Source organism: Leptopilina heterotoma, unplaced genomic scaffold, assembly GCF_015476425.1.
Source record: "Leptopilina heterotoma isolate Lh14 unplaced genomic scaffold, ASM1547642v1 Lhet_14, whole genome shotgun sequence".
Lineage (NCBI taxonomy): Eukaryota > Metazoa > Arthropoda > Insecta > Hymenoptera > Figitidae > Leptopilina > Leptopilina heterotoma.
Window position 1 is genome coordinate 1 of NW_025110859.1, and position 124,191 is coordinate 124,191.

General features: G+C 28.1%; 4 protein-coding genes across 7 annotated transcripts; 1 reads left to right on the forward strand and 3 right to left on the reverse strand.

Moving 5' to 3' along the window:
• Positions 1 to 37,685: 37,685 nt before the first annotated feature.
• Positions 37,686 to 39,323, forward strand: LOC122497822 (arginine-hydroxylase NDUFAF5, mitochondrial). The gene is made up of 3 exons (XM_043605146.1): positions 37,686 to 38,630; positions 38,712 to 38,896; positions 38,962 to 39,323. Exons 1-3 carry the CDS (start codon positions 37,987 to 37,989, stop codon positions 39,249 to 39,251), a joined length of 1,119 nt encoding a protein of 372 aa, XP_043461081.1. The 5' UTR covers positions 37,686 to 37,986; the 3' UTR covers positions 39,252 to 39,323.
• An 11-nt stretch (positions 39,324 to 39,334) lies between these two features.
• LOC122497824 (ubiquitin-fold modifier-conjugating enzyme 1) lies at positions 39,335 to 40,673 on the reverse strand. Its single transcript, XM_043605151.1, has 4 exons — positions 40,465 to 40,673; positions 40,115 to 40,246; positions 39,718 to 39,885; positions 39,335 to 39,636 (listed from the first exon to the last, which is right to left on the reverse strand). The coding sequence occupies exons 1-4, from the start codon at positions 40,585 to 40,587 to the stop codon at positions 39,550 to 39,552; spliced, it is 510 nt and encodes a 169-aa protein (XP_043461086.1). The 5' UTR covers positions 40,588 to 40,673; the 3' UTR covers positions 39,335 to 39,549.
• A 4,652-nt stretch (positions 40,674 to 45,325) lies between these two features.
• Positions 45,326 to 81,190, reverse strand: LOC122497823 (ras-like protein 1). Of its 4 annotated transcripts, none has more exons than XM_043605147.1 (5): positions 81,034 to 81,190; positions 80,037 to 80,249; positions 56,326 to 56,469; positions 56,006 to 56,212; positions 45,326 to 47,059 (listed from the first exon to the last, which is right to left on the reverse strand). In XM_043605147.1, the coding sequence occupies exons 2-5, from the start codon at positions 80,163 to 80,165 to the stop codon at positions 46,955 to 46,957; spliced, it is 585 nt and encodes a 194-aa protein (XP_043461082.1). In that variant the 5' UTR covers positions 80,166 to 80,249; positions 81,034 to 81,190; the 3' UTR covers positions 45,326 to 46,954. The 4 variants fall into 4 exon arrangements, with proteins under 4 accessions (XP_043461082.1, XP_043461083.1, XP_043461084.1 ...); XM_043605148.1 differs by lacking the exon at positions 81,034 to 81,190 and adding an exon at positions 80,761 to 81,008; XM_043605149.1 differs by lacking the exon at positions 81,034 to 81,190 and adding an exon at positions 80,673 to 81,008.
• Positions 81,191 to 100,945: 19,755 nt separating this feature from the next.
• Positions 100,946 to 102,523, reverse strand: LOC122498038. Its single transcript, XM_043605534.1, has one exon. The coding sequence runs from the start codon at positions 102,521 to 102,523 to the stop codon at positions 100,946 to 100,948; it is 1,578 nt and encodes a 525-aa protein (XP_043461469.1).
• Positions 102,524 to 124,191: the final 21,668 nt, after the last annotated feature.

Consider the following 124,191-nt stretch of genomic DNA (forward strand, 5'->3'; position numbering starts at 1 on the left):
CAGGCGACATTTGAATCCCAGTAAGATCACTATAATTTAATGATATGAGGATCTCCAAATGTAATATTACCGTGATTGGTCACAGATAGCTTACGTGCGTTGGTGGATGAACCTGTCAAAACTTTTTAAATACACAAGACTCCAGAACCCTCCCTCCCTCCATGTGGTGTAACGTACACATTACATAACCCCCTCCCCCCAAAGCAGCTACGTGGTTTATGGATGGTCCCCAATACTTTTTTGATAAAAGTTCAAGAGTACAATTATGACTAAGAAACTTAGAAGCAACCTTTCTAGTCAAAGTCACTAATCTAATCTGTAGTTACAGTCCAGCGTGAACTTGTTCTCCGCTGTTAGTCCGGTTGGAGAAATTCGCATGGTTCTAAATTGGACGCGTATCCCCCTATCCAGTAGTATGTATAGTATTGTAGTATCTCCACTATAATAGTAGATCTTTATGCACTTCACTAATACTAATACTGAATCCATAAGGTCATACTTGTCGGTGTTGATACATACACATTCATCACACATTATGATTCCCAATAATTACCGTATGAATAAATTATAATTATATAATATACGGTATATATAATAACTAGGGGGGCTTCGCCCCCCTGCGCGCTTCGCGCGCCAACCCCCTATTTTTTTTACTTTTTATAATTTCTAAATTCTACATTCTTCTTTGAACTTGCTTCTTTGAATTAATAGCATTGATTAATATTAGTTTTAATAGCATTAAATATTAATATTGGTTTTTAGCCAACTTCATTGAAATTAAATATAAGTTAAAATTTATTTAATTTAAGTTAATTTAAGTTAAAACAATTATATTTTTAGATTTCAATGAATTTGTTTCCAAGATACACTACGGGGAAGTAACCAAATTCGTATCTCAAAATCTAAATAAAAATAATTAGTTTTGCTGTATACATAGCTTATAAAAATTATTTATGTTGAAGAATAAAATATATTTATGGTTTGATATATTAGGATTATAAAAATATCTCATTTATTCGTCAATATATTACGATATATTAATCAACAATTTGGAATAAGCATATAAATTATTCAAAAATTTCGGTCCATACGATATTATTGATATCTTTTTGATGTTCCTGATCATTATCGTCAGAACATTCAATAAATAAATTGTTAGGATCTGTGCATCTTGATAAAGCAACATATAATTGGCCATGAGAAAATAAAGGTTTATTGAATAAAATACCCAATTTTTGAAAACTTTGACCTTGTGATTTATTAATTGTTATTGCAAAAGCCAAAACTATAGGAAACTGTCTTCGGAACAAAATAAATGGTAAATTTGAATTCTCCCCGGAATCTAAAATTATCCTTGGAACAAATGCAGTGGTACCTTCTTTACTTCCCGTTATTATCAAAACTTTTATATTAAATTTATGTAATTCCAAAATTTTTAATCGGGTACCATTGCATAATCCATCATTTATCTTATGTTTCTTATCAACATTACGATTGCCCCAATTTTTAAAATTAATTTATGTACAGGTAAGCCAGGAATTTTTAAGGAATTAAATATTCATTCGGAAAATTTAATTGCACACTTTCATCACTTAGATCCATTCCTTTATTTTTTACATAATCAATACTATAAAAATTTTTTCTTTTTCAGAAATTTTTTTCAATATTTTATTATTTAATTAATAATGTCATCATTATGACATGCCAGGATTGCAAATTTTGAAACATCATCTTTCAAGGTAATTTTGGAACCAAAAATTTTTTGTGCAAACATCATCAGTTTTCCATTCTTTGGGTACAAAAAATGGATTTATTTTCCCTTCCCCAATTTTTAAAAGAAATTTTGAAAATTTTGTATTACACGTTCTCATATTTTTTTTTTAACTTGAAAATTATGAAGTCTTTCCAAAGATGTGAAAATTTTATTGATTCTTGAACAATTAATTCTCTGCACCCATTTTTTATTACTGGTAGGATTTGTCGAAAATCTCCACCTAATATTATTAATTTTCCTGCAAAGGGTATATTTTCAATGGGACAACAATCTCTTAACGTTTTATCAACGATGTCCAAAGCTTTTTTGGAATCATAGAAGCTTTCGTCCCAGATTATAACGTCACATTCTCTTAATTTACATTTGTCAGATTTTAATTTTAAAAATGTTGTTTCAATATTTGTTAAATCTAGTGGTAATCGAAAGTTCTGTGGCTTGTCATACCACCAGGTAACAAATTGATGCAATTCCTGTCCATGCCATTGACAAAACATTTTTTCCAATTGAAAGAAAATAGTAAATTAAGGTTTTGTATAAAAAGTTTTTCCTGTACCTCCAGGTCCATCAATAAATATCAATTTATAATTTCCTTTAGTTATATTTTCAAAAATTAAATTTTGATCTTTATTTAACAAACTTAAATATTTTAAAAAAACTTTCTTTATTTGTTTCATAAATAATTTTTTTCTTCCATACTGATCAAATTTAAATTTTTCTTCAGTTCAGGTAAACCAAAATTAGAGCACGTTAAATTTTCTAAGTTCAAAATATTATTTATTTCAATTAAAGCATTTTGTTCATTATTATTCTTAAACCTTCGCAGAAATATTGTTTAAATTTAATCCAAATGTTATATTGAGAAGGGGAAATTATCAGCAATAAGAACCAAGCAAAAAAATTTTTCTTAATTCTGTGGGCATCATTATGTTACATGCTTCCTCCCAAAAATTTTAAAAACTTGATCGTCAGTTTCGATTAGGTCCCATGGCTATAGCTGCGCTTTGAAAAGGAATCATAGGTCACATTTTCATACCGGTTTTAAATCTGTGAAGCAAGTTGCACCTTTGACTCGATTTAAAATTAATTTTAAATGAAACCTCTCAATGTCTTTTGGACTTACACTATTATTCTACCCAAACATTTACAAAAATTTATTCTCTTAATCCACTGGTTTTTTATTTGAATCGAAATAATAAAATTTTGGTATATTAGAATATTTAATATTTATAGCATTTTATCATTATATTTAAATTGAACCAAGCAGTGAGAGTTGTATTACAATTACCCTCAATTGCTTCTTTTTTCATTATTTTCTTGAAAAATTATTTGTTGTTGATTTTCAGTATGAACGCTAAACGAATAACAGAATGTGACCCGCCCTGATAAGGGCAATTGTTCTATTCTCCACGCAGCTTCCATAGGACTTACGTATCGTGCATTAATGTAATCCGTAATTTCGTCATAAATTTCATGGTTCTCTCTTTTCAATCCAATAAAAGCTCTATCATGACCCTTATGCAAATATTTATAAATATACTTAATGCTCATGATAGAGGCGCAATATTCAACGTTAATATGACAACAATATTTTTTTAAAAGTATTGGATTATAAGAAACAACCATAGAATTATCTACATTTACAAAATCACCATTTAATTTTGAATTATATACATATAATTTATCTTTATTATTTCTGCGTCTGTATTTTGGGAAACCATTTTTTTGAATTTCAGTAGAATTACAAAAATCTTTTGGAAATTTTTTTGAACAAATATTTTTATTATTTTGTAAACAAATAGAATTTATATTATGAGGACCATGTAACATAAATTTTAAAACTAAATCTTTTAAGTCATTATCATTTTCCGGAATTTCTGCAGAAATATGTTTATCTATATCATCCGGTGTCAATAATTTATTTTTATAATTTAAAATAAACAATAAATGGCTATGAGGTAGTCCTCTTTTTTGAAATTCTATAGTATAAACATATCCCAAAATATCCCCGAAAATGAAACCAGAAAGTATATCTGCAATTATACATTTTAATTTTGCATTAAATAATCTTACAACAATATTAGGAATATCGTTGCATGATGTCCCTTTTGGAAAATTTGAAAGAATCTTTTTTAACTCTGGCCAATTTGGATTACACGTTACAGTTATAAATAAATCTGGTCTACCAATTTCTCTATTGATAGTCATTGCATCTTGATAATTTTGATGCATATTTCTTGGACTTCCAATATGAGAAGATGGCAGAACAAATATATTACCTAAACGTTCTTTATTAAAATTATTAGAGTTATTTATTGCAGAATTTTTTACATGATCTTGCAATCCTTGATAACATTCTACTCTTAATTTTTGCTGATTATACCGAAAGTAATTTAATCTCGTATTTTCAATTATTATATATGCTTGAATTACATATTGCTGAGTTAAGCGCCCACAAAATAAATGGGATTAAATTCAATATTTGGACGATAAGCTAATCGATAAGAATAATATTGCAAAGCTGTTAATCTTTTACTACTATTACAATTTTGTTTTAATTCAAAATTCCACCCCAAATCTCCATAAGGGAACATAATTGGAAATGTTAATGGATCTAAGTGAAAAGACAATTTATTTAAAAATGTAGTAGACTCTTTACCATCAGGAACATTTCTAGGATAAATACATATATCAAATTTTTCAGGAATTTCCCCATCTTTTGAAATAATTAAGGCAGCACATTCTGCAGTTCTTGGTTTATTATATGTATGTTTATTTAAATTTATATTAGTTAAAAAATATAAGTTATATTCAGGTAAATTTTTATCTCGAGATAATTCATATAAATGTTTGTATTTTTTACATATGGATTTTCATTCATTATTTTTGTTAAAATTTCCAAATGACTTTTAACTAAGTTTTTATTAAGTTTTAATCTTTTATTAATAGCTTCTAAATCATCGTAAATATAAATTTGACCAAGAATTGGAGATTTTCCTTTTTTTGCTAATAAAGAATTTGGAATAGAATGACAAACTTGTCCTTGAATTTTTAAATTATAAATTCCTTTTTTGAAATCATTTTTTACATTCGCGTTAAAACTTACAAAAGAAAATCTACTATTATAATAACGTATTAAATCTCGAAATTTTGTATCAAATAAAAGAATTTTTAATTTTTTATTATAATTTTTTAAAGGAGATATTTTTATTTTTCCATTATGACAACAACTTTTATATGAGAATTCTATTGACCAAAACTTTGCTGAACAATGTGGACACGTATAATTCATTTCACCAAAATCCAAATAACTTATTTTTGAAAGGTAAATGTTCTTAAATTTTTAAAGACTTGGTTTTTCCTTCTCTTACAAATTCTATTTTCATTCATATACATTACTTTATCTTTCATTCTTTTTTTTCCAACCTATTTTCATTCAGATTCTCAATCAAATCTTTTGCACGTTTCTTTTTCATCCTTTCCTCATCCATTTCTTCTATACAATCACTTTTCCTTTTATTCATTAAACGTTCTTTCGTCATATTTTTAACAACATTTAATTTTCTTTTATTCTCTAATTGAATATGTGATAAATTACTGTTATTATTTTTTTCACAAATAGACTTTTTATTTTTATTGTAATAAATAGAATTAGAAATTTTTTTCTTTTCTTTCCAAAAATCAAAATTCAAACAATCTAAAATATCATAATGTCCATGATCTAGAAATCCAGACAGTAATAATACTAATTTCATATTATTGTTCCTATTACCATATTCTTTAGTATTATTAAAGGCTTCATGATAAACTGAAACATGCACATTAAAAATTGATACGAAAGCTTGAATTTCAACCTCCCCACCAAAAATAGAATTTTGCGACATGTAATTTTTATAGGAATTTTGATCATAAATAATTTCTGCATGAGATTTGTCTCCAATTACAAAATTTGCAAATGAAGACCAATTTTGAAGAATGTAATTAACTATTGTATTTCGAACTCGTTTATGATTTTTTTGGTCATTATATAAAAAATAGGAAAAAGATCTGAATAAGCAATTACCATCTGCTACAATACACACTTTAATATTTTTATTGTTAATTAAATGTTGTTCTATGTTTCTTTTCTTATCCAACAAATTTTCTCGCTTTTTTCCACTACACACTTTACTCACATTTTTACTCATTTCATTATCATCACATTCATTATCCAAAAATTTGGATAATGAATGTGATGATAATTTATTTTTTTTCAATAAACTGTCAGTTTCCAATTTTTCAAAAACCATGTCTTTATCCTTTCCATTATATTGTTCCACATTACTCAAATTTTTAATCAAATTATTTTCTTTATCATTCACATGAATTAAACATTTTTCAAATTCTTCCTCGCATATTTTTTCATTCATTATTTCATTATCATCACATTCATTATCCAAATTTTTAGATAATGGATGTGAATCTAACATTTTCTCATTTCTTTTCAATAAACAGTCAATTTCCAATTTTTCAAAAACCATGTCTTTATCCTTTCCATTATATTGTTTCCAAAAATTAAAATTCAAGCAATCCAAAATATCATAATGTCCTCCATCCAGAAGTCCAGACAATAATAATACTAACTTCATACTATTATTACTATTTCCATATTCTTTAATATTATTAAAAGCTTTATGATAAATTAATACATTTACATTATAAATTGAGACGAAAGCTTGAATTTCAACTTCCCCACCATAAATACTATTTTGTGACATATGATTTTTATATGAAATTTTATCATAAATAACGTGTCCATAAGATTCATCCCCAATAATAAAATTCTCAAATAAAAGCCAATTATCTATTATGTAATTAACTATTTTATCTCGAACTATTTTATGATTTCTTGACTATTATATAAAAAGTAAGAAAAAGATCTGAATAAGCAATTACCGTCTGGTGTGATATTCACTTTAATCTCCATAATTATCAAAATCCACAAAAATCAAAGGGTCGATGAAAATTTTTCTTTTGTATTCGAATCCAGAAGTTGAATTTTTCCAAGAATTTTGTAATTCCGAACAGAATGATTTTCCAAACAAATTTAAGAGCTCGATCAATAATTTGTTGTATTCCAATAAGGCTAAATAAAAAATTCGACACATTTTTAATTTTATAAATTTGTCAACCACAATAAATTTTTAAATTTTCTTGAACAAATACTTTTTTTTAATTTTAACCAAAAAAAGTTTTTAAAAACATAATTTTACATATAATAAATAAATTAAATATAAATAAATATAAATAAAATAAAAGTTTAAATTATAAATTAATTTCTAATCAATTAAGACTCTAAAAAATCATTAAAAAATAAATTTATTAATAAATTTAATTTTATGAATTATAAAATTTCACATAAAATTTTCTTGAACAAAAAATCTTTGTTTAAATTATAAAGAAAAAAAAATTTTTAATAAACAATTTCTACATTATACAAAGTATTTAAATATAATTAAATGTAAATAATTTTAAAAAATTTTTAATAATTTAAAATTAAAACTTGTTTAAATTTTAACCAAAAATTTGTTTAAAACAACAATTCTATACATCAATAATATCGATCAATAATTTGTTGTATTCCAATAAGGCTAAATAAAAAATTTGAGACATTTTTAATTTTATAAATTTGTCAACCACAATAAATTTTAAATTTTCTTGAACAAATACTTTTTTTTAATTTTAACCCAAAAAAGTTTTTAAAAACATAATTTTACATATAAATAAATTAAATATAAATAAATAAAATAAAAGTTTCTTCTATAATTATAAATTAATTTCTAATCAATTAAGACTCTAAAAAAATCATTAAAAAATAAATTTATTAATAAATTTAATTTTATGAATTATAAAATTTCACATAAAATTTTCTTGAACAAAAAATCTGTGTTTAAATTATAAACAAAAAAAAAGTTTTTAATTTTAATTTTTAAATTTAATTTTATGAATTATAAAATTTCACATAAAATTTTCTTGAAAAAAAAATCTTTGTTTAAATTATAAACAAAAAAAAAAAATTTTAATAAACAATTTCTACATTATACAAAGTATTTAAATATAATTAAATGTAAATAATTTTAAAAAATTTTTAATAATTTAAAATTAAAACTTGTTTAAAACAACAATTCTATACAATGAAATATAATTAATTAAAAAACAAATTGAAATTTTTTCTAATAATTAAAAATTAATTTATAATCAATTCAGAGTCAATAAATAAATAAATAAATAAAAAAGGTAGATGAAATTTTTTTACTTTGTATTCTAATCCAAAAGTTGATTTTTTCTAAGAATTTGTTAATTCCAAAGAGACATGATTTTCCAAACAAATTTAAGGGCTTGATCAGTAATTTGTTGCATTCCAATATAGCTAAAAAATTAATTTGAGAAATTTTTAATTTTATGAATTTGTCAATCACATCAATTTTTCTTAAACAAAAAATTATAACAAAAAAAAATTCTAAAAAACAACTTCTACATATAAATAAATTAAATATAAATAAATATAAACAACTTGAAAATTTCTTTTATAATTATAAATTAATTTGTAATCAATTTAGACTCATAAAAAATTATTAGAAAATAAATTTATTAACCACACTGTAAAAAAAAGGAAATAAAAATTAGTAAATTAATTTAATTAACACATTAAGTAAAATTAATTAAAAAAAAAATTTTTTCTAATAATAAGAAATTAATTTATAATCAATTCAGAGTCATAATCAATTCAGAGTCAATAAATAAATAAATAAATAAATCAATTCAGATTAATAAATAAAATTTTATGAGGTTGATGCAATTTTTTTACTTTGTATTCTAATCCAAAAGTTGATTTTTTCCAAGAATTTGTTAATTCCAAAGAGACATGATTTTCCAAACAAATTTAAGGGCTCGATCAATAATTAGTTGTATTCCAATAAAGCTAAAAAATAAATTTGAGAAATTTTTAATTTTATGAATTTGTCAATCGCATCAATTTTTCTTAAACAAAAAATCTTTGTTCAAATTATAACCAAAAAATTATAACAATTTCTAATTATAAATAAATTAAATATAAATAAATATAATTTTTTACAATTAAGTTAATAAAAAATAACCTCTATATGTAAATAAAAGAAAATAATAATTAGTAAATTAATAAAAAACTTATGTTTACAAAAAAATATAAAATAAATATTTTATTTCGAAACTTGTTTATCCAGTAATTTCTTTTTTACAATGAAAAATTAGAAATAATTTTTAATTTTGTGAATTTATTAATTTATGAAAACAATAATTCGTAAATTTTTGAAAACATTGTTAATTATTAATTTTTAAGAACATTAATTAATTACATATAAATAAAAAATTAAAAAATTAACAACTTTTGATTATTAATTAATTTATAATGATAAAAAAACTATTGGAAAATAAGGTTTGTAAAGAAAATCATTAAAAAATAATTTTAATGATTTTAACCAAAAAAAAATTTTAAAAAACAACATTCACAAAATGTTTTAAATATTTTCAAAACTTACTGGGATTTATTTCATAAATAATTTTTTATTCTTCCGTTGATTGAATTAATTCCAAAATAAATTATGAAGATTAATTATAAATAGTTAATTTCAAATATTAAAATTTTTATCGAAATTTAAAAATATTCTATGAAAAATTTATCTGTAATATGACATATTTCGAAACAATTAAAAATCGAAAGTACTCTCTGAAGTTATAACTTCAGTTTCATTCAAATTCAAAAAAAACAACATTGACAAAATGTTTCAAATATTTTCAAAACTTACGGGAATTTATTCCATAAATAATTTTTCCATTAATTGAAATAATTCCAGAATGAATGAAAAAATTAATTTTAAATAAATAATTTCAAATATTAAACTTTTTATCGAAATTTAAAAATACTCTCAAAAATTTCTTTGTAATATATTTCAAATTTGAAAACAATTAAAAATCTAAAGTACTCCCTGAAGTTATAACGCTCATATTTATTTAATTTTGTCAAATAAAATTTATAAATTTTTGTAAAAATGTCGAAAAAAACGTTCAAATGAAAATTCCAGTCGAAATGATCAGAAAAAGATAAAAATCGATGAGAAAATAAAATTTACATCATCTCAAGTTCTAAAAGAAAAAATTAAAATTGGAGATAAATTTGTGTAAGTTAAAAGCTCATTACGTTCCTTACAATGTTTTTTTTTCTTACAATGAAAAATTATATTATATTTTGAAATTTGAATATCCATAAATTTTTTTTACAATACAAAATTAGAACAAATTTATTTTATAACCAATTTATAAAAAATAACCTCTACTTATACAAAACTTCTAATTGTTAATAATTTCACTTTTTACTCAATGTACTTTTTTAAATAAATTAATTTTTTTTAGTATTAATCTCATTTTTTGACACTCTTTTAAAAAATATAGTTCAATCATTGGATATGTGGAATTTGTGGAGGAGATAAAAAATATTAATTCCAACATTACAAATAAAGATGGTTCACAAGGATACAAACTGTTCAAATTTATAGTAAATAATAATGATAATTGTCGGATTTCTTGTATCGCTTGGAATAAAAATGCTGAGAAATTTTCTAATATTATTCAAGAAAATCAGGTAAAACCATTTTATAGTTTACTATAAAAATAATTACAGTAAATTAAAATTACACTAAAGTTAATTTACTTAAAAAAAAGTAACCTATATTATAACCTATAAGTAGAAATTCGTATATTCTAATTAATTTAAATTTTTACAATTCAAATAAAAATTCTAATTTATTGAAGAAAATTCTTCTTCAAAATTTAATTTAAATTTAAATTTTTACAATTCAAATAAAAAATTTTATTTTATTGAAGAAAATTCTTCTGCAAAATTTAATTGCCAAAGAAAGTTCAAATTTCAACGATGGGAATATGAGTTATGAATTATTGTTACACAATTTTACAAAATATAACACGTTTGGAACTTTCGAAATTTTAAAAGAACAAAAAGAAATTAAAGAAACTCCATTTACTAAAGAAAGTATTTTAGAAAATACTGGATTCGTTAGTAAGTTTTCTAAATCATTACAATTGACATTTTATAAACTTCTTTAAATGTAAAACTTACATTTTACATTTCTTAAAATACTTAATTTATTTAATTATAATTAAAAATAGAAATTGAAGGATACTTAAGAGATGAATTTATTCCCATTAAAATAAATTCTCATCAATACGTTGGAAGTTTTACAAATGGAGAAAACAAAATCATTATAAATATTAAAAATTTCTCTGTAAATTCAAATTTCGTTCAAGGACAAAAATTGGAAATTATTGGTCAATTATTTAAAAATGGTATACTTTAAGCATTGAATTAAATATACTTAAATAATGATAAAGTATTCGTAAATATATAATTTAATATCCAGATGACAATAGTATTGGAATACAACTACAAAATAATAGTCAAATTAAGATTCTAAAAGAGATATCAGCAGATATAGAATTTCTGATAAATGGAGGAGAATTAATTTACGCAAATAAGAAAAATACAGAATAATAAGTATTTTCTTTATTGATATGTATTTATAAATAATGATAAAAATTTATATACATTTTTTAGGTTTCATAGATTTTCAAACTTTTTGGTAAAATTTTCTTCATTCTGTTCTATAAAATTTTTTACAAATTTTACTAATCCTTTTTTACAGATTTTGAGATGCGATTTTGGTTACTTCCACGTAGTGCATCTTGGAAACAATTTCATTAAAAAATTTTTTTTAAATAAGTTGATATAAATTTTTCTGTAATGTTGAACATTTAATTACATTTTAATGAAATTGGCTAAAAACCAAAACATTAATTTATATTTCTTACACAATGGTTTTTAGGTGAAAAAACCCCATCATCATCTTCTAACCTTTGACAATAATTTGACCGTTGACCTAATCTTGACAGAATTTTGAGAAGCGGTTAAATAGGGAAAGCGGAGGGTTATATAAGGGAAATGAGGGAAGAGGGGGGTGGTATAAAGGGTAATAAGGGAAATGGAGAAGAGGGGGCCATGTAAGAAGGGTGTAAAGAGGGGTGGTAGATAGGGGGTATATGAGAAGGGGGTAAATATGGGATTGTAGAATGGGGGTAAAAAGAGGGAGAGGGGGTATAGAGGGGTAAAGAGGGTGAGAGGGGGTAAATAGGTAGTAAAGGGGGGAGAGGGGGGTTAGAATTGGGTAAAAGGCGGAGAGGGGTAAAGAGGGTGAGAGGGGGTAAGGAAGATAGAAAGGGAGAGGGGGTTAAAAAATTTCTGAATGGGGTAAAAGGCGGAGAGGGGGTAAAGAGGGTGAGAGGGGGTAAGGGGGAGGGGGTAAAGGGGGGGAGGGGGGGTTAGAAACTTTCTGAAACAGCGGCGGCGGCGATATGATTTTATATTAATAGGGATAGATATTGTGACGTTATTTTTACGATTTACGTCACAAAAGCACTAATCTGAGAACATTTTTTCTAGTATTTGAATTTTGGTAATATTAATTGTCTTTGTTAAAGTAAATTTGTTACAGTGTCTGTTTTAGTATTTGTTTAAGTAATTATTCTACACTTAGCAGAAGTCCAATTGAAACATTGGCGCTCCATACTAAGGAATTTTGATAAATTAGTTTAGTTTTAGTGAGTTGGCAGGCTTTGTCAAACGAAAGCGACTTCGTTTGGCAAAGAAGCTCTCCTTTTGGGTTAATTGACAGATTCCATGGTCAAGAAGGTCGCAATCTTGCCATAGGAAAAGTCGTTTTAGTTTAACTATCATAGTATTAGTAATTCAGAATTCTGGGAGAAGCAAGGTAGGAGAAAACCCCCTTTTTGTATGAAAATATCGAGAATACCGATAAGTCACCTAACGCCAAAATTCAGTACTAATTTCAAATTAAAATAATTCTGCAAAACCTTTTGAATCTCTCTCTTGTCATCGACCCCTTGTTGTGTTAACATCGTTAGTTAATTTCTCCGGTTTTTAGTAAAAATGTAGCGGATTTAGAATCAGTTCTAGTTAGTTACAGTTTAATTCTTTTATGGTTTCGAATTGTTAAATAATATGTTACAGTGAGTTTAATATTCCAATTAATTATTAGTTTAATGTTTTCTTTAATAAATAATAAATTAAAAGTGTAAAATGAAATCATGATCCCTATCACGAGTCAACTTATCATCGATACAAAATCTGTAAGTTATTTATATTATTTATGGTTCTTTGTTATAATCAAGAATACTCAAGTAATTCTGCTTATGGTTTTTTATTATTTTAATTATTAATTATAAACGACAAAATGATCATTACTATTTATTGTAACTTGTCAATTGAATTTCGTTGGTACAATATACTTAATTATTTTTATCTAATCGCTTGTTAATTTATTTATAATTCCGTCACTGTGTTTTAAACTACCTTCTCTTTCTTGAATACAAAACTCACCCCTCTCTCCACGACCAGCATAGCTGACTAGTACCGGCACGTGCGAAAAATCTAGTTAATATTAATGTTTGTTTAGTCGGTCTTAATTAAGTATTGAGTAATGTTTGATTTAATGATTTTTGGTTAATTATGTTTTAGTCCGGTTGACAATACCGGCGATACAAAAATTGTCTGGCGCCCTACCGGGGACCGCCTAGACAAATTATAAAGAACTAGATTGCACAAGTAACGTTTTCTTTGGTTAAATATTGAAGTTCGGTTAAAATCAGGTTTTGAGTATGTAAAATTGTCTTAGAATTCAGCTACAGTAACTTTAAAATTATAGTTTCAGAACTATTTTGGATTTGTAAATGATTGTTTATTATTAATGTTCCATATTTAATTTCCTTATAATAGTAGTGTAGAAAAAAGCGTTACAATATATATATGTATATACAGGGGAGAGTCTCCAGTTGTGAGAAGGGTTTTATTTTTGACCCGTAAATTGTAAACGGGTAAACGAAATTGTAAATAAAATACACCGTTCGAAAGGTAACAGAAATACGCAACTTTTATTAAAAGAAAGTATAGTGTTTCGATGAACTTAAAAAATTTTACGATACATTTTCCGAGCACATCGCTTTTGTCAACAAAAAAAAATGTCTCCAGTTGTGAGACACTCATTAAAAATTGCTAAAATTTAATAAGTTTGACATAAAACGTTATGTGTAGTAGAAATAATTAAATATATTAATAATATATATTATTATATACTAAATAATAATATTTATTCGCCAAAATATGACTATCAAATAAGCACAATTTAATAGCTTCAACAAGAGCATAAAAATTGATTTCTTCTGAATCAATTGACTTTTTTCCACTTGACATGCCCAAAAATACTAGAAAAAAAATGAAAACAACATTTAAATAGTATGCCTGCAAAGTCGTATTTTTTATGCTGCCCAGATGGATGTTGACACCGTCTCACAACTGGTGATATGCTGTGTCTCACACCCAGAAATTGGCGCTATTTTGAAAAAGGAAAATTAAATTATTTTTAACCGTATATCTATAGATTGTACATCTATAGATTGGAACAATGCAATATTGCATCACAAAATATAAGGAAAACACTAAACGAAAATGCATTACATTTACCTTTTCCAATTAATTAACTTGGAAAAAAGTACTTTGCAAAAGTACTTTGTAAACCCCATTATCCACACGGAAAAAAAAGTACGTGAAAGTTTCATTGACTTGGTACTTGACTTTTGGATACGACACAAAATACTAAAAACAGTCTAGTCATTTTGCATGAGAGTTTCAAAAGCAGTCAATGAAATATTCTAGTACCTTGCTTGAGAATTTCATTGACTTTCAAAAAAATTGTAAAATAAAAAAAATAATTTCCACTTGTTCACACAGTTTTTCTGAAATTCACTCATTCATTCACATATATTGATAATTAATCACACAAACAAAGAACAATTATTTTATCACTTTTCGACGTTCGTCAACACTTATGAACTAACCTATAACACACACATATATTCGCGTATAACTTAAATATAAACACACACTTAACACTTAAAAGTACGTATCGAATTGTTCTTATATACCACATGGTGAAATTTTTCACGACTTCTGAGACATGCTATTTCACTGAAAACTGATACTTACATAACATTCTGTTTTGTGAGAAACACAAAATTAAAAATATTTTTTTGAAAGTCAATTCTTGAAGACAAATATATATTAACACTATTTGTTTTTCATAAAATAATAGTATATTCACATCTGAAATTAACACAAATGGAAACAGACGATCAGCTGGCATTTACCTTGGGTAGAAACGCGCAACGCACACTGCGCATGCTCTACAGAATTTTCAAGCGCAGTCAACTAATCTTTCACGTACTTTATAAAACTGAACAAATGACTTTTCGTTAAAATTTAAAAAACACTGTTGCCCATACTAGTACTAGAATAACTCTAGGACTTTTCTATATTTTCTAATAAGAAGTATATAATACAGCCTTGTATTTTGTGTCCTATCCAAAAGTCAAGCACTTTCAAGGAAGGATTCACGTACTTTTTTTTCCGTGCAGACTAATGGGGGCAAAATTCGGATAATCGAATTGTAGATAATGGGGTTTCTACTTTTTTCTAAAGAACATTATTTAACCATCAACAATTTCTTAAATAATAACTATTATTATTTTTACTCATAATTGAAAATTAATCATCACATTACTATCATCATAATACAGTAATAATTATTATTAATAAAATATATAATTTTGACTACTTATTCTTATAAATTTAATGTTAAAACTAATTCACTAATAATCATTAGTCACTTACAATTAATATAAAGTGACCATATGGAAATAGTGTCAATGCGGGACGTCCTCTTATTTATATCATTTAGTAAAAAAAAAGAAGGTCATTTGCCACAAGAAAAAAGGAACAGGGAATTTGTAGGAGTAAATTGGAGGGGAATTGAGACAGCGCGCGTCTTATGGCATTTACATATTTATATTATGCTTATTTTGTAACATTAAATCACATATTCTTCTGACAATTGAATTTTTCTTAAAATATCACGAAGTCTATCTCTCTCACTCTTATACGTTACTGTGCTAACTTGTAGATGCAGGATATTCTTAACTATTTTCCGGGATATGCAGGACATTTGAAGGGCTACATAAAATAAGGGGACGAACGCGAGGCTTGGAAGGGATACTACCAGTCGGGTAGCAGTGACAAGCCTTGAGCCGCTCGCTGCTACCTGACTGATATTATCCCTTTCAACCATGCGTTCGTCCCCTTATTTTATGTAGCCCTTCATTTTATGTCAAATGCGGGACGTTTTGCGGGACACTAGCCTTTGGGGGACAAAGGGATAAAATCCGGGACAGTCCCGCACAATCCGGGACGTATGGTCACTTTAAATTAATAGTATATTACATTATAAGGGCAGAAAGTTCGACATTCCTGCATCGCGTGAAATGATGCCCGAGGCGAAGCCGAGGGCATCATCGCGATGCAGGAATTTCGAACTTTTTGCCCGTGTAATGTATACTATTTTTCTTTATATCCGGCCGAAAGTACGCTTAATAATTTATTAATTAAAAATCTTGCAATCGCGTTCGATTTGACAGCCGGCCATCTTTTACTTTTGCTCCTCGCTTCAGCGCCGCCATCGGCAACTCCTGAAGATCTGGCTTTTTCTCTATCTCTCTCTAAAAGAAAGACGCCGTTATTGACTTTCGATGTCGGCCCCGACATTTGCTGCACGAGCGAAGCGAGTGCTGCTGGTCGGGGGGGCCGGCATTGAAAAGACAAGCAAAATCCAAATATAACTACAATTTTAACAACTAAATAAATAATTAATTGCAATAAATGACCAAAGGAATAAATAAAAGTAATAAAAAACAACCTTCTAATATAAAATATCAGTTTTTGTCACAACTAAAAAAAATTAATTAATTCATCAAAATTAATAAATGTCGGGAGCAGGTATCGAAAAACCATGTAAATAGACAAATATATAGCTAAAATTTTTTTTTAAAGAAATAGTCAATTTTTAAAACCTTTTCTTTATTTCTTATACTATAAATAACAAATGTAATTAAGTTTTTTTATTTATTAACCACTTCACTGGCGGGGCGTTCCAAATGGCGTTCCACGCGCCGAGGCCCAGACTGGCAAAAACACCGAAATGGCGTTCCTAATAAAACTTTATTTTTAAAGAGTGTACACTACTTTTTACTACTACAAAGCAATATTTCTATAGTTTAGACATCAGGGAACAAGATTATCACAATGAAAATTTCAGTTTTTGAGATTTTCAATGTTTCTTTGAACGTTGAAATAGTCGATTTTTAACACTTTTTAACAAATGGCGTTCCACTTTTGTTATTATTAATAATTATTAAATTTTATTTATTAATTATTTATATTTATTTTTTACTTATTACATTATTATATTATAATGTTTTGTATGTAAATATATTTTTTAAATAAAAAATATGAGTTTTACTGTGTAAAAATTGAAAAAAAGTGGAACGCCATTTGGTGAAAAGTGGTAAAAATTGACTATTTCATTGTTTGAAAAAACATTGAAAATCCCAAAAACTGAAATTTTTATTGTGATAATCTTGTTCCATGATGTCTAAACTATAGAAATATTGCTTTGTATAAGTTAAAAGTAGTGTACACTCTTTAAAAATAATGTTTTATTAGGAACGCCATTTCGGTGTTTTTGCCAGTCTGGGCCTCGGCGCGTGGAACGCCATTTGGAACGCCCCGCCAGTGAAGTGGTTAATTGTATTAACTATTTTTCAAATCTGATAGAGTACAAAAATTATTTATAATTTTTTTATGAAATATACAATTTATGTATTTGATACATCAATTTTTGCTTACATCAAAATTGAGATCATATTGAATGTTCTCTACGATATTCAAAGATTCTAAAGTTTTACATTTTGATTCATTTTTTCTTACAGTAAAGCACCAGAAAAAAAACATTAAGCTTTTAGGTTAACTGTCAATCCCTATACGTCTGGATCACTCGCGCTTTAAATTCTCTGCCGGTAATGCAGAACAGCTAACAGCTTTTGCTCCCGCTGTATCAGAGGGCGAGCTTGTGCATCGACCAATGCACAAATCTTCGACTTTCTGCTGCGAAATCGAAGCAGAAAATACGTACTTTCGACCGAGGTATGAAGAAAAATTAATTAAATATATTTTTTATTACTCTCTCCCTGCACAAGCCGCAGGGTTCGAGACAAAAATAAAGTAAAAGAAAATTGTTGAATTAAATATATTTTAATTTAAACGTTGATATTTTTAATAAATAAGCAGTTTTAAACTGGCATTTAATATTATATACTAATATAATATTAAATTTAATAATAATATTAATTTTTATACTAATATTTATGTGTTCCTCTATTTTCAAATTTACTTACTTTAATTGGAATTCAAAAAAATACAATCAAACTACGAAAATCTGTATGTTTACAAATATCAATCGCTTTCATAATCCTTTAGAGAATAAAATGGTATTCATTTTTACATGAAACATAGTCCCATCACAAGATAGAAAAGTATTGGACAGAAATGGAATTCAAAAAGATTAAATAATTTCCACTACTCTATACAGAGGTTCAGTTATTTTAATTCTTTTCAATTTTTCGTTTCTTACTGGGCAAACAAGGCAAGGATACTTATTCAGAAAAGAGGCAAGAACATGCTTATTTAAAATATAAAGTAAAAACAAACAAATTCGCAAATTAACCTTTTTAGTCAGACTTTAAATTATCTAGAATATTATAATTTTATTTCAATAATACTTTTCATATTAGAAAAACAAAATATTTAAAAAATTATTTTCAATGAAACTAAATAAAAGTTATTATTCGTAAAACAATTGTACAAAAGTAAAATTAGAAATCTGATTAAAAAGGTTAATTTGCGAATTCGTTTGTTTTTACTTTATATTTTAAATAAGCATGTTCTTGCCTTCTTTGTCGAATAAGTATGATATTGCGCTAACCCGACGAAATATTGTTTATTATTTCATCTACTTTCATTCAAATAAATGATTTTTATCCTTTCTTAAAAAAGAGAGTTCGAGTTGAAATCGAAATATCGAAGAACTCGAAAGGTGGAACCACACGGACACGGACACACACAAGCAAGCCTGTCACAACACAACACATACATTTTTATTCACAAACACAAAACACATATATAAGTGATAACAATATTTAATATATAATCATAATTGACATGACATCATGATTGTTAACTATTAGAAGTTTTAATTTATTTAAAAAAATATATATAATACATTTTTAGAAACACAAAATAGGTTAGCTGTCAAATTGTGTGTATATGTCGTAGGCAAATAGAAGAATCCGTCATTTAGCTAAATGCCTAGGCGTTTAGCCTAGCGGCGCCGAATAGACGAATGGACTTGAGAAATGATTAAATTCGTCTATTTGCCTAAAAAGCTTAGGCGTTTAGCGAAATGACTAGGCAATTGTCTATTTGCCTAAAACTGTTCAGGCAATTAGAAGAAAATATCTATTACCAACAAATCGTAGCTAGCGAAATTCTCCATTTATTTTTTATGTAATAAATCATCCTGTCCCTTCCACCGTGTCCAGTTTGAGTGTGAGCCTCCTCTAATTTTTCAAAATAATCCTCAATTGACAAAACATAAATTAACGGATCGTTTTCGTTTTTTCTTTTTAAAATTACATGGTTCTCACCACCAAGTCTTACGAGTTCATATAATTTAAAACAATGATAATATGCACCACTTTTCGTCGATTTCACTCCTTCGAATTCTGACAATACTTGAATAACTTCGAGTAGCCGTTTTTTATTCCATATTGTTCTGTTACATTTTTGCTCGGAGTACAATATTTTTAATTTTTCTTCAAAATCACTTCGATATACACTCATTTTATATAAGAAAAAAAATCTAGATTTCAATTAAATTTCGCGTTTGCACGTTAATTTTAATTTATATTTCGAGTGTACGAGCAGTATGAAGATACTAAATTAAATTATGTTTTCTAACGAATATTCAAGTTACTAAAGTAATTTTGTTTTGATCTTTTGTTTATGGATTATGACGAAATTTATTTACACTTTTAACTTTTATATTTATAAAATATTTTTTATTTTTATTTTTTCAAGTATTCAATTTATTTTTCCATTTTCTTCATTACGATTTGTTGGTAATAGATATTTTCTTCTAATTGCCTGAACAGTTTTAGGCAAATAGACAATTGACTAGTCATTTCACTAAACGCCTAAGCTTTTTAGGCAAATAGACGAATTTAATCATTTCTCAAGTCCATTCGTCTATTCGGCGCCGCTAGGCTAAACGCCTAGGCATTTAGCTAAATGACGGATTCTTCTATTTGCCTACGACATATATATATATTAAAGCTAGGTCGGGGCCGACCACCCCGGTCGTTTGGAGCTGTCATGGACACTAAAAGAAACCTAACCTAATTGTTGAATATGATAATAATTTTTAATTAATTATGATGAATAGTAATTAAGTATGAGAATTATCCTTTCTTAAAAAAGACATGGTATAAGAACACCACACAAACAAAAAGAATTTCTGTTGTTTTGGTAGCTTAAAATTATATTAAAACAAAAAAACATATTTATTATATACGCGTTTATAATAACTAAACAATAATAAATAAAACAATTATTTGTGGAAAGATGTATTTTTTATATCATTACTAAAAAAATACATAAGGAGACACACGGTAGTTTTTTGATTATTTTTTGTTTGTATATATTTTGTATAAACTATAGCTTTCGTTCAAAAATATTTTTAGTGCTGAGTGATTTCGTTAAAAATAGTTAATTTAAAAATAAAAAGAAGTTTAAAAATAAAAATTAAAATAGTTAATTATATTTTAAAAATGAAAATTTAAAGTATTATTTATAATATAAGAATACAAAGAAATCTAAAACTAAAATCTAAAACTAATCTAATCTAATTATCTTATTATAATGATTGTAGATCAAAAGTTCTACACAAAAAGTTCCAAACAAATGTTCCAATCCGAAAGTTCCAAAATAAAAATGAATCAAAAGACAAAAGTTCCAAAAAAAATAGTGCCAAAACACGAAAGTTCCAATATAATTTTAAATGTAATGAGGAGCAATAGGGAGTTTTCATCAAAAAATTTTTTTATTTAAATCGATAGATTAGGTCTGATTTATATAACAAATTTTTTTTCTAATAATTTTTTAATGAAAAATAAGCGTATAAATAAATAAAAACAGTTTGCATAATTTGAAAATAACGAAAATAACCGGAAATAACCGAGTTCTACCGAAGGGACTGTGACGTCAGAGGTGCTTATAGTTGTCTATGTTGCCATGAATTCTTCATGTAAAACATTAATTTTTTCTCAATATTTTTATACTATGAAGAAAAACAAAAGATATAAGACGTGTTTTATGCCAGAATTTATCAGCCAACAATCAAGACACCAGAAAAATTATTTTGTTCTGTACTACAAAAAAATATCAAGAGACCATGCTTCTATTGCCAAATGAAATGACAATGTGCTGTCGTTGTAAACCAAATTTTTTTGCTGTCAAGATCATTTTAATTTATATAATTACATTGCAAGAATTTTAAATTACACTAGTTATAAATTATATTTTGAGATATGCAAGAGTAAATAAAAATTTCTAATATTATTGTATATAATGTAAAATTGAGTAGTCAACATAACCTAAAAATAAAATAATAAATCGATATTTTAGGCAAATTCGATGGATCTGCTTTTTCAAATCCCGGGTCTAATATACAAGGGATTTTTTGATAAAAAAATAAATCGATACCTCAGTGTGATACAGTCCTATCTTCTGGTAGTACTTAAAACTGTCTCATCTCGAGGTGACGTTTTCTACCGTGCTATCTCAAAATTTGACAGATTGTGGTGTCAATAAAAAAAATAAATTACGGTACTAAAAATAATTATTACATTCAAAACAATTATTTTTTCATATTTTAAGAGAGACTTTTTATTATAATATATAAAAATTTAGTGTGAATTAATAAAATTTAACCACTTAAATGGATTTATAGAAAACAGCTAATACATTAACCCTACTTTTTGACAGCACGATACAAAGCATCACCTGAAGGTAGGATTGTTCTAAATATTACCAGAAGATAGGACTGTATCATACTGAAGTATAGAAATCATTTATTTTCACTTTAAATAAAATAAAATAATTTTAAAACAATCGTAAACAAAGATCATGCATGGATCATGCAGCAGAAGACGCGAGAATAAGCACCCGTGACGTCACGTTTCAGTAACCAATAAAAATTGTTTTCTTTCAGCATGGATATTTTCAAAAATTTTACAATTTCAATTTAATTTTTTAATGTGTAAACTTAAAAAAAATTAAAAACTTTCAACGCTAATATATTTTAAAATATCTATATTTACTATTTCTTAAAAAAAAACTTGAAAATTTTTTTGATGCAAACTCCCTAAAGCATTCGTTAGAAATCGATTTATTATCAATGTTCAATTTAAAAAAAAATTATTACCAAAGATTTTTCAATTTAAAAAATATTTCAGCCTAACCTTGATGAAAACTTTTAAATTCCCTTATTACAATAGACTTTAATTACAAACAGAACGTTTTAAATAGAAAAAAATATTCAATAATGAATAATTTATTCAGGGTGTCTACTACTTCCCGGTTAACTGGGAAAAACCGGGAAATAGTCGGGAAATGAAATATCTAAATAACATTTTTATCAAATCGTGTGCTATGTAAGGAAACAGCTTGGTCGGAGAATTTTACCTAAGCATTCAGTATTAGAAGAATAGTACATTGTACAACTAGTGGCGAAAAATCATTCTTTCACCACGAGTTGTGCACTACGTTTTCTCCAACGCCTTGCGAGGAAAGGTTTCTTCATGAGTTTCGTTTAATTTTAATTTAAAATGTTCTTATGTTTAATATAATAAAAGACGAATGTTTTGAGTGGGGAAGAAGTTAGATACAAAATAAGTCTCGGTCAAAGAACAAGAAAAAAGAATAAATTCATGATTTACTTTCGCCACGCCAAATTTACTTTCGCCACGCTAAAAATTACTTTCGCCACGCTGAATTTACTTTCGCCACGCCAAATTTTACTTTCGCCACGCTCTTCAGAGCAGTTGAAAAAAGTTCTACTTTCGCCACACTTTTCTACCAAGAAAAGTACTCCTTTCAGAGCAAGTGTTAGAGAAATAATTTTTCTCCAACACTTGCTCTGAAAGGAGTACTTTTCTTGGTAGAAAAGTGTGGCGAAAGTAGAACTTTTTTCAACTGCTCTGAAGAGCGTGGCGAAAGTAAAATTTGGCGTGGCGAAAGTAAATTCAGCGTGGCGAAAGTAATTTTTAGCGTGGCGAAAGTAAATCATGAATTTATTCTTTTTTCTTGTTCTTTGACCGAGATTTATTTTGTATCTAACTTCTTCCCCACTCAAAACATTCGTCTTTTATTATATTAAACATAAGAACATTTTAAATTAAAATTATACGAAACTCACGAAGAAACCTTTCCTCGCAAGGCGTTGGAGAAAACGTAGTGCACAACTCGTGGTGAAAGAATGATTTTTCTCGAGTGATTGCTGCTCTTGCTACGCTCGAGCCGCAAACTTCACTCTCGAAAAATCACACTTTCGCCACTAGTTGTACAATGTACTATTCTCATGTTTGAAATTAAAAAATTAATTTCTGTTTTATTTATAAAGTGTTACTTTATAGCTTTTTTATAAAAAGATTTACTATTTGAAGGGTGGCATGATAAAAGGGGTTTATCAGATTTTAAAAGCTTACTCCTCATATATGTAAAAAGTACAAAAATTTTAAAAAACATTAATGATTCAAAAAATGTATGAAAGAGACAAATATGAATAGGGAGAGAAAGTTAAAAGACAATATTATAACTAATATTGTGGTCTTTGGAAAAAAAAAGTTTTGAAAAAAAGAACTTTTGGAACTTTCAGTCTTTGGAAATTAAAATCTTTTGAACTTTTTTTCATTGGAACTTCTGTTTTGGAACTTTAGTCCTCCAACCATTATAGCAGAAAAACAAAAGAAACCTATTGTGAGTATATGCCTTAAAACATAAAGTATATTATGGTCATTTACATTAATTTGCTTTGAAAATTGAAAGAAATATTATAATTATATAATTATAAAATACAAAAAAAAATATGTATAAGTTAAAAAAAATTATTAACATTTAAACAAATGAAGTAAAAATTATTATTGTTGTTAAGTTACCAAAGATGATACTAAATGTAATAACATTGAAATTATTATTTTACTACTAAATAAATAATATGTGGACGTCCATATGAAAAGGGCCCATTTTGGCACTGATGGAGTTATCTATATGGGCGTATTCCTGGCAAAATTTGGAAAATTTTGAGTGGTCTTAGAACTTTTTTGATTAAAAATTCGTTGAATTACGGAATTTCAAAGTTTAGAACGCCAAAACCTCATTTTTCTAAAGAACCAATGAAATCAAACAGTTAAATTCTTGGTAAATTAATGAAAACCGCATGATTTGACTTGTCAAAACATGTAGATTGATAATAAAAAAAATTAAGATTTTGCTCCAAAATTACTAAATTGCGATTATCTCGAAAACTAGAACCGACAATATGGGCCCTTTTCATGTGGACGACCACATATAATAAATAACATATAATTTCAAATTAAAAATATAATTAAATTAATAGAAAATTTTATACTTAAAAAAAATATTTTTAATAAAATGGAATTCTATTTAAAAAAATATAAATTGAAAAAATTAACATTAGAAATTTTAAAAATTGAACAAAAATAAACATGGAACAGAAGCAACGAAGACGGCCGAAGACCGTCTGAGGCGCTATTTAATCAAAAAGCAAAAACTTTACGTTGTATTCTTTTCATTTATTTATATATTTAAAATTAAAAAACAACAAAATATAAACAGCTTTTTAAGGTTGCAAGTCCACAATAGCATTTTTTATGTCCTTATTATTGTGTGTTGAACATATAATAAGAATATAAATAAAAGTAAAATATTTTTATTGTACACTCACAAAAATGATCTACACCGAAAAAAATGCCTAGGACCCGTATACCAGGAATTGACTAGGTTTCCTAGTTACGAGAGGAGCCAACTATAGAATCCTGGTCAAAGTAATAAGATTGAAGCATAGTTAAAGTGACCAGGAAAATTAGTCGATGTAATCAGGAAAAAATAGTCAAATTGATTAGGAGAATAATATTAGATTTACACTGTGTATCATAATTATTTGAGATTGCTAATCAAATTCTTATTATCAAATAAAAAAGAAAAACTAATTAAAAGAAAAAAGAAAAAAATTAATTATTGCATTTGAACATATTTATATTTGACTTTGTATTTATATACCTTAGAATTAATTTAAACTTATGAAATAAATATTTGACGCAGGGGGGACGCGAACACCTGAACCTAACGAATACGCACTTTGAAACCCGGAACGATAACCACTACACTAAACACGACTTGGTATTTTAATTTTTTAATAGACACTAGAATTTCGAGTCAAAATACAATACTTAATCAGATGATGTTTTATACATTTCGAGTACACAATTTTATACACTTGTCAAAAACTATTTATTTTTAATTATTTATGACATTCAAATGAAAATAAATTTAAATACACAAATTATTGCAAAGGTAAATTTCCTAACACACTGCGCGATTAAAATAGTAAAAATGTTGTCACCTAAATTTTCACTAAAATTCACTAAAATTCTAGTCAATTTGACAAGGATTTGCAGGGTTGTTTTTGCCAGGCTTGAATTTGTTGAATCAACCTAGCGATACTAACCATAATGATTAGAAATCCTTATTACTTTTACTAGATTAAGATTAACTATAGAGTCATTGTTAATAATACCATCGAGATTTTTTTCGGTGTATTCAACATAAAACTAATTTCCTTTTAAATTATGTCCTTTAATCGTTAGCAGAAATAGTTTTATTGTAAAAGGGATTTTTCGAATATAATAAGGTTAGAAGTTTATTGGAAAAAAGAAAAACGTTCTGATTTCTTTTGATTTTTAAATGAAATCCTTTTATGTAAAAAGGATATAGTTTCACGTGATTTGACGTTTGTAAACAAATTAAAATATTAAAATAAAAAAAGTTTATTTACTCTTTATATAATGCAAAGGTAATCTGCACAAATAAATTTAATGATTAATAATAATAATAATAAAAATTAAATTATTATTTTAATAAAATAAACAAAATACAAAATTTAAATAAAATATTGTCAATTTTGGATAATTATAATAATTATTTATGTATTCGAAAACTGTAATTTAATTAATTAAAAAATGTAGTATCTAATTCATAACTTTTTAAAATTTTTAAAATTGATAAAAGGTTATAATATTATGGAAATTATGATAAAAGAAATTTAGTTCTTCTTTTTATATATTTTATTTGCCTATATCAATTTATTATTTGCAGACTTATGCTATTATTATTTTATTTGAAATTAAATTTAATTTCAAATATTTCATAAATTTGAGTCCCAAATAAAAAAATTATTATTACAATTAAATAAATATAAATTAATGAATCACAGATAATAAAAATAAATAAAACTACTGATAAAATGATTCTTTTTAATAGTAAACAAAAATCATTTATATAATAATTAAAGGATATAATGTAAAGGAATTTCCTTTTAATAGAAAAGGAATTCCTCTTAGACAAGTATTAAAAGGAAAATCCGCTTATAGTAAAAAGATTCCTTTTTATTTAAATAGACTGTTTTGTGAGTGTAATAATATTCATCAGAAGAACAAAAGAAATCTATTGTTAGCATAACCTTAAAATATAAATTCTTTATATTATATAATCATTGAATTAACTTTTTTTAATAAAAAAATATTATTCACAATTATAAAATACAAAAAAATATATAATTATATATAAAAGTTTAAAAATTATTAACAATTAAACAATCTGAAGTAAAAATTATTGTTGTTGTTACTAAAAATAATAATATTATTATTATAATAAATTGTTACTAAAAATAATAATATTATTATAATAAATAATAATAATATTTAAATGTAATAAAATTCAAATTATTCTTATACTCTACTAATACTATTAAAAATAACATATTTAAATAACTAGAAAATTTTATGCATGAAATGAAAAAGGAAATATTAAAAGAGTGAAATAGAATTTTTTTATTAAAAAAAACATTAATTGAAAAAATTAACGTTAAAACTTTTAAAAATTGAACAAAAATGAACATAAAACGGAAGCAACGGAGACGGCCGAAGGCCATCGGAGGCGCTAGTAAATTAAAAAAATCAGAAATGTAGGGCGTGCAGTGTGACGAGCGATGTTACGAGCACATATGAGTTTTATGCGCAAACTCCGCGTGCTCTTTTATGATTCGTTGAGTTCATACTTTGGCTGAATCCTTAAGAGGAACCGGGAATTACAAATGATAAAACAATAATATTCCGTTAAAACCGAGGGAAAAACCTTTCAAGCAGAATGGATCAATCAACAATTAACTATATTAATCTTCGTATTCCAAAATTCATTCTGTCTGTCAGAGTATGAGAGAGAAAGCACGATACAGAGTAAGAGAGGGAAGTATCGTCTCTTCTTTCAGTTTAGAGTAGGAGCGAGAGAGAGGCGAATAGTTAAGAAAGTAACGCCTACTTTTTTTCGTTTACAGAAGAGCATAATGTTTTCTCCATTTTCCGTGTTAGGTAGAAAGAGAGGAACAGAAATTGGGAGGGGAAGGAAAAGTGGGAAATTTCACTTTCAAGTCAAAATACGAAAAGGGCGTCTTATTTCCTTATTGGCTAATTATTTTTCTTTTCTCACTCACAGATAGATTAAGGAGTGAAGGAGAGGAAGATCGAAAACGAGGTAAGAGTGAGGGGTATAACTTTTATCGGTATTCCATATACTAAATGGACATTTTTCACCAATTTCTGACCCCCCCCCCCGCCTCTGGTTGTGGACAATCGTCTTATTTCCTTATTGGCTAATTATTTTTCTTTTCTCACTCACAGATAGATTAAGGAGTGAAGGAGAGGAAGATCGAAAACGAGGTAAGAGTGAGGAGTATAACTTTTATCGGTATTCCATATACTAAATGGACATTTTTCACCAATTTCTGGACCCCCCCCCGCCTCTGGTTGTGGACAATCGTGAACATTTGGCAAACACTCTCCCCTTTACACTTATCCACGTGGAAAATGCACATTTGAAAAGTATGTAAGTATTTTTTTTAATATTTACTCCTGCATTTTAAAAAGTAATAAAGCTAATAGTTTATTTAAATTATACAAAAAATCTATTAAGAAATTTGAATTCCTTATAGATTTTTTGTATAATTGTATTTTTTCTATTTTTTAAAAATCCTATTTTTCAAAAATTGCATTAAATTTTTTTTAAAACTAATTCGTATAATTATTTTATAATGATTATTTAAAACCGACAGATTAGCTCAGTCGGATAGATGCCTCGCTTGACGGTCGTTTAAGGGCCAAGGGTATAAGTACCCTTGGTTCGCGCCCATTTGGCTTGGTATTTTTCCAGCACGTGAGATAATCTGAGCGGGAAGTTTGACGTCGAGGTATAATGATGTGCACTGTCGATTATTGTCCGGTACACACCATTAGAACTCGACTGTCAATAAACGAGTTGTACTCAGGAGAGGTTTTCTACAGTTTCCCACTTCTCTGGCGAGAAAACCCATTGACGGGTGGTCCAGACGAATGCGAGTACTCCTAATAAAGTCGTCTGTAGACGCAAAATTAGGTTAATATATAGATAAAATTTTCAAAGGTAGAATGGTTATTCTTAAGGAGGAATGGGACAAAGAATGTGACAAAAAGTTAATGACGTTTAGAGAAAATCTCTATTTTGAAATTAACGCTATGTAGAAAAGTTTAAATATTAAGAAACAAAGATGGTAACTAATTATGACTGAAAAACATTAATTACATTAAAATGATATTGTTTTTTAAAAGATATTAACATTTTTTATCAGTACGAAACAAAACTTTTAGAAGTGGTTGTACTAAGATGTAACCTAAGAAAATGAAAAATATTGAAAAATAAGTTCGAATCAATTAGTAAATGTAATGCACATACACTTGAAAAATATTTCATTTGTAAAATTATAGCACATAATGAGGTAGTACATTTTTTTATGAATGTAATTATTTATTTATAAATGGTTTTAATGAGCTAAAAAACGTGACAACGTTGTAAACTAATATCTTTGTTTTTCAAACGTTGGTAGCACTGTCATGACGGAAATAGTTATGGGAGTGAGTGAGAGAGATATATTAAACTGCGTATCTATGAATGGATAAATAGTTATCTTCTTTACCAGCAATAATTTTTTCTTTACAACGTTGCCATGTTTTTATGTGCAAATGTCAAAAATCTTGTGTTTTTCTACTTTTTAAATTATTTTCTTTGTTATTTAGTCTGTAAGTATATAAAAGTTTAATTATTTATTAAAGCTGAGATATTGAACTTCAATATATATTTAAGACAAAAAAAGTTGACTTCTGGAAATATCATTTTTATGTTTGATAAGAACCCTCACAGCACCGGGATATTCAGGATATCCCAGAGACGTCCTGGGGATATCGATTTGTTTTCGGAAGTTTGGATATCCCTGGATTATCCTCTGGATATCCATGGACGTCCCTAGGATATCCCAGAGATATCCAAACTTCCGAAAACAAATCGATATCCCCAGGACGTCTCTGGGATATCCTGAATATCCCGGTGCTGTGAGGGCGAGTATTTGAATTTTCCATAAGAGACAATGTTAAATTAATAAATTTATAACTTTTAAACTATTCAGACAAAAATTTTCAAACTCTGTGAGCTGTTTTATAATATTATTAGAAACTCATCCTCAAAATTTGAAAAGTTTCTGACTTTTTTTAATATGTGACCCATTCCTCCTTAATCCATAAATAGTATTTCTCGGGGACTCTTGTCGAAGTGCGTAAGGACAATAGGGAAGGAGTATAAACAATGAAAAAAAATTAAAAAAAATAATAATAATGATTATTTAAGATTTAATTATCTTCGAACAATGTAAATAAAAATTTTTGAATACTTACTTTTTGGACTTATTGAAATTTTTAACAAATTATGGTCCTGTTAATAATTAAAATTCTCAAAGAATTTGATCATTTTTATTAATATTTTTTACTAATTCTATTATTGAATTTTGAAAAATTAGAAGCCAATTTTCATTAATTTTTAAATTTAATTTAAACAATTTTCAAAAATTGTAACAAAATACTTAAAATAAATTAATTATTTTTCAATTAAATTTTACAAAATTTGAACTATTCAAAAAGATTTTTATTATAGATATATTTCAAAAATTAAATTATGTCTTAAAAAATGATTCAAAAATAATTTTTGAATGATTTGTTTATAGTTACTTTTCGCATTATCAAAATAACTTGCACGTTTTTACTAAAAATTGTGGTTTTTTATGTATTGTCTCAATTTTCTTAATTTCCATGAAAAAAAATTCTTCCCGACATTTCTCTGACTATGGTGTTAATATAATATTATAATAATTTTAAAAAAATAAAGATTTTAACCAAATTATAGTGTTCATTTATTATGTTAGTGATTAACTCATTAATGCCTGAAAAAAGAAAATTCTTATCAAATTTTATTTTATTGAGTGTCCTCTTTTCGATTCCTGTGTAAAAAAGAATTTCGTTCAACACAAAAATTAAATATAGCGGTTATAATTTCAAAAACTCAAAAAAATTTCATTTTTTTAAGTTTGATAATTTTTTTACCCTTTAACCCCTTCCCAGTGTATGACGTCTATAGAGGCAAAAATAATTCGTGCCACCAGTGTGTATGACCGCTATAGTGGCATCTAAAATGAAAATTCGGTAATAAATGAAATATGAATATCAATGAATATTCTAAAGTTTTGGGGTCGCTTAAAATGCTGGTTCGGGGGATTTTGAGGTTTCTAAATCCAAATCTTTAGTCAAAATTTAAAAATTCAAAATAGTGGTTCCAAAATGGCCAACGAAAAAATTTAAAATCAGTAAACTTTTTTAATTTTTAAATTTTGATTATGCTGATTACGAACTCGATTTTAGTTTCCAATAAGTTAAAATGGCGGATCCAATATGGAACAAAATTTTTACTTTATGCAATTGATCTTAATTTTGTGGCTCGGTGGTTTTTAAGGAAGATGATTACGAATACGATGTTTGTTTTCAAAAATTCAAAGTGGCTAATATAAATATGAGGAAGAGAAATTTAAAAAAATTTCTATCCACGCTCGCTGGTTGTGAGTCGGCGCAAGTGCTAAAACAGAAGTCAATTGTCAGTGAGCGCTCCTAGGACATTTACACCTACCTGACTGGTATAAGAACTCCCGAGTAACAAAATTAAAGTCAATTGCATAAATTAAAAAGAAAATTCCGCCATTTTAAATTTATGAAAACTTACATGTGTTCGTAATCAGCGACCCTAGAAACCACCGAGTGACAAATTTAAGGTCAATTGCATAAAGTAAAAATTTTTGTTCTTTATTGGATGGGGGGTGGTCAAACATTGGTGAAAAATTGTCCTCGTGGTTTATGGACGGCCCCTAAGCTTATACCGCGGCTTATATCATGCACTGAAAAAAATACATGAGACATTTTCAACTACATCCCCTTAGTAGAGTAAAAAGTAATAAAACGAACTACTTTTTTAGTTAGTCTGGCTACTTTTAATACTTATTTTAACTGTTTTATGTAGTTAAAAATTATTAATTAAATTAATGTAATTTTACAGTTAACTTTGTAACTGCAGGTATGTTATAGAAATGACTACAGAAAGTAGTAGATTCTACTACTTAAAGTAGTTCGATAGACTAATTTTGTAGTAGTTTTTACTTCTTCTAGGAGTTGAATTATTTTCCATGTAATTTATGTTATAGATTTTTATAGAAGATTATCAACTGTGAGAAGTTGTAAATGCAACTACTTTAAGTAGTAAAATTAACTACAGTTATCAGTTGAACTGTGTCTGGAATGCCTTTAAGTATTAAGCAACTCATCGAAGCGGGCGAGCGTGGTTAGGTGGTTGGGTTATCGGTTTACGAATGTTAGGGTCGAGCGTTCAACTCCCGACGCTTAGAGATTTTTCTCCGTTAGGTATATAGACATTAAATAAATAAGGTATAGGTAAACAAAAGTGGGTAGGGGGAAATATAAAAAAATACAACTCGATAATATTTATAATAAATTATAAATAATTTTATTTTACCATTTTCAGTAGTTACTTTATTACTGAGTTATCTTAGTAACTTTAACTACATATCAGCAGTTAATTCTACTGCAAAACTGTCATTGGTTCCTATTTAACTAAGAAAAGTAGTTAATGCAACTGTATTATCACTTCATTCAACTAAATATCTGATAATTAATGTAAGTTCAAAATTATCTTTGGGGACTTATTGAACTAAGGAAAGTAGTTAAAAAGTAGTCAAATCTACTAAGAATTTTTTTCAGTGTGACTATCAATAAATCTCGGTGTCAATCTTTTGACAAAGAAGGAAGAATACTTCAATAAAATAATTCTTCTAATGTGTGATGAATTTATATAAAGTTTTTCTATCGCTTGACTAAACTAAAAACTGACAATTTAAGGAAATAATTATAAAAATAAAAAATATTATATTTATGTCGTGAAACTGCTCAGTATGTTAAATTTAATTTTTGGTTTTCGTGTTTTATGTTTTTTTAAAATTCTTCAAAAAAACATTTTTATATACACACAATGAAATAAGGTCTTAAGTATAATAAGACAAAAGTAGAAATATCGCGCGCGCTTTAGCGCGCGTAGCTCTGCTAGTTAATAATATTAATTATTGATGGAAATCAGTCCTCTTGAGAGTAAACCCAAATAATTTATTTAATAAAAAGTTCAAGAGTACAAAATGACTAAGGAAACAAACGAAGCAACCTTGTCAGTCAACCGTCAACTTAGATCTAACTTATAGTCTTGTAGTTATAGTCTAGCAGAGTTGTTCTCAGCTGTTAGTCCATGTTGAGGGAAGTGCGCATGTTCAAAGTGACGCGCATCCCCCACTTTACTATACACTTTTATGCACTTCACTAACACAAATACAGTCTCATACGTCATACTTATTGGTGTAAATACAGACACATTTGTCATATTAATATTATTCAATGAATTGCAAGAATTTTGATCCATGAAAGGTAAAAATAACATAAAAAAATAAATTTTATGTCATATTTTTTGTTTATTTAAAAACAGCAACGTTTCGATGACGTGGGTTTGTCATCCTCTTCAGGCTAATTAAAACAATACACCAATTAAAAAAATAATAAAAAATAAAAGTTAACACACACTATAATTTTTATAAACAATTTTTAAAAAATTACCTAGTAAAAAATTAAAATAAGTTAAGAAGTTACATAGTAACTAGTCAGATGGTATAAATATGTACATTTCACGACGAGCGAATTATCAAAACTAAACGAAAATACAAATTAAAATACCTAAGGCATTGCCGTTGAAGTCAATGAACTCAAGTGTAAACAATACAGTGTATATCAAAGCTAGGTCATGATTTCAATTTTCTTATTATAGGAAAATAAGATTTATTTAAATATAAAATGTCATTTTTCTTGTTGATTGTGTGTTTGTTACTTTTTATGTGTACACGGAAAGAAAAAGTCCGTCAACCATTAATGGATTAGTATATTACTTTGAGACGGGACTCTTTTTCCGTTGATGGTTACTTAACTTTACTTAACGATTGAAAACGAGTCATGGATTGATTAGAATGCCAGTATGTGACCAATTGTTTTAGATTTAATGCTGAATTGTTATCAATGGCTGTTTGAATGTTTACGAATCATTAGTGAAAGTTTGTGAAACGTTAGTTGACTCGTATTCTAAATCGGCGCTCTTCACTAGCGCATTGTTGCGCAGTGTACCGATGCGCATTTCTTCCGGTTTCTCTATAGTCCATGTGTTTTTGCTGTCTGCTATACATATCCCTATATACTATTATGTGTAATGTGAATATTTAACTTAACTAATAATTTGCAGTTGAATTGCGTCTAGAAATTGACCTCGATGAAAATATATTTTCTTTTATATTTCTCGCTAATTAAAAAGTAGTTATTAGTGCAAAATCATTTCTCACAAGTTGTGAAAAATTTTGTTATTTGGTATATAAGAACAGTTCGCTTCTAAACTTAAAGTGTTATAAGTGTGCGTTTCTACGTGTAGTTATTATAAGTGCGAAAATGTGTTGGAAAATGTGTTGGTCTAAAGCGTCTAAGAGTGTAAATAAAATATCGGAACTGTGCAACGAAAAAAATGTGTTCATTCTGTACCAAATAGTGTCTAAAATTAGGGATAATTCTGAAAGAAGTTGAATTTTTTGAATGCTTTTGATAGTCATAGAAAATTTAATAGACAGTTTTCTAAATTTTAGTGAACGAGTTTTATATATTGATGACAGTTTTCTAAATTTTGGCAAGCAACTCGTCACTGATTGTGACTCAAAGTATGTTATCCATTCAATGATTTTGTGTCCCGTCTCAAAGTAATATACTAGTCTATTAATGATTGACGGACTTTTTCTTTCCGTGTAACATTTCTGAAAACAACGTTTTTTGTAATTAGATTCACGGTCAAGAATAATAGTATTGTCCCAATCGAATTCATGACCCGGCCTTGACTGATGTGCACTCACAACGGATGTATTAGAATTATTACTTCTCTTATGTTCGTCAATGCGGGTTTTTAACATACGTTTCGTTTCACCTACATAACAAGAGGATGACAACCCTATTGAAAATCCCCATATGGGAAACCACATGGGAAACCACATGGGATCCTATGTCAAAAACCATGTAAAACCCTACTTCCATGAAGGAAACCACGTGGTTTACCATGTGGTTTCCCATGTCAAACCATATGGGAAATTGAGACAGGATTTTAGTTAGGAATAGACATGGGGAATTTGAACAGTTCATCTATGCATAAAACCATATCCAATCCCACATGTTTTTCCCAGTCAAATCCTAAACCAAATCCCATGTGAAAAACATTATCATTTATTTATAATTATTTTCCCAAGTCAATCCCCAAGTGAAAAACAGTATCATTTATTTATAATGATTTTCCCATGTCAAATCCTAAACCAAATCCCATGTGAAAAACATTATCCGCCTTATTGAATATCCCTACATGGGAATCCACTTGGAATTTTACAAGGGATTTCACATAGGATTTTATATGGGAATTGACATAGGATTTCATGCAAGATTTCACCTAGGATTTAATGAGACATCACATAGTATTTTATTAAAGATCCAATGAAGAAATTTTCAAAGGATTAAAAATTATTTAATAAAAAATTAAATAATATATAGTATTAGTGTTACAAGTCATCAAAAAAGTAAAAAAACGATAATTTGAAACACGTCCTCTCTGCTACAGGTTCTCAGCTTTTATATACTTCCAGAATCGTCTCAACAGCGAGAGAAGTCACTTTCGCCACCTAGCGGTGAAAGTATAGGAGCGACAGTAATCTTTAACATTACTAAGGAAACCATGTGGAATACCACGTAGGATTCCATGTGGTTTCCTACGTGGGGATTTACATGGGATTTTACTTAGGAATTTAAGTAGAAATAAATTCCCAAATGAATTCCTAAGTAAAATCCCATGTAAATCCCCACGTAGGAAACCACATGGAATCCTACGTGGTATTCCACATGGTTTCCTTAGTAATGTTAAAGATTACTGTCGCTCCTATACTTTCACCGCTAGGTGGCGAAAGTGACTTCTCTCGCTGTTGAGACGATTCTGGAAGTATATAAAAGCTGAGAACCTGTAGCAGAGAGGACGTGTTTCAAATGATCGTTTTTTTACTTTTTTGATGACTTGTAACACTAATACTATTTATTATTTAATTTTTTATTAAATAATTTTTAATCCTTTGAAAATTTCTTCATTGGATCTTTAATAAAATACTTTGTGATGTCTCATTAAATCCTAGGTGAAATCTTGCATGAAATCCTATGTCAATTCCCATATAAAATCCTATGTGAAATCCCTTGTATAATTCCAAGTGGATTCCCATGTAGGGATATTCAATAAGGCGGATAATGTTTTTCACATGGGATTTGGTTTAGGATTTGACATGGGAAAATCATTATAAATAAATGATACTGTTTTTCACTTGGGGATTGACTTGGGAAAATAATTATAAATAAATGATACTGTTTTTCACATGGGATTCGGTTTAGGATTTGACTGGGAAAAACATGTGGGATTTGATATGGTTTTATGCATGGATGAACTGTTCAAATTCCCCATGTCTATTCCTAACTAAAATCCTGTCTCAATTTCCCATATGGTTTGACATGGGAAACCACATGGTAAACCACGTGGTTTCCTTCATGGAAGTAGGGTTTAACATGGTTTTTGACATAGGATCCCATGTGGTTTCCCATATGGGGATTTTCAATAGGGAAACCCACGTCATCGAAACGTTGCTGTTTTTAAATAAACAAAAAATATGCCATAAAATTTATTTTTTATGTTATTTTTACCTTCCATGGATCAAAATTCTTGCAATTCATTAAAAACTTTCGGAAGGAAATCTACACTATTAATATAATAATATTATTCGTTATCTTTATCATACTATAACTCTTTCAATAATTTAATTTATATACAAATAATAAACTAGTATATATATAACAAGCATATTTACTCTTATATACAACACACACACATACGTTTACAATTATAGTAAATATTGTATAAAATAATACAGCGCTGATAGTCATGATAGTTATAACAAATTAATTGTTAAACTATAAATCTTGAAAGTATTTTATTTACAAATGTCACCTCATTAATAATTATAATAATTGATTAAATGTTAGATTAATATAAATAGTGAAATACATAAATTGAGATTATTTATAAAATTATTAGAATGATTATCATTTCTAAAAGTAATGTTAAATTGGGTTTTTCCAATACGTGACAATTTTTAAGGTAAAAGGATCGAAAGTTTTTAGATGTACCATTTCGGTAGATATTACCTGAATAGAGGATCTGGTCTATAAAACTAAGCTGTTCTGATTTTATGACTTTCTAAAGGAGTATACTTTTTGGGTATATTTTACAATTGTACATAGTGTTAGAAAAACAGATAATTTTGGAAGAAATCGAAGAGTTTAGATTTTATAAGAAACACATTTTCTTAATCCAGATTAAGTTTATGATGTTTTAGAAATACTTTCGGGTTTCTTAAAATTGGAAATATTCATTCTTTAAGCTATATAAAATAACATCTGTTAAAACATGAAAATATGTTTGGGTATTTTATAGCTCTGGGCTGGCCATGCATATCTGGGTGATTGAATCAGATGCATACTTATTGCTACCAAATCAGCGAGAGTTCTAAAACATATTTATTTTGATAGGTGAGCGAAATAAATGCAACCTATTAAAAAACGCATCGCATGCCTTTTACTTTTGACCACTTTTGTTTGGACTTACTTTGGACTATTTTTCAAAAGTCTCAAAGAATCAAAAATTTTGAAAAACCAACATTCTTGTGATAATTATTAAAATATCAGTTTCCGCGAGGAAATATAAAGTGTCCATGAAATGATAACAAATATAAACTTATATAATATTTAAAAAAAAAATTAAAGTATAAAAGAAAATGCCTTTTGTAAATTGAAATAGAAATAAAATAAAAAAATTTTACTTACACTTCAATTTACATCTTCGTTATATTATTGACTTTTTGTTTTTAAAGTATAGTAAACAATCAACTGATATATTTTGTCAATAAAATATTAAACGCCCCTAAAAGTAGGCTTTAACAACCGTGGCACGAACAGACGAAACCAACTGGTTGCCTTGTTACAGGGGACAATCATGAGAATTTTAAATATGGCGACGCCCGTGATTATCACATAACCTTGTTTAGCCAAGTGAAATTAGTTCGTTATTAACTTAAAATCATTGAAACCGTAATTTACAAAGTAAACAATAAATTCCTCGGATATTCAAAATGCTACTAAAGCTTTGTCAACCTTCATCATACAGTGCTTTAAAAAAAATCAAACAAAACAAGACTCGAATTAACCTCAACAATATAATTTCAAGCCAATTATGTCAACAAAATCACATTATTAGAAATTTAACACTATCGGGACATGTTTTGGCTTTACCAGCAAACAGTGTTATGCACGTGTTCGATAGAAATGCAAAATTACTTCAAAGAGAACGTGCAGCAAAAATGCCGAATCCAAAAACCTATGACTATCTCAAAGATGAAGTAGGCTATAGATTGTCAGATAAAATTTTCGATATTAAAAGAAAATTTAAAAAAGCTCTTGATTTAGGTTGTGGTAGAGGACATGTAGCCAAACACATGGCCAGTGATTCAATTGAAGAGGTAATATTATCAGATTTGAGCCCAAGTTTTTTGGAGCAAGCTAATATAACCGATGAATTAATTAAAGTGCAAAAGCAAGTTATGGATGAAGAAACTTTTTCACTTGAACCAAATAATTTAGATTTAATTGTCAGTTCTTTGAGTCTTCATTGGGTTAACGATTTACCGAGATGCTTTAGTCAGATAATTAATTGCTTGAAACCGGATGGTGTTTTTCTCGGTGCAATGTTTGGCAGTGATTCACTTTACGAACTAAGGTAAGACAATTTTATACATCTTAATGTATAAAATTTCAGACGTGAAGAAATTTGTAATAAAATTTTACCAATTTTAATTAGAGGATCATTGCAATTAGCAGAGCTGGAAAGAGCAGGTGGAGTGGCAGCACATATTTCTCCTTTTGCAGAAATTAGAGACATTGGAGCTCTAATGACGAGGGCAGGATTCACAATGTTAACAATAGACACTGATGAAATTATCGTTGGTTACCCAACTATGTTCGAACTTATGTGGGATTTAAAAGGTTTGTAAGTTTCACAAACTCTCGTACAGTTTTGGAATCTAATCTAATAATTGATTGAATTCAAGGCATGGCAGAAAACAACGCATCAAGGAATCGAAAATTACATTTAAATCGAGACATTATGATGGCTGCTGCAGCAATTTATAATCAATTATATGGTAAAACAAAAGAAGATGCTTCAAAATATATTCCAGCGACATTTCAAATTATTTATATGATTGGGTGGAAACCAGATCCATCGCAACCAAAACCATTACAACGAGGAACAGGGCAAATATCTTTAAAAGATATTCACAGACTAGATGAAATTATCAAAGAAACGAAAAAAATCAAACTTGGCGATAACGACAAATAATTTTCATCACGAATTTTTGTAAATAATGTACAAATTGAAAAATAAACTTAATATATATTTGTAGGAAAAAAACTGACCTAAAATATTATAATGATCTTTTATTATTATATTAAAAGTTAAGAAAATAAACTAACTTTTATAGTAGAAAATAGTGAATATGTACATATAGTAGTAAATTTAACCCGTCAGCGGTCGCGCCGTGAGAAAAAGTCTCACGCAACACTACTCGACCTATAGGGCGCTCTTAGAGTGCAAGTGAGACACTAAAAAAGGCGCAACTGCTGACGGGTTAACAAAATTATTTTCCTTGATCTATTTTATCATTGTGACATATAACACCTTTTTCGATGAGATCAGGAATTTCAACCGCAAGCCATGGTCCAAGCTAAAAATGAAAAATAAATTTTAGACTTGGATAACAAATTTCTGAACGAATAAAGGAAAATAAATAAAATAATTTACTTACACCCAGAGCCATGGCGTGAGCAATTCCAAATTTTGGAACATTTCTGGCCCATAAAGGTTTAAAATGATCAGTCAAACAAACTTTGCCTCCTCTGTACATTTTGGCAGTTTTCCCATCTAATTCAGGTAACGCTATTTCAGGAGCAGTAGTTGGAAACGTAACAGGAATCTGTAAAATAAATAATAACAACATTACTCCGAGTCAGATTCAACAAAGAATGAAAAATTATTTTAAAAAGTTCCAATGGCCCAACTGCCCTTTTTAGAAATTTAAAGTTTGTGACAAATAAATTTTTGAAAAGATTTTATACGAAATTAATATATTTTACATTTATTTTAAAACTGATATTAAAAAAAAGTAATTCTTTTTTAAAAATAAAATGTATAAAATTACTTACGTCAAATTCAATCTCAAACTCATATTTGAGAAGATTATGAATATACCAACATTTTCCAAACCATTTTGTTCCTTCTTTATTTGATTCTAGACGAAACCAGTCATTATCGGCAGCTTTGTTATTTTGGACATACTAAAAACATTTTTTAAATCATAAAATTATATTGAAAAAATTAATAATATTATTCAATAGTATAACTAAGTACAATTGTATTTAATATAATATATGTATATATTATTCAATTATTCATTACAACAATATTGTATTCAAGAATTGAATCGACATGTTAATTAATAATACATGTATTAGGTTAAGAATTTATACCATATGGGAACATATTTTGAAATTACCTTTATGAGGGCTTGATATTCTTCTTTTAATCTTTGAACCCATAAATCCTTTTCACGAGGACCTGCTTTAGTTTGTAATAAAGGAATACTACTTAATGTTTTTCTCGTGGATTCGTCGACCATTTTTATTATTTTATTTTTATTATTAAAAATTATAGCAGACTATGGAAATTGCCATCTGTCACTCGAACTGGGTCATTCTAAAGAGGTTACAATGGTCTAAAAACTCGCAGAGAAATGCATGTCTCGCTCTTTGAAGCAAATGTATGTTTCAGAAATGACCACCGAAACTGAAGCGCTACAGTCAAAAAAGAAACATTAACCATAAATATAAATAAACAACAAAATTACTGAAAATTACTTTAAAATGTTAAAAAATAAAGTTTTTATTTAAATACTTACTCGTCATATAAATATTCCTCTAGGGTCAATCCATTATATTTCACCTAAAGTTGTTGCGGACTCCTTTTGAAAAAATCTCATAATTTTTTGACAGCTGTGAAACTTACAAAAAAACATGAAAATATAATTTTGATAATACCAATTTTTTGACTGATATTTGTTCAAAATGTGCTAATTTACTTGAATAATTACATTATTTTGTAAATATACCCAAAATAATAGATAAAAATTGAGGGTTCACGTGCAATAAGGGGATACGCATGGAAGTGAAAGTCCCCGCGTATAGCGATTCTGCGGCTGCGCGAGAGGACAACGAATAGCCTGCGCGTCCCCTTATTGCACGTGAACCCTCAATATTAATTTTGAAACTTACCTATGAAATGTCAAAATCATCACATTTTAATTACATTTTTCTAAAAAGTTGCTATAAATATTAAAAAACTTTACTTCTACTCAATATTAAGTACATTTGTTGAAGTAAACATTTAAAATTTTTAGTTACACTACCGTCGGGAATTATCAGTACAGCTGCACGCGCACGGCTCAAAAACATACCAATCTTTAAATCACAATTTTTTTGTAAATACAAATGTCAGAAAATTAACAAATATACCATTCGAAAGATTATTAAATTCTACGATTAATGGTACATAACTGAAAATTTTAATAATTTATACAAAGATTGCAGCAATCGCCAAATTTGACAAAAAAATTTTAAAAATACAATTTTTTTGGAAATTTTTTCAACCCCTGCACATTTTTTAAAAATTGCAGAAAAAATTTGAAACTTATATAGGTGTGATCATTTAAGTCCCATCTTTAATTTAAGACCTAAAAAATTCAGAAATCTTAATCGGTTAGCGAGATATCATTATAAACGGACGAGCATTTTCAGCCAAAAACCGTTCATAATCGACTAATTCAATACATTTGTCAAAAAACATGCTCGGACGTTTATAATGATATCTCACGAACCGAATAAGATTTTTAAACTCATTTGGTCTTAAATTAAAGATGAGACTTGAATGATCACACGTATGTAAGTTTCAAATTTTTTCTACAATTTTAAAAAAATGTGCAGGGGTTGAAAAAATTTTAAAAAAAATTGTATTTTTAAAATTTTTTTGTCAAATTTGTCGATTGCTGCAATCTTTGTAAAAATTATTAAAATTTTCAGTTATGTACCATTAATCGTAGTATTTAATAATCTTTCGAATATGGTATATTTGTTAATTTTCTGACATTTGTATTTACAAAAAAATCGTGATTTAAAGATTGGTATGTTTTTGGGCCGTGCGTGTGCAGCCGTACCGATAATTCCCGACGGTAGTGTACTTTTACAATTAAACGTTTGTTACTAGGTAGGTTGAAGGCCAACGCAGAATAGATCTGTAACCGGAACCGCAATCGTAACCGTAAGCGTAAGAATGAGTTAGAGAAGGATAAACAATATACCTATCCTTCTTTAACTCATTCTTACGGTTACGCTTACGATTGCGGTTCCGGTTACAGATCTATTCTGCGTTGGCCTTATGGGATAGAGTCTAATTTTTTAAATATCTCGCTTAAACGAAATTTTTAACCATAAGTTTATAAGGATTTTATGTTTCATTTTTAAAGAACTATTTTTTGCAATAATAAAATCAATAAAAAAATAAAATCGATTTTTATTATTGCAAAAAATAGTTCTTTAAAAATGAAACATAAAATCCTAATAAACTTATGGTTAAAAATTTCCTTTAACGCTAGATATTTAAAAAATTAGACTCACACACCATACACTTTCTATACAATGTTTGTGCACCAGTTAGCATCCATCTTAAATTTTCCCCCACCCAACTTGAATAGCCTTATATATGTGAAATTTCACATATATGAAAATTAGATTTTTTTAAAATATGGTCGTAACGACTCTCAGAAGAAAGTCAGTGACTGACCCAATACAAAAATGTGAAAAATTCTACCTTTAATACAGAGTCTTTCATGATTTTCGGTGATTTTAATCACTTGTCTCCTCAGGCGCAAAACGAAAAAATCCAATTTTGATCTGAATATTTAAGGTCAAAATTTTGCGCCCTTGATACGAAAAAATAATAATTAATCTAATGTTAGTTAATTAATTATTACTACTTCTCGTATAATAGTGAATGAATAGGTAATATAAAAGTGTAAAAATTAAAATTGCGATATTTATTTGTTTAATTTCTTTTTAAATCTTGGGTAAATAGGGTAATAGCAATTCTTATCAATATTACTTTTGTGTTTCATATTCTATTGAAAAGGAAAATAACTATTTGGAAGCATTACCTGTTAAAAATGAGTATGCGACTTTTCTTTAGTCTGCAAAATGCGGGCGCGGGAGTTTAACAAATTTTTTGGAGGTTAGTGTTTTATTATTCGTTACAAACAAATTTAATTGATATTCAAATGAATCTTTCTTATTTATTCATTAAAAAACTTTCATGTCTATTCGACTGAATGTTTGTGGCGGTTTTAAAAGATCAGGAACAGTAAAAAATGTTTATATATACGTGTACAAACGTTTCTTGATTTATTATTCTTACGAGTAATTTATTACACTCTTGAGTCGTTTCTATAACTTTTTCTTTAAAAAGCCTTTAAATATGACCAACATAGATAATCTTGTTGAACTTTCCATAAAATGAATGCAAAAAAAGAAATATTGAAATTTATCGAGGAAAATTATTTTATATTTATATATAATATGAGCATAAATTGAAATAGGATTTACACATATTTCAAAGTGTTTAGTCGAATACTTTCACACAATTTTTTCACACTTGACATTTCATCGATTAAAGATAATTAAAAACGATATCTACACTTAATTAAAAGATTTTAAAAAAATAGTAAACCCTAGAAGACGAATTATTTAAAATATAACAATTTGCCATAATTAAAGTGTTTTTACAAGACTTTATTTTGCTTCATTATACATTGCAATAAAACTTTAATTCAACGAACTTTTCCGAATTACAACAAAAAAATTTCTTAATTCAAGTACCATTAACAAATTAAAAAAAGTGTGTTTCTTAATTTAAGAAATTTTTTATAATTCATTGAGTCTCATTTTAAAGTAAACTAAATAATCTTCTTCTTTTAATTGTTAATCCAAAAAAAGAAAACAATCCTCACTTTAAATCTGGCATTATTCATTATTATTGTTATTACTATAATTACATGCAGCAATATTATTGAGTCAAACCCATTGGTAGAATTTTTCATAAAACTTACTTTTTATTTACATTCATAAAAAATAACTATAAATCCTAAAATATAAAATCAAAATTCAATAAAATTTCATAATAATGATAATATTTGGAAAAATTTTCACAAATTGGTTTAATAACAAATTGAACGATTTGATTTATAAAAATTAAAATTAACTGTGTAAAATGAACTGTTGTGTCGAAAGACATTTACATATAAAAAAATTAATTGATCAACAGTTTCTATAAACTGTTTTTAAAAATATCAATAAGATTTTCGTATCTACAATTTGTAAAATTTGGAGATCATTAAGTTTTTTTCCCTTAATAAACCTTAAAACAATTTCGGATCATTCGGCGTTTTAGATCCGAAAATTCGCAAGATAACAATTATTATAACTTATAACAGACGCGATTATCATTTGAAAATTCAAAGCGCAGTCTTTGCAACTCGATATTAAATATATCGATAAAAGGAACTAGTTGTTCTTTTTATTTCTTCTCGCGATAAAAAAAATAAAAATAAACAGCACGTTTTATTTCGTTTGTCAATTTTTTATCAAAATTCTATGTATTTTAATCTAATGTTTCAGAAAAATAGCCTTTTTTAAAAATTTAAAATCATTATTAATAATAAAAATCGTCACAATTGTTAATAAAAACCTTAAAAAAATAATGAAGTTAAAATTTGCAACTTTAGAATTTTCAACGAAAAACAATTTTCGTTTTTTTGGAAAAGAAAAAAGTTGCAAAACTGATTAACTCAAATCTCGTATTCTTTGTGTGCGATTGAATTTCTAGTTAGAGACTATCCTTAAAAATTTGCGTGTATTATCGTATATATGTATACATATATACTTAAAGAGAATTGTCTGAATTGTACAATTTGTATTTGTTTTTTTTTTACTGTCTTAACCCCTGATCGCTTAATAATGTAAATATACTTAATGGCAAAACTTGAGAAAAAGCGCATCGCAGAGTATGGTAATTAAAAAAATTGAATCTTAATCATCGCTAAGATTATTGTCAGATTTGTATGTAATGTAAAAAAACTGCATTTTTATATCAAATGATCGCTCGTCTATTTCAAAACAGAAATAGAAATCTTTGAGAGAAATCTTCTATCAAAGAAGGTTGAAAAAATTGTTTCTTGAAGTATGTAATCGAGAGCGATTTGCTTAAACGCAGGAGTTAATTAAAAAAAATTGTACATTGGTTTGTATAAAAAATATACAATAATCACATAAAGCTTTTTTAGTCAATTTGTGCAAGCTGTGGCTTAAAATTATCACTGTTCGCAGCAGACTAAATTATTCCTATTTTGATCAAGGGTTAAGTCACATTCACTGTCGTCGATTACTACGAATATAAAACACATTTCGATACTTTAGTGTAATACAGTCCTACCTTCTGGTAATATTTACAACAGTCCTATCTTCATTCGGTCATTCCCTTAAAAAACGAGTTTAAAGTCTCAAAAAACCGTATTTTTAGCACTTTTTGAGGCAGCGTAACAAGAAAACGCAACATGATAAAAATCTCTACAAAAGCTTAAATAAAAGCTTAAACCTTCAACTTTAAGGCTCAGAACTGAAAAGTACTTAAATAAGCACTGAAAACCTGCAGTCACTATCTGAAATTATCAAAAAAGCTGGGTTAGGTAGCACTTGGTAAAAATCGATTACCCTAACCGGATTCGGTTGCAAATTGTTACTTTAGGTTTTTTGAGGTTTCTAATGACGAATTGGAACTTAGATTTAAAAATGTCAAAATGGCGGACTCAATTTTTTAAAATTATCAACGCAAATTTTGAAAAATTGAGTGAATTCATTATTTTCAGTCCGCTATTTTGAAATTTTTAAATCTAAGTTCCAATTTGTCATTAGAAACCTCAAAAAACCTCAAGTAACAAGTTGCAACCGAATTTGTTTAGGGAAATCGATTTTTACCAATTGCTTCCTGTTCTAGCTTTTTTTGACAATTTCAGGTAGCGACTGCTTAATTAAGGAGGTTTTCAGTGCTTATTTAAGTACTTTTCAGTTCTGAGCCTTAAAGTTGAAGGTTTAAGCTTTTATTTAAGCTTTTGTAGAGATTTTTATCATGTTGCGTTTTCTTGTTACGCTGCCTCAAAAAGTGCTAAAAATACGGTTTTTTGAGACTTTAAACTCGTTTTTTAAGGGAATGACCGAATTAAAAAAAGTTTTTCTGGTATATTCTTATTCAGTGACACCTAAACTTTCAATAAACACAGGAAACTTTGAATGAACACGATATGACTATTTTTTTGTAACCCATGGGTTACAAAAAAATTTATCATAACACTGCAGTGTTATGATAAAAAGTCTCTCTTAAAATATAAAAAAATAATTGTTTTGAATGTAATCAATATTTTAAGTGCCGTAATTTATTTTTTTTATTCACACTACAATCTGTCAAATTAGAGATAGCACGGTACAAAACATCACCTCGAGATGGGACAGTTTTAAGTATCACCAGAAGATAGGACTGTATCACACTGAGGTGTCGATTTTAAGACTCTTAAACATAACATTCATGACTCTTAGTCATAAAAGCATTTTTTTCTTTTTCATCATTTAATAAGAGTTAATACTATGAGTGAAGACGTATGTTTGTATTGTACAATGTTTTTCATTATGGTTCATCTTGAATTCCTTTTCCTGGCGTGTGTACCATTCGAAAAAGAAGTTTGTGCATTTCGATATAAAGCTGTACGAATTGTGCGCACAAAATTAACACCATTTTGAAAAAGAAAATTTACACTGTCCCTTTTCTTGGTTCTTTTTTTCTCAATGACAGATCAATGACAGGTCAATGATGATTAAAAAGTCGGATTATTTCTAAAGAATACAACACTTAGGCCTTCGACGTCCCGAACTTCCAACTCTTATTCGTTTTCGTTTCTCCTTGCCTCTGTGTTCCTTGTCTTTTCGTATTTCTCTAACCTAAAAGTAATAAAAGGAGGTTAGAATATAATGTATACTATTTTCGGGTAAAAGTGATAATTCTCATTGTACTTCCAACCAGGGTTGCCACAAAAATTTTGTTTTTCCTTGACTTTTCCCTGATTTCCAGACAAAATTTTCACTTTTTCCCTGGTCCTAAAGAATATTCTGATTCACTCTAAAAATTATTAGTTACTCAAAAAAATGTTCTATTAAATTTATTTACAAATTTCTTCAAAAGTAAAATTATTCGAAAACATCAATAACTTCTTTTTCAAATAAATATTTAATCATTATTATTTTTCCATAGGAATGAAGATTTTCAAAATTTCAAAATCAAACCTTTTGAAATTCAATAACTTATAATAATTAATGAGGATAGAATTTCATATTATAAAAATGTTGTTACTGCAACTTCTTCAAAATTATTTTCAACATTTCAATTCAGATATTATTATTATCTAGGGTGATGGAACCATTTGTCGAGGAAATAGTGCAGTTCAACATTTACACATTTTTTAATCACAAATCAAGGCCATCCATGTAAATTAAAAAATATGATTTAAGTAAGAGGAGTATCTAAGCTTGTATACTTGATAAAATTTCGTTAAAAGAAATAAATTATAAATAAGTAATATAAAAGAAATTGTTTGTAAAATACCATTTGTCGAGGCACAAATACCAATTTCTTGACCCAGTTGACGTTTTTGTTTTGTCATATAATAGAAATTATTTATATTTCATAACAAATGTTTCCAAAAAAATAAATTTTAAATTGAAAATGATTTCTATCAAAAATTTAATTTAAAGAAAATTTCTTACGTTAATAGATGATGTTTACATAAACCTAATCATATATTAACCTACGAAAATGACAGATAATATTTATCCTTACGTTTTTAATTGACAATCGAAAAATGGTGTCAAATAATAAAATATGCCAAACCCATTCTTCGAGTCAACAAATTGACAATTGGAGAGCAATCAAAATTCAGTACCAGTTACCGAGTATTAATTTTATTTAAACTAATAAATAGTCATATAAAGTAATTATCAACAGTTATATACTCTTTGTTTTCTTCTGAATTTGATGGTATTAAAGAAGTTTTTTAAATATTAAAAAATATACTGTTTTTAGATGTAAAATAACACTAGTCACATTACGAATGTAATGCAAATAAAATTATTTTTTTTAAGAAAAACAATTTAACATTACAATATAAAACATTTTTTTATGAATAACCAGGACTCGAAAACTGGTGTCGACTCGACAATTGGTTCCTTCACCCTACAATTTTTAAATAAATTTCTTCTTTAAATCAATTATTATCTATATTAATAATCGTTGTATTCTGGTTATTACCTGTTCGCAGTTAAAAAATTAATTAAAATTTTATTAAAATTATTAGGTAATAGAAAATTAAACAATTTTATTAGAGTTTTTTTTCAAAAGAATGTAGTTTTTTTAATAATTTTAATTTAAAATTTTGAGGTTAATTGAATTCAACACAGAATGAGTTGGAAAGAAGAGTGGAATGGATGGAAAAGGATAAAAGAAAAAGAAATATAATGATTAGGGGTATGAATGCAGGTTTAAGTGAAGGAAGAAGAGAGGTGGATAGACTGGCTGAAAGGATAAGGGTGAAAATTAATATTAGGCAGATGAAAGCGATGAGTATGGATGCAAATGGAATTCCGAGGATGTGGTTAGTAGAACTGGGAAGTGAGGAGGAGAAAGAGGAGGTTATGAGGATGAAAGGATGTGTAGAGAGACTAGATGAGGATAGAACGTGGAGGGAAAGGAGAATAAGATGGTTATTGGGAGAGAAGGCATGGATCGAAAGAAGGAATGGAAGAGAAGTAAGAATGGGTAGGGAATGGCTGTTTTCGGCACTCACCCAGGGTTAACCCCGAGTTAAATATTATCCAATCGTCAAAAACATTATGTTGGTCTAACCAATCACCATTAACCCGGAGTTAACTCGGGGCGAGTGCCGAAAACAGCCAATGTGTGTGGGTGGATGGGGTAAAATGGTGCGTGAGAGAATGTAATGAACGAGTGCTTGAGGTTAGAATAGATGATCGGGTGAATGGGGAGAAATGAAGAAGGATAGGAATGAAGATGAAGGTTAAGGATTTAAAGGGGTGGGGCGTTAATGGGGAATCAGTCAGTATGGACAAAGGGAACTGGAAACGGAAGCCCTGGCACTGGCGAATTTTGAGTGGATGAGTGTGATGAGAATAGGTTAAGTTGCGTGTTGGTTGAAAAATTGTAATTAGGTTATGGATATATGTAAATACTTGTAAGATTTTGTAATTTTATTTTGTAAAAGGATCCTCGAACCCTGCTGTGCGCAGGGAGAGTAAATAAAAACTATCTATCTACAAAATAATTTAATTCTTGCGATGAATTTTACTACTTATAAAAAATTAATTGTTTCGAAGAATTTATTAAAATTTTAGAAAATAATTGAATTTTTTCGAAAAATATTATTAAAAATTTTTTTAGAAATGAATTCTTTTAAAAATTTTATATAACGAATTAAGAAAAAAATTCAATTCTTTCGTGAAATTTTATTGAAAATAATTTACTGAATAATTGAATATTTCTTAAAATTTGATTCCTATATATACAAAATTTTATCTACATACTTTTAAATAATTGAATTCTTTCGAAGAATTTTAATAACATTTTTAAGAATAATTACATTTTTCGAAAAATTCGATTAAAATTGTATTAAAAATAATTGATATTCTGCAATGAATTTTATTATTTTTGAAAATAATTGAGTTATTGCAAAGAATTTTACAAAAAGTTTTAGACACTTGATTTTTTTTGAAAAAATTTATGCAAATTTTATTTTTATTAATTGAATTCCTGTGGAATTTTCATTATTTTAGAAAATAATTTAATATTCGTGTAAAAATTTTTCAAAATTGTTTTTAAACAATTGAATTCTTTTGGGAAATTTTATGAAAATAATAGATATATTTATACAAATTATTGAATTAAGAGACATTTCTAAAAATAATTGAAATTTTGCCAAGAATTTTATTAAAATTTTTGAAAATAATTGAAATTTATTAATTTTGAAAATATATAATTGAATTCTTTTGATGAATATTGTTATTTATGAAAATAATTGACTTCCTTCGAATGATTTTATTATTTATGAAAATAATTAAATCCCTGACAGGAATTTTAAAATTAATGAAAATAATAATTAAGTACTACGAAGAATTTAATGCCAAATTTTAAAACATTTGATTTTTTCGAAAAAAAATTATGCAAATTCTATTTTAAATAATTGAATTCCTGTGAAATTATTATTTTTTTTGGACAATAATTGAATGTTTGTGTAGCAAGACAATTTAATATAGGTACCTTTTGATAGTTACGCCCATGACTACAGTACATTAAGATTATCAATTAACATAATGATTTGACTTTTCTTATAAGATTATAAATAATTGTCCTAATTTACTATCATTATTTAATGTATATGTCCCCATAAGGGTGACTAGAAATTATACACTGTTATTGGAATCCTTTCATCGAACAAACTACGGAGTAGTTGAGTAGAGAGGCTAATTCTTTTTAAATGTTATTGACTTTTTTTATAGTAAGTTTTTAAGATTCACCTCTTTATTGCGTAGGTTTATTTTAGACTTTTAAGTCAAAAACTGCCTAGCGTAGATTACTTAATTAATATTGTATAAGATAGGTTGAGGTTTGCAACTTTTAGATTGTAAGAGCACTAAGTATGAAAGGGATTGTCCCGTATTCTGGTTAAATAAATAAAAAAAATAATTGAAATTTTTCCATGAATTTTACTAAAATTTTTGAAAATAATTGAATTTTGTCAAAAAAATTTTCTATTCACTTATAAAGATAATTGAAATTTTGAAGACAATTTTTTAGATTTTTTGAAAATAAATGAATTTTTGCAAAAAATTTTATTAATTTAAAAAAAATTGAATTCTTGTGATGAATACTGTTATTTATGAAAATAATTTAATTTTTCAATGACAGGGTGGCCGCAAGATTGACTTTATCAATTTCCCTGACATTTTACTAACATAACAACGAATTTCCATGACAAAAATTTTTTTGTTTAGAGCAAAAAATGTATTGCATGACCGTCTTAATTTCTTTAATTGCCCTGACAAAAAAATTTTTCCTGACATTTCCCTGACTTTACTGATAAAAAAATTTTTTTTCCTAACATTTCCCTTGAGACGCATGCATATCCCCTAATCGCCAAGTCATCGAATGATCAAATAGTCGAATGCCAAATAATCGAATGGACAAAACGTCGAATGCTGAAAACATCGAATCGGCATTTAGTCGAATGCTAAAAACATCGAATTGTCAATACAAGGTGGCCACCAAAACTCATGAATAAAATTCACGTCTATTTCACGGTTTTTTCAAGGTTTCTAGGAAATTTTCAAAGTTTTTTTGTTGGTTCAAATTTTACTATAGTAATACTTAAAAAAATCAACTACTTCCACATTTATTATTATTTTTTATTGCCGAATTTTTTTAGGCTTTTCTTACGATTCTGAACAATCAATCGTATAGATTTTAAAAAATTCAGGGTTGCCACAAATATTTAATTTTATTTTTCCCTGACTTTTTCCTGATTTCCAGACAAAATTTTCACTTTTTCCCTGACCATAAGGAATATTCTGATTTACTCTAAAAATTATTAAAAACATTCTATTCCATTAACTTACTAATTTCTTAAATTGTAAAATTATTCGCAAACATCAATAACTAAATTTTTAAATAAGTATTTAATTATTATTTTTCCATAGGAATTAAAATTCTTCAAAACATTCAAATTCAAACATTTTTAAATTCAACAACTTATAAAAATTTTAATTTCCATAAAATTTTTCAAAAAAAAATTAAATTATTTACAAAAATTATAATAAAATTCGTTGCAAGAATTCAATTATTTTCATAAATAATAAAATTCTTCACATTTTTTCAATTATTTTTAATACAATTTTAAAAACATTTCTCGAAGAATAAAATTATCTTCAAAAATTTTTTGCAAGAAATAAATTAGGTACATTTCACAAATAATGGAATTCTTCGCTGAAATTCAAAAATTTTCAAAATTTACATTTTTAATACAAGTTTTTAAAAGAATACAATTATTTAAATAAAATGTAATAAAATTCGTTGCATAAATTCAATTATTTTTACAAGTAATAAAATTTTCCACGTGAATTCAATTATTTAAAAAAAAATTGATAAAATTCGTTGTAAGCCAATTCCATTATTTTCATAAATTATAAAATTTTTCTGAGGATTTCAATTATTTATAGTACAATTTAAAGTAAATTCCTAGAAAAATGGAATTATTCTCTTAATTTTGTTGTAAGAATTTAATTACATTTCACGAATATAATTAAATTCTTCATTGAAATTCAAACATTTCCACAATCTACTTTTTTAATAAAAGTTCTCAAAAGAATTCAATTATTTAAAAAAATGTAATAAAATTCGATGCAGGAATTCAATTATTTTTATAAATAATAAGATTATTTACATTATTTCAATTATTTAAAAAAAAAATTTGAAAAAATTCATTGCAAGAATTCAATTGCTTTCATAATAAATTAATAAAATTCTTTACAGGATTTCAATTATTTTTAATACAATTTTGAGTAAATTCTTCGAAAAATGTCACTATTTTCAAAAATTTTGTTAAAATTCTTCGAAAGAATTCAATGATGTATTTTATCAATTATGTATTTTTAAAAATTCATGCTATAATGCTTTTAATATTCAATTATTATCTAAAATTTTAACTAATATTCATTTTCAAATAAATTTTTATTGGAAAATTCTACAAGAATTCAATTATTTAAATACAAAAATAAATAATTTATTGAATAAATGAATGTTTTTCGAAACTAAATTAACATAAAGAATTTTATCCACACATTTGATTTTTGTCGAGAAATTTTAACAAAATTTTATAGAATAATAAATTTTTTCGAGGAATTCAATTGAAATTGTATTAAAAATAATTGAAATTCTATGATGAATTTGATTATTTATGAAAATAATTGAATTTTTGTAAAAATGTTATTATTTATGAAAATAATTGAATTATTGCGAAGTTTGCTTAGAATTTTATCAAAATTTTTTTGTTTTAAATAATTAAATTCTTTTTAAAAATTTTATTAAAACTGTAGATATTGAAAATCATTGAATTGAGAAAATTTTTTTGAGAATAATTGAAATTTTGCAAAGAATTTTATTAAAATTTTGGAAAATAATTGAAATTTGGAGAAGAATTTTATTATTTTTAAAGATAATTGAATTTTGATGAGAATTTTTTTTAATTTTCAAACATAATTGAATTTCTGCGAAGAATTCTATTACTTTTGAAAATAATTGAATTTCTGCAATCATTTGTAACTTCTCCAAAATTCAATTTTTTCCAGTTACTTAAATAAAAATCTCTGACTCTTCCCTGACTTCCCTGACCAATTTTACTTTCCCTGAATTTTCCCTGAATTTCCTGATTTTCCTGACCTGTGGCAACCCTGAAAAATTTTAATTTTTTCAAAAAATAAAATTTTGAAAATGGTCAAAAATTTTTTTTATTAAGTTTTAATAATATATATGTAATACTAAAATTCAAGGTTTTTAAAAAAATTCACGTCCAATTCACGGTTTTTTCAAGGTTTGACAAAATTCACGTCCATTTCAAGGTTTTCAAGGTTTCAAGGTCCGGTGGCCACCCTGCAATACGTCGAATGTTCAAAACGTCGAATTATCAATTCGTCGAATGTTAAAAACATCGAATCGTCAATACGACGAATGTTCAAAACGTCGAATTATCAATTCGTCGAATGTTAAAAACATCGAATTGTCAATACGTCGAATGTTCAAAACGTCGAATGATAAAAACGTCGAATCGTCAATTCTTCGAATGCTAATAACAGCGAATTGTTAATTCATAAAGGCCAACGCAGAATAGATCTGTAACCGGAACCGCAATCGTAAGCGTAACCGTAAGAATGAGTTAAAGAAGGATAGGTATATTGTTTATCCTTCTCTAACTCATTCTTACGCTTACGGTTACGATTGCGGTTCCGGTTACAGATCTATTCTGCGTTGGCCTTAAGGCTATTCAAGTTCGGTGGGGGAAAATTCAAGATGGATGCTAACTGGTGCACCAACATTGTATAGAAAGTGTATGGGATAGAGTCTAATTGTTTAAATATCTCGCTTAAACGAAATTTCTAACCATAAGTTTATTAGGATTTTATGTTTCATTTTTAAAGAACTATTTTTTGCAATAATAAAATCAATAAAAAAATCAAATCGATTTTTATTATTGCAAAAAATAGTTCTTTAAAAATGAAACATAAAATCCTAATAAACTTATGGTTAAAAATTTCGTTTAAGCGAGATATTTAAAAAATTAGACTCTATCCCATACACTTTCTATACAATGTTTGTGCACCAGTTAGCATCCATCTTGAATTTTCCCCCACCCAACTTGAATAGCCTTATCGAATGCTTAAATCATCGAATTTTCCATTCGTCGAATGTTCAAAACGTCGAATGATCAAAACGTCGAATGCTAAAAACATCGAATTCTCAAATCGTCGAATGCTCAGAACATAGAATAGTCAGTTCGTCGAATGCTCAAATAGTCGAAACGCCATCTGTTCGAAATGTCAAGTAGTAGAATGGTAAAGTAGTCGAAACGCCATCTGTTCGAATTGCCAAGTAGTAGAATGGTAAAGTAGTCGAAAGTTCAAAACGTCGAATGCTCAGAACATCGAACTGTCAATTCGTCGAATGCTCAAAACGTCGAATGATAAAAATGTCGAATGCTAAAAACATCGAACTTTTGACGATTCGTAAGTGAGTCCTCGTAAGTGAGTTCGAAAAAGTTCTTTGTTTTAAGTTAATGTCTACTGAAAACAAAGAACTTTTTTGAACTTTTGACGATTCGTAAGTGAGTCCTCGTAAGTGAGTTTGATTCCGAAAGTTACTGTCAGGCGATGGTGTGTTGATTCATTTTACCATTAGCCGTTGAATTAACGTACTATATCATTTTATACATCAAAATAAATAATATTTAAGAAATAATTATTTAAAACATGAATCACTTGGCAAATCCATTATGAAAGATATTTTCCACAATCATTAAAAACATTTACGACTATATAAAAATATATGCAGCTAATCATTCAATTTTCATATACGGCCATAACCTAGCTGATCAGTCATAATTACACACGCGCTGCGCATGCGCAAGCAGACATATTTCTGGTCAAGCAAAGCTATCGTGGTATGTTGATTTAACAGGTGGACCTGTGTTAATTCAATGTAATTGCCGTGAAGTAGGCCCAGTTTGTTAGATCAACGTTTCTCTTTTCCCCGTGTAGCATCTACTCGGCCTGAAAAGTAGTGGTGGAAGTCCGATGGAATAAGTCTATTGGTCGCCCAATGATATAATACTAGCAGATTTCTTTCCGTGTGAATATAATTGAATTTTGGCCTATAGAATTCTGCTATTTATAAAGATAATTGAAATGTTTAGAATTTTTTTTTCGAATTTTTGAAAATAATTGAATTTTTTGAAAGAATTTTGATATTTATTATAAGATAGTTAAATTCTTTGAAAGAATAGCGTTCAAATTTTTAAAATTGTAAGTAATTTCAACAGAATTGATGTTAACATTTCTCACAAAAATGCTTCATTAAATGATTTTTTCAAGTAATAACTTTATGGCAGTTCTTCAATAGATTTAAGTTATTTAAAATAAATTATTGTCAAAAATAGAAAAACTTGAAGGTTTTTTTAAAATTCGTGGTAATTTTATAGTTTATAAGGCAAACAAAATAAAACACAAAAATGAATTAATAAAAATCTCTGACCTGTGTCAACCTTGTCAACTTACCAAAGTATAAAATGCGTCATCTACTCCCATTCTTGTTTTGGCAGAGGTTTCGACGAACGGAATCCCATATTGTCGGGCAACTTCTCTCGCTTGTGTCATGTTCACTGCCCATGATTGTTGAAGATCACATTTATTACCTACTAAAACCATTGGCACTTCTTCTGCGTCCTTTACCCTTTTTATTTGTTCTCGATAGGTTCCTATATCCTGCAAAACGGATCATTTTGGTTTAAATTAGACTTTTTCTTAACACAAGTTGTCAGAACAATATAGTTTAAATGGGAAAAGAAAACAATAAAAGGAAGAAAAATAATAATTACTTCGAAACTTTTGGCAGAATTAACTGCGAACACCAATAAAAATCCTTCTCCTGTTCTCATATACTGATCTCTCATTGCACTGTATTCTTCTTGTCCGGCTGTGTCTAAAATATCTAACAAACACGTTTCCCCATCTATCACTACCTGTTGACAAAAAAATTACTAATTGAACAAAAATTTCAAAATATCGCTAATTTAAAAAAATATATTCAGGGTGGTCACAAGTTTCAGTTTATTAATTTCCCTGATAATTTACTGACATTAAAATTATTTTCCCTGACAAAATTCTTTTTACAGGACAATATGAAAGTTTACGGAAAATGAGTACCTAAAATTTATGAATTTTAATAATTTATAAAAATTACAATAACACAGGCCGACACTGATTTGGGTGCGGCAAATGTCTAAGCTGTTTCTCAGAATCCGTAAATAAAAATTGGCCATCAGCTCTGATTTTCGAAAAGAGGAGTTAAAAGGCAGGCACCACAGTATCTTTCCTCCTCAAAAAAGGTGAAAAGGGGAATTTTTTTCTCAAAAAGAGGACAAAAAGGGGATAAAAATTTATTTGTTTATACAACTTTCATATATATAATTCAATTTTTTTAACGTATAGCTTCCATAAAATTTTTTAAAATTGATTTGATTTTAATTAGAGTTGCCACAAAAATTTTATTTTATTTTTCCCTAATTTACCAACAAAATTTTCACTTTTTCCCTAATGAATATTCTGATTCACTCTAAAAATGATTAGATACTCAAAAAAATGTTCTATTACATTTATTTACGAATTTTTTTAATTGTAAAATTATTCGAAAACAGCAATAACTTCTTTTAAAAAAAATATTTAATCATTATTATAAAATTATTATAATATGATATTATCACTCGGTTGTTATAAATATTTAATAAACATTGAATTTAACGATCATTCCGAGTCAGGTGTATAAAATAAAAATGTTGTTTAACGTTTCGACGTTTTTAACGTTTACTGACACGGTCATTCACCTTACGTCAGTTAATTATACTTCGTGAATTATATACATTTTATTTACCAGTGTCCAATTGTAATCGCCACGACAAAGACGTTCCTTTTGGAACCTTTTCTAATTTTGTTTATTTTTTCGGTAAAAAATTGTTTAAAAATAAGTTTATAATTATTAACTTCATATTTTTAAGAATGTATTTTAATTTAATTATTTTTTTCTTTTTTTGTTAAATAAATTATAGTTTCTAAAGAGGGCAGCCGCGCTGTCGAAACGTTAAACAACATTTGTTGTTTTATTTTATACCCCTGACTCGGAATGATTGTTAAATTCAATGTTTATTAAATATTTAATCATTATTATTTTTCCATAGGAAATAAGATTTTCAAAACATTCAAATTCAAATCTATAAAGATTTGAATTTGAATGTTTCTTTTATTCTCAACAATTTATGAGAATATTATTATAAAACATGACCAAATGATAAGATCCTTATTTTCTACTATAAAAAATATTTTTACTGTAACTTCTTCAAAATTATTTTCATTTAAACTTTTTGAAAAAATTAATTCTACAGAATTGTTAGTTAAAAATATGAAAAATTCAGATTTTTAAAGATTTCAATTTGGAAAATTTTTCAAAATTCAATTATTTCTAAAAATTCACGCTACAATGCTTTTAATATTCAATTATTATTATGTAAAATTTTAACTGAAATTCACTTAAATTAATTTCTATTAGAAAATTCTACGAGAATTCAATCTTTATAAATAAGATCAGACTTTTGTCTGTACATTGCATAGAATTTGAAAATTCATGTTTAGTTTTTCTATTCGAGTAGTAAGAATTACAAAAATGACAATAAAAAAAATTAATAATTGAATTCTTTTGCAAAATTTTATTAAAATAGTAGATATTGAATTTAGGAAAATTTTTGCAAATAATTGAAATTTTGCCAAGAATTTTATTAAAATTTTTGAAAATAATTGAATTTTGAAGAAGAATTTTATTATTTATAAATTCAATTTTTTTAGTGTTTTTAACTAAAATTCCTCGATAAATTCATTATTTTTAATAATTTATTAAATATATATATATATTAAAAAATTTAACTAATTTCAGAATTATTTACATTTTGAAAACATTTGCAAAAATTTAAATTCTTTAGAATTTCTAATAAAATTCATTGAAAATTGAAATTTTGTAAAATTTCAAATTAAAATCTTTTCAAGTTAATAAAAATTTTAAACGAAACAGTTTTAAAATTCAATTATGTAATTTTGAAATGTATAAGGGACATTCCACGTCAACACGGACAGAGCTCTAAACAAAAATTGCTTTGATGGATTTAAACGTTCTAGGGCTTAAAAGATTTCTACGTTCATGTACTTTAAGATGCCGATGGGCGTTTTTTGCAAAATTCCATTTCCGATGCCAATAGAACTGTCAAAAGTTAAAAGGTCCAAAAATCTCAAAATACTTTTATGAATTAAAAGCAAAAAACGAGGTAAATTATTCTGTAACTCATTCTTTATCAGTTTTTAGGGTTCCCGAATATAAATCTAAAGTTTTTTTTTAAAAATCCAAAATGGCGAATTCAATATGGCGGACAAAATTCAAATTTGATCAGATTCGATTAAAACTTGTTACTCGGGGGTTTTTAGGGTCGCTGATTACGAATCTGAAGTCACTTTTTAAAAATTCAAAATGGCGGATCCAATATGGCGGAAAAAATTTTTAAATTTGATCCGATTCCCTTAAAACGTGTTACTCGGGGGCTTTTGGGGTCGCAGATTATGAATATGAAGTTACTTTGTAGAAATTCAAAAAATGTCGGATCAAATTTTTTAATTTGATCAGATTTAATTAAAAAGTGTTACTCGGTGGTTTTTAGCGTATCTGATTATGAATTTGAAGTCTCAAACACAAAGTAACATCATATTCATAATCTGCGACCCCAAAAGCCCCCGAGTAACACGTTTTAAGGGAATCGGATCAAATTTAAAAATTTTTTCCGCCATATTGGATCCGCCATTTTGAATTTTTAAAAAGTGACTTCAGATTCGTAATCAGCGACCCTAAAAACCCCCGAGTAACAAGTTTTAATCGAATCTGATCAAATTTGAATTTTGTCCGCCATATTGAATTCGCCATTTTGGATTTTTAAAAAAAAACTTTAGATTTATATTCGGGAACCCTAAAAACTGATAAAGAATGAGTTACAGAATAATTTACCTCGTTTTTTGCGTTTAATTCATAAAAGTATTTTGAGATTTTTGGACCTTTTGACTTTTGACAGTTCTATTGGCATCGGAAATGGAATTTTGCAAAAAACGCCCATCGGCATCTTAAAGTACATGAACGTAGAAATCTTTTAAGCCCTAGAACGTTTAAATCCATCAAAGCAATTTTTGTTTAGAGCTCTGTCCGTGTTGACGTGGAATGTCCCATAAATAAAATTATTCATTAAATAATTTCCAAGTTATAATTCTTCAAGAATTAAATTTCATTCATTCATTCATTCATTCTGTCCGCAGTTTGAAGTTAGTTTTTGTGTATGCTTTTGTTTTTTCTTTTTAAAAACACTTTGCCTGACAGATCGAAATTATACAGTTTTTCGATTTGTCAATCTCAATTTTTATTGTTTACGAAGAAAAAAGGTTAAAAGATAGTTATTTTATAAAATAAGGTAAGAAATTTTCGTAATGTTGATTTATCAATAATATTTTTGTTTATTTTTAAAAATTTTTAGTTTCTTTTGGAAAAAACTTTGTGTAATTTATGTTCTTTAATCACAATTTTTATTCTTTTTTAAATTAATGAAAAAAATTTGTAGGTAGAATTTGTGAATTTCATAATTACAATTTTTATTTTTTTATGTGTATAAAGATTATTTTATATTTTACATTGCATAATTTCTTTCTCTTTATTTAAAATCGAAGAAAAAAATAATTAAATTAATTTGGACTATTTATATATCACCATCAACTTTTTTTTTAAAAATTTCTATTTTGTAATTAATTTTTCCAATCATATTGTTTTTACAAAATTTGTATAGTATTTTTTTTTGCATAATTTCTATGTATTTATCACAATTTTTTTAACAAAATCAAAATATTATTATTTTTTTAACAAAGAAAATTTTTTCATTCTTTTCTATTTAAAAAAATAAGTGTTGTTAAAAAATTCTGTCTGACAAAACGAATTTTTATATTTTCTTTTATTTATTTCTAAAAAAAGTCGAAAATAATTTAACAAAATTTTGAAGGTTATTAAAAAAAAATTTAAAACTTTGAGTAATTTCTTAATTTTTTAAACATAATTTTTAATAAAATTTTGATATTTTTAGAAATAGTTGAAAAAAATTATCATAATTTCTATAAAATGACCAAGAATTTTTTACAACGCCCCTAACAAAAACTACACTTTTAATTGTTATAAACAATATTAATTAACAAATAGTTAGCTTTGATTCCTCTCCATTAAAGAATTTTTTTCACATTTTCTTTTTAATTTAAATTTATTTAAAGAATATATTTGTCCTTTTTGTTTAAAAAATATTTTATTAAAATTGTTATAAACAATATTAATTAATATCAAATAGTGAATTTTGCTTCCTCTTCACAAAAATTTTTTTTATGTTTATTCAAAGAATATAAGAATATAAAAAATATAATTACTTTCCTTAAATAGGCTGTGAAATTTTTTAATATTTGACAAAAATTCAAAAAAGTTATTTTTTAAACAAAAAGCATATATAATTAAATTCTTTATAATTTAGGTTCCCTGACTACTAAAAACATCCCCATTAATTTTTAGCAAACCTGTTTTGAGTTAATAATTTTTCCTTAAATGATGCATAAATTTGTTATTATAAAAAATGTATAAAAAGTATAAAAGTGTTTTTGGTTCGTTGTAAACTACAGATTTTTATAAATGTGTTGACGGTTCCAAAAATCTAAAGAAATTCAATTCACGGTTGACGCGTTTTTTTGACTCTATGATAATAAATGTTTTGTCTCAATTAACTAATTTTTTCTGTAATTTCTTTTTTTAATTTAATGCATATCTCCCATTGTATTATATTAATTTTTATTTTCTAATCATTCTAAAAAATGTTTATTACTTTAAAAATAGAAAATAAAATAAAATAGAAAATCAGCAAACTTTTTTTCTCTATTTTTAAAGAAAAATTTGAAAATTTTCAAAAAATTGTTATTGAGAAAGAGAAATTAAACAATTTTCTTTTCTTTTAAAAAAAATATTATATAATAATATAATCTTGTAATAATAATAATTGACAAATCAAGATCACGCAACTTTTTTCCAATTTTAATACAAAAAAATTAAAGTTTTTAACCAAATTTTGTTTAACAATTAATCAAAATTATAAATTTTTTTCATTTATTTCTGAAAGAATTTCAAAAATTATTTAACGGAATGTTAAATATTATTCAGAAAAAGGTAAACAAATTTGAATAGGGTCAGTTGGGGTAAATAGAAACAGATTTGTTAAGTTTCACCAATAACATAAGTTTTTTCTTTTAAATTGGAATACTTTCGGTTTTCTTGTGTATTGAGTTATTATTTCACTTCCGTGGAACAATTTTATGGCGAAGAAAAAAAAATGGGTATCATTAAATCGCAATAATCAACTGTTTCTATTTACCTCTAAATTTTTCAACTTTGCAAAAATTTAGGGGTAAATAGAAACAGTTGATTATTTCTTACAAAATTTAAGACAAAATTAATTTCAAGTATGGAAATGTTAAAAGATACAAAGAATTACATAAAAAATTGTGTTATTTATATAATAATTAAAACTAATAAATAATAATGCATTACATAAGTTTAAAAATAAATCATGCTAAAAGTTGAAACACATTACCCAAATAAAGGTTTGTTCTCTCCTATTCTCTCTCATTCTCTCCCGTTATCTCTTATTCTCTCTTATTATAGTGTTGTATTTGATAGAAATAATTTTCTCATTTATATTTTAAGAAATATTATTGAAATAATTTCTGCTGTTTCTATTTACCCCGAATTTCCAGTTTTTAGGGGTAAATAGAAACAGTCCCCTACTTTTTATTAAAGTTTGCAAAATGAAAAAATCAAAGTTGATTTTTGTTGTAGTATTAATAAGAGATAATTGTAAATTTTAGTATGAATTTTTAGTTTATTTTTTTCCAAATGCGAGTCAAAAAAGTGAAATGGTGTCTTCTTTGACTTTCAATTTTTTATGCAATAGGAAATATTTTTTTATATACTGCTGCTAATTGACAAATGGAAAATTAAAAATATTCTGATTTTTTGGAAGTATGTAATATAAATTTGTATAATTTCCATTTAATAATTTCCATTTAATGTCTGTTATGCTATGTTTGAACAACACTGTAACAAATTTAGGGAATTAACGGTCACTGGAGTTGGGAGTGAACTTTTTCGAGTTAAAAATCAACTCCAAAAAGGAGTTCATTTAATAACTTTTTATTTTTACTGTGTAAATTTCAACTCCTCTTCATCCAACTTCCTTCGCTTTAACTCCCAAATGGGTGCGACTTTTATAGAATCCCCAGGGGAGTTAAAATTTAACTCCCTTTTTTTACAGTGTGCGTACTAAAATAAGTCTGATTTTATTTGTAAAGATTAAAAAATACTACGATAATAATTGTTTTGATACAATTAACTATTTTTTTTTAATTTAATGATGAAAAAGAATGAAAATATAAATTGTAATTTTAATTCGTGACCAATTGTATTCCTTTAATAATGAAAATAGAATGTGCACGCGCGCTTTAGCGCGCGTATCTAATGCTAGTTCATTAAATAATTTCCAAGTTATAATTTTATGATAGTTCTTCAAGAATTAAATTATTTAAAAAGAAATTATTGTCAGAAATGGAAAAAACTGAAGGTTTTGTATTAGAATTTTTGTTTTTTTAGAAAAAACTATTAAATTAATAATAATATTTTAATTATTTGAATGTTAATTATTTTTCTAGAGGTCTGCATTTTGTTGAATGAACCGCCTTATAATTTCCATTCTATATAAAACATTGAGTCTAAATTTTATGATTACACTTTGAAACAAGTTGTAAATCCAGATGTTCATTACATGAACATTTTGCTTCCTCTTTACGATCAGCAAAAAAAATTTGCTTCCTCGTAGAGGAAGAATTAACGATATTTAATTTTTAAATCATTTTTAATACAATTTAACATTTATACAATAACGTTCATTCGTCTCAATAGAAAGAATAAAATTTTCTTATACAGTAATATAAATCTAAATAAACAAAAAAAATTTTAGTAAAAAAGTGAATTTTTCAACTTTAATTGTAATTAATTCTATAATTTTCAATGGAATAAATACTTTATATACATCAATCGATTCATCTTGATGCAAAGAATAAGGTTTTTGATATATTTTTCAATAAATAATAACATTTTATTGTGCAGCAGCATGATTATTTAAGAAAAAATGAATTTTTATTAAAAGTGCAAATTTTTTGTCTATAATTGGTTTTAATTCTATAAATTTAAATACAATATATACTTTATATATACCAATCGATCCGTCTTGGTACAAAGAATAAGTTTTTAGAAATAAATTAGAGGTGTGCAAAATTCGAATCGAGAGAAAATTCGATTCGAACTGCCAATTCGAAATTCGAAGGTTCGAATTTCGAATTGCTCAACTCGACTCGGTTAAGTTTCGATTCGAATCGGCCAATTCGAAATTCGAATTGCTCGACTCGACTCGAGTTTCGAATAAAGTCGGCCAATTCGAAAATCGAAGTTAGACTTTCGAATTGCTATGTAGCGTATGCAGTATGTTGTGTTTCGAATTGGCCGAATTATTAGAACTAGAGTCGAGTAATTCGAATCCCGATTCGAATCGAGAGAAAATACGATTCGAACTGCCAATTCGAAATTCGAACCTTCGAATTGGCCGATTCGAATCGAAAGTTAACCGAGTCGAGTTGAGCAATTCGAATCGAATTATCTCCGATTCGAATTTTCTGTTGTCGAGTCGATTAAAGTTCGGTCCGACTCGATTAAATGCACACCTTTAAAATAAATGAGTAAGATTTTCTTATACAGCAACATAATTTTGCGGAAAGAACTCATTTTTTGATAAAAATGCAAATTTTTCAGCTTTAATTGTGATTAACTCTGTAAATTCTCATACAATTTATACTTTGTATATACCAATCGATTCGCCTTGATGCAAAGAATAAGATTTTATTATATATTAACTTCAATAGCCAACTTAAAAAAATTGTTTTGAAAAAAAATTTTTTGAAAAAAAAGTCAAAAAAAAATTTTTTCTGAAAATTTTTTAAAGTCTATCAATCCATTTCGAGATATTTTTATGATAAATATACCTGGCTAATTTTAGCCAAATTCGTTAAAACCTCTTCGAGTTATCGTGTTCACAAAAATCGGGATCCACACACACACACACATCCGGACAATTGTTCAGGGTCTTATATAACATAGTCCTGTATAGAAGAAATTTCGTTAAAAGGATTTTTAAAAATTTTGTAAATTAAACGACTGCAAAGCTTCCTCACGAGGAAGCAAAAACATGGTTGCCACAAAATCTAGATTTCAAAATTCCAGGCTTTTTCCAGGTTTTCCAGGTTAAAAATATTAAAAATTCCAGGTTCAAATTTAGGAATTATTTGTGATGAAAAAACAAGTATTTTACAAAACAGTGTTAACAATATTCATTATTATATAGTTATAAATTAATGTTCTCTTAAACAGTTAAAATCACAGGCATTTTTATGTTTATTTTTCTGAAAGTGATACTTTTGATATTCGATTTTTCAATTTATTTTTTTTTTAAATTATATGGTTTTTTCTATTGAAACTACTTTATTTCATACTCAAAAGTAAGAATTTTTTTATAAATATTATATAGAAAAATTAAACATCAGACCATTAACTTTATTTTAATGTGCATTCACATTTTTTTATAATATTTTTAATGTATAAAAACATCATTAATCATCGTGAAGTAATTTTAACTTAAACTGAAGACAAAATTTAAACATTTTTATCACATATAAAACGGAGGTACAAAAATTTTTAAAATGCACATAATGATAGAAAAACATTGTATTTTTTAACACTATTTTTAAAAAAAATTGAAGAGTTTGAAAGAAACCATAAAAATTTAGTTCTCTTATAAATTATAAATTTTTACTATAAAAATGGTTAATAATATTATTAGAGAGTAGATTCTATAAAATTAATCGAGATATCAAAAATGTCACTTTCCTTTTTTTAGAAGAATTTTAACAACATTTTTCACAGTTTCTCAGTCAATAATTAAAAAAAAAATAAATTAATTTAAAGAGAAAACATGGAAAAGGGAAATTGCATGTTAACATTTTTAAAGAAAAAAAACATGTTGAATGGAATTTTTCTTAATATCTTTCATTAACCCAAAAAAATTCCAGAAATTCGTTCAAATTCCATGCTAATTCCAGGTTTTCCATATCCTTTTTCAATTTCCATGCTATTTCCAGGTTTTCCAGGTTTTCCAGGTTGTGTGGCAACCATGAAAAAGGGGACAAATCAGCAAAAAAAGGGGAAAGAGGTGACAAATCGTCAAAAAGGTGAAAAAGGTGATAAAATTGAAATAAGGGGACAAAAGGGGGCCAACTGTGATGCATGAATAGGTCATAAAATCGCGTTTTTGGCAAAGTTTGAGCACCTCTATAGCGAAGAAACGAAAGGTCGTAGAAATACCTACTTTGACTCAAATTAAAGCTTAATCTTTCGTCTACAATCTCTGAAAATCCCTTTCCTGCACCTTAACATGAAGGTCATTAGCAGTTAATTTTTGACTGTCAAAAACTGTTTTTAGCAAAAATTTAAATTCCTCCAGCAATGAAACGAAATGAAATTACGTAGAAACTTCTACGTAGGCACAATTTAAAGCCTAATTTCTTGACCACAATCCTTGAAAATACTATAATAGACCTTTTCATTTCAATTCGGAAGTCGCGAATGCGCCTGCGCAGCAACCATGACAGTTCACCAATTTTAAAAGTTTCGGCCCTGTTCTATTAACATGTGTTAAAACTTTACTTTTGCTCATGTTTTTATAGAGAAAAGAAAATGTGTCCGGTACAAAATTGGTATCAAATTTAAACATAAAAACACGCAGTTAAATTTGCAATTAAAAATATCACTACAGTGCAGAAAACAGTCAACTAAAAGAAGAAAAAAGAGTTGGTTCCAGAGTGAGGTTATGTTTACTATATATTGACATATTGTTATTCGCTGATGAAATGTGAAAAACATAATAGTTACCTCTTTCACTTTTATTTATTGTTTTTATTAACGTTGCATGTAGAAATGCAAAAAAACTAAAATAAATTATTGATATTTCAAAAATAACTTATTGATAAAATAATTAGGGGAGACTGGGGCGAAAAGTTAAATTTTGCATAAATGATTTTCTTTTGGCAATATAAGCCATTTAGATGCAAATATTTGTATATCAATATTGTAGGGCAACTTCTCCTCTACAACTTTCAATAAAAAGGTTCCTGATATTTTCGCAAAAAATACATGTTTTGTCCTTTTTTGAAAATTTTGTTTTTTTTAACTTTTCGCCCCACCCTGGGGCGAAAAGTTAAATTTTATTTTTAGCCTACTAAAACTATTTTCTGATAGGTGATAAGTAGTGGATAAGTTAAAGTATACGTAAACAAGCAATTTAGTAAATAAAAGATCTTTGTTTATTTGACAAGAGCTTTAGAATAGTTGTAAAGTTAAAAAATTGAAATTTAAAAAAAAAAAAAAAATTTTGGTTTATTTCACGTTAACCGGCTTATTTTTTGACAGAGTACTTGCCCAATGTCAAATAAATAATGTTTAAACAAATAAACCCAAAAAAACGAAAAATAAAAAAAAATTTTTTAATAACATGTAAAAATACATTTAACTTTTCGCCCCACCCATTATTTAACTTTTCGCCCCAGGGTGCGTTTTTGGCTTTAACAACAAATATAAAAAATCTGACTAAAGATATTTAGCAAATACCTTCAGGTATCTCTTCAGGGGACCCAAATAATGAAGTAAAAAAATCGCGGTGAGAATAAATGCAAAAAATATACTTAAAAGTTGATATTTTCTTTTTCGAAAAAATTTTCAAAAGTAGGTTGAAAAGAAACTTTTAATATCGACACCACAAAAATAAACAGAATTGCACACAACTCCGGACATTTATTTAGAGTGATAACACCCTTCTATAATTAAAATTGCAATGCTCTAACTATTTTCGTTCGAAAGATAATGAATTTTAACGGTTTTGGCAGTTTAACTTTTCGCCCCAGTCTCCCCTAATATATGCTCCGTCCTTAATTTTTTCATTAAATTTATTTCAGTATTTGTACAATTTGTGCAATAGCTGTAAACAGGGCCGAAACTTGAAACGGAATTTCAATTCCATATAACGCAAGCGCAAAGAAAATAATTGAAATGAAAAGGTCTATACTTGCAACTTGCCTTCAAGGTAAGAGACAAAGTAAAAGGCAAAAAATGAGAATGAGATTTTCAGGGGTTGCAGGCGAAAGATTAAGCTTTAATTTAAGCACAAGTAGAAGTTTCTACGACCTTTCGTTTCGTCGCTAGAGGTGCTCAAACTTTGCCAAAATCACTAATTGTTATTTACGGATTCTTAATCAGCGTGAAAAAACCTATCAGAAAAAGCTTCGACATTTGCCGCATCAGAAATTTTTTTTAATTTTCCTACCTAAATTCAATTATTTTCTACGATTTTCAACTAAACTTCATCTCTAAATCAATTATTTAAAATAATTTTCCGAAAGATCTTTTAGAATTCAATTATATTTAAATACAAAAACTCAATTTTTTGTAATAATTGTAAGTGTCCATGTTTTTTTCTTGAGCTATTAAGGTGTAATATTTTTGACGATTTTTGAAAGATAATACGACACCCCCCGTCAATATAGTGTTTATTCGAACGCCAGTGCAATAAAGCGTTAATTCAAAAATTGTGCTATATGGTGTCTATTCAATTGTTTGTCCAACAGAGTCTTAATTTTATTCACGTTGATTTCAAAAAAAGGGTTAATTTAAATTATAGGTTTTTAATTATATATCCTACACGGAGAAAAAGGAATAGTTGACACATCCAGATACATGGATATCACAGCCATATTATATTGAAAAATACGGGATATCCATAGTTAAGGTTGCTGCATCCATATTCTATGGCTGGCTGTATATTGTTGGAGCAGCAAAAGATCTATGGTTGGGTGATCCATAGTAATGGAAATGGGAAACAAAAAAATTAGAATCACTCAATTAATTAAATTCTATGTCACTTGAGATATTTTATACACATTTTTGTTAATTAATACACACCACTTATTGAATAACCGCATATTTACGAAATAAATTATTAACCGATGGGAAAGACACGAACCCTAGACCTAACGCATACTAAACACTAACGCTATCCACTACACTATACACGCAACTACAATATTTGAGCATATAATATTCCTTATATACTCTACACATATTTCATGAAAATGAATTTACATAAACACTAATAGACAATAACGATAATAAATAATGAACAATTATAACACTATTTATACACAATAAACTCACAACGTGATTATATAGACGTGACAGGAAACCGACGCGACGGACAAATTGAGACAACCATTTTTAAATGGATGCCATGATAATGAATTGAGCGCAACATGTATCGAAATTTTGAACTAACTATGGATCTCCCAACCAAAGTTTATATGGATGAGACAGCCATATGTGAAAATCCATAGCATGAATTGTAAGCCCAACCATGCCTATGGATGTCACATCCATATTTGATTCAACAATATAATATGGCTCCCTCATCCATTGAATATGGAATGTGCTTCCATTCTGAAAGTTGTCTCTTCCATTGAATTGGATAACACAACAATATTCTGCTCAACAATATTTTTATGGATATCTCTTCCAGACCTTTTCTTTCCGTGTACAATTGAAAAATTTTCAAACAATTGAAATTTGGTAAAATCTTTTAAAAATAATTAAATTGTTGAAAAATATAAATAAAAATAATCAATTTTTTTAAGAATTTTCATTATAAATGTGACCATGATTTCTCCGAAATTTTAATAAGTCTAAAAAAGTAAATTTTTATAAATTTTTATTTAGGTACTTTGTTCGAAGGTAATTAAATTTAAAAAAATTAGGAAACCCAGGCGCGAAGTGACGCCGAGTTCAGGCTTTATAAAGATTGACCGAGCATTGGTCAACATTGATTGAGCATGAGTGAATCAGCGAGAGCAGGAATGATCGAAGCTTTAATGTAACACCGATTCCAGACTGCAGCGATTCCTAATGCAGGACTGAAACAAGACTGCTTCCACTGTTCCCAAATTTACTCGTTTCTCACGTTTATTCAATATAATGTGAATATATGAATTATTAATAATAATAATAAATATTATTGTTATTATTTCAATTCATATATGTGTGTATATATTTAATGATAATAAGTTACTATTATAATAATTATATTATTTCCATATAAATAATAATATATGAAGGGGGGCATGACAAAAGGGGTCAAGCAACAATTTTTCGAAATTGAGATTTTTTCATAAAAAAATCAAGTAAATTCATTTGCACAGTTCTGTAAAAGTATTTTTTTTGTAAATTGTTTTTTAAACTCGTTTTTAATAAAAATAAGAATGAAAAATAGCCTAAATTTTTACTTGCAATGCAATTCGGTTAAAAACAAAAGAAATGAATATTATTATGAATAGGTTAATATTGTTAAAAATATTGCTTTCTTTTTGATATAATCTTTATAAATAAGATCAGACTTTTGTCTGTACATTGCATAGAATTTGAAATTTCATGTTTAGTTTTTCTATTCGAGTAGTAAGAATTCCAAAAATGACAATAAAAAAAATTATGTATGTATGTATGTATGTATGTATGTATGTGTGTATGTATGTATGTATGTATGTCTGTACGCAATATTTTGTCCGGGATAAACACAAAGACTACTTGACCGATTAAAACGAAACTTTACAGTCTCTTTGGTCTGAGTCTAACTTAAATTTATAGCCATATCCGATTGAAAAATATTAAGCTGAACGAAAGTTATAGCTTTTTTCACAAAATTCAAAAAATCAAAAAAATGCAAATTTTTTAAATTTTTGTCAAATTGATGTGACACTTTTTGTAGCTACTTTTTAATGTAAATACAACTAATTTTTACTATAAAAATGAAATATAAATAATTAATCCGAATTTTTAAGCCAAAATCATATTTTTGATTTTCGACAAAATTTTTAATTAATTTTTTTTTGTTGAATATTGTTTAATTTTTTATTAAGTTGGTAGTGATATCGATTGATGTTTTTAAATTTTTAATTACATTCATTACATTTATTTTATTAAAAAGTTTAGAGTCATGAATTTGATGCCGATTACAAATTTTCTAAAATCAATTAACGTGAGAGTTTGCAAACAATTTCTATATTGATATTTTCAGGTTTTAAGTTTGAAAATTTCATAGTATGTATTATCATATTTAACGTAGAAAATAAAATATTTATGTTCAATATAAAGGGTATACAGTAAAAGTATCAATAATACTGAAATTTGACTTCAGCGGGCACTGGGACACAGAAAGTCCTTAAGATGCCATTAGGGCAAATTGGGATTTATGAATCAAAATTTTCTTTTTTTTGAATTCAAGAAATGTTTTAGAAATGACTTTGAAAATAAATAACAAATTCCTATTTATGAATTAAAATTGTTCTTCTTGAATTTTAGAAATGTTTGGGGTATGGTGATGCTTTCCAAAATTCTATCCGGGCATTACGCAAAAACGGGTAAAATGTAAAATCCCATGTGGAAATTTTTAATAGGGATATGGAAAAATTATACCATACGGTTTTACATAGGAATCAATATGGTTTCCTTTATAAAAGTAGATCCCATGTAGATTTCCCATGTGGGAATCAAAAACGTGTTATAATTTCTACTAATACATTTAACAGAGTGTCTATTAATCGGAAAGGTATCCCGAGAAATAGCCGGGAATTTAATTCGACTAGAAAAATCGGGAATTTTCTTATCTAATTAAAAAAAGTTTTATTATATTAATTCATTTTAAAAAAATTGTTTTTGCTTTAATTTCTATTGATGTAATATTTTTATTTGTCAAAATTTAAGACCTACTTTCAGATTACAATATAGGTCTTATTTTAGATTTTAGCAGTCGTAACGTGGGGACTACTTGCGATACAATATTAGTTCGAATTAGACTCTTATATAACTCCAAAAGATGGTGGAAAATTAGTATTAATTATTAATGCATTAATTAAAATACTACGAACGCATAAAGTACTACAAATTGACAAATACTGTTCTGTAAATCTGAATTAGTTGAAAATAGTATTTGATAGAAAAAGTCATTTACTGATTCAAATGGTAATATTTTGATAATGAAATAGTTAATGGTAACTAATTATTAGTTTTTCCCAGTCAAATTAAATTCCCAATTGGTAGACACCTGTTCAAATATATTAGTAGAAACTAAAACCCGTCGAAGACGGGTACGACAGCTAGTTTAATATATATTAAATTTCGCTGAATTTTTTTTTTTTGTCTATTTAGAAATAGTTTTATTCTTTACCTAATTTTCAATAATTTAAATATTATTCTTCTGTTAATTTTTAAATATTCCTGTTTGTAGTTTGCTTTTGAAAATTTATGTACTGTTTACTTTCAAAAGTTAACATTTAATTAACAATTTTCTTGAAAACAAACAGTTTTTTTGAAGCAAACTTTTTTGCATTCAATTCGTTAATTCAATATTAAAAAACTAATTTTTCAGTTTTTCTTTAAACTGTATATTTTTTAACAATTAATTTTATAAGAAAATATGCACATTTGACGTAACCCCAAAATGGTCCACTTTTACTTATTTTTCTCTCTAATATGTAGGTTTATCTTCATAAATTGTATTTCTACTGGTAAAGCAAAATAATATCTCTAAACTGTTTTTTTAGATATTTCTTTAATGATCAGAAAAATTTTTAAATGTGTTATTTTCGATTCCTGTAAAAACATGAAATTGTTGCTTGACCCCTTTTGTCATGCCACCTTTCATATTACTAACAATAAATATCATTTGAATAGTAATTTTAAAAAAATAATTTTAGTAAAAAAAGACAATTTTTCTGTTAATCGTTACATTTTTTTCTTGATTTTTAACAGACTTTTAACATTATTTATAAACATGTTCACATTTTTTATTCACAACACAACACACAATTTTATTATTTTATATAACGCTTAAAACAAAGAATGAAAAATATTCGCTCGCATGTGGGATCGAAACTCACGCACCCCGCCCCTAAACGCATACCGGAAGTTCTCAACGCACGCATTTATACCGCTCGGCCACAGAAGGCTAGAAGGCTTCTCGCCTAATCTACTATATCAATGCCAGTGCCGCACAGTGTGCCTTTTTCTAAAAATCTGTTCAAAACCTAGTATCTCTTGAAGGAATTAACGAAATTTCATGGTTCTGGGACGAAAATAAAGCTTAATAAATGCAGAATACAGGAAAATTATACAAAAACAATGTTAACAAATTTTAAGGTTAAGAAGCAGCGTCAAAAGACAAAAATTCCGTCAAAAAAATCACAAATCTTAATCTGTAAGCCATCAAAATGACTCAAATTAAGTAATAGTACATATTTTGAAGGTTTTTGGGTCGCTAATTACGAATCTGAAGTCCGATTTTAATAATTCAAAATGGCGGATCCTGTATAACAGCTAAATAAAGCAAAATTTTTTGAATAATTTCATTTGAATGACACTGGGTACATAGGGGTTTTTGGGGTCGCTGATGACGAATCTGATGTCATATTTTCATAATTCAAAATGTCCGACCCAATATGGCCGACTAAAAATGCAAAAAGTTAATGAATTTACATGAAACTCGGTATCCAGGGGTTTTTGGGGTCGCTAATGACGAATCTGATGTCAGATTTTCAAAATTCAAAATGGCCGACCCAATATGGCCATTTTGAATTCATTAACTTTCTGCATTTTTGGTCGGCCATATTGGGTCGGCCATTTTAAATTTTGAAAATCTGACATCAAATTCGTCATCAGCGACCCCAAAAACCCCTGGATACCGAGTTTCATGTAAATTCATTAACTTTTTGCATTTTTGGTCGGCCATATTAGGTCGGACATTTTGAATTTTGAAAATCTGACATCAGATTCGTCATCAGCGACCCCAAAAACCCCTATGTACCCAGTGTCATTCAAATGAAATTATTTAAAAATTTTTGCTTTATTTAGCTGTCATACAGGATGCGCCATTTTGAATTGTTAAAATCGGACTTCTGATTCGTAATTAGCGACCCAAAAACCTTTAAAATATGTAATATTACCTAACTTGAGTTATTTTTATGGCTTACAGACTAAGATTTGTGATTTTTTTGACGGAATTTCTGACTTTTGACGCTGCTTCTTAACCTTAAAATTTGTTAACATTGGTTTTGTATAATTTTCCTGTATTCTGCATTTATTAAGCTTTATTTTCGTCCCATAACCATGAAATTTCGTTAATTCCTTCAAGAGATACTAGGTTTTGAACAGATTTTTAGAAAAAGGCACACTGTGTGCCGTCACTCAATATTGGTTCAGCATGGGATACCAATGTTCGTCCCATACTCGATTCAAGACTCGGTAATCTTGATACAATATTCAGTTTCTTTATTGCCGTGTGCACTGTACAATATTAAATATAAATATTTATAAATTATTTAATATTAAAATATTTTTTCGGATAATTTTATAAGTTAAATTATATATTATTTTTTTTTCGCACAGTGTCAAATTATTATTTTTAAATTCAAGAGTTTCGTTTATCTGAAAAATTTTGAGTGAAAAAAATGTTCATTAGGTAGTAATAAATATTTATGCCTAGTAGTTTTACACTAGGATTAACTGTTTACTGAATATTATCAAAAATATATTTTTCGTCAAACGCGCGCGACTAAACACAAATAACCTTGAGACGTTGCGATTGTCGTGCTCCCACTATCCCATCTACTCAATGCACTCCCCGCCTGTGACGTCATGAGGGGAAAGCATTGAGTAGATGAGATGGTGGGAGCACGACAATTTGTGTTTAGTCGCGCGCGTTTGACGAAAAATATATTTTTGATAATATTCAGTAAACAGTTAAACCTAGTGTAAAACTACTAGGCATAAATATTTATTACTACCTAATGAACATTTTTTTCACTAAAAATTTTTCAGATAAGCGAAACTCTTGAACTTTGAAAATAATAATTTGACATTGCAAGAGAAAAAATAATATATAATTTTATTTTATTTATATGAATCTTATATAATTAATATAAATATTATACACTAAATAAATATTAATATTTATTTACCAATTGATATCTTAATAATAATAATAATAATAATTATATTATTTAATAATAATTAATAATAAGAATAATAATTTTTAAATAGTATAAAAAATTACTAAAAAATATAAGAAACAATATTTTAATATTAAATAATTTATAAATATTTATATCTAATTTATATCTAATATTGGTAAGTGCACACGGTAATAAATAAACTATCAAGATTGATTCAAGATTGAATAAAGACTGGATGTTGAAGCTCCACTCACGAAGATTGACCGAGTCTTGAATCGAGCATGGGACGAACATTGGTGTCCCATGCTGAACCAATATTGAGTGACAATGATATTATAAAGACTGCTTCAACTCTGGGTTACCCACGCTGGGCGTTCAAGACTCAGTCAAGTTTCAACCCATCGTCAGCACTGGTCTTTCGCGCCTGGAAAGCTAATTTTTATTAATTTTCATTTTTAATTTACATTTAAAGATTTTTCATTAACATTTTTGATAATCCAATTATTTTCAAAATTCAAAATTTCAAAAATTGTAACAAAATATTTGAAAAAAATGAAAAAGTATAGCATTTTGGGAGAAAAAAGAGTCCTCTAAATTGAAAAAAAGTAGCATATTAAAAATGAAGTAAAATTAGTTTTTTAAGTAAGAAAATTAAGTGAATATATGTTGTTGTCCAAAAAATTGAAAGAAAAAAATACTAAAAATATGAATTTACAAAATTTTTTTTAAATTTTGATCTATAAACATAAAACATGAAAATATAATAGCTTTTTTGTCGATATTTTACATTAGAAAGTTTTATTGAGATAATGAAATGTAATTGTTAATAATACTTAAATGAGATCTTTCATAAGAATTTGTTTTTTAATAACAGGCTCATAATTTTGAGAAGTTAAATTGACACCTTTCTCCTTATTATTTTTTAAAAAACTATCAATAACTTTTTATCAGCCATCTAATTTTTAAAAATGAAACATAAACATTTTTTAGTAATTTACTAATAACAACTATCAAAATGAAAAAAATGGATTGTTTTTAGCCATATAAATTTTTTAAATTTTAGAATCCACATAGCCATAATTTTGTACAATAATAAATTATGAGCAATTTAATTCCAATAAAAAAAATTATAATTTTTCTTCTAGATAGATCTTAAATCTTTATAAATGATTTTTTTATTATTGAACAACCGACTTAAAACACTGTATTATTGAAAATACAATTAATATTTTTAAATTTGACATAAAGTTTGTAAACATAATATAATAAATAATCACGTTAAATAAATATTGTTTTGGATTTTTAATCAAACAATTTATATAACCAAAAGAATTAAGTTTTCATTCTTAATTGATTTTTTCTATACTTGATGAAACTTTTATAAAGTCAAAAAAGGTATTACTATTAAATTATATAGTGAAAAATGAAAAATTTAGTTTTTAATTTTTTTAAGAAGCTTAAAGAATAATAAAATTAGATACGAAAAATTCGAAACGTTAAAAAGTTGTAATTTAATAAACATCCACTATTAGTAATTATTATAATATATTATAATCACGCGCAGGGCTCGAACCAGTGAAAGTATTTAAAAATACGGACTTTACGGACCAAAAATGAAAAATTACGGACCATTTACGGACCAATTACTGACAAAAATATATAAGAGTACATTTTACTTAAAACTATAAATTAGATTTTTTCATAACTAAATAACATGAAGATATCGATAAGCAATCGATTACTTCATGTTTTATAATAATTAAAGATAGAGTGATAAAATCATTATCAATTCAATTATTATTTTCAAGAATTTTTAACTAAAATTCTTCTGAAAATCGATTATTTTTAATAATTTTCGAAAAAGTTCTTTGACAATTTTCAAATCCATTTGTTTACAATATTCAATTTTATGAAATTTCAATTATTTGTAAATTCTTCAAATAAATATGTATATTAGAAAATAAAAACTTTAAATAATATAAAAAAATCAGCAATTAAACTTTTTCAAAAAAAAAAATTAATTCCACAGAATTGTTAGTTAAAAATATGAAAAATTCAAATTTTCAAAGATTTGTATCTGAAACCTTTTCAAAATTTAATTATTTCTAAAACTTTACGCTCTAATACTTTTAATATTCAATTGAGCCTCCCAATTCAAGAACTCGCCCGACGCTCGGATGAACACTCTAACGCCAGTCAAACATTAAGAAAAGTCACAAAAATTAAAATTTGAAATTTTGATTTTTCAGAAGCACTACCTTGTAGGAAATTGAATAGCGCATCTTTTTTTCCTTTGAATTTTTTTCGTAGGATGAATATTGTCGGAAATAATGACGAAAAATGGTAAAATTTTGTTTTTCAAATTTCATTGCTTTTTAAAACATAAATCATCGTATCTTCGTTCTGGGAAGACGATAAAATGATCAGAATGTAAAAATTTCCTAATTGTTCACTAATTTGTTAATGTAAATAAAGGCTTGTCAATTTTAGGTTAACTTACCTTCGTCGACAAAAAGTCTGCGGTGAACTTTCGAATTGAAAAAACTTCCAGTGAGACATTTGTTTATTAGTATATAAGGAAGTTTTTTGGAAAATATTAGATTGATTTAGTAAAAAATGTGGAAAATATTAAGGTTTAAAGACAGCGCGGAGAGCGCGACATCGAGTCGCGGCGTGCAAATATCACTAAACACCAACTTTATAGGACGTCAGTTGTTGAATTTGTTCTTATTACCTCGGTTATTACTCAGTACTTTAAAAAAAGCATTAAATAAGTTATTGGGATATAATTATAACGCTATGTTTAACATTATAACAAACATAAAAATTCTATAAATAATAAAGAACTAGCAACAATTCGCGCGGCTAACTTTTTACTACATTTTATAAATAAAATTAGCAATTTTAAAAATAATAGAATTTGAAAACTTTCTAATTTAAATTTTTGTTGAAAACACTAAAAAAATTCAATTTTGGAGAAATTACAAATAATTGCAGAAATTCAATTATTTTCAAAAATTATTAGAAAATTTTTTGAAAATAATTGAAATTAGAACAAGAATTTCTTTGACATTTAGGAAAATAATTAAACTTTGGAAAAGAATTTTGTTATTTATAAAGATAATCGGGATTTTTACAAATTTTTTTTTCAAATTTTGTACATAGTAATTTCTCCAAAATTGAATTTTTTTAGTGTTTTCAACAAAAATTTAAATTAGAAAGTTTTCAAATTCTATTATTTTTAAAATTGCTAATTTTATTTATAAAATGTAGTAAAAAGTTAGCCGCGCGAATTGTTGCTAGTTCTTTATTATTTATAGAATTTTTATGTTTGTTATAATGTTAAACATAGCGTTATAATTATATCCCAATAACTTATTTAATGCTTTTTTTAAAGAACTGAGTAATAACCGAGGTAATAAGAACAAATTCAACAACTGACGTCCTATAAAGTTGGTGTTTAGTGATATTTGCACGCCGCGACTCGATGTCGCGCTCTCCGCGCTGTCTTTAAACCTTAATATTTTCCACATTTTTTACTAAATCAATCTAATATTTTCCAAAAAACTTCCTTATATACTAATAAACAAATGTCTCACTGGAAGTTTTTTCAATTCGAAAGTTCACCGCAGACTTTTTGTCGACGAAGGTAAGTTAACCTAAAATTGACAAGCCTTTATTTACATTAACAAATTAGTGAACAATTAGGAAATTTTTACATTCTGATCATTTTATCGTCTTCCCAGAACCCAAATAGACTTGCATACCAAATTTGAAGTCAATTCGACAATAATTGTCGAAGATACGATGATTTATGTTTTAAAAAGCAATGAAATTTGAAAAACAAAATTTTACCATTTTTCGTCATTATTTCCGACAATATTCATCCTACGAAAAAAATTCAAAGGAAAAAAAGATGCGCTAATCAATTTCCTACAAGGTAGTGCTTCTGAAAAATCAAAATTTCAAATTTTAATTTTTGTGACTTTTCTTAATGTTTGACTGGCGTTAGAGTGTTCATCCGAGCGTCGGGCGAGTTCTTGAATTGGGAGGCTCAATTATAATCTAAAATTTTCACTGAAATCCATTTATAAATCAATTTTTATGAGAAAATTCTACGAGAATTTCATTATTTAAATACAAAAAAAAAACAATTTATTGAAAATTTATTGAATATTTACATATGTTTCTTAAAATTGAATTCTTTTAAAGAATTGTATTTATCAATTTTCAAATAATTTGAATTCTTTTGCAAAATTTTATTAAAATAGTAGATATTAAAAATAATTAAATTAGGGAAAATTTTTGAAAATAATTGAAATTTTTCCAAGAATTTTATTAAAATTTTTGAAAATAATTGATATTTCGGAGAAGAATTTAATTATCTCTAAAATTTTGACGAGAATTTAAAAAAATTTTTGAACATAATTGAATTTTTGCGAAGAATTTTATTACTTTTGAAAATAATTGAATTCCTTCAATCATTTGTAATTTCTCTAAAATTATCCGAATTATATCGTATAATTTACGTACTTTACGGACCTTTTTCAATGAATTACGGACTTTACGGACCTTTTTTCAAAAAAACGGACTTTTACGGACTTCAAGCAAAGTTACGGACTTTTACGGGATTTACGGACCTAGTTCGAGGCCTGCACGCGTCCAATAATAAATTTAATTCACTTGGCAGGTTTTTTAAAATCTACGAAATTCACCAAAAAACTAAAATTCTTGTATTCCGTAAATTTTTTTTTACCTTTTTTAGAAAAAAGTAGCATTTAATAGCTTTTTGACAAAATAAGTAGCAAAAAGTAGGCTTGACCAAAAAAAGTGTCAAAAAAGTGGAAAAGTGTGTCACTTCGAAGCCTGTAAATTGTACAAAATTTCAATTATTCAAAAAGGTTTTTATTATAGATATATTTGAAAAATTTAATTATCTTAAAAAATGATCTAAAAATAATTTTTGAAAAATTTGTTTATAGTTATTTTTTGCACTATAAAAATCGAAATAAGTTGCACTTTATACTAAAAAATGTGATATTTTGTTGCAATACCTATTTGGAAGAAAAGTCGAAAAAAGTATCAATTTTTATAATTTTTCTGACAAAAATTTTATTTCCTAACATTTCCCTGACTTTACTGACATGTGCCCAACCTGATATTTTTATTTAAAATTTGTTAATCGGCTTTTAAAAAAGACGAAAAGAATTGTAAAAAATTGTCTTACCTGCTTTCTGTATGAGTCTTCAATAGTAGGATCATATTCATCTACAAAGTGATTTTGTATTAATTGAATAGTCAGTGCTGATTTCCCAACACCACCAGCTCCTACGACAACGAGCTTATACTCCGTCATTGTTTTCAGTTCCTATTTTTATTTATTTTTTCTTTTTTATTATCAAAAAATGTCTCTAGTACTAAAATATAATCTCAGCTGAATCTGAAATAGAAAAATATTCAAAATTTTTACTATCAATTATAAAAAATGACTAAAAAATACAGAAATATATTGAATAGAATTATTTTACTCCAAAACGTGATTAAAAATTGAAAAAATGTCGATTAATTAGGTCGCGTCTAGGTAAACGTTTGCATTCTACTCGTGAGACAAAGATAATCAACGAGAAGATAAAATGTCACTTGAGATCTTAAATCATCAAGTCTTTAAAAAATGAGTCACTCATCATCATCACGATCATCATCCAAGAATTGCAAAGATGTGTGTCTATAGTACACGCATTTAATCATGACTCATGAAATTCCAATGAAACTGTCTGTTGTTCTCGAGCACAATTATTTTTTTTAAGAAGTACAAAACAAAATTAAAACTTATGAAACGAGAATGAAGAGCTTATATGACTACCTATTAACACCAACAAGAATATAAAAAGTCATTGATAAAACACAAAACAGGCACTCGACAAATTTTTCTCGAAACGGGTTATTCTTACCCGTAATTTTAATTTGCATTTCGCGTATAAAGCCGGTTTTAAAAACACATTAACTGTTATGAGTTTAGTCACTGGAGATATAAACCATCTGGAGTGAGGCGTCAGTGTTGCCAACGCGTTCCTGGTTGTGACTTTAAGGGAGTGGACTCTCGAGATGCCAATGAAAATAAATGTACACACGTTTTATCGCACTTTTCGTCACATATAAACAATTGGAAATTGTGAAAATTATCCTACAAATTTTATTAATTGGAGAATTTTTCATTAACATACCACACGTTTCTTATGTTGAGTTTTATTATTATTATTCTTTAATATCCAAATGAGAAAAAACACGGTCCCTACACGGGAAAAAGTCGTGAATCTACACGCCACTCCGAAAAAAGATTAGTAGCCATCTTGTAAATTCGAAAGCGACCCCTAATGTCAATTATGGAGAAACTTTTACATCCTTGTCAATCATTGTGTCGATAATGTCGAAACCTGGAAAACCTTTAAGCTGAGTCTCCAATAGGTGCCAATGTAGGTGCCAGTGCCAATCCCCAATACATTTTAAATGGGTTTGGCACTGTCACTGGCACTTGCACATGCATATTGGTACCTATTGGAGACTCAGCTTTTAAAATGTATTGGGGATTGGCACTGGCACTTGCACCTACATTGGCACCTATTGGAGACTCAGCTATAGAATTGTCAGGTTGTCACTTCAGGCAATAATGTCAGGGAATTTTATGAACCTTGCAGAAACCTGGAAAAGTCAGGGAATTTTGATCTGAATCCTGGAAAATTGTTGTTTTCTAAAGTTATTGGATTTTCTTCTAGGTATTGGAAAAATATTCAATTTCTAGAATTCATAAGAAAATTCTGAACTTTTGTGTTTGGGGCCGTACACATTATACAGGGTGGCCACCAAAACTCGTAAATAAAATTCACGTCTATTTCCCGGTTTTTTCAAGGTTTCTAGGAAATTTTCAAGGTTTTTTTGTTGGTTCAAATTTTACTATAGTAATACTGAAAAAATTCAACTACTTCCACATTTTTTATTATTTTTTATTGCCGAATTTTTTATAGGCTTTTTTTACGATTCTGAAGAATCAAAATTTTCACTTTTTCCCTGACCATAAAAAATATTCTGATTCACTCTAAAAATTATTAGATACTCAAAAAAACTTTCTATTGCATTTACTTACGAATTTCTTAAATTGTAAAATTATTCGCAAACATCAATATTTAAATTTTTAAATAAGTATTTAATTATTATTTTTCCATAGGAATTAAAATTCTTCAAAACATTCAAATTCAAACATTTTTAAAATTCAACAACTTATAAAAATTTTAATTTCCATAAAATTTTTCAAAAAAAAAAATTAAATTATTTACAAAAATTATAATAAAATTCGTTGCAAGAATTCAATTATTTTCATAAATAATAAAATTTTTCACATGGTTTCAATTATTTTTAATAGAATTTTAAATAAATTTCTCGAAAAATAAAATTATCTTCACCAATTTTTTGCAAGAATTAAATTAGGTACATTTCACAAATAATGGAATTCTTCGCTGAAATTCAAAAATTTTCAAAATTTACATTTTTAATACAAGTTTTCAAAAGAATATAATTATTTAAATAAAATGTAATAAAATTCGTTGCATAAATTCAATTATTTTTACAAGTTAAAATTTTCCACATGAATATTCAATTATTTAAAAAAAATTGATAAAATTTGTTGTAAGAATTCCATTATTTTCATAAATTATAAAATTTTTCTGAGGATTTCAATTATTTATAATACAATTTAAAGTAAATTCCTAGAAAAATTGAATTATTCTCTTAATTTTTATGTAAGAATTTAATTACATTTCACGAATAGGTACAATGAAATTCTTCGTTGAAATTCAAATATTTTCAAAATCTACTTTTTTAATAAAAGTTCTCAAAAGAATTCAATTATTTAAAAAAATGTAATAAAATTCGATGCAGGAATTCAATTATTTTCATAAATAATAAGATTCTTTACATTATTTCAATTATTTAAAAAAAATTTGAAAAAATTCATTACAAGAATTCAATTACTTTCATAAATTAATAAAATTCTTCACAGGATTTCAATTATTTTTAATACAATTTTAAGTAAATTCTTCGAAAAATGTCACTATTTTCAAAAATTTCCCAGCAAACATTGTTACATAACAGTTATGTAACAGTTATGTCACAGAATATCACACGTGATATAACATGATATGAACATGTGACACGAAATGTCGTAACATGAGGGTCACAGTTACATAATTGTTACAAGAAGGGTGATATAACAATTATGTTGCAGCGTGATATTTAATTATTATATCACAGTTATGTAAATATGTTACATAATTAGAAGAATATGATACATAATTGCTATATCACACTTATATCACGTTGTGACTTATTATTATATCACAGTTATGTAAATATGTTACATAATTGTTATATCACACTTATATCACGTTGTGACTTATTATTATATCACAATTATGAGATTCTGTTACATAATTTGATGAGCTTGTTATATAATTGTAACATCACTAATATGACCTACGTGAAAATTATTGTTATTATTTTTATTCAATAGATAATAACAAATGCCATTTGACATGGTAATATCCAAAAATAATTTTAGTAAAAAACTGATTTACTAATTAGTACATTTTTTAAACTTGATTTTTTTAAAGATCTTTAATATTATTTATAAACATGTTCACAAGTTTATTTTATTCACATTTCACAACACTTATATACAGATTAAATAGTAATTTTATTATTTTACATAACGCTTAGAATGAAAAATATCCGCTCGCATGTGGGATCGAACTCACGTCCCCCCGCCCTTGACGACCCGACGCAACGCATTTAAACCGCACGGCCACTGAAGGCTTGATGAGAATTCTCCTAATCTACTATATCAACTGCAGTGCCGTATATTCTGTTACTTACTGTTATGTAACTATTACGTAACAAAGACAAACTTGTGGTTTTTTTTTATTTGTAATATACGATTAACGTGTTAATAAAAATATCTACCACACATTAGTCACAGTGTTCAGTAACAATTCTGTAACATTTACGTAACAATGTTACACACATATAAGTAACAATTTTGTAGCATTTACATAACAATGTCACACACATGTGAGTAACAAAAAGAAACGATTACAATTATACTAATCGGGATTACAAATTTTTATTTTATTCTGAAAATTCTATTTTTCTTCACATAAAATTTGAGAGTTATAAACTTTAAATTAATTTTATATAAATTTGTTCAAATTAAAATTTTTCTTTATTAATTTCTGACAACTTTTTACAAAAAAAATTAAGATATTTTTTAAATTATTAATAGACAAACTTTTCAGAGTACGACGTTAAAAATTTTTAAATAAAATTAAAAGTGAGTGATATTATATTAAATATCGTAAAATGTTCCAAAAGTCGGCTTCTTCACCCCACTTTACTTTTACGTACTTCTTTAAAAGTTTTGGACATTAATAATTATAATAAATAATACTGATAATAATTATTAATAATAATTTATTGTAAATTAATAAACTTAAACAGTTAAACTAGATTTATAATCAAAAATATTTATTCGAAACAATAATTATAAAATAGTGTTTCATGTTACATAACAGTTATGTAACAATTACATAATTTTATTGCGTACCAGAGAGACTACAATTTTACGTAACAATTTTGTAACGACAGTTACAGAGCATTGTTACTTTTATGTTACATAACAATTACATAACAGTTACGTAATTTAGCTCTTATTACTACAGAAATGTTACGTAACAGTTACAGAACATGTTTGCTATTTAAATAATTTGTTTTTAAATATTTTAGTTGTAATAAAGACTTAAAATGTCAATTATTTATATTGACGGTTGTTACTTTTTTGTATTTTCATTTAAAAAATTGCAAACATAGCCTACAATTTTTTGCTTCTAAGTTCCCTTTCTTCAAATCGCGTCACATATAATTAATAAAAATGTAAAATATAATTTTTTAATTTTTAAATAATAAACTATAAAAATACATTATCATTATATTCACGATAGTAAAAATGAATATATATATATAATATTAATTCTGTTTATAAGGTTTAATCTCTTCATTAAATAAGTTGTGAATATTGGAATAAATAAATTTATTATTTCATATAGTATTCTCTAAATATTCAAATTAAAATTTGCCTTGTTATGTTAACCTTAGGAACTAAAGCAAAAATTTCTTTTTAAAAGGAAGCAATTGCTTTGCGTGTATTGCTTTTGTTTTTAGGAAGAAATTGCCTATGTAAAAAACACATTCTGCCTATTATTTATTTAAGTGCAGTTTAAAAGAATGTATCACATTGTTGTATAATACGTATATTATGAAACTATGTTACTGTTATATCACGTCCCAGTAACAGTGTTAATATTTCATTATATAATAGTTACATAATAATATTGTCACAGTGTGATATAATAATGTGACCTACTTTATTAATTATAACAAAATTATGTATTTATTATGTCACACAGTTTCGTATCAGTTATGTAACAATTAGAGAACGATGCAATAAGACAAAAATTATTACTCTGTGATGTAATGAATATATCACACAGTTATATAATAGTTATTTGAAAAAATTATGTAACTGTTATATCACCATCCAGTAACAGTGTTATATAACAGTGTTACTATCTCATTATATAATGGTTACATGATAATATTGTCACAGTGTGATATAATAATGTAACCTACTTTATTAATTATAACAAAATTATGTATCTGTTATGTTACACAGTTTCGTAACAGTTATGTAACAATTAGAGAACAATGTAACAAGACAAAAATTATCACTCTGTGATGTAATGAATATATCACACAGTTATATAATAGTTATTTGAAAAAATTATGTAACTATTATATCACCATTCAGTAACAGTGTTATATAATATTGTTACTATCTCATTATGTAGTTGTTACATAACAATATTGTCACAGTGAGACATAACAAGGTGCTTTATTTGTTATGTAACACTTACGTAACGTGTTTGCTGGGTTTGTTAAAATTCTTCGACAGAATTCAATTATGTTTTATGTATTTTATCAATTATGTATTTTTAAAAATTCATGCTATAATGCTTTTAATATTCAATTATTATCTAAAATTTTAACTAATATTCATTTTAAAATCAATTTTGATTGGAAAATTCTATAAGAATTCAATTATTTAAATACAAAAATAAATAATTTATTGAATAAATGAATGTTTTTCGAAACTAAATTACCGTAAAGAATTTTATCAACAAATTTGATTTTTGTCGAGAAATTTTAATAAAATTTTCAAGAATAATAAAATTTTTCGAGGAATTCAATTGAAATTGTATTAAAAATAATTGAAATTCTATGATAAGTTTTATTATTCGTGAAAATAATTGAATTTTTGTAAAAAATGTTATTATTTATGAAAGTAATTGAATTATTGCGAAGTTTGCTTAGAATTTTATCAAACATTTTTTTTAACCCTCCGTCACACACCTAGGGAGGGATTCCCTCTACGGTTTCAGTATGTTTTAAATAACTTTTGTTTTCCTCATTTCAAAATAAAATCAGTTTCTATACCTTTCGACAATTTACTCCTCAACACATTTCTAAAAAAACATTTAGTTTAAACATAATTAATATTTAATTATGAAGCTTCAAAGCCAGAAAAAACTCGAAAAAGTCAGGTTATGTTAAATAAAAAAATCAAGTTTTCAAAACATATTGTTTGTTCCACTGTTGGTTAATGACAAAATTATATTATAAATATAATTAAAATGAATTGTTTAATGATTTTTATGCTTATTTGTTAATGTTACATTATTTTTACATGTCAAGTGGAATTCCTTCGAAGATGTGCATTCGTGTAATTAATTTTTATTTTTGAGACCGAAAATTAATTTTATTAATTTTATAATTTAGAATAATTTACTACATATTTGTAAGTTTGTGTTAAAACTAAATTTTTGTTGATTCCTTTGTTTATGTTGTAATGTTGCTTATTTTACAATGTGGTGAGCGTTAAAATAATTGAATTCTTTTGGAAAATTTTATTAAAACTGTAGATATTGAAAATCATTGAATTGAGAAAAATTTTTTGAAAATAATTGAAATTTTGCAAAGAATTTTATTAAAATTTTTGAAAATAATTGAAATTTGGAGAAGAATTTTATTATTCCCTGCTAAAAATAAAATCAGAAATAAAGAGAAAACGTCAGAAATTTTGATGTTTTGTGACTACTTTGACGATTCCTGAAGCTTTTGGTTAATTCTGACTAAAGGATTTTTTATGCTCCTGTTGAATCCTGATGTTTATGGATTGTGATTATTGAGCATTGAAATCTTTTTTTTTATTTACAGCCCCTCACCGAAATATAGCCGGTAAATGTAAAGTACCGTTAAAACTTGAAATTTGTGCGTAGCCCTTTTTTCACAATAGAATTGCGGGTCTATTGTTACGAGGTTCGGGTCTCTAACCTAATTTTTATTGCTCAAAAGTTTTGCAATTTTAAAATTTCAAGTAAAATGAATATAAATTCAAAATCTAGAAATCTCCACAATTACAAATATCTAAAATTTATTATAAAAAACATTTTTTTAAGGAAACTGTAACGTATCTCGAAAACCGTAATTGTTAAATAAAAAAGGATATCATTTTTGAATTTAAGTTCTAAAGGATATACTGCATGCATAATAAGAGCATATATTGTTAGATGAATTCTAAGTCGATGAAAAACAAGTATAATGTTTAAATAAATATGAATATAAACAAATAAAAAGATTTCCCTTCAATTTTATGACGGTCAGTCGACCTTTTTCCAGGTAAAAAAGGGTGTCGACTTTGTATAAAAAACCTGACTACTTTTGAAGCTTTCTGATTAAACATGACTCAAGCCTGACGTTCTGTGGCTGCAAACGTAACAAATGCAGCCTAAAAACGTCAGAGATTCTGACTAAATTTCTGTCGTTTTGTGATTTTATTTTTAGTAGGGTTTTTAAAGATAATTGAATTTTTATGAGAATTTTTTTTTAATTTTCGAACATAATTGAATTTCTGCGAAGAATTATTCTATTACTTTTGAAAATAATTGAATTTCTGCAATCATTTGTAACTTCTCAAAAATTCAATTTTTTCCAGTTACTTAAATAAAAATCCCTGATTTTTCCCTAACTTCCCTGACCAATTTTACTTTCCCTGACTTTTCCCTGAATTCCCTGATCAAAAAATAAAATTTTGAAAATGGTCAAAAAATTTTTTTTTAGTTTTAATAATATTTAATATATAATACTAAAATTCAAGGTTTTTAAAAAAATTCACGTCCAATTCACGGTTTTTTCAAGGTTTGACAAAATTCACGTCCATTTCAAGGTTTTCAAGGTTTCAAGGTCCGGTGGCCACCCTGTCATAATACGTCACGCGATTTTTGACCATTTTTAACCCCTCCCTCCCCCTACGTCACGTCACACACGTAAATTTCACTGTAAATTTTATACATTGGACATTATATATTATATCCTACACTCTAAATTATTGAATTAGTTAAAAATAACTGATTTAGAAGCAAAAAGTCAGTCACTAATTCAAATAGTAATATTTTTTTCTGACAATTAGTTAAAAATAACTGATGTTTCAATACAATTTTTTTTTATTGATTCAATTAGTCACGTTTAACTACCTACATAGCACCGAAACTTTCCTGAAAATTTATTAAAAAGATCTTTGTAAATGCGAGTAAATCGATTTACTCGCAAGCTTCGAAATATTTAAATGCAAAGTTTAGTGAAAATTGTGTAAAGATTTAAATATCCCACTTCAATAAATGTTTAGCGCGAAACTTTTCTGAAAATTTAACTTAAATTTTCACGAAAGTATAGTCGAAAATGTAATTCAAATGTTCAGGAAAGTTTCAAGCTATATTTTTAAGAAAATTTGACGATAAACATTTATTGGAGTGAGAAATTTAAATCTTTACACAATTTTAACTAAACTTTGCAAGTAAATTTTTCGAAGTATGCAAGCATAAAACTTTATAATTTAGAAAAGTTTCGGTGTTTTGTGGATAATTTTTCAGTTATTTTTAACTGATTCAGAAGCAAAAAGTCTGTCACTGCTGATTGTCAGTTAAAACCATGATTTTTAACTGATTCAAATTAAGAGAATATATTATTTTATCATATTATGAATAATATACCAATAGATGTTATACAGGTACATAATAGATATTAAATAGTTTAAAGCATTTTTAACTTGTTTTATTTAGAAAAAGTGACATTGTCACATATAATTAACTATAATAATCGTCGTATTCATTCTGTCCAGTCTGTCCACACCTGATTCAGGTGTGGAAAATGAAAATTGGTCCTAGCCAGGTCCTACCTATTTTGCCCTGTTAATAGCTTGGTCCTAGGTTGGCAGTGTAGGTTGGACCAACAATGGCTGGTGATGCGATTCTAGCCTGGTCCTAACTTGGGAGCCTAATTATGACCAGTTTATTTATATATTTTATTATAATTTTAATTAGTTTATAATATTTGCTAAAGAAATAACCTAAATTATTAATAATAAGTATTAGTTTTAATTAATTATTATTTTTTTCAATTAAATGATGACCAAAAGCGAATTCATAAATAATGTTAGTATATGTAGAGATTAATATATATTCCTCTAATATATACATTAAAAATTAGAATAAATTAGAAATTTGTTAATTAAATTATTTTACAGTATATATAATCATTAAATTGCATACTTATACGAATACAATGCAGAAAAATCGGAATAAACGCAAACCTAAGAAGTAAATAAAATCTAACGCACGCGGGAATCGAACCTACGACCTACGGACTACGAGACTAACGCCCTAACCACTATGCTAATGAAACTAGTTGAGATCAAAATTTTTATTGTCAGTGACTTGTGGACTTGCTTTTGATGATTCAATATAGTAATTATTGACACTAATACACGATAATAAATAAAAAAAATAGTTTAACAACAACAATAATATTAAATTAATATCCAAATATAAAAATTCAAAAATTAATATTTTTATATTATATCAAGAAAAAAAATATCTGTACATTTTCGTTAAAAACAGGTTTTTCATTGTTCTCAATCATTTTTAACATTAATTTCTTGGTCTAAAAAAAATATTCGTCTTTTGGACTTGGAAATTTTTCCTAATTAATTAAGCGGGTGATCCACTTTTTAAAAAAATTTATGTTAAAAACACGTTTTTCATTATTCTTAATCATTTTAAGCATTAATTTTTTGTTGCAAAAAATTTTTTAGACTTGGACTTAGAAATTTTTGCTAATGAAACTAGGAAGCCCAGGTAGGTCCTGGGTTGGACCTGGGTGGGTCAGCCCACATTCGAATTGCAATATCTCTTAGTGTTTAGCACCAACTTAAACGAAACTTCAAATCAGCGAACGAAATTAGAAATATATTTTCCTAATGATAATTATATTGCAGTCTGTATCTGTTTAAATAAATAAATAAATTTTGCTGTTTTATTAACTTTTGTAACAAATTACTTACAAATTTGCAGTTTTTTATCTAACTTCGCGATTATTACACTTGAGTAGTGAAATATGAAGATAATTTATAATTTTAACAATTCAGCATTTGTTTAAACAAAAAATTGTTGTTATTTATTAATTCTTAAGACAATAAAGCGTCTAGACACTTGTAGTCTTTTAAAATTTTGCAATTAACTAATCTGAGTATTTACTTATTGCAAAATTAGAAAAAACTGCTAGTTTCTAGGTTGATTGTGTAAAAAGTTAGTAAATAACAATTATTTGTTTAAACGCAATTGCAGAATTAATAAATTAATAAATTAACTTTATTTTATAGTATTTGCATAATTTTCTGATTTATGTCAAACAATAAATTGTTTAAACAAATATGATTATCAATTAATTTTATAAATATTAATTGAGAATATTTATCAATTTTTACATGTTTTTCATGTATCAATTTTGACACTTTATTTTCCTAAAAATTTTTCTAAGTCATAACTGGATCTCCTAGCTAGTACCAAGTTAGGACCAGCCCAGGATATATAAAAAGGGGTTGCCAAGTTAGGTCCAAGCTAGGGCCAATAATCATTTTAGGCATAGCTTTTGTTTTTTATATGTTTTGATAGATAATATTACATTTCTTTATTTTGTTTTTATTTTTTTAATTTAATAATATTATTTTTATTTCTCAAATAATTCAAAAATATTTTTATTAATCTAAAAAAATTATTTTTATCCCACATGCACAAAAATGGCGCTTTTAGATAGCTGACGACAGGGAGTAAAGTAACTCATTTGTTCGACCATATGAAAATGGCGTCCATTTTCTCCCTTGTGCAAACATAACCGCTGATCCCATGCGTTATTTTTGCCCAAGGGAGAAAATAGGCCGCCATTTTCATATAAGTCGAACAAGTGAATGACTTTTTCTCCCTGTCGTCTGCTATCTGAAATCGCCACTTTTGTTCATTAGGAATAAAAAATATCGTAAGTAACACGAGAATAAAGGCAGCCTATTTGTTTACGCTGATTTTTGTGACACTCGTTCCGGTCTCGGGGCGCCTACGGCGCCCTCGACCTCCACTCGTGTCACAAAAATCACCGTAAATAAATGGCTGCCTTTATACCCTTGTTGCTTAATATACTATAATATTATTATACTATTCATTATTTCCTTTGATTCTAAAAAATTAGCATTTTGTAACAAACATTTTAGAAAATTAACAAATGTAAATCCTGTAAAATATTTTCTTTTTTTTTAATATGAAAAACTTTATTACTTAACAAAATTTTGACTTCTTCCTTGACTCTAAAGAATATTCTGATTCTCTTTAAAAATGATTAGATACTCCAAAAAATGTTGCATTACATTTATTTACGAATTTCTTTAATTCTAAAATTATTTGAAAACATCAATTACTTCTTTTCAAAATAAATTTTAATCATTATTATTTTCCCACAGGAATAAATTATTTTTAATAATACTTGAAAAAAGTTCTTTGAGAATTTTAAAATCCATTTGTTTACGAAATTTAAATTATTCAGAAATTCTTCAACTAAATACGAATTAAAAAATAAATATTTCAAATAATTTCAGAAAAAAATTCAATTAAACTTTTTTAAAATAATTAATTCTACAGAATTGTTATAGTTATAAGTATGAAAAATACAAATTTTTAAAGAATTTGATTTGGAACCATTTTAAAATTTAATTATTTCTTAAAATTCATGCTATAATGCTTTTAATATTCAATTATTATGTAGAACTTTAACTGAAATTCATTTTGAAATAAATTTTTATTAGAGAATTCAATAATTTAAATGCAAAAATAAATAATTTATTGAATAATTAAAATTTCTTAAAATTTAAGTCTGATAAAGAATTTTATCAAAACATTTTTAAATTCATTTTTTGAAGGCACAAATATGAAATTTTATGCAAAGTTAGCAAAGCAGTGATATATTTTGTAAATTTCAATTTTTAACGAAATTTTTAAAAAATTTTTAATTTTTTTTTGTGATTAAGTAGTTAAGTGATTAAGTACCAGTTTTTATTGTTAATAGGCATTATTATTAATTATCTATTAATACTAGGAGAAACATTTAGCTGTCACCTGTAATAATTTCAAAAGATAACATTTTTGTAATTTTTCATAAATTTTTCGAAGAATTTTTTATTGAAATTTTGTAAAGATAATCGAATTTCTTTTGAGTAATGATAATAACAATAATAATAAATTAAATACTTTGTTTGGCAGGCGTGACATTTACTACTTATTTATATTATTTATAAAAAAATTTTAAATACAAATTTCATAAAATTCAATTATTTTTTTAATTTTTAAATAAAAAATTATTCCAAAATAATTAATAAAAAATAATTTTTTCTCAATAGTTTTTCAAAAATTAAATTATTTAAAAAAATTAATTTTAAATCTGTAAAGTCTAATTATTGTTAAAAACAGGAAAAGTTTGAAATATATAAAATCTTTTCAATGCTCAAGAATAACATTCAGAATTTTCTTATGAATTCTTGAAATTGAATATTATTTCAGCACTTTTGACAAAATTTTCTGACTTTTTCCTGATTTCCCTGAATAAATTTAGAAAAATAGTGATTTTGTGTAGAATTCTTCTGAATAATTGAATTTTTGAATGTTAATGATATGAAAATAATATTAATTAATTTTGACTAGAAAACTATTAGAAACAAAATAACAAATAAATAATTAATTCTAATTAAATGTAATTTATTTTTGATAATTAATAAGTCAAAAATAATGTAATGAACATATTTTTCATTATCGTCTCATTGGCATTCACGCTTTCATTAATTTTCATGTGACATGTAATGTAAAAATTACATTATTATATATATATGTTAAAAGTGAAACAAGAAACTTCACGCGCGCTTTAGCGCGCGTTATTTGTGCTAGTTTCTTATAATCTTTGAATTTAAAAGATTGTGACGTGACACATGAGTTCACCCCCTCTCCCTCCCCCAAGTCGCGTGACGTATTATGTGTACGGCCCCTTTATAAACTATGAAATTACCAAATTCTAATACAAAACCTTCAATTTTTTCTACTTCTGAGAATAATTTATTTTCAAATATTAATTCTTGAAGAACTATCATATTAAATTATTTAATAAATAATTTGACTTAAATATTTCAAAATTAATTGAATTTTAAAAGAGTTGCGTTTAAAATTTCCATAAATAGATGAACTTCAAAAGATTTTAATTTGAAATTTTAGAAAATTTCCATTTTCAATTAATTTTATTAGAAATTGTAAAAGACTTAAATTTTTGAAAAATTTTAAAAATTCAAATTCTTCTCAAATTACATAGTTTAAATTTTTTAATATATATTGAATTAGTTATTAAAAATAATGGATTTGTAGAAGAATTTTAATTAAAAACACTACAAAAATTGAATTTTGGAGAAGTTACAAATATGATTGCAGAAATTCAATTATTATTTTTATAAATAATAAAATTCTTCTCCGAAACTCAATTATATTAAAAAATTTAAAGAAATTCTTGGCATGACTTCAATTATTTTCAAATCTTTCCTTAAGGTCATGTTATTCAGTGGTCACGTGCCCCATATACTTTACTATGGAAAAAATTCACACTGAATAACATGACCTTAAAGGTGCCGTCCCATGTCGGCGTAAAAACGTCAAAGCGTCGGCGTCAAAACGTAAATGCATGAGAGTGAAAGAAACAACCTTATATCACTATCTCGTTCACTCTCATACTTTAACGCCGACGCTTCGACGCTTTGACGTTTTTACGCCGACATGGGACGGCACCTTAACGGTGTTCGACGGTCTCTGAAATTTCTAGATTACATTCGACAAGCCGCTATCACCCAACAAATACGGCACTGCCTGGTTTAAATGACGTGAAATTGGTAAACAATCATTTTCGAACGAGTTTTTCTCTGCACACAAGCACTTTTTGCAAAATCTGAATCCGAACCATTGACACAAATCTTCTTAATTACCTAAATCCAAAATATTTTTTTTATCCTTGAAGAAACGCGATTGCAAAATGGGAAAGGCCGGAGTAATGTAATGCGAATCATTTTGACAGCTGAGGCTTTACGCTCCCTGCATGCTTCTGCCCTCTAATGGCAAATGGTTGGAACAAACGTCTTGCCGCCTGTCATTACATACATTACTTTTGTTGCTTTTGCATTTACCATTTTGCAACCACGTTTCTGCATGGATTAAAAAAATATTTTGGATTTAGGTAATTAAGAAGATTTGTGTCCTTGGTTCGGATTCAGATTTTGCAAAAAGTGCTTGTGTGCAGAGAAAAACTCGTTCGAAAATGATTGTTTACCAATTTCACGTCATTTAAACCAGGCAGTACCGTTTTTGTAGGGCGAAAAGTGTAGGTCGCTCATAACCTACAAATTTCAGAGACCATCGAACGCTCTTAATTCAATGATTTCCAATATCTACTATGTATTTTAATAAAGTTTTACAAAACAATAATTATTCAATTATTTAAAAAAAACTAATAAAATTTTACGCAAAAATTCAATTATTTTTACATAATATAATTGTCAATTTTAATCGAATTTTTGGGGAAAATGTAATTATTCTTAAAAATTTTATTGAAATTCATCAAAAAAATTCAATTATTTAAAAATTCTTTATTAGAATTAAATTTTGAGTAACATTCAATTATTCAAAAAATTATTTCCCTCACAGCACGGGATATCCCGCGATTATCCCATTTCCATCCCGTGATATCCCTAAGATATCTCAGGGATATCCCATGAGATATCTCATGGGATGGAAATTTGGATATCTCAAGGACATCCACTGGATATCCCTGGGAGGTCCCTGGGATATCCACTGTATATGCAAAGTTTTCTTTCGTGGGTCATCCCGTGTGGGATATCCCGCGAGGGATATGTCGGCGCATGCGCAGGAAACGAAATGCAATCGTTCCAAGTGTCAAAGAGTGTGTGTCAAAGAGCTGTGAAATTATATTTAACGCATTTAAATTAGAAAAAGTTTGTTTAGATATTTGTTGCATTAAATTAACGAAAGTGGAAAATAAATATATTTATCAATTCAGCTTAAAGTGTGTACGATTTTTTAGTTACTTTTTTTGGTAGATGATACATATTAAATTATTCAAATATTTATTCTAACTACATTCTAAACAAATAATGCATGAATGGGGATCATTATATGTAAAGCTAATCTCAGATGGCAGCACCATAGCAAGATTGTGACGCGCCGAGTCAGTTTGCGCGGTAAAATTCTAAAAATTCACACTTTTACTAGAAATTTAATACTACTTTGATTTTATAATTAGAGTTTAATTCAAAGCGGAATCCTCGACGATGAAAAGTTCGTTTCCACAATAAAGAGCTAAGAAGCTCAACTTCCGCGGTGATATGAATACTTTACTGCTTGCTTAGCGAAAAATACAAGTTAAAAATTATTATTATTGGTGATTAAATGAAACTTCTAAATTCATACTATATTAACTTTATTCTTAATCTCTCAACATATCTTGTTAATACTTTCGAGGTAGAACAGTATCTGTTTTCTCCAAGACCATACGGTCCCATCCTGGGGGCCTTTGCCCCCCCCACGAGTGCCAGGAAGGAATACATATATACGCCTATTTATGCCTGATTCGCTAAAAAGTGGAAAAACCCAAAAAGGCGGAAAAAGAGGGTGTTTCAGATTTTTACTAACTCGTCTATGCAGTAGGGATTACGAAACAATAGTGTCCCCTTTTTTATTACCCAGGCAAAAAGGGGTCTTAGGTTTTTATGGTAACCAGATGAGCGATTTCCTCGAGTTTCTTTAAGAAGCAATAAAACTATAAAATAAGAATTTCTAAAACGTGACAAATAAGTAAAACATGTACTTTAATTTAACGTTATACTCTAAAAAGTCCAGAAATATTTATTGTGAGGGATTAAGTTTCGTCACCTCTACTGCATGCTTTATTGTATTCAGTTTCATCCCACAGGATTTTATCGTGAGAAAATATTTAGTCGATTTGCCCATGTTGCTTGCCAATAATTTGAATTATATAGAAATCTCAAAAATTATAATGTGTTAGTTGCGTTAATTTATGTTTAATTATTTGAATTAAACCGCGCATTAAGTGCTGCCTCTATTGGGAGAGGAGCGTATCATGCACGTACGTCACAAGATTGTTACGTGCGGAGTTACGTTATTTACGCGCAGGCGTAAGATCCGCGATTTGATTTGATGTTCAATCTTGGTTTAATCCTTTGAAAAGGAAGGCGGAAATATTCAAATAAAACAAGTTAATTTCCGTTAAAACGGAGGGAAAAACCTCACGAATAAGAAGAATCAATTAATAATTAATAATATTAATTAATCATTAATCCAACTAAATTCGCGAGTAAACCCAATACATTTATTAAAGTCAAAAACATTACACAAGTCGAAGTTATTCTTATAACTATTTTTGGGACTACTCTGAAGTACATTACGAAAGAACTCCAAAGTAGAACTGAATTCGTGAGGGAGCATTTATCCCTTGGTTAAGTTAAGTTAAATTTGATTGGCACTATACTGGCTTTATGCCTGTATATCCGGCCATGACCTGGTGAGTGGATGAGGCTTAACATCTGTGAACAGAAGTAAAAGGTGTCGCCGTCCGGGCGCGCGGAGGTGCAACCGGAGATCCAAGATGGGTCCCCGGTTGAACCACCGCGCACCCGTAATGAGACACGGTGGAGGAGAGAGCGAAATTTAAAAAGAGAATAAATGAAAGATAATTAAATAAGTAATAATAGTAATTAAATTAATTTAGATTTTTATTTTAGCGCGTTTTAAGAATCTAAAAATGTGAGAAACAACCCTGGGGGTGGGATTGGTAAGAAATTGAACGCAACTAAAAGGAGGGGGACATTTTAAAGCTCTCGAAAGAGATTTTATTAAGTCCACCCGAAGAGCATTGAATCTGGGACAGGCCCACAATATATGGTCTAGATCTTCTTCTATATTAGGACAGTGTGGGCAATCGCCCGACTGGATGTAATTCTTTCTAGCAAGACTCGCGTTCAGGTTGTAGTGATTAGCTCTCGCGCGGCATATTGAAACGATCCATAGTCTGCGAGCTGTAAAGTTCGCAAACCATGGTTTTTTACGCGGTTTGTAATAAAGTTGGGTATAATGAATACCCTTGTTTTTACCTACATCTTTAAAGAAAGAGTTACAACTGTCGAATAATTGTTTTTTGGCGAGGCAAAAGAAGTCAGAAAAAGGGAGAGTTATGTTAACTAAATCTGGGTTGGCAGTTGCGTCCTTGGCCGCAATGTCCGCTTTTTCATTTCCTTCAATACCTGAATGACCTGGAACCCAAACAAGAGTTGTTGGACGATTCAGGTTGTTGAGTATTCTTAATCTATTTCTAATTGCAAATATTATGTAAGATTTTATTTTGTATGTATTTTTTGAAGCTAAATTGTTGAGGACACTAAGAGAGTCTGAAAAAATAACTGTGTTAGAGAGATGAGAATTGATTATATAATCTAGGCAAAATAAAATTGCAAATGCTTCTAATGAAAAAATTGACGAGTGATCTGAAATTTTAAATTTGGAAGTTAAATTTAGAGAAGGGCAGACAAAGGCGCAACCTGCCAAGTGGTCCATATCAGATTTGGAGCCATCAGTGAAGAAAAGTGTGTGATTGGGGAAATTAAAGTTAATTAAGTCCTTAAATACGATGGATGGATTACATGAATTTTGTAATGAGTGACCCCAGTTAAGGACAATCTGGGGAGTAAATGAGTGGTCCTCAAAGAGGAACTCAAAGTAAGGGTCAAGGTCCTTACTTCTAATTAATTGGCTGTAAATTTTTGATTTCTCATATGCGATTAAAAGGGGGTAGTTAAATTTTACATTTGAATCATTGGTAACGCGAGAAAGCTCTGGAAGTTTATTATTTAATGGATGAGTTGAATTTGAAAAGACTCTGTACAGATATTTTTTAGCAAGGAAGTTAAATCTTGATCTTAAAGGGGGTTCACAACATTCAGCTAACATTACATTAATAGGAGTGCTCTGTCTATAGCCTACGGCTAGTCTCAGAGCTTGATTACGTACTTTTTCTAAACGGGAGAAATTTTTATGAGATTTAAAATTGGAAGCTTGTGAACCATAATCGATAGGACTTCTAAGTAATGAATCATAAATACGGAGGAGCAGATGTGGGTCCGCTCCCCACCAAGTGCCTCTAAGAACTTTTAATACATTTAGAATCTTTCTTCCTTTGTCACATAGATAGTTAAAGTGAGTATCGGAAGAACCTGATTCATGAAAATATACACCAAGATATTTAACTGTGGGAGATGGTTTAATAACTATTTCGTTTAAGGTTAGAAAAAGATTAGGGTCTTCTGAATTAATCTTTTTGTTACTAAAGATGATATATTTAGTTTTAGCTGGGCAAACTTCCAGACCCTTATCGGCCAAAAATTCAGAAATTATGTTAAGACAATTTTGAAGAGAAGTAACAATTTGATTGAGGTCAGGGGAGCGACAAGTGACGGATAAGTCATCCGCGAATTCGTACAGTTCACAGTCTGCAGGAATGATGGTGTTGAGGTTTCTGGTGTAAATTGAATAATTGATTGGACTAAGTATGCTACCTTGTGTGAGGCCAACCGTACTGGTTCTCGGGCCTATAACTTCGCCGTTGATCTTGACAAACATATTCTTGCATTTAATTGAATTATATATAAAACGAGCTATTGACTCAGAAATACCAATTTCTTTAAGATCTTTCATTAAAATGTTTGGAACCACACTAGGAAAAGCCCCCTTTATGTCCAGAAAAAGTGCACCCGTGAATTCGCGTTGTGCTAAACCCGTCCAAATCTCAGTGGAGATCAGAGAAAGATTATCCGTGCAGGATTTACCTTTTCTGAAACCAAATTGATTTGGACTGAGGATCTTATTACGTTCGATAAGCCAGATAAGTCTGTTGTATATTAATTTTTCAGAAATTTTGAAAAGGCAGGATGCTAGGGAAATTGGGCGAAATTTACCTGGTGAGGATTTTGGAAGGAAGAAAATAAGGTAATTATTCCAAGAAGAAGGGAAAACGCCATTTGAGATTATTCTGTTGATAATTGATAAAAGAGTTGATAAAGCTATGTCTGGAAAATGTTGGATAATATTGTAATCTATTTTATCAAGACCCGGGGATGATTTAGTTTTACATGATTGGATAGCTTTTGACAATTCGAAAATAGTAAAAGGGGCTTCTAAAAATGAATTTTTGTCAAAATCAACGGGAAAGTCGTCATGGAAGACAGTAGGTGGATAAAGTTCGTCAATAAGTGAGTGTAGTTTATCCACAGTCTCCTTGTCTGCCGAGCATGAAGAAGAGGAGGGTTGTGTGTATCGATTTTTAAAAGATTTAATAACAGACCAAACCTTTGTTAAAGGTGTGTGTCTGTCTAAGGAATCGCAAAATTTTTTAAAAGATTGGCGTCTGGCTTCGCTAAGAGTACGCTTAGCTACAGCTTCAGCCTTTTTATAAGTAAGAAAATTAGGGTAGTTTGAGCATTTTTTATAATTTTTTAAAGCTAATTTTCTGTTTTTTATTGCTTCGTCGCAATCGTTGTCCCACCAAGGCGCAGGAACAAACGGTTTTTTAGAAGAGGGGGAATTTTGTCTTGTGTTAGGTGAAGTTACGCGTTGGGGGCAAATTGTATTAATTGTCGTGTCTACAAGGTGTACAAACTGATCATAGTCAGAAATAGGGCTATCTGTATTGAGGGTGTTTAGATTTGAGTCTATGGATGAATGGAGTTCAGAAGAAAAGAGAGGCCAGTCTATACCTCTCAAATTATATTTATGTGATGTAAATTTGGAAATAGGTATTGTAATGCCTAAAGATGAGAATATGGGAAAATGATCACTGCCTAAAGTGTCATTGTGAACGCTCCAAGAGGAGGACGTGAATAAATTGGAAGAGACAAGGGTGAGGTCTAAGACTGAGCCAGGATTTGGTGGGCGGCCTACTAAAGTAGGTGTTCCATTGTTTAGAAGGATAAAATCTGTAACATCCAATTCGTCACATAGGTTGCGTGCATTCGGACAAACATGGGAGCTACCCCATAGAGTGCTGTGACAGTTAAAATCCCCCCCTATAAAAACCGTCTTGAAGCCCGAGTTTTTAATAGAGTTAAAAAATTTTTTCCAGTAGGAAGGAGGAGTTAATTTACCGGGGACTCTATAAACCGATACTATCAAAAGTTTACCTATGGAGGAATCAATTGAAACAGCGAGTGTTTCAAGTTCATCCTCGCGAGTAAAAATAGATCCAATTTTTGAAAAAATTAAGTTTTTGCGAATTGCAAAAGCAAGGCCACCGCCTTTGTTTGTTGTTCTATCTGATCTAATAATGTTAAATTGTTTAAGTATATTGAAATTAACGCGCTTTTCAGGCTTCAAGAAGGTTTCGCAGAGGAGGAGAATGTCGAATTTGTTTGAAAGTTTGTGAACTTCGGGTGTCTTGTTAGAGACACCACGACAGTTCCATTGCAGAAGATTTAATTGGGAAAGACTAGCCATTTTTGTGGGCTGGAAGAGCTAACAAAGAATGGAGGCTAGTCGTAATGTTAGAGAGAGTTTCTAAATTTTGTTTCGTAATTTCTGGTGAAGAGTTGGAAGAAATGTGAGTGATATGTGTTTTTAGTAGTGAGAGGAAAGAATTGAGTGATTCTACGATCTGGGTGTCAGAGTTAGGTGTGTGTGATTGAGTCGGGGTAGGAGAAGGAGAGGTAGATGAAGGATTCGAAAGAGCAAAACCGTTAGGCATGGAGATCTCGGATCTGCCATTGTTCCAGTTTGCAGCGAAGAAGGTTGAAGAAGAAGAGTTTTTTGGTGTTCGGTTTGTGTGAGAGTGTGGTGCTTTGTTTGTTGTCTGTTGAGAATGGTTGTTGTGAACTGTTGTCGCTTGAGAGAATAAACGTTTTTGGAGGTTAGAATTTTGTGTGAAGGTTGAAGAAGGGGCAGGTTGATCTGCCAGATCAGGAAAGTCGGAGAAGTTAAAAGCGTCCATGCGACGAGTGTTTCTTTTTGGTTTGAGGATTTCCTTTGCTTCGTCAAAGGACATTTTATGTTGAGTTGCGTAGTAGCGAACTTCTTTTTGAAACGTGAACTCTGGACATTGTTTTGACGAAGGTTTGTGTGGACCGTTACAGTTTGCACACCTTGGGGGGCCTGACGCGTTGGTGCAAGGGTTGGTATCATCATTGTGGGGGGCTGAACCGCCACATTGTTGGCATCGAGTTTTTGACCTACAGTGTTTGGCTATGTGACCAAATCGCAGACAATTCATGCACATGCGTGGGTCTGGAATGTAGGGGCGTACTGGAGATGAACCTTTATAAATTGACACACGCTCTGGAATGGTAGTTCCTTGAAAAGTAAGAAGGACGGTGGTAGAGGGTTCAAACGTAACTGTGTTTTTCTCGTCAATTTTTCTGCGGTTAAACCTCAGGGCATTGATAATTTTACAATCCTTACCGTAGTTACCAATAATTTCCGCGTTCTCTAAAATCTCTTCCGTGGAGATGTCTAGCCCGATATTGTTAATTATTCCCTGACACGTGACGAAACTCGATGGGATTATAGCTATTAGACCTTTTGATTTAAGAGTCGGATCAGAAACAATTTGGTTGGCTGCTCTGTCACCATTCATGATAACTCGGACTTTTCCGCGACCGCTTGGGTAAATTCCAACAACTTTACCGGGATAAAGATTGTGGATGATTTTACCGACTGACACATGATTCAGGTCTTTCGACGCATCGTTTGATTTGGGATCGCGCTGTAAGAAAACCGGGCAATTTCCCTTATTAGAATTTTCGTATTTGACGAGTTTGACTTCTTTTTTACCTGTCTTCTTACCGGATTGATCTGCACGCACTGTGTTAGGGTCAAGAGGCGGTTTGAATGGGTCTGGTTGATTCTCACATTTACGTTTTTTGTCCGAATCTAGGGACGATGTTGAGTTTGTCCGCGATCGAACATTTTTTGACGATTGTTGTTGATAATACAATAAATTTCTTGCAGCTCTCTGCTCCTCCGTCTCATCGGAGAAATCCATTCGGAAGTCTGAATTTTCGCTAGAGGCCATGCCTCTGCGATACGCGCGCTCAGCCACGAGGCTGGCTAACCTAAAAGGAAACGAACTACTAATAAAAGGGTTAGTACACTATGAAATAGGTACAATAAGACACGATGTGTCTTTAAAAGGGATCCCGGTTTTAATCGCGTACAATAATGAGCACCACTGAATTAAATAAAGCCCGTAAATCTATATATATTTCGTAAGCAAAATAACGCGTCCGCTCGGTAACGCATTCCTTACGGAACTTTTATCCCTTGGTCCATGGCAGAATCTTTGCGCATGCCCTGTTATAGAGTTTGTAAAGTCTATGAAGTTTTTAGAATCACAACACTAACACTGCACTGCACTAATACACGTATAAACATACTCTATGTATTGAAAATATTGAAAACATGTATCACAACAAGTGAACATAACCCTTTTGCATTCACACTAATTACACAATTATTAAGTATTTACATCATATCTAGTAACAATAAATCTCTTATACTGCACTCATCATATTTAAATATAAACAACAATTACAACGATAACCAATTTGATAATATATCATAATATAATATTATTATTATATTAATACGTTACAAATACATACATATACATACATATACACACATATATATACATACATATACATACACATATACACATACATACCCTAGTAGAAAAATTTGGTGGCGCTAGTAAGGTGCCACTCTCGCACGCCATTGCGCTGTAGTGGCGCTGACAGCATTTGAAACACTTTTGTGCTCTAGCACCTTCCTCGCATTCTGCTCGCAGTGCTAGAATGCGAACATAACAGAATGTACATAACCTCACCTGCCAAAAATTTATTTCGCGAATTAAACAATTATTCTTATATGTCATTTCATTTGATGACTTTAAATAAAAGTATATATAAAAAATATTTACTAATTATCTGTTTACAATGGAAATTATACATATTTAAAGAATTAATTACACTTTTCGTTTTAATAAATGTAATCACACTTCTTAACCTTGTGGAATTATATATACATATTAGTTTATGAAAATTATCTCCAAAAGTTTAAATTATTATTAAAAAATCACTTATAATTTAATTGCAAAAGTTATGTTCTTATTTAAAACCAATAAAACTGTTCTGACAGGTCAATTAAAAATAAAGAAAACATAAATCCAGACGTTCGAGGTTATGTTTTCTAATTTGAATTTAGAGAAATTAATATGTTTAATTCATCAAAAGTATTTATTGTTATTCTTGGTGATAAATTGTTAGATTAATTACTTAAAATATTTTTTAAAATTTCCTTAACAAAAAAACAAACACCGTTGATACCTTATGCAACAGCGATATTTGTGGTTATGTTGCATTCTAGCAGAAAGTGCTCGCGCCATGCAAGGCGCTAGAAGACGTCGGCGAGATAAACTGCCATACAAATTCCAGTGGTGGCGCTAGCATATATCTAGGCTTCCATTAAATTTTTCTACCTGGGTATATACATATATATACATACATACACATATACACACATACATGCATACATCCTATACCATAATATTACAACAATAAATCAGATAAAGTTTACTAATAATATCACCCTGCTAAAAATAAAATCAGGAATAATGAAAAAACGTCAGAAATTTTAATGTTTTGTGACTACTTTGACGTTTTCTGAAGCTTTTGGTTAATTCTGACTACAGGGTTTTTTATGCTCCTACTGTTGAATACTGATGTTTATGGATTGTGATTATTTCTCATTGAATTCATTTTTTTAATTTACAGTCCCCCACCGAAAGATAGTTGGTAAATGTAAAGTACCATAAAAACTTCAAATTTGTGCGTAGCCCTTTTTTCACAATAGAATTTTGGGTCTATTGTTACGTGCTTCGGGTCTTCAACCTGATTTTTATTGCTCAAAAGTTTTGCAATTTTAACATTTCAGGTGAAATGAATATAAATTCAGAATCTAGAAATCTTCACGATTGCAAATATCTAAAATTTATTTTGAAAAACATTTTTTTAAGAAAACTGTAACGTATCTCGAAAACCGTAATTGATAAATAAAAACTGATATCATTTTTGAATTTAAGTTCTAAAGGATATATTATTGTTTATATAACAAGAACATATTGTGAGAAGAATTCTAAGTCGATGAAAAACAAGTATAATGTTTAAATAAATATAAACATAAACAAATAAAAAGATTTCCCTTCAATTTTATGACGGTCAGTTGACCTTTTTCCAGGTAAAAGAGGGTGTCGACTTTGTATAAAAAACCTGACTACTTTTGAAGCTTTCTGATGAAAAATGACACAAGCCTGACGTTATGTGGCTGCAATTGTAACAAATGCAGTCTCAGAACGTCAGAAATTCTGATGATTTTTTTGTCGTTTTGTGACTTTATTTTTAGTAGGGCATTTTCAAAAAATACATTCATACTGCACAATTAGCAACAATATAATATTGTTGTTAATTATTCATAACGTTCATATTATACAATTAATAATTAAGGTTCGTCGCATAATGAAAGTCTATGTGTACGTGACTTTTCGAAGCCATTTCTGTGGTCACAAGTATGGTAAACACATGTTGCATTGTCCTATGGAAAAGGACACTTGAGATATTTTTTATATTCTTTCAAGAATTTCTCGGTTTTATGACTCTAAAGAAACTAGAGATTACATTTTCTTTCGCTATTCCACTTGATTTATGACAATTCTAAGAAATGTTGATTTTCAAATACATTTTTGGAATTTGGAAACTATTAAACCGTGAAGTATTATATTTTACAATAGTCAAACTTTCTTGTTTAGTCTCGTCAATATTTGTCAAAAGTCGTAAGAAAATCCTAAAATAATTAGATTATTAACGAAATTTTATTGTTTCGCGCTTCGATAACTCGTTAATCGATATATCGAAAAGTTAACGAGCGAGATGGCAGTCGCTCGTCACAAGATTTGTCTAGCGCTTAATTTTTGATTTCGCGAAAAGTCATATTTGTTTTACAAACAAATGGGCGAAGTAAATAAATACTTTTTTTGGAATTGTGAAAAGTAAAAAATTGCATTACTTGGGTGAGGAATTTGTGTTACAGGAAAAAAGACGGTTTTGCAAGTCACAGTATCGTAAAAGTATAGATAAAAAAATTGAGGTTATGTTGCCTGTTATTAAAAATATTGTAAACACATTTTAATTTTGAATCTCCCAACATCTTTAAATAGTTTTCCGTACTTTATTATAACCAATATTTCTGATCTAATGATTTTATTCTTCATTTACATGAACAAAAACCATTTATATTGTTTAATTAATATTATGCAACAAATCACATTTAAAATTTTGCGCCATAAAATCGACAAATCGGCAAATCGACTAAATATTTTCTCACGATAAAATCCTGTGGGATGAAACTGAATACAATAAAGCATGCAGTAGAGGTGACGAAACTTAATCCCTCACAATAAATATTTTTGGACTTTTTAGAATATAACGTTAAATTAAAGTACATGTTTTACTTATTTGTCACGTTTTAGAAATTCTTATTCTATAGTTTTATTGCTTCTTAAAGAAACTCGAGTAAATCGCTCATCTGGTTACCATAAAAACCTAAGACCCCTTTTTGCCTGGGTAATAAAAAAGGGGACACTATTGTTTCGTAATCCCTACTGCATAGACGAGTTAGTAAAAATCTGAAACACCCTCTTTTTCCGCCTTTTTGGGTTTTTCCACTTTTTAGCGAATCAGACATAAATAGGCGTATATATGTATTCCTTCCTGGCACTCGTGGGGGGGGGGCAAAGGCCCCCAGGATGGGACCGTACGGTCTTGGAGAAAACAGATACTGTTCTACCTTGAAAGTATTAACAAGATATGTTAAGAGATTAAGAATAAAGTTAATATAGTATGAATTTAGAAGTTTCATTTAATCACCAATAATAATAATTTTTAACTTGTATTTTTCGCTAAGCAAGCAGTAAAGTATTCATATCACCGCGGAAGTTGAGCTTCTTAGCTCTTTATTGTGGAAACGAACTTTCATCGTCGAGGATTCCGCTTTGAATTAAACTCAAATTATAAAATCAAAGTAGTATTAAATTTCTAGTAAAAGTTTGAATTTTTAGAATTTTACCGCGCAAACTGACTCGGCGCGTCACAGGTGAATTTTGGTGTCAGAAGTGGGATTCCGCAAACTTTCCGCGAATGATTTACGGAACATTATTGACTGGAAATTATAAGCGTAGTGCGGAAATCGTGTAAGACATTTTAATTAATCGAACTGTTTCAACGAACTATTTTGACGTGAATAAAAATTGAATTTCCTCTTGAGTACGTGGTGGATGAAGTAGCTTCCGAAAAAGGGGTTTGAATTCAAATTTAAAACTGAAGGAGGCTGGAACCGGAAGAAGATGGACGGGAACGAGCTGCTGGACCGAAGGAGACTGGGGACCGGAAGGCATTGCTGATGGACGGTGACGAGGACAACGAGACGACGAAAGGTGCAGCCACGACTTCCTCAAAGGTTTTTGGCGGGTTTTTAAACCTAGAGGCTAGAGGTACGGTCAACAAGTACCTGGGTCGCAAAAGGTGATTCGAGGATCCCGCAGATATCGCCTTGAGTCACTGCAGGCTGATAAATCATCATCGAGGAGCGGATTGCTGTCGGATTGCTTCAGACTCGTAATACAGGAATATTGAACTGAAGAGATTGATCCGTGAGTGCCATAGTTAATGTATTTAGTGACAATAAATTTTACAATGAAATAGGTAAAGTGTTTGAAGAGTGTATAGTGTACCGCCTTATATATACGATCAATCAGTCATCGAGAACCTCGAAATGGTAAGTCGATTGCCCATTGTTAATGTTGCGAGCCAATAATAAATTAATCTAATAAAATATTTCAAATCGATAAGAGAAAAAATAATATATGATTGTCAGAGTTTGAATTAATGTTTTAATGAAATAATACAGTTAATAAGTATTTGCAAAATTTATGCAGTATGTGTGAGCGGGTATATAAATAAACAAATGAATTATATTTGAAGAGTATGATCCTTATTATCGGAATTTGTACAAAGGTCTTAAAAAGAGTAATAGTCTAAATTGTAGAATTAAAGAGTTAACTTATATAAACGGTCTCTGAGGTTAAATAAGTAGATCAATTTTGAAAATAAATTATTTCGTTAAAATTAATAATTTATACAAATTTAGATAAGATGCTTACTTGTAATGCAACTAAAAAAGACGCGAGAATCGGTACCTTACGGAAAAAATTAACGGGACAACGAGGTTATAATATTCGTGATAGGAAAATTTTTAATTTAAACGGTTGGCGACATAATCGATTCTGATATGGAAAATTACGAAGTAAATGAAATCAAAATAGTGTGCTTTCTGTATGCTTAAATGTGAAATCCGGGAAAATGGTTATCACAATCCACCAGTGTATTTTCCTCCGCGTCGAACCCCTGATTCTAGAGATAATGGTTGTTAGTAAATTAATAGAAATCGGTTATTGTCTGGATACGAGAAACTTGATTACCGTAAAGAATCAAATGCATTTGTTTAGTGGGCAAATCAAAATTATCAGTAGAGTAGTCTAGAGTCAATTAAAGGCTTTTGCCACAACGGCACAGCGTGAAAATGAAAAGTTTCAATGTTTGGTCACAGTGGAAAGAAACTCTTATTTTCAGCCATGAACGGTAACTTAAATTAAGATGCAATATTTTTAAGACAGCCTTTGTTAAATTTCAAATCCTATTTTGCTGAATTTAAAGTATACTGATTATTATCAGCAGAGAACGTGCTCAATTTGAAGCAATCATGTTAAAAATCAGCAGTTGTGTACATAATATAAAAAAAATTAGAACTGTAAATTCAGATTGTCTATCCTTATTTTCACACGATCCGAGCTTAAATTAAGACTGTCATTACTTTCAAGACTTGTTTATAATTTCAGATAGTTCTTAAAATATGATTTACTTTTACAGTAGTCTTCGTGCTAATAAAATTCTCGCGAATATGATAGATTTAATTGAGGATGAAATAGCACTTCAGATTGTTCCTCCCTTTATAAAAACTGTTTGGGAAATGGCATTAAAATGTTTTGTTATGAGTTTCAACTAAGATTTAATTCTACGAGTAAAAATAGATAAATCTTCGAATCTACAAAAATGGGAGGGCGAGCTGGAAAATTCGCCGCGCAAAATTGTAGAAACTAGAATCACGGCAACGACAGATCACAACCATCGAAGGAAAATGGAAATAGATATTCGATTAATGACAACAATCGTCAGTATTTATTTTGAATGGTTACAGCGAGAATCATTCGTAGCACGTACGATTCTTTTCGAAAAGTGTTGTAAATCTAGAGAAATTTTTGAGACTTGAGAAAGAAAAGGTTATTCAGTACGGTTTTCGAATAAATAAAATTTTGTTAATTTAACGCTTTTAGTCGCACATTTTTCATTTTTATAAAATAAGACAAATAAAACGAAACATTCGGACAATGAATAAGAATAATTATTTACTTTAACGTTTTGAAATCTAAATGATTTCTTCTTCAGGGAGTAATTTGTCAATAAGATAAAAAAAAATAATAATAATTGGTCGAATTAAGTAAAAACATAATTATTACTAATAGAGTCCTTACAATGAACAGTAATTGAATAAGATAGAAAAACAAATAAAAACAATAAATTGAATAAGAACAGAGAATGAAACACAATTTCTTCATTTTTCAATAAAATGTAATTTATTTTGAATACATGTGTGAAAAGAAAATTAGGCGCTTCTTACCTCTTACTGTATAAGTACAGAAATTAATTTTCTGAAAAGGTAATTATTTCAATTGACGTAGTATTCGTTCTCAAATGATTTTTATTTAAAATAATTTCGTTGTTAACTCTCAACAATTGTTTAACTATTTTTCACTTGTTATGATTATATAACAGTGAAAATCCAAAAAAGATATTTTTTGTTAATAAAAGACCAATAAAAGAAAAATTTATAAAACTAGAAAAATTAGGTAGGTCACTGAGAAATACAGCATTACTCAAAGGTTAATAAAATTGATTGAGGATGAATATAGCGCGAAAACGAGGACTCCCGATTTTTTAAAACATTCCGGAAAATAGCACGCGATAGTTTTATAATGGGCTTTAATAAAAAATTAATGTTAAAGTGAGTTAAATAATTATTTTAACAGAGAAGTTTCCCCCTTTAGGAAACAACTTTGCGAAAAAAAATAATAAGTCAGGTTCGAAAAGGGATTTAATAGAAAAATCGATGAACCTCAAGAAAACGCGAAAAATCACCCGAGAATAAATATTAAAGAAAATGAAATATTCTATTTCTTCCCTATAACAATGAGCATGTGCGTAAGAAAATTTGCCGCGAAACCTTCCAAGAAATCAAAAGAGATGAAAATAAATAAAACCCGACGATAATGATGATAGTTGCTTTTACTGCGGTAAAAGGGGCACATTGCTCGTAATCATTGAAAAACGCGAATGTCAAAAGATTGTCATAAAAGAAATCGTACGAAAATAAAGATGACAAAACGGGCGACGACGACGGACTTGTGCAATGCGATGCACCAATTAGACAGGTTATCATACCCTTCGAAACGTTGAAAACAACTTTCTTTTAGTGTCACTATTGTTAGTGTTGATCCTGAATACGGTTAAATTCAATTCCTTCACTGTGAAAATTGAGTCTTGTTTGAGCTTGATTTTAAATAAAACAACTTATACTATTCTAAATATTAACTAAATTTCAGATTGGTAAATTGATTTTAGGACCGACCACTGTCTTATTTTTAAGCCAAAAATAAGTTGAATTCAAGAAAGTACGTTTGAGCTGCGAGTACCCTATAACGTTGTTTTACAGTATTATTAATACACGAGATGAATTAAATTTTGTTAAGTAATCTAGTTTAAATAAAGAAAAACTTCAATAAATCCAGAAATAAAATATGATTTATTTCTTATTATTAAACAAGACTTCCCTGCTGGAAGTAAAGAGATACAAAGAGATTAAAAAAAGGGGATAAAAAAAGATTAAAAGGTATAATAGTTTGGAGATGCAAAATGGATACTTAGAAGAGATACAAATTGTTTATCTCTTTCTATAACCTTATATTTATATATCTTTTTATCCCTTCTAATCTCTTTATATACAGTTTCAGATATAGAAATATATAGAAAAAAATATATAAAAAGAGATAAAAAATTGGGGATGCAAAGTGGTGAATTAAAGAAGATAGAACTTTTCTATCTCTTTCTATTCACACATTGCTATCTTTCTCTATCCATTTTCACATCCTTTCTAATCCACAGGAAAGTAAAAACAGAGATATCCCTTATAGAAGAAATCGATTAATTTCAATTAAAAACTTTCTCTATTGTTAAAGTGACCATATGGAAATAGTGTCAATGCGGGACACCCGCTTATTTATATGATTTAGTAAACAAAAAAAAAAAGGTCATTTGTCACAAGAAAGTAACATTGAATCACATATATTTCTGACGATTGAATTTTTCTTAAAATATCACGAAGTCTATCTCTCTCACACTTATATTTTTCCGGGATATGCAGGACATTTTATGTCAAATGCGGGACGTTTTGCGGGACACTAGCCTTTGCGGGACAAAGGGGAAAAATCCGGGACAGTCCCGCACAATCCGGGACGTATGGTCACTTTATCTATTGTTAATTGAGTTTCTTAATCGTGTTGTTCTAATTCATTACTATTAACTATAAAAAATTCGCAAGTAAATCTTTAATATATTTTTAGAAAAGTTTCGGTGCTGTGTGAGTTTAAAACTAATTTTGGTTGTCTATTACTGATAAGCATTTATTGGTTAAATATATTTACAATAAACTACAAAAATATGAAAGTTAAACTCAAACAGAAACGTAAAATCGCACAGTGCATAACACACGCTTTCTGATCTACGGATCTACTGACCCGACGCCATGACACATAACAGCTGGGAAAATCGACGCATGCGCGTATATCTTTATGAGTATGTATATAGAAAGGGATATACTATAGTAGATTAGAAGAGATAAACTTATTATATCTCCTCAAATCCCCATATTCTTGTCTATCCCTATATATCTCTCCTAAATGAAGTAAGGAGATAGAATATGGGACTGAAAAAAGATAAAAAGAATACCATTCGGAAAAGAAGAATGATAAAAAGGAATAGAAAAAGTTTAAAGTTTTGCAGTCTCGCATTTCTATCTTAATAATGGGAATAAATAAGTGTTAATAAGATCCTATACATAAAAAGCGATGGAAGGGTATAAATATGATATCAATAGTTATTAAGAAAAGGTTATAAATGTGGACAAAGAAGATTATCAAGAACTTCTGTCATAAAAAGAGATAAAAGTTTATAGACAGGTTATTAAAAGGTATTGAGAATAGGTTATTAATAGGTATAAAGAATAGTGTCTATAAGGTCTAACATTGAAAGAGATACAAGGAAATAGACAGGATTTTAAAAGTAATAGAGAAAAGGTGATTGAAAGGGATAACAAAAAGTTGCAATAAGATTGTATATAAAAAGAGATAGAAGGGTTTAAAAAGGCTATTAAAAGTTATTCAAAAAAGGTGATTAAAAGAAATAGCGAACAAGTTGATAAAGGTAGGAATAGAAAGGCATAAAGAAGTATAGGTAAGAGATTAAAAGTTATACAATATTCATATATCTTTTTATATTAGCAATAGAAAGGGATTAAAAGAGAAAAGGTTTCTATCTATTTACTTCCAGCAGGGTTATCAACTATCGGTGAAGTACATTTTAAAATAAATAAAGTTTCTTCTTCTTTTCAAAATATTTTGAGTGATGTTCTGTAGACTGTGATGGCATCCCTCTACTGAAAAAGAACGACTGTAAATACGAGCGTAAATATGACTGTGAATACGACCCTAAATACGGGCCTTAGAAGGGTAGTGTAATTGAAACAGCAAATACAGCCGTATTTATGCCCGTATTTAGGGTCGTATTTACGGTCATATCTGAATACCACTTTTTAAAAAAATATATATATACCCCCACAGCACCGAAACTTTCCTTACAATTTATTGAATATTTACTTGTAATATTCAGCATATTTAACTGAAATGTTTAGTGAAAATTGTTCTTTACACAATTTTCAATAAACATTGCAATTACATATTCCGAACATTGCAAGTAAATATTTAATAAATTTTTAGGAAAGTTTCGGTGCTGTGGGGATATATATATATAATGGAACATTATTAATTACACAGGCACACAAAAAAATAAAAAAGTCAAAACCCAAAGGTCACACCCCCTATCCCCATGTTTTTGGGGTTGCTGAAACCGAATATGACATTGGAAATTTTTTTTCATCGGCCATTTTCCCGCTACCACCCCCTTACACCTGCTCCCGGGGGTTGGAATTTCAGTTTAAAAAAAAGTGGAGTAGGGTGTCTATTCCTATGTTTTTTGGGTCGCTAAAACCAAAAAAGACTACCAAAAACAAATTCTTCCCTCCCTTAATCCCCTATAACCCCCTTAATAACCCCAGGGTGTGGGATCGAAAATTCGATCGAAATTCGATATTTCACGAAAAGTCGATTACGGTGTCTAAACCTACGTTTTTTGGGTCGCTGAAACCAAAAAAGACTACCAAAATCAAATCCTTTCCACCCTAAATCCCGTACAACCCCCTGCAATAATTTTTAATAACTAATATTTAATTTTCAATTTCCCAAAAATCGGTTCGTTTTATTTGAAAAAAATTATTGCAGGGGTTGTAGGGGGTCGAGGGTGGAAAGGATTTGATTTTGGTAGTCTTTTTTGGTTTCAGCGACCCAAAAAACGTAGGTTTAGACACCGTAATCGACTTTTCGTGAAATATCGAATTTCGATCCCCCACCCTGGGGTTATTAAGGGGGTTATAGGGGATTAAGGGAGGGAAGAATTTGTTTTTGGTAGTCTTTTTTGGTTTTAGCGACCCAAAAAACATAGGAATAGACACCCTACTCCACTTTTTTTAAAACTGAAATTCCAACCCCCGGGAGCAGGTGTAAGGGGGTGGTAGCGGGAAAATGGCCGATGAAAAAAAATTTTCATGGTCATATTCGGCTTCAGCGACCCCAAAAACATGGGGATAGGGGGGTGTGACCTTTGGGTTTTGACTTTTTTATTTTTTTGTGTGCCTGTGTTATTATTAATTTAATATATTAAATATAATATTGCAACTAAAATGAATAATATTTAAGGTAAGTATTGAAATACGGTTTATTCTTATAATAAATGCATTAGAAACAAACAAATATATAAATGTCACTTTATTTTAATCACAAACACACATATACACATGGTACAATTATTTATTAAAAATTGTAATTTTTATTATTTTTATTATCCTTTCTTAAAAAAGACATGGAGTGGAAAGGTCGAATGTATCGAAAAGTATCGAAGTAAAGAATGGGCAATGAGAATGTAAAATCTTAATAGAAGGGTGTTTTTAAAATTGTTTGTACATGTGAAGGTGGCGCTGCAGTCGTATGTTATTTAAAAAGAGCGCGAATATATAAATTTTATTTTTGTTAAGAGAAAGTACTCATAATAAATCTTATTTTGCATTGTCAAAAAAACGTCAACATTTCAAATATAAATAAGCAAATTATTAACTGAAAAAATTTGAATATTATTATTAATGAAATAATGGACTTGGACAATGGACATATAAAAACTAGCACCGTAGACGGCCGCTTGCGGCCGTCGGAGGAGCTAGTAAGAGAAAAAACACAAACGCACAATAAAAACACTTGTAGATTTTTCAACAGCTAAATAAAAACGACAAATAACGTGAATCACATGTAACTGTAAGAATTTTTTTATTATTTTTATTATAAGAGAAAAAACACAAACGCACAATAAAAACACTTGTAGATTTTTCAACAGCTAAATAAAAACGACAAATAACTCGAATCACATGTAACTGTAAGCACTGTTGTAAAAAAGGTTGTGTCTATAGGGATGGGTAGTTACACGTAACTTGAAATATTAATAATAAATGTAATAATAATAATAATACTAACAAAAATAATAATAGTATATTTATGAACTAGATGTAATTAAGAAGTTTAATCACTATTTTATAAACAAACAAATTTAGTATATTTTGTTTGTTGTTGTTATAGCAAAAATCGATAGAAATATTAGGTTAAGTCCACAATAGATAAATATAAAAAAAATAAAAATAAATCAAAAAATATAAATTCGCACAAAATTAATACCTCCTCGTGTGATTAGATTGTAATTAAAATGTAGTTTTTTGAAAATAAATCGAAAAGTTTAGGGTTCAGTGAAAATTACCGAAAAATGTCAAAAGCGCCTTCCGTTTACACACCTCATTGTAAAGGTCTTTCTGCAATAGCTCGAAAATACATTTATGTCTTCCGATTCAAAGTAATTGCAAATATAAATTGCTGCAATTAAACTTACTTTAAATCATTAACTTCAAAGCAAATTATAGTAAATTATATATGCAGAATATGCGATTACTTAGCTTCAGACAAAACAAATGTATTTTTAAGACAATATAGAAAACATTTACACGACTGTTGGTAGAAAAAAAATTTACCAAAAATCTCTCAAAATTGCCTTCACACAAAACTGTAAATGTTTTTCTACACGGAGAGAAATCTGTTGCTATTATTGCTTGCAGAATCTTTACAAATTTTATTAGTCACTGCGCTCTAAATAGAATTTTAGCTTGAGGTTATAATAATTTATATACGAAATCATCTATTTAATGTAATGGAGAGTTCGATGCAATAAAAACAAAAAGCAGCTGCTAATTTTGCACGAAATCTTTATTATAAATATAAAGAGAACGTGCTATGAAAGTATTAGATTCTTCTTATAAGAATCGCTCGAACTCCGACTGATTTTCAGGCGGACTTTATACAACACAATCTTACCTGTGTATACGCACATATAACTCACACACACATATATTTCTCTGGATGGTTTCGAGGAACCGAACGCGTACAAAGCGGTGACGTTTGCAATAACATAACCTAACAATTTTCACATGTTGCTTATATATTCAAACACGAATAAAAATGCAATAATTTTTAAATAATATACTTACTATTAAATAAATATTATCTTTTTATAACAGCAACAAGTATTAAATACTACATATAATATATAATAATGTTTTACAGGACAAAGAAATATCAAATATAGAGAGAGAGAGAAATATTTGTGTGTGTGAGTTATATGTGCGTATACACAGGTTAGATTGTGTTGTATAAAGTCCGCCTGCAAATCAGTCGGAGTTCGAGCGATTCTTATAAAAAGGATCTAATACTTTTATAGCACGTTCTCTTTGTATTTATAATAAAGATTTCGTGCAAAATTAGCTACTGTCTCTTATGCTTATTGCATTGAAAGTATTTTTACAATAAGTATATGAATCGATGCTAAAAATATAAGAGAAACGTTAAGCAATTTAAGTAATGTGCTCTTTCGAGTAATATTAGCAGCAGATTTCTCTCCGTGTATATTATCTTAAAAATACATTTGTTTTGTCTGAAGCTAAGTAATCGCATATTCTGCATATATAATTTACTATAATTTGCTTTGAAGTTAATGATTTAAAGTAAGTTTAATTGCAGCAATTTATATTTGCAATTACTTTGAATCGGAAGAAATAAATGTATTTTCAAGCTATTGCAGAAAGACCTTTACAATGAGGTGTGTAAACGGAAGGCGATTTTGACATTTTTCGGTAATTTTCACTGAACCCTAAACTTTTCGATTTATTTTCAAAAAACTACATTTTAATTACAATCTAATCACACGAGGAGGTATTAATTTTGTGCGAATTTATGTTTTTTGATTTATTTTTATTTTTTTTATATTTATCTATTGTGGACTTATCCTAATATTTCTATCGATTTTTGCTATAACAACAACAAACAAAATATACTAAATTTGTTTGTTTATAAAATAGTGATTAAACTTCTTAATTACCTCTAGTTCATAAATATACTATTATTATTTCTGTTAGTATTATTATTATTATTACATTTATTATTAATATTTCAAGTTACGTGTAACTACCCATCCCTATAGACCCAACCTTTTTTACAACAGTGCTTACAGTTACATGTGATTCGAGTTATTTGTCGTTTTTATTTAGCTGTTGAAAAATCTACAAGTGTTTTCCCTATTGAAAATCCCCATATGGGAAACCACATGGGATCCTATGTCAAAAACCATGTAAAACCCTACTTTCATGAAGGAAACCACGTGGTTTACCATGTGGTTTCCCATGTCAAACCATATGGGAAATTGAGACAGGATTTTAGTTAGGAATAGACATGGGGAATTTGAACAGTTCATCTATGCATAAAACCATATCAAATCCCACATGTTTTTCCCAGTCAAATCCTAAACCGAATCCCATGTGAAAAACAGTATCATTTATTTATAATTATTTTCCCAAGTCAATCCCCAAGTGAAAAACAGTATCATTTATTTATAATTATTTTCCCATGTCAAATCCTAAACCAAATCCCATGTTAAAAACATTATCCGCCTTATTGAATATCCCTACATGGGAATCCACTTGGGATTTTACAAGGGATTTCACATAGGATTTTATATGGGAATTGACATAGCATTTCATGCAAGATTTCACCTAGGATTTAATGAGATATCACATAGTATTTTATTAAAGATCCAATGAAGAAATTTTCAAAGGATTAAAAATTATTTAATAAAAAATTAAATAATAAATAGTATTAGTGTTACAAGTCATCAAAAAAGTAAAAAAACGATCATTTGAAACACGTCCTCTCTGCTACAGGTTCTCAGCTTTTATATACTTCCAAAATCGTCTCAACAGCGAGAGAAGTCACTTTCGCCACCTAGCGGTGAAAGTATAGGAGCGACAGTAATCTTTAACATTACTAAGGAAACCATGTGGAATACCACGTAGGATTCCATGTCGTTTCCTACGTGGGGATTTACATGGGATTTTACTTAGGAATTCATTTGGGAATTTATTTCTACTTAAATTCCTAAGCAAAATCCCATGTAAATCCCCACGTAGGAAACCACATGGAATCCTACGTGGTATTCCACATGGTTTCCTTGTTCAGCTCTACATTTTAAAATCTCGCAAACAATCAATACAAATTCCCTAATCAAGGAGGGCTCATTCGTAGACATAACACTAAACCAATATTCAGCTGAATTCGATTTACAATCAAAAATCTTGGAATATTTATATCGAATCATGTTATATGTGGGGCAGAGGGTTAACATGTGTACCAGATTTTCAGGTTCCAAACCACACAGAGGGCAAAGATTATTTATTTCAACATTATATTTTTCTTTTTTTATTATTTTCCTTGAATTATAGATATTCAATAATCTTATTTGCGCAAATATACGTTTATAAAACAGAGTCATTCGTTTGGATATATATGATTTTTCGAAGTCTGTACTAATCAGGTTTGGCCAGAATTGCAAACTTTTTGAAATATTAATATAACTTCCGTCTTTTTCCCTTACAATAGACTCATATTTTTTTAAAATTTTTGTCGAGTTTTTAACTATGATTTCCAAAGAGCAAGAATCCCATATTTCTACGAAGCCGCAGACACCATAATAATCACTGAATTTTTGAAACCAGTTACCATTTATCATGCCTGCATTCCCGCTTTTTTTTCTCTTTGTTAGCCTCATCAACTCCTCCACACATAGTCTTGGATAACGTGATTGGTCCATCTCTTTTAATTTTTCAAACCATGATAGAGTTAATTTTAATAAAGTGTATGACAATGGGAGAGTATCAGTTTCCCTTCTGATTGCTATTGTTGGTGAGTTTATAGGTAGATGTAAAAGTTCTTTTAAGAAAGTTATTTGTATTTTTTCTAGCACATCTATATAATTTAACCCCCAAACCTGAATCCCATAAGCTACAATGCTCACTACAAAACTCTGAAATAGTTTCTTATAAGTACTCCAATTTTCAGTTTTTGAAACTGTTATGATTCTTAAACATGTTTTTATTGCCAGATTGGCTGAACTGACAACTTTCCCTGTCATACTCTCAAAACCAAGTGTGTCGGAAATGATGAGTCCCAAATATTCAAACTCTTTAACTACTTCAATGTATTCATTATCATATTTAAAACTTTTTATTTTAATGGGACCTTGTCCATTACATTTGAAAATCATAATTCTAGTTTTAGAGGTATTCAATTTTAAATTATTTTCTTCACAATAATGTTGTAACGCATTCAACTTTCGTGTGCATTCTGAAGGTTTGTCAGCGAATATGACGAGATCATCCGCATATGCTAATAAAAATATTTCTTTCACCTTACTGATTACAATTCCCCTACAACCCTCCTTGATAAGAAATTCTTCGAGATCATTTATAAACAGTAAAAACAATAAAGGGCTAAGAGTTTCACCCTGTAAAACACCTTTAGTGACAGAAACAGTATCAGACAATTCTCCATTCCCTCTTATACACACATTTGCCTTTTTATAAAAATCAATTAATATATTTATTATTTTCGAGCTCAATCCTATATCTATGAGTTTTTGCCATAATAATTTGTGATTTATTGAAGGAAATGCATTTTTAAAATCGACAAAAATCGCATATAAAGCTCTATTTCCCCTACTTGCATGTATCTGAATCAAAGAGATAAAAGTAAACAAATTATCCATGCAGCCTCTTCCCTTTCGGAAACCTGACTGGAATTCCGATAACGAATTATTTTCTGTCAACCATTTAGTTATTCTATCTGAAAGAATGTGAGTAAAAATTTTTGTAATTGTATTTACTAAAGTGATGGGTCTATAATTAAACGGGTCTTTAGTATCACCTTTTTTAAATATCATAACCGACTGTAAGTTACCCCAGTTTCTCGGTACCCGTTCCTCCTCCATGATTTTGTTAAACAAAAATCCCAAAAAACCTATCCATGAAGGAGAGAGGTGTTTATAAAAAATTCCTCGAATACCATCCATACCTGGGGTTTTATTTTTTTTACTCTTCAAAATACTATTTGTTATTTCTTCAATACTTATTGGAGCATCTAAATTAATATCAATTTGTTTGGGAATTTCTAATTGAGAGAAGGTTTTAATTGGGAAAGATTTATATAAATATTCATTCCAAGCAATTAGTTCTAGATTATTCGTATTAACCCGCCTACCCTTAACCTCGTTAATTATTTTCTAAAATTCACTGGGATTATTTGTTATTGCTAATTTTTCTATCCTTTCTAATTCATAGTTTGTTTTTTTCTTTAATATTATTTTTTTATAATGTTTCTTTAATACAATATATTTTGTTCTATTATTTCCTTTAAATGACTCTTTTTTACATACTTTAAGAAGGGATTTCAATTGTTTTTTTATTTCGACACATTCTTTATCAAACCATTGTTTGTTTTTATATGAAATAAATTTGTTTTTATATATCTTTTTCATTTCCAAGGAAGAGGCTACATTGTTTATCACTACAGATAACAAATCACAAACCCAGTAAAAAAAAAGTATTCAGAATAGAGAAAAAGTATTGGTGGAGACGTTCGGTGAATGCGTTTTCGCGACAAAACCGTATTGGTGGGTTACGGTGAATACATTTTGCTTACCGTGAATACTTTTTTTTTTAAACTTTCGATTTAAAGATTCCTAAGCAAAGTTGAGAATATTTATTAAGAGCGTAAGTGACCTGAAGTATAAAAATGACTATTGCGAGAAGGAAATAAGAAATTTTGAGAAAAAACGAAAAATTAAATGTGACAAACAGATTGTCAAATGTTGATCAAGTACCATATGCTTTTCTGTGCCTACAACGTATGATGATTAAAAGGAACTTTGACGTTACCGGCGGAACTTAATGTTTCACATACATTTACTTGGATTTCTCAAGTTTCTGTCGGTATCGTCAATGTTCCTTTTCATCATCATACGTTGTAGGTTTGTCACATTTAATTTTTCGTTTTTTCTCAAAATTTCTTATTTCCTTCTCGCAATCGTCATTTTTATACTTCAGGTCACTTACGCTCTTTATAAATATTCTCAACTTTGCTTAGGAATCTTTAAATCGAGAGTTTAAAAAAAAGTATTCACGGTAAGCAAAATGTATTCACCATAACCCACCAATACGGTTTTGTCGCGAAAACGCATTCACCGAACGTCTCCACCAATACTTTTTCTCTTTTCTGAATACTTTTTTTTTTACTGGGAAGTTGGTCCATGTCGTTCGATATTTCATTAAAATCAAATGACTTTTCTAATAAAAAATAAAAATCGTATGCCTTATTCTCATCAAACGTAAAACAACATTTCGTTTGCGAATTCTTTTCATTAGTATAGCTTTTATAATTCGATATTAATTCCACAAAATAAACAAATACCGGAAAGTGATCAGAACCTGTAACAAATGTTTTTATTTCCAAGTCTCTAATCAAATCTATCTCTTTCAATGTCACCCATACTAAATCTATTACACTCATTCCCACAGAACTTACAAATGTATAATTTCCCAATGTGTCGCTTACTATTCTACCATTAAGTAACAATAGACCGTTTAATTCTAAATTATTTACAAGATTTTTTCCATCATTATTACTTTTTTTATCTAAAGATTTTCTAGTAGCAGAGAGATTAAAATTGTCTCTAATTACATCTCTTGAAACTTGATTCAATTCCGCGACTCTACAATTGAAGTCTCCTCCCAGAATAATTTCACAGTTTGAATATAAATTTGATAAATTATCTAAACATAATGTTAATTCTTCAATAAAAAGTTGTACATTAATCGATTGTGGTCAATAAACCACCCCCAACAAGAAATTAATCCTACTAGTGTTAATTTTTAAAAAAATGAATGATTCAGACTTTTCAAGTATTTTAACTGTATAAAATTTATCATTAAACAATATTAGGATACCCCCACTTGCCCTACCTTTTATCATAGTCTTTTTTGCGGGTACACTTACAAATTGAAGGTTCTCTGGTATCCATGGTGTTGTGTCCTCTTCTAGCCATGTCTCATACAAACAAATGATGTCGTCTTCTTTTAATAACGGAAAGGTGTCCTTGAAGTTTGCGAATCCATGGCAGTTCCAGTAGACACATTTTGTGAATAGACTTCGGTCCGTTTGAGTAGGGGTAGATGACTCATCCTTGTCCGTTCTATTACAATTAGATAATCTTTGCTATTGAGAATCATTGTTTATCCCATTCTTTACACTTTGCCTCGGCGCGAAAAAGTCGGTTAACTGTTTACTGGTAACCGCGTCTTTCCTCTGTTGAGTTTACTCGTTCGCTTCCTGATGTGTTTAATAGCATTATAATCAGCAGTTATCAAATCTTCTTCTTCTGAGTCAGCTGCACGTTTTAAATTTTCTTTTAACATATTGTCTATTTCAGACATCTGAGTTTCCATATCATCAATAAATATTTTATTATTTTTTATTTTTGCATTCATATTCAATTTTTTTAATTTCTGTATTTTATCTTGCAATGATTTCCAATTAAGTCTTTCCTCCTTGGATCTATCCCTGGAAATTGCAAGATCCAAATTCTTAAAAGATTTTGCTTTTGAAAATATTAATTTCACCCATCTTGGTCCTGAGAATTTAATAATAATAGGACGTATTTTGTCATCCATCTTTTTCCCCAAACGGTGCAGATCATGAATCGCATAATCAGGGATTTGTAGATCCAGTTTCTCGAACACATTACGCGCTGGGATGAGAAGATCATCTTCTTGAACAGTCACTTCAGGGATGTTATATATTATAATGTTATTCTCCCTTAGTTTGCTCGATATAAGCGCTACTTCGAATTTCATACATTTCAGCTCATTTTCAAACACTTCACATTTTTTTAAAGCCACTTTTGTGTCACTATGAAACGTATGCATATCCTTTCTTAATTCATTATGCGATTCAGTAAGTTTTGCGATCTCGGTTGTCAATTTACTTAGACAACTTGCTATTTCTGCTCCTGGTGTCTCAGAAATTGTTGAATTGTTCATATAATTTTCTCACTTGAGTAATAAATAAAACTAACGAAGAACAACTCAGCACTAAACTTTACATTCAAAATTTCTATATATATTCTCTAATTTGAATTTCACAATCAAAACAAGAGAGCTCTTACAAAGCGTCCGTACCGTATGACGGTTCGAGCAGTACTCAACACTAATACTATTTATTATTTAATTTTTTATTAAATAATTTTTAATCCTTTGAAAATTTCTTTATTGGATCTTTAATAAAATACTATGTGATATCTCATTAAATCCTAGGTGAAATCTTGCATGAAATGCTATGTCAATTCCCATATAAAATCCTATGTGAAATCCCTTGTAAAATCCCAAGTGGATTCCCATGTAGGGATATTCAATAAGGCGGATAATGTTTTTCACATGGGATTTGGTTTAGGATTTGACATGGGAAAATCATTATAAATAAATGATACTGTTTTTCACTTGGGGATTGACTTGGGAAAATAATTATAAATAAATGATACTGTTTTTCACATGGGATTCGGTTTAGGATTTGACTGGGAAAAACATGTGGGATTTGATATGGTTTTATGCATAGATGAACTGTTCAAATTCCCCATGTCTATTCCTAACTAAAATCCTGTCTCAATTTCCCATATGGTTTGACATGGGAAACCACATGGTAAACCACGTGGTTTCCTTCATGGAAGTAGGGTTTTACATGGTTTTTGACATAGGATCCCATGTGGTTTCCCATATGGGGATTTTCAATAGGGTTTATTGTGCGTTTGTGTTTTTTCTCTTATAATAAAAATAATAAAAAAATTCTTACAGTTACACACAAAAAAATATGGTAAATTTGACTACTTTTTTACTATTTCCTGTAGTTCCTATAGGCGCCCGTAACATTATTTAGTAAAATGAACTATGACAGAATAGTTAGTCCAACTGTAAAATGTGGTAATAAATACCATTTTTACAGTAAATTTAACTACTAAAACAGTTATCTTAACTATTTGTTGTTAGTCATACTAACTGCTTCATTTAGTTGTAGTAACTAAATTTTCATAGTTCCTATAGGCGCCCGTAACAAATTGTAGTTGTAACAACTGTAAAAAATAGTTAAATTAACTATTTAAAGTAGTAAAATGAAATTATTTATTTGTTTTTTATTATTATTGAGGTCCATTTTTTTATATTTTCTCTTACCTATTTTTGTTCATATATAATTTATATATTAAATTCTTATACACCTAACAGAGAAAAATCCCCAAACGCCGGGGATTGAACGCACGACCCTAACATTCGCAAACCGATAACCTAACCACCTAACCACGCTCGCACGCTACGATGACTGGCATTGTACTTGAGGACATTCTTCTTAGATTCAGTCATAATAACTACTCCGTTTAGTTGCAGTAACTAATTTTTTAAGCTCAAGGACTTAGTTGAAACCATGGAGATAAATTATTAAAAGCTAGTAAGAATTGGTTCTTTTAACTACATTAAACACAAAAATAACAAACTCCAGCGGTTGTTTTTACTCTTTGGAACAGTAAATTTTAATTTATTTTGCAAATAGCAAGAAATGGATATTTCTACTGCAGAAATTCCGAAAATAACTATTTTTAACAGTACTTT

Excerpts from the sequence above, each read along its gene's own strand:
- LOC122497822 (XM_043605146.1), top strand. The coding sequence starts at position 37,987 with ATGCTACTAAAGCTTTGTCAACCTTCATCATACAGTGCTTTAAAAAAA. Across the intron at positions 38,631-38,711 it reads GATTCACTTTACGAACTAAG|AGGATCATTGCAATTAGCAG; the intron begins GTAAGACAATTT and ends AATTTTAATTAG. Across the intron at positions 38,897-38,961 it reads ACTTATGTGGGATTTAAAAG|GCATGGCAGAAAACAACGCA; the intron begins GTTTGTAAGTTT and ends ATTGAATTCAAG.
- LOC122497824 (XM_043605151.1), bottom strand. The coding sequence starts at position 40,587 with ATGGTCGACGAATCCACGAGAAAAACATTAAGTAGTATTCCTTTATTA. Across the intron at positions 39,886-40,114 it reads AGTTTGAGATTGAATTTGAC|ATTCCTGTTACGTTTCCAAC; the intron begins GTAAGTAATTTT and ends TTTATTTTACAG. Across the intron at positions 39,637-39,717 it reads CTCACGCCATGGCTCTGGGT|CTTGGACCATGGCTTGCGGT; the intron begins GTAAGTAAATTA and ends TTTCATTTTTAG.
- LOC122497823 (XM_043605147.1), bottom strand. The coding sequence starts at position 80,165 with ATGACGGAGTATAAGCTCGTTGTCGTAGGAGCTGGTGGTGTTGGGAAA. Across the intron at positions 56,470-80,036 it reads AAGACTCATACAGAAAGCAG|GTAGTGATAGATGGGGAAAC; the intron begins GTAAGACAATTT and ends TTTTGTCAACAG. Across the intron at positions 47,060-56,005 it reads ATGACGCATTTTATACTTTG|GTTAGAGAAATACGAAAAGA; the intron begins GTAAGTTGACAA and ends TATTACTTTTAG.
- LOC122498038 (XM_043605534.1), bottom strand. The coding sequence starts at position 102,523 with ATGGCCTCTAGCGAAAATTCAGACTTCCGAATGGATTTCTCCGATGAG.